We start from the raw sequence: 137,888 nt of genomic DNA, 5'->3' as shown, positions 1-137,888 counted from the left end.
TGATTTCTATCTATCCTTCAAGACCCCTCCTCCAGGAAGTCTTCCCTGACCTCCCAGCCCTCATAGATAACCCTTCCTCTGAGCTGCTAAGAGAACTATTGTCTAAGCACCTTCTTTGGCATTAGCAATGACTTTGGTATTTTGATTTTCCTGTGTATCAGCTCTGTCTTCCCAACTCAACTTGGATTGCTCTTGGGGTGAGATGATTAGAGACGACAAGAAGCGGTCTTACTCATTGCTCACGCCCCAGGGCCCAGCTCAAGGCCAGGCAGAGAGTAACCAATTACGGGAGTTTGCCGGTATCACTGCTGCTCCTGTTGATAGGGAGGAAGATGAAGATGGCTGCTCTTTGCAGAACGTTTCTGTGATGCTGACACCGCTCTTTCTCTACCTCCCTCAAGAAGTTCATAAATATGGACAACACCTTAAAATTCTGGGCAAAGTGGAGCAAACCTAGTTTACAGGCCCAGATAGGGAGCTGTCAAACTTGAAGGCTAAGAGCATCCATGGGAGAGAGACAAAGAAAGGAAAGGGATGAGGAGTGGCTAGGAGAGGTGACAGGTAATTGGCTATGCTGGATTTGAGTGTGTGTGTGTGTGTGTGTGTGTGTCCTAGTATATTGGCATTATGTGTGAGGTTTTTATGAGTAACTTCTTTATATGTGAGTGTGAAAGATGCATGAGCTTGTGTAGTTGTGAATGTTTGTGTGCATCACTGAGTATTAGATGACAGACCCTTGTCAATTCTAAGCACATTTTCACTTCAACTTCTAGTCAGAGGTCCTGGCTTAAGTTTCTGTTTGAAATTCTATCTAATCTCTCGACATTTCATCAATATTAATGGGTCACCCTTCCGCCCAGCCTCCCTGGACTGTGCCCAGCAGAATGTCAGGGCCACCTCTCCTCCTGTCCAGTGCCATTGAAGGCTGATGCTGATTCCAGCCAGGCCAGTCCCTCGGGGTGGGAAGCTCACCAAGATCCTTTCCCTGACTCTGTCAGCAAGCGATCTCGTACTTAGGTCTCTTTCCTATATTTCAGCCTTTGTGTTCCCATCTGTTTTTCTCTCTTTCTCCTTCTTTAGGTCAGTCTTGACTAAAGGTTAAAAAAATAACCTGTGATGTGGTGTTAGAAGGGAGAGACTGCTTTCCTTAATACCCATTTCTTCTCTAAACTGCTCCTGGAGAGCTAAATGCCGTGGTTCCTGAATTTTCATTTCTATTCAATTTTAGAAGCACTCACTGAGGGCCTGCTGTAAACTGGGCTGAGTAGTGGGTGGTGGTTGGAGTGGAGCGTGCACAATTGTGAGTAAACACTTCGTTGCTCTGGTCCGTATAGCGGCTCCAGGGGCCTGCACACTTGGACTTTGTTGAGATGCAAATACACAGGATGGGGATTTTCAAAAATTAAACATGGTTCATCGTGCATGCCTTAATTTGTTCTTTAGTAAGTTCATTCATTCACTCATTCCTCCTTTTGTTCATTTGTTCATTCATCCTTAGGCAGGCCATGTGGTTTGCTAGAAAGAGTGCTAACCCAGAAGCCTGAATTTAAGCCTGATTCAGCTGCTTTCATCCGCCCTCTTTGAACCTCAATTCCCTCACCTGCAGGATGGAATTAAGAAAGATTGCTTTTCCTAATTCAAAGGCTTGCTTTCAGGAACTTCAGGGGAAATGGCTGTAGTGAGGAGAAGGAACAAATGGTCTCTGTGTGCATCCATTCTACAACCACACGATAAGAGGGGGACGAGGGCAAGAGACGGGGGACCTCAAAGTGATCCATTAGAAAGAGCCGGAACTGGAAGCAAAGATATCTGGAATCTAACCCCAGTCTACTAGCATTTTTGTCATTATAGAAAAGTCACTCTCTCTCTCTTTTAGCCTCAGTTTGCCCATCTAAAACATGAGCCTGTCAAAGTAGGTGATCACTGAGGCCTCCTGCAGTGCTCCCATTTTAGGGTCCTAGGACCCCTCCCCACACAGTTACCTGGGCTGAAAGATGGTGTCGTATCCCCCTTGACAAGCATTTCAGGTAGCTAGACCCCAATGCTGCGGGCAAGATGTCCAGGCAGTACATTTTCATACTCAGCTCAGCAACACTGGTGGTGAGGGTGCCGGCCTCCCAAAGATTCTCTCTATCTTCAGACCTGATGCTGAACCAGAGACCGTGGGAGAGATGAGAGCAGCGGGTGACACGGTGAACTTTGCATACAGAAGGTGCAGTGCTGTGGACCTAATTAACATCTCCGTGTAATCTGAGCTGCCAGACAGAATAAATAAAGCCATGTTTTATCTTCCGTGTTGGTTAACAGTGAGTAACAAATAGACTTGTGCATTATTTACTAGACCTCACTGCACAGACCTGCCCTAGACCCTGTGAGAATGCGCATCCTGATCCCAACTGTGTGCACTATAAATTGCTTGCCAAGCAGCTGCAGAATTAGCTCCCTGACTGGGTGCTGCAATAGACTCGTGTGGAGGTGAGGCGGGCACAGGAGTACGGATCCTGCAATCTGACAGACCCAGCTCTGCCACCAGGTGACCTTGAGCCACCTATATCAACCTCAGTTTCCTCACTTAGGAAATGGGATAAATTAATTTCTGGGTCACAGGGTGTCTGTGAGGAATAAATGACATGAAGTGAATAAAGTCCCTAGCAAAGGGAAGGATCCCTTCCAGGGTAACTGTGTTTATTAGTCACAACCACATTACTCTTAAGCTCAGTATTTCTAGGGTAGTCAGTCGAGCCCGCACGCTGGCATTCATGTAAGTCGAGCTTCTTACAACGAAGCTGTGGTCCCTCGTTGTGAATGGATGAAGAGGTAATAGGGTCTTTCTTTATCAATAGCAAATGGTCGTTTGTCCATTTCCAGCAGTGTCCTCCTCTCCTGTCATTATAAAATCATCAATCTCCCTCCCTTTTTGCCTGCCTGCCTGCCTTCACTCATTTATTCATAATGGCTGCGATGGTATCTTACTTTGGGTCCTCCCAACAGCAGGGACTAGGACAAGAAATTGAGAGCAAGCACCTTATTTGCCAGATGAAACCTGAAAGCAGAAGTAAGGGGAAGGCAAAAGTGACACAGGACAGAGAAAAAAGAAAAAAGCAGTAAAAGGTGTGGCAATGAGCTAATTACCACTGAGGGGAAAGGAGTCTCAATCCCTCTGGGAGTTTCTTAGAAATGGTATAAAAACACTCCCCAGAGTTGTCTCCCCCTAGAACAAGGAGACAGTTGAGGGTTGCTTTCTTGGGCATAAATTCCCCTTCCCGGTTTTTCCTCTGCAAGGCTGATCCCCAAGGCAGCTCAGGTCCGCTCAATAAGGGATGCCGGCCAAGTGCATGGAACTGTCCACCATGGCTGTGCTGAAATCAGGTGAGTCGGGGAGATGTGTGGCAGGCAGCGCAGTGCCTGATACACGTGGGCACAGGAGGGTCCCCACTGGAGGGGAATGTCCCTCCAGTGAGGGGCGGCTGGGGAGTTTGGTAGGGACAATGTCTGAGTCAACTCTGCATCCCGAGAATTAGCACAGTGCCTGCACAGAGTCGCATACCCAGTGCTTATTTGTTGGTTCAGCACGACTGACCGTTCCCATCGGGTGGGTGGGAATCATATCAAGCGGACATTCAGGGATTCCCTGATTATAGCTGATTAAAAGAAATTAACAGAAGATGGGCCAGCTCCCTGAGTTTATTAGATGAGCCGATTTCTAGGTTAATAGTTGCAATGTACATACAGCTCACTGAAATACAGTATAAGTCCTTGATGGACTTCAGAATGTTCCATTTTTCTGGCAAGAGGGAAGCAAATGCACAATTGCTCATCTCCATACACTGACAGTCTCCAGGTCTGGATTCTCCCAGGAGGGAGCTTAATTGCTCCACAAGCTTCAAACTCAAGGGCTCCTCAACGCTAAGCTGCATTAAAGTAAAAATGACAAAGATGCCAGTTGACATATTTATTAAATATGCAGATCCGGAAGGAGCTGACGTGGGCTGCTCATGCCAGTGAGGTTACAGATGGGAAGTCAGTATTGCTGCAGCCCTCCTACTGACTGAAGTCTGTACTTAAGGGGCCGGTCAAGACACACTAGAGATTTAAACCCCGGTCTGGCTGGCTGCAAGCCATCAGCTTCAAGCCATGACATCAAAACACTGAGGATGTTTTATAGCTTTACCAACCACTGCAAAGCAAGTGTGAATTAGTTGCACAGAACCATTCCTATGTGGCAACTGCTTACATCAAGATTTCTACATTCTGCCCCCCTCTAGTCCAGGTCTGCATAAGCATTTATCTAGATTTTTTTTTTTTTTGCAGTATGGAACATGAATTAATGTGTCAAAGATTTGGGTTAGTAAAATTAGCATGTTTAGTCCTAGGCACTAAGGCTATAATCCACACAGCTTTCACTAGGTGAATGAGGGTACCAGGGTCTCCAACGTGTACTGCTGCTGATGCCCCGAGATTTACATTTGTTCTTAATCCTCTCAACAACCCTGATAGAAGGCACTACAGTCCCCATTCAGTAGATGAGGCTTTGTAGACACACAGAGTAATGTGCCCTGGGCCACATCACTAGTAAGTGGTAGGGAGAGGATTCAAACCCACTTCAGACTGGCTCCAAAGCCTAAGCATTTTGGCACCAGGATACAACTTCCAACTGTCTAGATGTTCCCCAGCCTCAAAACGCAGCTTTAAAACTCACAAATGGTACCAGCAATTCCAGGCCCTTATCTTGAGCCTAACATCATCCCAGAAACACAGATTCCTATGGTCAGTTGGTTACCAGGCATCTCAAACTTAAAAAGAATTTTTGATTTCCACGTATGTTTTATCCCTGTCCCAAATATCTTCCTCTTGTCCATGCAAAAGTTCTTCCCATCTGGTTGCTCAGGCCAAACATTTTGTTGTTATTCCTCATGCCTCCCTTTTGATCCTTCATGTCAAATACATTAATACATCTACAAAATACACCCCATATCCATCCATCTCTCCCCATCTCCATTTTAGCCACTTTAGACCAAGTCACCACCACCTCCAGCCTGTGTGAACGCAAAACCTTCCTAAGGAAACTGCTGTCACCTCCACTCTTACAATCCATTCTCTGCTTGCAACCACAGTGCTCTTCTTTAAAAACATAAATCATGTCATCTGCTACAGATCGAGTGTTTGTTTTCCCCCAAAATTCATATGTTGAAACCTAATTCCCAATGGGATAGTAGGAGGAGGTGGAGCCTTTGGGAGATGCTTGGGTCACGAGGATACATCCCTCATGACAGGGATTAGTGCTCTTACCAAAGAGAACCCACAGAGCTCTCTCGTCCCCACAGCCAGAAGACGCATCAATGGACCAGGAAGTGAGCTCTCACCAGGCACCAAATCTGCTAGCATACTGGTCTTAGACTCCCCAGCCTCTAGAACTGTGAGAAATCTGTTGTTTATAAGCCCCTAGTTTATGGAATTTTGTTATAGCATCCCAAACGGACTGAGGCTTCATCACTTTCCTGCAGAGAGCCTTTCATTTTTTACCCCCACCACACTGAGATCAAAAATAGTTTCAAATGGGTCGATTGAAATGCACGTCCCAGCTTGGCACCCATAACCCTACATGGTGTGGCCCCTGACCACCTCTCCAACCTCTTCTCTCACGCTCCTTGTCCTCTATGCTCCAGCCACATCGGCCTGCTTCCTGGTTTTCAAACATTCCATATTCCTGTGGATTTAGGGTGACAACACTAGCTGTTCCTTCCCCTGGTGGCTGCTTACACTCATCCTCTTCAGAAAGCCTTTCCCTGAACACCCCACACCAGTGAGCTGACTGTGGCTACCTGGTCTGCTCCAGCATATCCATATGCAAGTATGTCTCCCAGGGCATTCAGGCTACTTGACATTTCCTGCTCTCAGGTCCGTTTACTGTGATGTCACAAATATAGTGGACCAGTGTGACATTCCACTGGTTCAAACAATCAAGCCCCCCCCAGATTATACTGTAGCATAGAGTGGGGGCATTAATGTAGCTCTGGGGCACGGCTGAGTGTGTACTGCTGTCCTAAGTGAATGCACTTGCTTCTGATTCTTTTCTATGATGGGGCTTAAAAGAATACATTGGCCAGGTCAGCAGCCCATACCAAATGCCAGAGACTGCTTTGATGGGTTCCAGTAAACATAGCACATCCTGTATAACTGCAGTGAGGCTTTCATTGGGTTATGTTTATGGTAATCCACCATCTTCCACCATAATCATCTTTCTTTTGTTCAGATGTCAGGATGGTGACTTAAATGGGAATACTTGTCAGTCTAATACCTACCATTCCGCTAGAATCAGCATTGTGATGGAGTTTTCACCTTGCTGGGGTGGGGTATAATTTCCGTGGCAGGCACTTTCCTTTCCCACCATAATGACTCTTCCTTCACTGGTCATAAAATGAACATGAGGTTTCTGTGAGCCGATGAGTATATGCATCTCACTTACGCAGGTGGGTCCTAGAGAAATGACCCTATTGGATCCACTGTGAAATGGACCAGGACTCAGCTTATTCCTAGCTTCTCCAGGCCTTCACGCTAATAAAATAGTCATGTTGGCATGTGGGGTTTCCTGGAAATAAACAATTCAGATTCTATAGCAGCTCTCAGAAAGGTGGGGTACTCCTCACTCTCTGGTGTTCAGTACACTGAAAAATGGCTATGGGAGCCATTTGGGAGCAAGATTGGGGAACACAACTTGGGGAACATATACCTTCTGTGGTATTGTAGAGTCCCTCCTAAAGGGAAGCTGGCTTCACCTTTGGTCAGTGAGCTCTGGATTTGAGAATTGGCTCAAGTCTGGAAACTGCTTGAAGGATCATGATTTTTCTTCCTGGTAGCTGACATCAGCCTTCTGCTAACCTGCTCTCAATATTTTTTGGTTAAGTCAAGAAAAATTATCGTTGTTTACCCATCCATCTTACCATTTGACCACAGATTCCTGTGGGAGAGGCCCACGTAGTCACCATCGTGGCTTCGCTGCCCGTCGTCTAATCCCATCTGCCTTCACTTTGGTAGTTGTTACTCCTGGTCTCTGTTACTCCACAATTCTGTCACGCTCATTAATATTAGGGACAGTTTTATAGCAGTGTCCCTTACTGTTACCCCAGCCAACAGAGCATAACCACACTGAGCACTTGGGGTGCTGGGGTCTCTTTCACCACCATATTTCTTATTGCATCAGTGAAGGCTGTCCTCGGAGCCCTCAGAGGTAACACAATCGGTACATGGGTTCTCGGATTTCTATAGTAAATCTATTTTAGCATTGACAGTTCTTTGCACCTTTTGGCCCTTTCTTAGTACTTTTCCAAGGCAGTCCTAGAATCTTACTTCATTTACTGCAAGCCATCGTGTGTGCGCGCGCGTGCGCTCAAGATTAAAGGAGCCAGAAAGCAGCATATTAGGACTGGCTTCAGGTATCTTTTCAGGATGCAAAGTCCTCAGTCACGGGTTAATGCCCCCATATTGATAGAATCTGATCGAGTCATCGTCAGCCACCATCCCTAACCCCCATTGCACTAGTTCCCTAGCATGCATTCCCAGGAATGTACTTTCAGTTTGTGGTGGTGCATATTAACCAGGTGAATAATACTTTTGTCCCCTAAAGCTGATTATTTGAAAAGAATAAGAAATAAATAAATAAACCTCTGGCTAGGCTCATCGGAAAAAGGTGAGAGGATACAAATTGCCAATACCAGGAATGAAAAAGAGTCTCCTCTGAGTCCAGAGCCTAGAAATAACAAAGAATAATAAGGAGATATTATGAAACCACTTAACGCCAATAAATTTGACAAATGAGATGAAATCCAAAAATTTTATGAAATACACAAACTAGCCACACTTAAGAAAAAAAAATGGATCACACAAATAGTTCTATAGCTATTAAAGAAATTGAATTTATAGTTAAAAACTTGCCACAAAAACACTCCAGACCAAGACAGTTTCACTGGTGAATTCTACCAAACATTTAAGGAAGAAATAATACCAACTCTTCCAGAAAATAGAAGTGGAGGCAACACTTCCCAGTTCATTTTATGTGGCTAATATTACCCTGATTTAAAAAAAAAAAAAAAAAAAAAAAACCAAAGGTATTTAAGGAAAGAAAACTATAGACCAATATATCTTATGAATGCAGATCCTTAAAAACAGTTTAGCAAATAAATACAGCACTATATAAAAAAGATGAAACATTTTGCCAGATATATCCCTGGAATGTAAGCTTGGTTTTTAATATTTGAAATCAGTATGATTCACTATAAAAAAAGAAAATCCATATGATTCTCTCAATGGATGCAGAGAAAGCACTGACAAAAATTCAACACCAATTCGTAGTTAAAACCAAAATATAAAAACCTCTCTCAGCAAACTCTCAGCTAACCTGACAAAGGGCTCCCAGTGTGGATTTTTTTCGAGGCCTAGAAACAATGGCAGACCCGGTAGCTATGAACATCCCTGGTGCCTATATTGTGGGCTTTTCTCCCCTGGTACTGTGGTCTTGAAATACCATTTCTCACTAAAAGAAACCGGCATTTCTCAGAAAAGTGGCTGATTTGGAGACTGAGGCAGGAAGTGCACTAGAGAGCAAGAACACTACCAGAGACCCCAAGGATCCAGTCAGAAGGGCTGAGGAGTCAACTTGTGAGGTGCCCAGTGGTCAGAGAAGGGACACTTGGAGCTTCAATAAGCACAACAGCTACAATGGCTGCAAAACAATACGTGTATTTAAACACATTATTTGTTCATTAAAAAAATAATAAAGTTGTTCACTTTTGTTGAATGATAGGGAACCTTATTATATTAGAAAACTCATTCTCTTAGAAAACTGGTAGAGGGAAAGAATGAAAACTCTATCCTGCCTTTCCTGAACTGGAAAATGTGCTAACAACAAAAGGAGAGAAAACTAGACCTTATGTACCTTCTGTTGAAAGAATACACCACCACTTACATTTTGGGGGGAAAAAAATTAACCTGAATTTGATCAAGACTAGATTTAACTACCAATTTCTATGAAATACAGAGGACAGAGGAACATATCAGCCTGCACCATGAGGAAGCAAGTAAAATCCAGACTTAGGTCACCGAAAGGCCAAATAACCTAGGTTCTTCCACAAATAAATTGCAAGTAAAAAGATAGAGGAGGAGGGGGATATTTTAGATTAAGAGACTTATGAAACATATGAAATAGGCAAAAGGAATTTGCATTATTTAGGGATTTATCCTAGATGATAAATCTATAAAGAAATGCAAGGGAGTGATAACAATGAAAATTAAAGATAATAGTTACTTTGAGAGGAAACTGTGATTGGAATAGACTATATGGAAGGCTTTGAGTTAGCTCGCAAACTTCCATTGCTTGACCTTGATGGTGTTTACAAGAGGGTTTGTCATCATCCATTAAACTATTCTTTGTTTCATGTGATTCTCTATATCTGCATTTTATTTTATAATAAAACAAGGTTTTTTAAAAAGCCACTATGAAGAAAGTGATTTGAGTGGGAGAAAATATTTGTACACATACAACCCACAAAGGAGTATATCCAAAACACAATAAAGAACTCCAGAAAATTCTTAGAAAATTGTAATCAACTGTGTCAAGAAATAGCTGGCAAACGCATATTGGTAAACTTGTGGAGAGCATTACATAAATAGACAATTTACAATGTTGAGAATAGGGTGTAGAGATACAACAAGATTACCTCTCTAGGTCTGAAAGGACAAGGGGAGGTAACAGTTTCTAGAACTCAGAAACAGAAAGAGATGGAGACAGCAGCCTGCCAGGAACTGTAGCCTTGTGTCAAAGGAGGCAGGCAGCCCCTGTGACTCTGCAGAGAGAGAATAGGCGAGCTAAATACCCCAAGTTCCCATTCCGCCCAGCCTCCAATGCTCCCCATTGGCTGAAGTCAAAGAATTGCTGTAACCCATCTGGTCAGCCGTCAGAGACAGAGAGCACAATGAAGAAGCTGTGAGGGGACCTGGAGGGGCAACTGAAAGATGCCCAAGTCCTCAGCCTAGTAGACAAACTGTCCAAAGACTTAAACAGGCAATTCACAAAGACGGAAATCTAAATGGCCAAAACTCATATGAAAAGATCATCTTCATTTGTAATCAGGGATATGCTAATTACAACCACATGAAATGACTCTAATCAGATTAGCAAGAATTTAAAAGTCTGATAGTATGTAGTATTGGCAAGGATACCAAGCAATGGGAACAGTCCTCCATTGCTAAGGGTGTCAATTGGTACGACTTTGAAAAACATTTTGGCATTATCTACTGTTCTGATGCTGTGAGCCAGCAACTGCACTCCTGGGTACATACCCTAGAGAAAGTCCTGTCCAAGTGCACCAGGAGGCATGCAGAAGCATGCGCCTAGTCGCAGTGTTTGCAATAGATAGCCTCAAACTGGAAACAGCCCAGACGCCCACCACCTGTAGAGTGAATATCTAAAATAGTATATCCACATGATGAAACACTATGCAACTACGATAATATTGCTACGCACAAAATATGGATGAATTTTAATACATAACTGGTTGAAAACAGCAGGACAAAAAAAGTACATAATGTGTGATTATATTTACATAAAGTTACAAAACAGGGAAAACTAAATCAAATCATTTAGGCATGTATAATATATTTATGGGGTAAAAGTATGAAACAAAGCAAGAGAGTAATTTCACAAAAGTCAGGATATGGTCGGTCACCTCTAAGGAGAGGAGAGGTTGGATGTTAGGATCACAGGGGTGGAAGGTGTTGGAGGCAGGTCCAGGGATGCTGGAAATGTTCTTTCTTTTTAAGGATGTGTTACATTTTATATTTAAAAAACAAAGATTTGAAAAGGGTGGCCCCTGAAAGATTGATTAGAAGCTCTATGGGCATGGACAAATCTGAACGACTGGTGAATTTTACTGCAGGATAATCCATTTTGACCACTGTTGAATCCCTACTCCCTTAAACAGTTTTTACTTGAAGTAGGTGTTCAGTAAATACTTGTTGAATGAATGAATGAATGAATGAATGAATGAATGTTTTCAGATGCCTTCATAAGAACCATCTGTCTCAATCACCAGAACATGGTATGTAGGAGAAGCCTGGAGGAAGTTCTCAGGTTCCCCAGACCTTGAGGGGATTTGCAGACATAGCTGAGAGTTCCATCTGCTGGTGAATGGGTCTCTGAAGTAGCCTAAGGGGACTGTACTAATATAAATCTTGCTATTCCTTATACCCATATCCTCAATGCTGAATGAACCTTTTTGTTTGCTTCTGCTAGTACTTGTATAAACTTGATTGATTGCAAAATAATAAACCTTCTTTAGAGCAAGGATTACTCACTTAATAGTTGAGGGCTATGGTGGATGTGGTTTGTTTACTTTCCATCCATTTCACTTGTCTTCAGTTGTGTAGCCGCCAGGCTAATGGATGAGATTTACCCCCACTTGCAGCTAAAGAGGTGGGCCTTCATTAGCCTAGAGCCGAGGTCGGCAAACTTTTTTTCTGAGAGAATCAGTAAGTATTTTAGGCTTTGTAGGCTCTAAGATCTCTGTACCAAATACGCTCAACTCTGCCCATGGAGCATGAAAGAAGCTGTAGACAATCCATACACAAATGAACAGGGCTTTGTTCTAATTCAACTTCATTTACAAACATCTATGGCAGAGCAGATTTGGTCTGTGGCCCATAGTGTGCTCACCTCTAGCCTAGAGCAGCTTTTCTCAACCAAGTTCCTGGTTTGAATTACCAAACATAGAAGATGTTTCCAACGATATGTTCTCAGTTCTCCCAAGGGATGGCAAAGACCTAGAGCAGAAGCTCTCTAAGTGTGGTCCTCAATTCTGCAGCATCAGCATCACCTGGGCATTTGATAAAAGTGCAGTCTCAGTGTCCACTCCTGAATCAGAAACTCCCTGAGTGGGGCTCAGCAGTCTGCATTTTAACTAGCCCTCCAGGCGTTCTGATGCGTGCTCAAGTTTGAGAGTCTAGAGTCTAGAATAATCAAGAAAAATTCTTCCCATGGCCACAGTGTAAATTTAAGGGCATAGCTAATCAGTAAATACAATTTCCCTAATCACAAGGGTTGGTTTAGGAGTGATCTGGTATGGGGAAATTTTTCAAAATATTTAACAAGCAGCATAGCAAGGGCACCAACTGATCAGAGTAGGTGCCAGCCATGTCACAGAGCAGGGTTCTGAAGGCGCCCTCTTACATCAGGCACTAATCCTTTTGTGGGGACAGAGCCAGGAGTGCAGTTTCCAGACTCTCGGCCTCACGTGGAAAGGTGCTGGCTCAGGTAGTAAATGGCCATCAACTGTGATCAGATGGCCATCAGCTGTGGCTATTTGCTGTCAGCTGTAACCAGTGAGCCACTGACCACTAATATAACTGCTGTGGCTACGCTAGCAGCAGATGGTGACTGAGCTAGCAAGCACGGACTGCGGTTATCATGGTGGATTGCAGCTAGCAAGTGGGGTTGGTTGGTTGGCAGAGAAGCAGACGGCAGGTTGCGGATCGTGTGGCTCCTGCTTCCTGTGTCTCCAACCCGGCCACCAGCGAGAATATAGTGGTATGACTCCCCTATCTATGGCTCCGTGGGTGTTCCTTTTTGGCCTCACCATATCCTGCGTTCTTGTGCGGGGAGCTGGAGCTGAGTCCCCGCATGACACCTTTCCTTGAATCCTGGCTTGGTCTGTAGGGTTCTGGAGGAGAAGCCAGAGAACCAGGGTAGAGGAAGGACATTTAAGTGGGAAGCAGCTATTGGGGCTGGGGAGTAACTATTGACCCACTGTAGAGAAGTGTTTCACTATTTTAACAACTGGTACAGCTGTACCAGAACGCACCAGCTGCAAAGCTGCCCTGGTTCAACTGACACAAGCCCTTCAGTGATTGTGGAAATAGCAGCCTGTTCCCGCTGCACATGACATGTGTCCATCCATAAAGATATCAACCTAAAGACGAAGCCAACTCAGGGAGAAATGCACAGCTGAAAGAACCAGAGAGAAATGGAGTCACATCCCCCTGACGGAGCCGCTCTAAAATTCATCCTATTTCTGGATGTTCTATTCACTTGACCCAGTTTGAGTTGAATTTTCTAGCCTTTGCATCTGAAGGCATTGTATCTGCTGAAACCACACACACACACACACACACACACACACACACACACACACACACACGAGGCCCAGAGAGGTATCTTAAGGGAAACACGTTTCTGAAGGCCTAATAACGGAACTTTCTTCTTCCTTCCTGGATTTGGATAGTGTAGCCCCTCCCTTCTTCATCAAGGGTCTGGGGGAGGGAAACAGCTCAGGCACCCTTCACCCCAGCTGCGTGTTGGGCCTGCTACAAGGCTTGTTTATTAGTGAAATGCATCTGATCAGAGAGGCCCGCCTGACAAGTTCATTACATATCAATTTAATTAGCTGATTTACATTTAATTTACATTTCAATTAATGTCTTTAGCGACAAAACGCCGCCTTAATAGGGTAATTGCCTGTTAGGCAATATGTAAAAGAATAAATAGTCACATTCTGAGGAAGAATTCCTATTTTCAATTTTTTATTACCATAAATAACTGAAATAATTATTGCTCTTAAGGGCCACGTCCTCGTTTCCCTCTGGGCCTAATTATAAAGACTTAGTACCTCGTTAAGCAAAATGGTTTTGGAGTCACAGAAAAACATTACTGGAATTGTGACTCATTAGTTTCAACAAAAAGGGGAAAACTGTGATGGGTTTGGGGGGGTCTGACGGTTAATACTGGCAAGCTTTGTCCTCTCCGAGCCACGCCGTCAGGATGGCAGGAGGTGTTTCTGTTTTGCACACCTGTTGGGATATTGGTCTGGGAGTTGCTCAAATAGCCTCTTAAGTATTTCTGGCGACGAGGAGCTTAATGCCTGCTGAGGGGGACTTTGTAGAGCTCTGGATTTTAAAGTTCTTTCTTATGTTAATTTATAATCTGCTCTCCCTTCCCCCACCCCTCAATTGTGGTAGATTGTTTTGCCTGCTAGAGAATATGTTTTGCCAGGGGTATAATTATGAGATAACCATTATTATGTAACAAGAAACACTGACCTCCCAGAATAGGCAGGAATAGAAATTAGTGGAAAGGAGGGCAAATGGTCTGAGAAATGGGGTGAATGAGACTCTGACTTTTGAGAGTTCAAGAGGAAAAGCTGCCATTCACCCAAGGTGAATACTGGGGGAGGGGAAGGGACAGAGGTTTGGGTCTGAAAGGTCAGATACCAGAGTCCCCGTGCCAATACGGCTGGCTTGTTCCTTCAAAGGTGGCTGGGTATTTAAGTTGAAAGAGCAAGTACTAAGAATTGAAAACGTTAGGGCCAAAGTATGGGGTTTCTTTAGGCTAGGGTTATCCTTCCTGGAAGAACCTGTCAAGTTTCAAGGCCTGCAGCATCTTTTGTACTCTGTTGGGCTGTCTTCAACAGTGCCACCACGTGGGAGCAAGAGGCAACAGCAGGAGTGGAATACCCGCTGCTCTGTTCTGCCACTATTTGGCTTGTGAAAGCCTAACAGACCCACGTTTGGATTTGATCCTTAGACAATCAGAGGAAGAAAGAGAGGACTTAGGAAAAAGATACTGGAATTTCAGAAAATAACTCTTCTAAGGGATGAGGGAAGGGAGAATGTGATTGTTTGATTAGAAAAAAAGTGACTATATTTGCACCTTAACATTTTGGAGGTGTTCATCCCAGTTAGGTGACCACTGGTCCTAGCTTTTCCCTCTCTCCCACTGAGAACCAGTTTGCTCTATGTCAGCCCTTCCGAAATTAAATGATAGCATTTAATTCCCTCATTCCACCTTTGCTCACTCCTGAATCATATTTCCAAGGTGAACCTCTAACGCTCCACTCCCTCTCAACCACGTTTGTTTTTTTTCAGGGAAAGGTTTTCAGATCCCGTGACACCTTAGGATTTATTGATAGCCTTTTTTAAAGCAAATACCAAAATCTGAAGGCAAAGTCCTGCATCAGTCAACACAATGCAGGGTGAAGGAGGCTATCAGGATGGCAGCAGCTATCCTCACCAGCATGGGGTATCCGGAGCTATCTTTGCTCTTCCTATTATGTTTCTGATAAGCTTACAGCAGTGAGTCTCAGCCCTATCAGACCCAATGCTCCTTTTTTACAACAAATATGTTGTAACACATTTTTTCTATAGGAAATAAACAGAAAATGTAACTTGTATACATGTACAACTTTTGAAAATTCATATATTATTCTAGCTGCAATATAAAGGAGAAATAAAAGAGAAGTAACATATAATAGAATAATATTTCCATAGGTATATTCTCTGGCACAACTACATAAAAACATGTAATGAAGTAGCGCCTGCTTTCGTCTCTTTATAAAACTATCTGCCTGTGAGAACTGCAGATGCAAACTGACTCAGTCAGGTATGTTGAATTGGCGATGCAAATACTACCAGTAGCTGAGAGTGATGTGTTTTTCTAAACTCTTATAGAATGCTGAACAAAATATAGTTTCCTCTTGATTTAAAAAAAAAAATGAATTATTCCTGGAAAAACTGCTCTGTATTAAGTTGTGCCAAAAAATACTTTGTGAAATGAAGTTAGGCTGTAAATTCAGATGTTTCTAAATAAGCTTTTCACCTATAAGAAGATGTGAAGGAGTACGATTTGGGGGTGTTGGGCAATTTGTTATGTAGGACTGCTTGGAATTTCTGAATATTCCCACTAAGCGCCAGGAGCAGCCCCCGATTATTGGGACAGTTATTTTTCAAAGACCCACATATTTCTGAAACACCCACAAGGTGACATCATCCCCTGGAGAACCATTTCTCTATAGCAATGCAGATTTATGCCTCAGTTTCCCTTCTTTCCCACCCCAATGCCTTTCGGATTTCTTTCCTAAACCTCAGCTCCCTGCCTTCCTCTTATCAGTGCCCAGGGGCCTAGGGGAGTAAGAGTGGTCTGGTTCCTTTATTCTCAGCTTTTCCTCACTGGATAGATTACTCAGGGCTCCCATACAGAATGTCATCATACTCTGAAAATCATACGAACTATTGTTGTAGCCTTTATGGATCCTGGGAGAGTCTTGCTCGTCCATTGTGGGAACTGCAGCCTCTCCTGGCAGTGTCCCCACTGTTATCTTATATGTACCATGTTGGTGCTCACCGGCCAGACTTCCAACTGCCAGCACCTGTAATTTTCTGCTTTCTGCAGCTACTGGAACCCACTCTGCCCACATGGCAGGCCACGAAGGGCTGGACTTACCACTGTTAACCAATGGCTGATGGGACAGAAGGATAAAGACACTAGATTCCTCACCCCTTGGACGGGATCATTCTAAGGTGTATGTTCTACACTGACTCTCAGTGGATTTAAGCTCCAGTGGCCCACAATAGCAACCTGCTTGAAAACACACCCTTTATTGGCTTCCTTCCTTCTTTGATTTATTTCCTGGGATCACCACCTCAATAAACAACTTGTACTCAAATAATTCTCTGAGGGTTCTGGGGAAACAGAGACTAAGCCCGGAAGTCTGGGAGAGCAGAGCTTCCAGGACTCCTGTTTGCATAAGGACTCCTGGGGAGGAGAATGCGTGGGATTTGCACCTGATGGCTGAGCCCAGATTCCTAGGAGTTGAATCTTCAAGTAAATTGGATCTCACAGGATGCCCTCCAGCAGGACCCACAGGTTTGCAAGGAACTCATCCTACAGCAGGAGGCCTGTGACTCCTGTCGTGAATTTTTGCAGCTCTGGGGGTTGTCAGGGAAGCCACGTTTTGCCTTTGATACTGGATGCTACCATTCAACTGGCTTCCAACGGCCCTGGAGAACATGATCCCCACTCTTCCAGAATGGATATGAGCATCAGAAAGGGCGTTTCCCTTTGGTAAGCTTTATAAATAACTGTTTTCAGTAGGTTACCAGACCCTCTGAAGCCTGACGGAGGGGGATGTTTTCACTGGCTGGAGAGACTTCCCCTTCAAGGACCCGGGTAGGGAAAGCAGAGAAGCAAAGGTGAAGAAACAGCTCTAAAGAATGGCAGTGAGGGCAGTGAAGGTTCAGGTCTCTATTCTTCTTTTCATGGGGTAGTAGCACCAGTTGACAAAGCCTCAAAGAGGTGAAGTGGAGAATGACTGTGGCACCCAGGGCTGACGGCCTCAGTGGTTCCCGAGGACCCCCTTCACCAGCCCACCCTGATGGGGAAGCGAGGCATCCCGGGCAGGCCCTCCAATCCCAGGGGCGTTGCTGAGTGGGGGCTTGAGTCAGAGGCCTTGGGTGCTGATAACGACACTTGTATGCATCAGCAGAGCTGGAGGCCCACAATCTGATACAGAAAGTGGCCTATTTTGCTTTGGTCAGCGCATTCCAAAGCTACTCTGTAACTTCAAACTAGACAGAGTCTTTCTTTTCCTCTTTACGGTTTACTGGCAAAGTATCAAATGTTTTATAGGGCAAATGCTGCCATCCGCCCAGCTGTGCTCAGCGGTTACTGCCAGTGAGGATGTTTCAGTTGGGACATTTCAGGTTTAAAAGCCTGCCTCTGAATGCAGCTCTTCATGCCCTTTAAATGTTCCGAATCAAAGAGGCACACAGGGCGGGTTGGCGATTGGCAAAATTCCTGCCGTAGCAATGAGAATATAGCCTTTTGCATGGCTAGAACAGCTGGGGTGAAGAGGAGGGAGAGAAACAGGCAGCATCCCCAGGAGGTCAGAAGCCCCAGTGGATGAGCAAAGTGAGGTTCCCCAGCTCAGGTGAGGCAGAGGTACCGATGACACCTCACCAACAACCTTCTCAGCTGTCAGCACTACCGTTCCTTCTTCTCCTCCTCTGCCTCCTTTCCCTCCCTCTCACATCTATTCATTCATTGAGTGCCCACTATGTGACAGACCAACAGATTTATTGTAGATGCAAGAGGCTTCAGGACCCTTCACTTGCTCCTTCCCCAGTACTGTGTTCACCTGTTTTATGCTTCTGTAAATTGCATAAGGAAGATTTTAATGGCAGTCTTCTAAGACCTTTGTCTCTTTCCACTTCAATGTCTCCTCTGCCTCAGTTGCCTTCACAGATGGTAGCAATCAAGTAACATGGCATTTTGGGGATCCAGCACTTTGGGGAAGTCTAGTTGAAGTTTGGGTTTAGTGGGTTATATTTATGGGCTTCGCTGTCACTTCCTAAGTAAAATTCAGTTATTGCCAGCCATCCCCAGTATAGGAACAGCTTCCAGGAACACTGTTACTGCCCACGGGCCTCACTCACCCAGCACTGCCACCCAAAAGTGCAGGGTCTCTGTAACAGAGACATCTATCGGCCACTAGCCATTGAGTGAGTGCTGTCAGTTCAGGATCGCTACTGCACAGGAGATGCAAGTTGCCCTGAGTTCTTACAGCACCCAACACAAGAAACTTGAAAGAGGTTTCCAAAACAACAGTCTGAAAAATGTACCAAACGTGACCATTAAGGAGGTGTGAAGCTAAAATGAACTTTCCTGAATTCCGGAAAATAAAAATCCAATTTTGATCAATCATGCTAGAAGAAAGACCGAATTATCTTTCTGTTCTGTGAAAAGAAAATGATCTTACAAAAACCATAGTCATACGAAGAGGTGATCAAAGAGAAACTACTGGAAATACAGGAAGAAAACTATTATAGAGGTATGTCAAGTAGTTAATTAACAAAGTTATCCTGTGATTTTTCTGGATTTTGACTTTTAAAAAAAATGGATCTTTTTTTTAATCCATTTTTTGATCCATCCGTTAAATGGATCATTAAATTTGTGATTTGTTCTTTCACGTTAAATAAATATTCACATTCCTATTTAATTCTCCATTAATAAATTTTGTATTCTTTTTCTTAAAGGGCCCTCCGCAAATTATATAAGCTTCAGGGTCCCCAAAACCTGGCACTGCCGAGGCACAGTGATAGCTACTAGAAATAGCCAAGACCGGGCCCTTGACTTCAAGGGTCGCACAGGCTGCTGGGCCAGCCCTATACACAAACAAACAATTACACAGAGTGTCACCAGGAAGTTCAGGGCTTTGGCCAACCTCCCGACCCCTGATCCAGGTTTTTTTTTTCTTCTTCAGATATGAATTGTTAAGGGCTAGTGCACCTTGCTTGCTCTCACGGTGCTTCCGTCCCTCCTTTCTCTCCCTCACATCTGAGGCCTTTTCAGACTCCTCTCCTCCTCACACCCAAACCTCAGAACTCATTCCACCTCACTGTGCAAAGCACAACTGTGCTGGGCTATCCTCCTATGTCCTCTGGGTTTCCCTGTTCATACCTGTAGAAAAGTCTTGAAATTATTTTTCCAAACAGACACAGTTCTTTCCAGAAGAGGAACTAGGCCATCTGCCTTAAGATAATTTATTTCTTCCCCACTTGGTCTATCCTAACTCCCTTTTCTCTTCCCTCACCCGACCATCTCCAGTGAGCTGTGTTTTCTATGCAGTTCTGACAATATGATTAGAAAGCTGAGAACATCTAGAAAGATTCAAAGGAAGTAGGACGTCATGGGCTGTGAGGAAAGAGCTTTCTCTAATCCCTGGCCTACATGTGTTGGACTGGGTCGTTGGTGGTGGGGAGCGCCAGGGGAGGAGCTGGGCCATCTCTGTCCAGACCAGGAGCTCTGTAAGCACAAACGCTTGTCTTGTTCTCTTCTGTATCTACAATGCTGGGTGGTGGGGACTCAATAAATATTCAATGAAGGGAGGAGAGAGAGGGATGGAGGGACACGCTAGCACTGAAATTACTTCATTTTATAAAAGACATGTCCCCAAACCGTTCTGTGTCTTCATTTCAAAGAAGTCTTCCACTTTCCTGTGTGCACAGTATTCCTCCTTCACTGGGCGATTTCTGTGAATTGAGGCTTTTATTTTCCACCCCCTTTTTCTCCTCTTCAAGGACAATGAAGTCACCCCATCTCTGGGTAGACTGTATTACAATGCTCCGGCCGCAGTGCTACACCTTAGGAGGGCCACTGATCACTTCACAGGGTATCCAAAGAAGATGGAAGGGAAATGATAATGGGTATTTGAGCTGCGGTGAAGCAGAATGGCTGAAGGAACTGGGGCTGAGAAACTTGGAGAAGAAAAACTGTCATGCGCACTGGAGAGGAGGGAGCAAATGTGTTCTAAGTAGCTCCAAACCGTTAAATGGATCATTGTGTGGGATCTGGAGAAGGTAGGTTTTGTCTCATTGTAAAAGAGAACTTTGTAATAGGCATAGCCATGTAGCCCTGGGAAAGGTAGTCTCATGATGCCAGGATGCCTGCTAGCCTATGTGGCATCTTTGTGTGAATCAGCCGGTCGAAGCCTAAAACAATGGCACTCAGCCCCCACTTGCTACTTTGGGCAGGTGCCCTAGTGCCGAGCACAACTGGCCCTGTCTTATGTGGTAACTCTTTGGAAGGTAGTGAGCCTTCTGTCACTGGGAGCATTCAACCAATGACTGCATGATCTGTTCTGGTTCTGTAGGGAATATTTCTTATAAGCCTGCTTATGATTATCTAACCCTGATATGCTCGGTAGAGGGAGAGGGAGATGAAGAGAAATTAAAATGGGATGCGAGGTGGAGAGCTGGAGAGAAAGGAAAATGGAGGGGAAGAGAAAAGAAGGGGAAGGGCGATAGAGGAGAAAGTGAGAGAGCAGAGAAAGAGGTTGATTTATCGTATTAATCTTACGTCCCAAATCTAGCCGCATTGGCCTCATTTATGAGCAAATAATTTCTAACCCTATCTGCCACAAGATGTTAATCCCTATCCTCTTATTTTTTCTGTCCTGCTTGCTATTTGAGTCCCATTTTTGTTCAAGGTGAAACCATGGGCTGAACCCTAATTGTTCTTTTCAGTGGTTTTCAACCTGCTTACCAATGAAATCACTTATAGAGTCCATATATATATATATTTTATATATATATATATATATAATCTGCACCTTTGGTAATGAAGCCCAGGCACCTATACTTTTTAAATTTCTCCAGGTGATTCTAGTCAGGATTGAGAATCACTAGTCCTCAGTCATGAACATCCCTTTCTCACTTGTGAGCTATTTCACTTCTAGCCTCCGCTATGGCTGCAGGGGGTCCCGTGACCTATACCGGAGGTCTGTAGGGATGCCTCTAAAAAAACTTCTATTTCCCTATAAAAAGGGACTGGCATGACTTTCTAGGTTACTAGGGCTTACTTTTTTCCTTTTTCCTGGTGTGAATTTAGACAACAAGCCTGAAGACAACCAGCATGAAGACAAAAAGGGCATTAAAACAACAATGTGAAATGGAAAGATAGTAAGGCCAGGTTTCAAACCAGGTGAGCTTCTGCAGCATCCCTCTCCTGACTACCTCCAGACTTCTTGTCATGCGAGATAATTAAATATCTTTATTTTTTAAGCCAATGATAATTGAGTTCTATGTTATTTGCAAGTAAAAGCAATTTACCTGAGTATTTGATATTTTCTTATGGTGAAAGCTATTATAATTGGAAAAAGAGAAGTATGGCCCATGCTAATCTTCAGAGTTCAGCAAATGAGGGTTCCTACGATGAAAATGTACAATGGATTTGAGATCAACTTTTTTACTGGTTGTATTGGGTTGTTAGGGCTGCCATTAAACAACAGACATTTATTGTCACCTATTTCTGGAGGCTGGAAGTCTAGGTAGGATCGAGGTGTTGGTAGGGTTCCTTTCTTCCGAGGCCTCTCTCCTTAGCTCATAGATGGTTGCCTTCTGTGTCTCTGGATGATCTTCCCTCTCTCTGTGTGTCTGTGTCCTAATCGCCTCGTACAAGGATGCCATTGGAGTAGGCCACCCCAATAACCTCATTTAACCTTAATTACCTCTTTAAAGATCCTGTCTCCAAATACAGTCACATTCTGAGGTACTAGAGGTCAAAGCTTCAACCTGAGAATCACAGGGGACACAATTCAGCCCATAATACTAGTGATTAAAATTTGGCCAGGAACAGGATGTTCACTGGCATAGACCAGTGTTTCTCAATCCTGACTGTGATTATCTAGATAAACTTTTAAAATATAGATGCCTAGGCCTCGCTCCCAAAGGTGCTGATTTAATTGGTCTGGGTGGGACCAGATTTACATAATTTCAGGTGTAGTCAACAATTATTTCTCTGCAGTTGGTTAAACCAATGAAAGAAAAGCTTCTTACTTTATTTATTTTTAAAAGTCCCCCAAACTTTGAGCGTCAGATGAGAAGCCAGTCTCATTCTGATGGCTAGAAGCTGGGGGAGGAGCCATGTAGAAAGGGGTCTTCAGTGTAGGGGTCAGGCTGCACATCTTGTTCAGAAAACAGGGAGAGGCCAACTCATTTCCTCTCCTCTTTCCTGTAAGGACAAGGGGAAATGAAGACACCCAAAGGCATTGGTAGCCGTATTCTGGAAGAATGAATAGTCGGAATGGAGTATCCAGGGGTGCACGAGGTGGGAGGGCAGTCACTTAGTACAAATATGGCCTTCTGGGTTTTTTTGTCCACACCCCCAATTCCCTCATTAATAGGCCTGATTTATTTTCAGGGACTGTTATTAGAATTTCATTTGTTGAAACTGTCAGGTAGCCTAGGAAGGGACTCTTTGTCACTCAGAGTGCTAAGAAACCAACCCCAGTAGTCACTGCAGAGAAGTTATTTTTTTCCTGAGAGTGTGACTTTCAAAAGTCCTCTGAGGTCACATTACTTGTGTCCTGATTTTTACATTTGCTATTTCAGTTGCAAAATTAATTCTGGACTAGTTTAAAAATTTTACAGTCAGCGTGTTTAACTTCTAATCCACCTGCAGTTTTTGACCAAGTACTGTATTCGTTTCCTCTCACTGCTGTAACAAATCACCACAAACTTAGTGGCTTAAAACAACACAGATTTATTGTCTTACAATTCTGGAGGCCAGAAGTCTGAAATGAATCTTACAGGGCTCAAATCAAAACTGTTGGCAGGGCTGCTGCTCTGGAGTCTCCAGGGGGATTCCGTTCCTTGCCTTCTCCCGTTTCTAAAGGCTGCCCTCATTTGGTAGCTCATGGCTCCATATCGCATCACCTTTTCTCCCTCTTCTTCCATTATCACATGGCCCTCTTTCTGACTCTGACTTCTGGTTCTTTTGTGATTAACATAAGGCCCACCTGGATCAAGCAGGATACTCTCTCCATCTCGAGCTCACTAACCTGATCACATCTACAAAGTCCTTTTGCCATAGAAAGTAACATTCACAGGTTTCAGGGATTAGGATGTAGATATCTTTTGGAGGCCATTATTCCGTTTACCACAAGTACTCAGTGTCTCAGGTGCTTACAGCTTGAGTTGTGGACAAAACAAATGGTATTTACATCAGAATCTCCCTCTTTCCCCAACAGCTATCTAATTCTAAAACCACAAAAGGACCCTTTCTCACTCAGAAAGTCTTTCCTGGGCTGGATGTGATTTACAGCAAATGCAATGCTACTAGCCCTTTGGGGACCCTTGTGCAGGTGCCCAGTTCCTTATATTTCCTGAAATGAGAGTATGGTTGAGTCTCAGTAGGCCTCTCAGTAGGTTGGAAGTAATGCCAAATTCCAGCAGACCCAGTTTGTAACTAGGGTTCAGAACTTTTACAGTTCTCCTATGCCCACCTCTTGTTTTTCAAAAGCAAGCTCTTCTGTTACACGTCCATTTTCCCTAAGGCTGCTATATGAGAAATTGGAAGTGATTCTTCATTGGCTTATTACTTTCCAAACCTCAGTCAGAGGAATGGCAATCTAATTATTATTGATCGAAGTAGCATATCTTGCATGGGGAGACAAGATTAATAAAATAGAACATTCTTCTGGGTATTTATTATTAAAGTTGCATAATACATTTTAAGTTAAAACATGTTTTTTTCCAAGGGGTACAATTCATCCCATTCTATATAAGAAAATTCCAGCTAGGGTGATTTCTGCTTTATCTTTTCATTCCAAACTATATTAGAAATTTTACAAGTCTTGTTTCTCTTAAACCTTTCATACCATTCTCAGTGATAAGTCTACAGTCTAGTGTTAGAGGTTTAGAAATAGTTCTGCTTTAATATATATAGGAACATTCTGAGAATCAACTTAAGGGGCAGAAACATGCTTTCAGAAACAAATTTCTGTTCAAATGTAAGATCATAATGACATATTATATACGAGGTGTGATGTTTAAAATACAGTGAATGTTTAAATATGGTGAATGTTTAAATAAAAAAATTTGTTACAGTAAAAGACACTGTGGGGACAGAGCCAGGAGTGCAGTTTCCAGGCTCTCGGCCTCACGTGGAAAGGTGCTGGCTCAGGTAGTAAATGGCCATCAACTGTGATTGGATGGCCATCAGCGGTGGCTAGTTGGCCGTCAGCTGTAACCAGTGAGCCATTGGCCACTAATATAACTGCTGTGGCTACGCTAGCAGCAAATGGGGGCTAGCAAGAAGGGTCTAGCTGAGCCTGCAAGAGTGGATTGCAGTTAGCATGGAGGATTGCAGCTAGCAAGTGGGCTTGGTGGACAGAAAAGTGGACGGCAGGTTGCGGATCGTGTGGCTCCTGCCTCATGTGTCTCCAACCCAGCCGCCAGCGAGACTATAGTGGTATGACTCCCCTACCTATGGCTCCGTGGGTGTTCCTTTTTGACCTCACCATGTCCTGTTTTTTTTTTTTTTTTTTTAAAGATTTTATTGGGGGAAGGGGTACAGGACTTTATTGGGGAACAGTGTGTACTTCCAGGACTTTTTTCGAAGTCAAGTTGTCCTTTCAATCTTAGTTATAGAGGGCGCAGCTCAGCTCCAGGTCCAGTTGCCGTTGCTAGTCGTAGGGGGCACAGCCCACCATCCCTTGCAGGAGTCGAACCGGCAACCTGTGGTTGGGAGGACTTGCTCCAACCAACTGAGCCATCCGGGAGCTCAGCGGCAGCTCAGCTCAAGATGCTGTGTTCAATCTTAGTTGCAGGGGGTGCAGCCCACCATCCCTTGCAGGACTCGAGGAATTGAACTGGCAACCTTGTGGTTGAGAGCCCACTGGCCCATGGGGGAACTGAACCGGCAGCCTTCGGAGTTAGGAGCACGGAGCTCCAACCGCCTGAGCCACCGGGCCGGCCCATGTCCTGCGTTCTTATGCGGGGAGCGGAACTAGAGATTCCGCATGACGTCCCACATGCCACCTCACATGACAGACACATTGCCATTAATCCCCCTGAAAATATTCCTCATCACCTCAAACGCTTCCATCATTCTTGCCATGTTCTGAAGCAGTACTGGAAGTCCTCTTTCGTGAGTGTCTTTACTTTATCCTCCATCATGACAACCTCCATGTCACTCATCGCTTCTGGTAGGCACTTTCTGTCAAATAAAAACATTACGGTGTGTCCTCATTCACCTTGTTCACCAGATCTGGCACCATGTGACTTCTGGCTCTTCCCCAAAGTCAGAATGACCATGAAAGGTAAACGTTTTGAATCGATTCAGGGCATCAAGGCAGCCATAACAGCACAACTGAAGACACTCACAAAAGAGGACTTCCAGAACTGCTTCAGAAAGTGGCAAGAATGATGAGATAAGTGCATTTGAATCAAGGGGAGTATTTGGAGAGGGATTAATGGCAACGTGTCTTTTACGGTAGTAAATTTTTTTTTAAATTTAAACATTCACCGTAGTTTTTGATCACATCTCCATAACATCTAATAGAATAATGTAATCATTACTGTGTCATGATTATTTGCTTGCATTGCATCCAAAACTAATTGGTATGTTTGTTATTGATAATATTAAAATAATAACGAGAGGCAGCATTTTATAGGAGAAAGAAGGCTGCCTTTGGAGTAGAGAAGACTTAGGTTCAAATTCTTGCTATGCTAGTTACTGTGTGAGCATGGGCAAGTTAATTTACTCTGAGCTTGTTTCCTCATTTGTTAAATGGGGATATAAATATTTACCTTGTGGAGATGTGTGAGGTATATAATTATATATATAAAGGACCTTGTACAATCCCTGGTATATAATGCACTGTCACTAAATGGTTACTATGGCCATTATTACTGTTAATAGTCTTATACCTAATGAAAACACTGATTTTGTCAGAAATCAGTTCCTTCATGGAGATTGAACATGAATGAAAAATAATAAAGGTCTTTAAAAATGCCTCTGATCTTTTGACCATTTGCCCAGAATCTGAGTTACCACCCTCATTTCATAAATGCAAAGTCGACTGTATAAAAGAAAAAAAAAAAAAGCTCTAATTTATTCCCTCAAAACATTTATCAGATGAGGTAGGATTTCTGGGAAAGATTAAGAGCTTATATTTTTTATTGGACTTATTGCCCACAAAATTTTATAGAGGAAAAAGGAGGGGATTAGCAGATGCAGTACTATTTCTGTTTTATCTGCTACCTGTGATTATACATCTTCCTAAGATGTCATTAATTATACGGGTGCCATTCACAATGTCGCTACTTAGCATATTAAAATTTTCACCAAAATTCTATGTGTAGGGCTTAGAAATTGGCAGCTGAATTTTTGTATCAGGCTGAAACTTGAAGACAGAGGGAACACCTAGTTGCTATGGACTGAATGTTTGTGTTTCTCCCCCACCCCATCTCACCCCGAATTCCTATGTTGAACTCTTACCCCTCAATGTGATGATATTTGTACGTGGGGAGACCCCTCACAAATGGGATTGTGTTTTTATAAAACAGAAACCTGGGAGCTCTCTTGCCCACTTCTCCGTGTGACGATACAAAGAGAAAATGGCCATCTGCAACCCAGAAGAGGGCTCTCACCAGAACCCAACATGCTGGCACCCTGATCTTGTCTTCTAGCTTCCAGAATGATGAGAAATTAATTTCTGTCGTTTATAAGCTACCTAGTCTATGGTGTTCTATTACAGCAACCCAAACTGACTGAGAGCTGTGCAGAGATAGCCCAGAAACCTATGAGGGATTTCCCCAAACGTTCAAGCCTGAGGGATGAACTTTACATGCGCAGGGTGAGACCACCTGAGGCTTTCTAGTTAGCAGCTGCTACAGGGTTGAGAGCAGAACAGAGATTCTTGAGATCAAGCACTGCTGGGGAACATCAGAGTTGTGAACCTTCCATGTGGAGAGATCTTTTTAACACTTTGTTATTATTCCTGGATTCCAACTGATAGACCAGAAAGATTGCATTTTACCAGAAAGGACCATACCCTATAGGAAGGCCCACACTAGATTTGCCTTAACAAAGTCTATAACCAAGCCTAACGAAACCTGTAGGTGAGACAGTTTAGAAGTTGAGTCCTATCAAGTTAGAGGAGCTTTAAAAACGTCTTGGGCTTTACACATATCTGCACTAACAAATATATCACTAAGTCTACACAAGTTTAAGATAATCAAACAGTAATTAAACCGCCTGCTAAAACAAGAATCAATATTCTTCAGAAAAAGATAATAGAATCCAGGTCTTATAATCTGTTCTTCAAAATACTCAGCATTCATTAAAAATCACAAGGCACACAGAAATAGTGACCTATTTACTATTTTCATGAAAACATGAAATTAGTAGAAACATAACTCAACATGGCACAAATGTTGAATATAGCATCTAAAGACTTTAAAGCAGTTCTTATAAACATGTTCAAAAAATTAAATAAATTATGTTCAAAGAGTAAAGGAAAATTGGTCCTAATGAGTGAATAAATAGGGAATCTCAGAGACATGTGGAAACCAAAAAAAAAAAAAAAAAAAAAAAAAAAAGCACGACCAATGGAAATTTTAGAACTGAATAATACATTAACTGAAATGAAAACTTCACTGGATGGGCCTGACAGATTGCAGATGGCAGAAGAAAGAGTCAGTTACCTTGAAGACACATCAATATAAAATATACAAACTAAAGAATCTGAGGAAAAAAAGATTGAAGAAAAATGAAGAGAACTTTGAAGACCTGTGGACAGGAGCAAACAAATTGTCTAATATAGAAGTATGCTCTTATTTTTTAAGGCTGGTGTAATCTAGATTCCAAAACTGGGAAAGGAAAATAAAGAAAAGAAAATTATAGGTCCAATTATCTTATGAACATAGGTACAAAAACCTAAATAAAATATTAGCTAACATAATACAAAAACATATTCACAAAATAATATTGAATGGGACTACAAGGAAGGCACAGCCACAAAAAATTGTATCAATTTATTTTATAAATAGGCTAAAGTTTACAAAGCTCATATGATTATTTCAATAATCAGTATAGGAAGATCACGTGACACTGTTCAATACCTATTTACTTTTGTAAGAATTAATATGGAAGTAAACATATACAAAAGTAGAAATAATAGTATAATGAACTCCAGCATACCTGTCATCAACTTTCAAGAATTACATGGCTAATTTGTTTTATCCATACCCTCACCCACTTTCCATCATTGCCACCTCCCACCTCCACTGACATTTTTGAAGCAAATCCAAGATATCATATATCATCCATAAATACTTTAGTGTGCATGACTTTTTAAAAAATAAGGGCATTTTTTTTTTAAAGAACAGAACCCCAGTACTGTTATAATTCCTAAAAATATTTTAACAAAAAAAGGTTTGAAATCATTATATGTCCAGTCAGCATTCAAATTTCCCCTATTGTCTCATAAATAGTTTATATTAGGTTACGTCTGTTTAATCTCTTTTGATACATAGGGTCTCCCTTGTTTATTTTTTCCTTTTCAATTTAATTGTTTGAAGAAATCATATTGTTATTTTTCTGTTTGCATCATTATGGTTTTGGTTAACAAGTTAGTTACTTTGAATATTATATTTCCTGTACCTTGGTGATAGATTTGAATGCTTGGTCAGATTTAAGTTTGATTTTTGGCATGAAAGGTGGTGTTGTGTATTCCGGATTGCATCACCTGAGAAGGGACACAATGTCTTATTGTCTGTAATTAAATATTAGGTTGGTGCAAAAGTAATTGTGGTTTTTGCAATTATTTTTAACCTTTTAAACCGCAATTACTTTTGTACCAACCTAATACCTAGGAATTAAGTATGAACTTTATGCAGGAAATTTGAAACCTCTAATAAAGGACGTTGAAAATGATGTGATAAATGAACAAACATTTTATGTTCTTGGATAGGATGATGTCATATTTCTAAGATGTCAATTCCCGAAATTAGTTTATAGATTTAATACATCACAGTAAAATTTCCAGTTGGGCTGTTTGAGGAAATTGATAAACCTACTCTAAAATAAAACGAAGCAACAAATGGCTAAATCAATCTCAAAAAAAGAGAGTTTTGCCGAACAGGATGTTAAGAAGTCATAGTAATAAAGCAGTGTGATATTGTTGCAAGAATAGACAAAAAGAACACTGGAACAGAATAGAAAGTTTGAATACAAAGCTTTACGTAGTTAATATATGAAGTCTGACAATTATGTTAGCGAACTCATCCTAGGAAAAAGGGCTCCATATGTCATTGCAGAATAGCAGTACAGTCACCTTCGAAGTACTCCCCTTGGAAAGCTATGCACTGACGCCAGTGCCTAATCCATCCTTCAAAGCAATTTTGGAACTCTTTTTCTGGAAGGGCCAGCAGAGCTGGCATCATATTACCCTTGATGCCCTGAATGGCATCAAAATGTCTTCCTTTATCTTTGGGTGAAGAAAGAAGTCATTGGGGGCCAGATCAGATGAATAGGGAGGGTGTTCCAATACAGTTTTTTGTTTACTGGCTAAAAACTCCCTCACAGACAGTGCTGTGTGAGCTGGTGCATTGTCATGATGCAAGAGCCATGAATTATTGGTGAAAAGTTCAGGTCGTTTAACTTTTTCACGCAGGCTTTTCAGCATTTCCAAATAGTAAACTTGGTTAACTCTTTGTCCAGTTGGTACACATTCATAATGAATAGTCCCTCTGATATCAAAAAAGGTTAGCAACATTGTTACAAGTTCACGAACTTAATTATCAGAACTTTGTATTATACAAATGGTGCCACAAATCAGTCAGGGGAAGAATGGAAAGTTTAGAGATATTGCTGGTAAATCAAGATCACTCTCTAGAGGAAAAACAAATAAACAAAATGGATCCTGGGTTTCTATTTAACATCATGTACAAAGATTGAGTCTTGGTGGGTTAAATATCAAAATGTGAAAGGTAAAACTATGAAATTGATGGAAGAAAATATTTCTGTCACCTAGGAACGGGAAAGATTCTTAAAATGTAAGAAATACAAACACAAAAACCAAAATATCAGGCAAAAATGATTGGTTGATTTATATCAAAGTAAGGTATTTCTATAGCTGAAATATACCCTGGACAATGTTTATAAATAGGTAAAAAAGAAGAAGGTATTCGCAATATCTAAAATTGACAAGAGATTAATAACTAGAGTACCCACAAACTCCTCTAAGAAATACACAAACCCCAATAGAAAAACGGGCAAAGGATAGGAGCAGACAATTTATATATAGTAAAGAAAGCAGAAAACTCTTATAAACATATAAAGATATGCTCAGACTCATCCGTAATCTCAGAAATTCAATGGTCAGATGGTACTTTATATTTGTTACACTGGGGAAAACAAGAAAGCTTGACAATACCAAGGTTGAGAAGACTGTGGGACATAGTAACGCTCACGCATTGGTAGACTAGTGTGACACTGTGGACAACAACTTGGAATTATTTGGTCAAACTAAGAATACTCGTACTCCATGACTTAATTTCTTTTCTGTTCACCACACACTACAGGGGAAATTAAAAGACCAAACAACCACAAATTGGGGAAGATATATGCAACATATATAATAGACAAAAAATTCATATCTAGAAGATATGTAGAACTCATGTAAAACAGGAGAGAGAGAGAGAGAGAGAGAGAGAGAGAGAGAGAGAGAGAGAGAGAATGAATCCAGTAGAAAAATGAGCAATGGAACTACTAGGCAGTTCGCAAAGAGAACATGGAAAGACCAATCAAAACATGAAAAGGTGCACAACCTCAGTAGTAATCAGAGATGCAAAATAAACCCACACTGAGATACCTGAATTATAGAAACCCAAATATACAAAAATTAAAAATACCAACAATACCAAATGTTGGTGAGGATGTGAAAAATAAGAACTCTTATATACCCCCTACAGAAATATAAATAGGTAAAACTACTTTGGAAAATAGTGTAGCATTACCTATTAAAGTCCCACATGTGCAAAACCCATTAAAAATCAATCCACTCCCACTCTAGCACGTGTACACTAGTAAACATGTACTAGAATGTTCATAATAACATTCTTAATAGCTAAAAATGGAAACAGTGCAAGTGACCATCAATAGTAGAAAACATAAATAGATCAATATATATTCCTATACGTAGAAGAGTGCTATCTGTCCATGGAAAAAACTTCCAGCTACACAGCATCAACACTGGGTGAATTCCACAACATAATAGTGAGAGAAGCCAGTCACAGAAGAATACATCCAGTATTAATTCCGTTTATGTAACATAACAGGAAAGAATTAAACAATATCTTGTTTAGAAGTACATATATGAATAGCAGAAGTATTTAGAAAGCAAAGGAATTATAACAAAAGTCAGGGTAGTGGTTACTTCCAGGGAAAGAAAGACAAAGCAATGTTTGGGGCATTTCTGAGGTCTAGTCATGTTTTATTTTTTAAGCTGCGTGTTAGTTGCACAGGTATATGCTTTATTGTTAATACTTAAGATGAATATGTTTTATGTACTAATGTCTGTATGTACATTTTGCACTAAAAATGATTTTTAAAGCGATTGGATCGGGCAATCTATTAGATTCTTTTCATCTTTGATTGTATATGGCCCAGGCCCTTCCCAACTGGATTTATTGTTGGCCCTTCATCGACAGCTCAATTTAAGCAATTTACACTGAGATACATATACAGGTGAATTAGATAGGTGTGGGGACAGAGTCCCAGAGAGCAGTTCCCAGGCTCTCGGCCTCACGTGGAAAGGTGCTTGCTCAGTTATTAGATAGCCATCACCTGGAATCAGATGGCCATCCGCTGTGGCTGGGTGGTCATCAGCTGTTACCGGTTAGCCATTAGCCACTAATATAACTGCCGTGGCTATGTTGGGGCGTTGGTTGGTTAGTGGGTTGATTGGCAGAGAAGCTGACGGCAGGTTGCGGATCATGTGGCTCCTGCTTCCTGTGCCTCCAACCCAGCCGCCAGCGAGAATATAGTGGTATGACTCTCTTATCTATGGCTCCGTTGGTGTTCCTTTTTGGCCTCCCCATATCCTGTGTTCTTGTGAGGGGAACAGGAGCTGAGATCCTGCGTGACCATAGGAAACCTCAAAGAAAGAGGACAGGGACGCACTAACAAAGAGGGAATCACAATAGGAGACCAGGAAGAGGAAAATGATGATCTGATTCAAGATGATCCTTCTCTTCTCAGGAAGGCAACTGGAGTTTTACTTGAGAACTCCTGAGTTTAGGTCCAACTCCCTGATCTGTGCACTGTCCCATTATACAACCAGCTATTCTGTCCTTTGTCCAGCTTTGGGCCCAGTTTGATGTCACAGAAGAACTGCTCCCCCCCACTCCCAGCCCCTTCAGAAGCCCCGCCTCCTATTGCGGCCCCGCCCCGCCGGGCGTTCCCCGAGCCCCGCCCCCAGCTGTTCGCCCTAGCGCGGTGGCTTCGGCTTGTCCCCGCTCCGCCTGTTCCGGCCCCGCCCCTCCTGGCTGCCATGACAACGAGTCCCCGCCTCGCGCACAGCTGCTGCTCGGGCGGGACCCAGGCTGGACCGCGGGCCCCGGCCTGGGGGCCACAGCTGCCACCGCTGCCGCCATCTCGTCTCCTCCCCATCCCCGCCCCGCCCCGCGTCTCCTCGCCTCACTCGGGCCTGAGGCCGGGGTCCTTCCCCGCCGCCCCATCCCGCGCGGATGCCGAAGGTGAAGGCGCTGCAATGCGCCCTGGCGCTGGAGATCCGCTCTGTGAGTACCGGTCGCTCCCCCAGTCCCCACCGCCCTGGGTGTCAGTGAGCCCCTGGAATTTACTCGCAACGCCTTTTCTGTTCACCTCCGAGAGCCCTGAGTCACCTCCAAACTTCCTTCACCCTCTAAATCATCCTTAGGGAGGCGAACCCATTGTCCCCTCGGTCTTCCCCAAGCTCATGAGCGCCCTCCCACTCCAGCCACGCAGAGGTCTGACCCCCCACCTCAGCTCTCTTCGCTTCATCCCAACTTCCAGTTGGAGTTTCTTGGAATCATATCCGTACCGCTTCAGGGAGCCTCTTTCCGCCCTCAACTTTCCAGTGAATTGGTTTTTTTGGGGGGAGGAGGGCTTCTCTTTAAATTCCTCTTTTTCTGCCCCTCTTCTTAGTGAGAGAGTATCACTGGTCCCACTTCTCTTCAGTCTTGGGTGAGGGGGGCATTTCTTCCCAAATCACTGCAGGCCAGACTTTTTCAAATTTCCAAGCTTCTGATTCGCGTCCTTTACTTTCAGTCTTCAATGTACAATCCCCACACCCAACTACTGAAGTGTGTTATCATTGCACAAAGCACGTTGCCATCAACCCCTGCCTCTCCCGGGGCCAACCCCTCAGAAGTCATTTCAGGCCCCTCCAGTCCCGAAATCCTCCCGACATTGAGAGGGAACCCTCATTCTTCCTGTCACTGTAAGAAAGGCACCAACTTTTAAAGGGAAACTACTCATTCGCTGAAGTCGCTGTGCAAGGGCTTGCAAAGCCACCTAATCACTCTGCACACTTGCTGAAAAGGGTCCTTTCCCCCAACCTGCTGTGCAAATGCAGCCCAGGCAGAGAACCCCAAGTCTTCCTCAAGTGAGGGGGCTTGGACTTGAGAAAACTTCCTTCCCCTTCATTCTTTAGCGAACCCCCTCATTTTCCTCTTCCGATGACAGCTCCAGCTTCTCCTGTCTAGAGGATAGCCGGGAAGAGTCTTTCCATGTCCCCATTTTAGATCAGCAAGCTGTTCGGAACCAAACTTCCTCCTTCAGTCCTTTTTCTTTCCTCCCACCTTCTCTCAACTCAGCCTTCCATCTCCCAGCAACACTGGGGGTGGGGGCTGTGAGGGTGCTGAAATGTCCAACACCACTCGCCTGGATGCTGCACCAAGTACCTCCCCCCACTTCCTTCCTGCACACCCTGCAGGCAAGGCTTCCCTCCCCACCTGCCCCGCCCTTCCAGGGTCCCCCTCTTTCCTGGCTGTGCCTCCTCACATTAGAATGAGGCTGCTGCAGCACTGTCCAGGAAACAAACCTCCAGGGACGTCACAAGACTCTTTGGGTCTTCTGTTAGGTCTTAAAGAAGGAAAGGCTGGGTAGGGCAGAGTAGGAGGCAGGGGTGGAAGACATGCAAGTGTCTGGTCCTTTGCGTTTCAGCCAGCAGAGATTTTTTTTCTCTGTTGGAAACTCCATAGCCCTAGCTTCAGATATTTTCCTTCCACAGATTGCCAAAGTTTGGCAACTTTTTTGTAAAGTCAGATTCGTTCAGAGAAAGAATACACGAAGCTTTTTAAACCGCTAGCTCAGGGCAGTTAGTAAAACTCAGCAGCCTTTGTTACTGGCTGCTGCTTCCTCCCCGGCTAACCAATGGGGTACTGCAGCCTGGTGAGTGCCGCTGCCTGACAGGCTTGCAGCCGCGTCCCTTCCTTGGCTACACAGACCTTCCAGGAGGAAGTACTTTGCTGTACTGTAACTGATTACTGCCCGAAGGAGTTTGAGGAACAAATTTTATTTCATTACACTTTCTCCTCAGTATTAGTTGTACTGCAGAAAGTGAATGACTGTAAAATGGAGTTTTGTTGTTCATGGAAGCTTAAGGAATCATGCGAGTGTAAACATTTCCTATTTTTTTCAAACATCTGAGTTACAGAATTTCACATTTCTAAGGAATCTTAGCTACCGTGGAATTTACTCCTTTCATAGGTGAGAAAATCACGGAGGTTTAGCGTAACTGATTATTTTTCTAAGGTTGCACAACTATTAAGAGGCACATCTGCAGCAGGATGCTAAGCTTTCTGACCAGCACACGCCCTGTTAAATGTACATACATATGTATAAAATAAATGCTTTTTGCCGAAAATTTGAAAGTAAATTGTTGATGTCATATTTTCCTCCTAAATACTTCAGTGTACATCTTCTAAAAATAAAGGTGGTTGTACATAACCACAAAACCATTATCACACCTAAGAAATTAGTGATCATTTCTTAGTATCTAGTTCCTATTCAAGTTTCCCCAGTTGTCCCCAAAAATGAATTGTGTATTTAACTGTTTCAAACCAGTTTGAAAGTTTACATGTTGCATTTTCTTGTTAGCTCTTTTTAGTCCATTTTATGTAGGGCAGCTCTACGTTTTCATTCCCATGATGTTTCCTTTTTAAAAATTGAATTTAGATAAATTTATACACTCATGTAACCATTATTCCGATCAAAATTTAGAACACTTCCATGACCCCAGGAAATTACCGTATACCACTGTCAAGCTCCATGTAGAGAGAACTACTATTCTGATTTCTGTAACTGTGGATTAGTTTGCTAGTACTTGAACTTCATATTAAATGAAGCCCTGTAGTATGTCTTATTTTGTGTTGGCTTCTTTTGCTCAGCATATTTTTGAAACACACCATCCATGTTGGTGTTTTTATCAGTAATTTATTCTTCTGTTAGGTTGGTGCAAAAGTAATTGCGGTTTAAAAGGTCGAAAAGAATTGCAAAAACCGTAGTTACTTTTGCACCAACCTAATAGATGGTGGAGTAGTAGAATTCTATTGTATGTGCATACCATAACATGTTTATTTTCTTTACTGATGATTATTTGGGTTGTTATCAGGTTGTGGTTGCCATGGATAAAGCTACTACCGTGTTTCCCTGAAAATAAGACCGGATCTTATATCGTATTTCCCCAAAAATAAGACTGGGTCTTATATTAATTCTTGCTCCAAAAGACTCTTTAGAGTGTATTTTCAGGGGATGTCTTGTTTTTTCATGTACAACAATCTACATTTATTCAAATACAATCATGCCATCTTCTTCTGGAACATCGTCATAATGTACTAAATGCGTCCGTCTGGGCTTAACTGGGGCTTATTTTCGGGGTAGGTCTTATTTTCGGGAAAACATGGTATGAACATTCATTCTTGTAAAAATCGTTTTGTGCACATTACCTTTTGAAGAGATTATGCTCAGATACAGAATATCCCCTGTTGTGTTATGGTTTTAATTTTTTCTCTTTGTGGTAACATTTCATTTGTTCCCAATTCCTATAAACTGGGAAGTAGATGTTTTCCTTTGATTTTCCTATTGAAAGTACGGCACTCCATTCACCTCTCATCTCTCCTGTCTTCCTGTCTCCCCCATGTTTATTTTTGCTGCAATCGTCTATTAGTGGTAACCTAATGTGTCTAATGCTGTGGTAATATGAGAGCAAACACAGTGAAACATGAAAGGTTTGGTATATAACCACAGTTTGTGTTCCTTAACAGAGAAAGACATGACCTGGAAGAAAAAGGCATTGCTAGGAAGGAAGTGTGACTTTTCTCAGCGAATCTTTGGAGAATGAAATAATAACATATCACGTAACTTGTTTTTAAAGAGCAGCAAAAGAATTATATTTCCTATCACTTAACATTTTATTTTTTAACCATTTTTTCAATTTTTATTTTTTTCAATTACAATTGACCTTCAGTATTATTTTATATTAGTATCAGGTGTACAGCATAGTGGTTAGACATTTACATAATTTACGAAATGATCCCCCAATAAGTCTAGTACCCACCTGGCACCATACGGAGTTGTTACAATATTATTGACTAAATTCCCTCTGCTGTACCTTCCATCCCGTGACTTTTTGGTAACTGCCAATTGTACTTCTTACTCCTTTCACCTTTTTCACTCGGTCCTCCTCCACTCTGGCAACCATCAGTTTGTTCTCTGTATCTATATTTCCCATCACTTATACTTTTAATATTTGAAATATTTTATCTGTGATATGAAAAAGTATTGTTGCTGCTTCTTTTATCTGTCTCCTTGTCATTATTCACTAGTTCAATTTTCATGAGATTATTTGGGAAAATAGAGGAAGAAACTGGGAATACAAGAGTAAAATCCATGCAACCGGCCCGCCCATTTGCTTTACCTGAGTAGTGTCAGTTTGGGGTTAGTTTATATATAATTCCCAGTATTTCTTCTCTACACTCACTTCATCTAACTACCTCACTCAAATTATTGATAGCGTTGGGGCAAGCAGATTTGGGTCCTTTTCAATCAAAAATGAACATTTGTGAACCTTATCCACGTTTCTGTGGAGTGGTTTCTCTGTTACGCTACAATTGGTGGTGCATTTCCCTGGAATACTGACTTAAAAAAAAAAAACGTAAAAAACAAAACTTTATAAAATACTTCAAACTTACAGAAAAAAAAAAAAAAGCCTGACTACTGTGGTTTCTCCCCACTCCAATTTAACAAATGCTATATTTTATGTGTTTGCTGCAGATTTCTGTTTTTCAGAAATGAAATATTACAAATCTAGATAAGGCCCCTTTGCACCTTTCCTGTACCGGGTCAATTTTCCCTCCCTCCCTGGATTTAAGGTAATCAGTATCCTGAAGTTGGAGTGTATTCTTTTCATTCAGGCTTTTGTACTTATCTACATATTTGTGTATGTCTATGTATTACCTATACTATGGTTTTATTTAACACTTTACACAAATGGCGTCATACTGTATGTATCCTTCTGCAAACCAGTTTTTTTCCACTTGACTGTTTTTGAGAATTTTCAGTGTTTCTTGCAGATATAGTTCATTTTCTTAATTGCTATGTAATGCGTTATGTTTATATGACAGTGATTTAATTTTTATTCCCGTTAATGAAATTTTAAATGCCAGTGTTTTCCTCTTTTTTTAATATTACAATGTCGCAATTAGTATATTTGTACATATTTCCTGTTGTCGATAGGTCAAGTTGTTTTCAAAAGCAGGTACTGTGTTCTAAGGAGCGTTTTAGAAATTTGTTGTGCTAACCTTGTTTGCCACAGTGGTTGTTGTTGGTGGCGGGGTCCGGTTGGTGTTAGTTGTCTGGTATTCTGCTTGACATGAATGTTCCATAGAATATGTAGATGGAAATCTATGTATAATTATTAGATATTAAGAACCTAACTCTGTTTTATGCATACGCACAAAGTCTCCCTTTTTGAGAGGTTTTAAAATACCATGAATTTTCCTGGAATACAATTACCATGTAAACTGAGGAAATAGTGTACTTTGTTTTGTGTGGGACTCTGGTAAGAATATACAACCACAGTGGTTGTTGTTGGTGGCGGGGTCCGGTTGGTGTTAGTTGTCTGGTATTCTGCTTGACATGAATGTTCCATAGAATATGTAGATGGAAATCTATGTATAATTATTAGATATTAAGAACCTAACTCTGTTTTATGCATACGCACAAAGTCTCCCTTTTTGAGAGGTTTTAAAATACTATGAATTTTCCTGGAATACAATTACCATGTAAACTGAGGAAATAGTGTACTTTGTTTTGTGTGGGACTCTGGTAAGAATATACTTTTTTTGGGGAAAATCACGGCACCAGTGGCAGCACTGCTTGTATTTGAGTTGCCAATATGTGACACCTGTCATTCTGCTTTTGAAACTATTTATTTCATGTAGATTCTGTGTATAGGTGCAAATTTATCTTCTAGCCTAGTCCTGCTTGAGCATTTACATGTCAAATATACGAGTATATTTTATTATAAATTATTTCTTTTTTTTTCAGTTAAGAGTATTGGTTTATGTTTTAGTTACATATATATAGGTAAATTGTAAAATAGTGTTTTGGATGCTAACCTCTATTGGATATATGTTATGTAAATTTTGAAGATCTAGTTGAAGCTTATTTTTTCACTTTAGTTTTGCTTTTTTTAGTAATGCCTTTTTTCATTTTCTAATTTTTGTTGTTGCTGGTAAACAAAGAGTGCTATTATCTTTTTAAATTAACTTTTTGTGGAACTGTAGCATACATTCATAAAGTGCACAAATCCTAAGTGTGTAATCACTACCCAGATCAATAATTCGAATATTATTAGAAACCCAGAGTGCCCCCTTGTGTGCCATTCCTCCCAGCCACTCCACCTGCCCCCTCCCCATCCCGAAGGCAGCCACTAACTTGACTTCGGTCACAATAGATTTTGAACTTCTGAAATATCCATTCCTCTCTCTCTCTCTCCAGTATGAACTAACTCTAACTTCTTTATGATAATTCATCTTTGTTGTTCTGTGAGACAGTAGTAGTTCTTTATCAATGCTATTGGTCTTTTCCTCCAGTTTTATTGAGATATTAATTGACACAGAACTGTGTAAGCTTGAGGAATACAATGTGTTGATTTCATACACTTAAAAAATTGCAAAATGATTACCACCATCGTATTAGCTACAACCTCTTCTCATCACATAGTTGCCATTTATTTTTTGTAGCGAGAACATTTAACCTCTATACTCTTAGCAACATTCAAGTATCTAATACAGGATTATTAGCTGTACTCACCCGCTATCTATTAGATTCCCAGACTTGTTAACCTTATAACTGGAAGTCTGTACTCTTTGACCAGTATCTTGTTCCTTCACAACCCCTGAACCCCTGAGAACCACCACTCTCCTCTGTTTCTCTAAGTCTGTCTTTTTTATATTCCACATATAAGTGATATCATATAGTATTTGTCTGTCACTATTTGACTAATTTCACGTAGCATAATGCTTTCAAGGTCCATTCAAGTTGTTGGCAAATGGCAGGTTTTTTACATTTTACATTTTTTTTTTTTGTAACAAGTCTTCAAAATCTTTTCAAACAATTCTTCAAAATCTTCAAAATCTTATATTTTGCAAGAATAACAACCCATCTCAGTTCGGACTAGCCATATCTATAGGCATAAGTGGCTAGCAGGTATATTGGAGAGCACAAATTTGAGGCACTCTAAGACAGTTTGGTTTTAATGAGGCAGAGTAGTAAATGAAGCTGATATACAGAATGAGATTTGCTGAGAACCTTGATTTTAATAATCAGTACGGAATGTATTAGGACAAAAATGGAAAATTTAATAATATGTAGATAGAGTCAGTGATAGTATTGAATAAATGCTCTATCAGGCACTGTTCTAAGCATTTTGAATGTATTGTGTTGATTCATTTACTGTGTGATTTTTAAGGAAGTAAATCACCTATCCTTTCTTGGGTTGGGGTTCTGTTGTTTTCATATATAAAAAAAATCCAAAGCTATACTAGATAATCTCTGAGCTTCTTCTTAATACAGAAAGTCAGTGTTTTCGGATACACTGACGAGGAAAGCAAAATTTCTGTCCTCAGGAAATTTATAGTCAAAAGAGGTGAAATGTACCCACTTAATTCAAATGCAAGGAGACAATAATTAGGACCTTAAGAGAACTAAAAAATTTTACGAGACTCTAAAACATATTTACTTAGATACAGTAAATTCATAACAAATGTCAAAATTAGATTGAATTGAGTAATGATAGCTGGTGAATCAAGAGAAGTTTTGTGTAGGAGATGGCCGTTGGTGTAAGCCTTGGCAGGTGATGGGAGTACATGAGGAGAAGATGGAATGGAGTAGAAAGGAATAGTAATCCAGATAATGGAAGAATGTGAAACAACAAAGCAATGTGTGTGTTCAGAGAACAATAAAGGATATAATTTGATTCTGTGATTGGAGGTTGGTGTATAATAGTACTAAGTGGGTAGGTTGGATTCAAATCTTATCGAGAGCCTTTCAGGTCCTGCTGAGGAAATGCTGATCGCTGACAGTGAAATACTGCAGCGGCTGGAGAGAGTGTGCCATGTATTTTTTAGAAACCCCACATTTTATGCCTATGTTTCCTGTCAAGCCATGAGGATAGTTAAGTGCAATTTCTTATTTTAAGAATATTTCACTGGGTTAGAAACTTAGAATTGCTTTGAAACTTTGTCATATTGCTTTTGATGATGAGGGAGTGTATGGCCTGCTATTTAGGGTAATACGTGTCAAATTTGTGCTTTTTTAATTGGTTATTTTTTTTGTCCTCTAATATGGTGCTGAGTCTTAATCCTTTGTGATTAAATGATACTGAATAAGTTTGTATAAGCATTCAGCATAGAGTGGATGCCTAAGGATGACTGTTTCAAACTATTAGTATCTGTCCCAAGAGCCAGTACACTCGTGGAGCTTCAAATGGGGTGCAAATAACCAAATGGAAAATCATAGATCTCTCAGAGGGATGGAAGTTGTGAAGACATTTCATTTAACTCTATAAATGCCAGAACCTCTGTCGACCTTTGTATGGGTGCACATTTTTATTAGCGTAGCTGACTAGTGCTTTATGTAATGTTTTGTAAGTCATGTTAGCAAGCTAGATCAGGGAATTCAGTAAGCAGTTACATCATTCTCTCTAATATCTTTCAGGTAACTTGTCCAGGAGTGGTGCTAAAAGACCAGGAGGATATCTATCTTAGCATCTGTGTGTTTGGCCAATACAAAAAGACACAATGTGTCCCAGCCACTTTCCCACTGGTCTTCAATGCCAGAATGGTGTTTGAAAGGGTAAGTTTAAATCTCTAATCAAAATTAACAAGCAAAAGTGAAAGTGGCTCCAAATTTTGAATAAAATCTCAGAACATGAATTATTATTGCTGTCTATGTACTTTGATTTAATTTTCAAAAGGAGATTTGTAATATAAATCTGGAAGCTTGAAAATAAATATGCATTGAATCAGTTGCCTCTTTTTCATGATGGGTCATTTTATTTCTAAAATTGTCATAGTGAGCTTTATGAAAATAAAGCATCTTGAATTCTAAATAATCATTTTCATAAAAAAGAGGGAGGAGATATTAACAAGTAAGAATAGGTCATATTTTACTTATGGCTGTCTTGTACTTCTTTCTGTAAGTCTCTTTTGTTTTTTTCCCCCCTAAAACTGCTGCTTTTGGTTAATTATTACCAATCATATTTCTCACTTTTAAAATTTCCTTTCCTTCTTTACTTCCCTCCCTGCCTCCCTGCCTGCCTCCCACCCTCCTTCCTTCCCACTTTCCTTCTCTCCCTCCCTTCTTCCTTTTCTCCACAAATAATTACCCACTACCTGCTCTATTCCATGCACTTTTCTAGGAACTGAGTAGACAAACATCTTCCCCTCTTGGAGCTTTCATTGTAATAGAAGAAACAGACAATTGTCAAGTAAACACATGAATAATATAATTTTAGATAGTGATAAAGTGTCTTGAAGAGAATAAAGGGAGGGTAAGGGGACAGAAAGGGACTGACGGATTAGGGTGATTGTCTGTTTTAATGACTGCTTAGAGAAGGCAATAAGCATTTAAGCTGAGCCTGAATTATCAGTCATTCAAAAGTCTAAGGGAAAAACTAGATAGAGGAATAACAATTGTAAAGGCTTGTTGTTGGGAATGAGCTTGATGAATCGGAGGAACACCGAGAAGGCCAGTATGACCATGGTAACAAAACAAAGGGAAGAACGCCAGCAGATGAAGTGGAAGAGGGTGACAGAGCCAGCTATAAAGTTTGTTTGTTTGTAAAGACTTCCATAGTGACCTTGGGAAGTTGAGAGGAAGTGACAGTTCTCAATAATGTCAAAAGTTTATTTGGTTGGGAAAGGACTATTTTGGGAATAAGAGGGAAAACACAGGGACTATTTCATATTTATGTTCTTTTTCACTTCCTGTTCTTCCTTCTCCCACTCGCTATAGGTGTTCCCTGAAGCAGTAGACCCTGGAGATGTGGTTGCCCAGCTTGAATGTAAGTTTTTAACTTTTAGTTTCTGATTCTAAGACATTTTATAATTGTGCTCTTTAATCCTGGGTTAGATAAAAGTTTAAAAGGGTCTAATAAGAATTTTTCAAGTCTTGAACTTTTATTTGGTACTTTTTAGAATTTCAGAATATATCTGGAAATAATAATAAAAAATACATGTGCTACAGAGAGGCTGGGGATTTTTTATTTTTCTGTGTTTGGTCTGTGGAAAACAAAAAAACGTATTGGAACTTTTTATTGATTTAGATAATAGGGTGTTTATGATGTGAGGATAGAGATTCATAGTAGGTGGGACTGCCCTCCAGGTAAAATTATGTCTTTACCTTCACTGCATGGCAAATTATGAGCATAAATAATAGAAGATTGACATAATGGTAGCTTAAAATATATGTGCTTTTGCATTTTGTATTACATTTAATGTTAATAAATTATTTGAAAGACATTTGCAAGGCTGTGGATAACAGTAAATCTTCAAAGTACTAGGAATCAACTATAAAAAGGTACAACTATGTGTGAGAGCAACAGTGCACAGGTAAACACTTGGGAATAAATTATTCGAGCTCTGGGCATGACATTAAAAGCTCTATTATTTATCCTTGTAGTTAGAAAAAGACCACCGGATTGGTCTAATAGGTAACTGGATCAGAAGGGCAACGGCGGTGGGCACTATTGATGTCACCTGTCTCCTCCACTCCTTATTCCCTCCTCACCCCGTTGGGACACGAGCAGTGAAGGCACACGAAACCTGGCACCATGCTAGAGTCTGGACATATAGGGAGGAATAGGGCTGGCTCATCGTCTTATATTCAGGGAATTTATGATCTCGCGACTCTTCTCCAGAGAACTCTTTATAGCCTGTGTCAATGTCTTATTGTTTTTATAGCTATTCTGTCACTCAGTATTCTGTCTTTCACTGTTGCAGATGAGCTAGGTAGCAATTTGCTGTCAGTGGGTATATGACTTAATATTTCCTGACCATCTTAGTATCTGGGACATTGTATATCTTAGAAAGTATGAAGATAATTATTTTATTATTCTGAAATTCTTCTGTTAAAAAACAGAAGAATTTTTTTTTTCTATTTGATTTGAAATTTTGGGGCTATAAAAAGAGTATTTAGTGGTTATCATTATTTAGAAACGATCTTGCCTTGATTTGTCTGATTCAGTTTTTTCTCTTAGGCCTCTTCTCCCCTTGCTGACATTTCGCTTTTTGGTATCTTTCTGAAATTCATCTTTCTCTGCCCTGTCTTTGAATATTGGTATTCTACTGGCTTCACTTCTATGATTTCTTGTTACTTAGTTTCTACTCTTTCCTTATATGCTCTCCAAAGACTTGACTTCATGTATTACCTACCTTCTGATGACTTCCACATCAGTCTTTATCCCTGACTTCTCTTGTCAGATTTGAGCTACTTTTTCTTTACTTTTCTTCCCCCCTCAGTTTTGAAATATTGCATTGTCCCTTAAACTTATTAATATGAAAATTTAAAAACACTGACAATGGAGAGGCAGGAATATTGAAGTCCCATATGTCTATTACCCAGCTTCAACAATATTTGACATATTGCCAATCTTATTACATGTTCACTCTGCCACTTAAAAAAATTGTTGGAATATTTAAAAGTAAATTCTGTACATTCATCATTTCACTGCAAATACTAGTCATGCCAGAGTGTATATACACATATATGGTGATATATGTATGGTCTTTATCAATTAGAGGTCATGCCAGAGTGATAGTTACACACACACACACACACACACACACACACACACACACACACTGTATTTCCCTGAAAATAAGACCTAGCAATCAGCTTTAATGCGTCTTTTGGAGTAAAAATTAATATAAGACCCGGTGTTATATAAGATCCGATCTTATATTGTATAATATAAGGCCCGGTCTTATAGTAAAATAAGATCGGGTCTCATATTAATTTTTGCTCCAAAAGACACATTAGAGCTGATTGTCCGGCTAGGTCTTATTTTCGGGGAAACATGGTGTGTGTGTGTGTGTGTGTGTGTATGCTGGTATCATGCCTAACACAATTAATAATAAGTCCTTAATTCCTTAATGACATCAGATATGTAGTTATTATGCAGATTTCCCCAGTTGTCACCAAAATGTCTTTTTGTAGTTGGTTTGCTGAAATCAGCACCAAGTCAGGGTGTGGTTCATACATCCTGTATGGCTGTTTAGCGCTTAAGCTTTTTTCTGTGATAGTGCCCCTCACTTTTTAGTTTTAAATGCTGTGAATTAGAAAAACCAGGTCCTTTAGACTGTCCTACAGGGTACATTTGACTAATTGCTTCCTTGAAGTGCTGGTTAGCTTTTTAATCACTTGTATATAAATTGAAAATAGACCCAGAGATTTGATTAGATTCAGGCTTATTTTATTTTTTGGAAAGAATCCTTCCTAGTTGGTGCTGTGTACTTATTATTGCATCAAATCAAGTGTCACAGAATGTCTGATTGTCTTAAGTTTCATTAAACTTAGTGATGTTAAGACTGATTGTTTGGCTCTAGGTAGTGTCAGCCTGATTCCTCTTTTATGAAGCTCCTCATAAGCCTTTTATTTAATAGTGTTAGCATCCATTGAGATCCACCTTTTCCTGAGGGGTTACAAAATGTGATTTACCACCCCCTAATATTGTCATTCTTTCTGTATTTGTTAGCTGGAATTCTTTTATAAAAGAAATTTTCCTTGTGAGCAAGTTGGTTATCCTGAAATACAGTCCTTACAGGAAAGCATAATTCTCTCCTTTCCTTATTTTAACTGCTTTAGTGAGGTATAGTTTACATCTCACAAAATTCATCCATTGTAATTGTAGTTGAATGATTTCTAGAAAGTTTAAACAGTTTTGAACAATCATCACAATCCAGTTTAGAATATTTCCATCACTCCAAATTTCCTGATGCATATTTGCAGTCATTCCCTATGCCCACTTCAGTCCCCAGCAACCACTTATTTTTTTTCGGTCTCTATATATTTGTCTTTTCTAGAAATTTCATATAACTGGATTAATATAATATGTGGTTTTTTGTGTTTGGCTTCTTTCACTTAGAATAATGTATTTAAAGTTTATCCATGTTGTTCTATGTATTAGTAGTTCCTTTTTATTGATGAATTCCTTTTTATTGATGAATAATATTAATCCATTTTATGGAACTTTTTTTTCCCTTCCAAAAACTCCAAAACATTTCTAAGAGAAATTAAAGAATTTAAAGAAATTTTTAAAAACTGCAATGACATACCGTGTTCATAGATCAGAGATTTTTGAAGGCAGTTTGCCCAAAATTTATCTTTAGATTTAACACTGTTTCTATTTTATGGACATTTGGATGGACATTAGAAATGTTTCTAGTTTTTGGCTATTATAAACAATTTTCTATGATGTGGCTATACGCTGGGTTGTATGCTAAGTGTATGTTTCACTTTTTGAGAAACTCTCAACCTGTTTTCCAAAGTTACTGTACCATTTTTACTCCCACCAGCAATAAATGACAATTCGGATTTTTCCACATCATCCCCAAGACTTGATATTCTGAGTCTTTTAGAATATAGCCATTTTGGTGGGTGTTTAGTGCTATCTCATATTTCAATAATGACTAATGATGTTGAGCATCTTTGCAAGTGTTCATTAAGTATTTACATATCTTTTCTTATAAAATGCTTATTCAAATCTTGTGCCCATTTTTGAATTGGGTGGTTTGTCTTATTGAGTTGTAAGGTTTTATTCTTTTTTAAAAAGAATATTCTAAATGTAAGTCCTTTATCAGATCACTGGTATGATTTGTAAATATTTTTCTCAGTCTGTGGCTTGTCTTTTCATTCTCTTAATGGTGTCTGCTGAAGAACAAAAGTTATGAAGGCCAGCGTATCTTTTTTTTTTTTCTTTTATGGATCATGTGTTTGGTGTCATATCTATGAAATCTTTGTTTAACCCAAGGCCACAAAAATTTTCTCCTACTTTTATTCTGGAAATGTTACAGTTTTATTCCTTGCATTTACACCTATGATCAATTTTGAGTTAATTTTTGTGTATGGTGAGTGATGACAGTCCAGTTCTCCCTCTCCCTCTCCCGCTCCCTGCCCATCCCCTTCCCCCGCCCCCCCCTATCTCCTCCTCTTCCCATCTTTCCCTCTCTCTCTTTTGATAGATGGTTATGCAGTTGTCCCAGCATCGTTTACTAAAGAAAGTATCCTTTCCTCTATTGAATTGCCTTTGCACCTTTATTTAAAACCAATGAGCTATAAATATGAGGGTTACTTCAGGACTCTCAAGTCTGTTCATTCATCTGTGTGGCTATCCTTATGTCAATACCACTGTCTTGATTATGGTAGCTTTATAGTAAGTTTTTGAAATTAGATTAACTTCTTCAGCTTTGTTTTTGGCTATTTGTAGGTTCTTTGCATTCTATATCAATTTTAGAGTCAGCTTGTCAGTTTCTACATGAAAGCTGGCTAGAAGTTTGATATGAAAAGTATTGAAAAGGAATAGTGTTGGTAGAAATGTTAAATCTAGAGATAAGTTTTTGGAGAACAGCTTTCATAAACTCTTCATAAATTGTCAAATCTCTGATCTATGAAGATGGTGTGTTTGTCCCTTTTTTGTTTGTTTGTTTTTTTGGCTGATAGTTAATTTCTCTGAGCAATGTTTTGGAGTTTTCAGTATACAGGTTATACATTTGTTTTGTTACATTTATTTATATTTTATTATTTTATACTATCATTAATAGAATTTTTTTAAATTTCATTTTTGAATTCTTATTTGCTATTCTATAGAAATAAAATTGATTTTAAATATTTATCTTGAACTTTAAACCTGCTAAACTTGTTTTTAGTTCAAGTAGGGATTTTTGTTATTGTTGATATTTTATAGATTAATTTTTATATACAAAGTTATATAGTCTGAGAATAAAGTCAGTTTTACTTTTTCCTTTCTAATCTGCATGCCTTTAATTTTTTTCTTACCTTATTGCCCTGGCTCGAACCTCCAATGTTGAAAAGAAGTGGTGAAAGCAAACATTCTTGACTTGTTTCTGATGTTAGGGAGAAAACATTCTTTATATTAAATATGACGTTAGCTGTAGTTTATATTGTAAATGCTTTTTATCAGGAGATCTTCTATTAATAGAAGATGAAAAGATCTGTTCCTAACTGGGTGAGAGTTTTTATCATGCATGGGTATTAGACTTTGTCATATGCTTTTTCTGTGTTAAGATGATCATGTGTTTTTCTTGTTTATTAATATGATTTATTACATTATGGGTTTTCCAGTATTCAGTATTCAACCAACCTTTTACTCCTGGCATAAATCCTGGTTGGGCATGGTATATAATCCTTTTTATATTTTCCTGGATTCATTTTGCTAACATTTTGTTAATGATTTTTGTGTCTATGAGGAACATTGATTTGTAGTTAGTAGTTTCTTTGTCTTGCTCTGTTATCAGAGTAATACTGGCCTCACAGAATGAATTAAAAAATGTTCCTTCTTTCTCTATTTCCTGGAAGAATTTGTATAGGGTTGATATTATTTCATCTTTAAATATTTGTTAGAATTCATCAGTGAAGCCATCTGGACCTGTGGTTTTTTTTTTGGCGGGGCGGGGGGGAATGTGTGGAGGAAGGTTTTAAATTTACTATATCAAACTCTTGACATATGTATACATATATATATATACATATATATGTATATATGTGTGTGTGTGTGTGTATATATATATATAATTTTTTTCTTCTTCTTGAGTTAACTCTGGTATTTGTATCTTTCTAGAAATGTGTCCATTTCATCTGAGATGTCTACTTTGTTTGCTTAAAGTTGTTCTTACTTTCCCCTTATGATCTTTTTTATTTTTGTAGACATAGTAGTGATGTCCCTTCTTTCATTCCCGACTTTGGTAATTCGTGTTTTCTCTTTTTTTCTTGGATGGTTGGCATGAAGGTTTATCAATTTTGTTGATATTTTTGAATAATCAATTTTTTACTTCAATGATTTTTTTTTCTATTATTTTCCTCTTTTCTATTTCATTGGCTTTTTTCACTTTGATCTTTATTATTCCTTTCTTCTACTTACTTGGTACATGTTTTCTTTTCTAGCATCTTGAGATGGAAGCTTAGATGATTGATTTTAGATATTTCTGCTTTTCTAATATAAATATTTAAAGCTATAAATTTCTCTTCTACACACTGTTTTTACTGTATTTCTTACATTTTGATGTTATATTTTGTTTTCATTAAAAATATTGTCTAATTCTTTGTGCATGGTTACTTCTTTGATCTTTGGGTTCTTTTGAAATATATTCTTTTATTTCACAGTTTTTTGGGATTTCTCATATTTCTTTCTAATGTTGATTTCTAATTTAATTCTGCTGTGGTGAGAGAACATAATTTGTGGGATTTCAATCCTTTTATATTTACTGAGACTTGTTTATGGTCTATCCGAAGATCTATCCATGAGAATATTCCAAGTGCACTTAAAAAGAATGAGTATTTTGCTATTGTTGGTTGAATTTATTCTGTATCGATCTATTTCTATCACTTAGGTCAAGTTGATTGATAATGTTCAAGTCTTCTGTATTATTGCTGATTGTATTTCTCGAGGGCTAGAGGAGGTCTGTTTGTTTTATCAATTACTGAGAGAAGGGCATTTGAACATTCAGCTATAATTATTGAATTTTCTATTTCTTTTTTCCTTTATATCAGTTTTTTGCTTCATATAATGTGCTGGTTGTTGATTTATTGCCCCTCAGTTCTAATTCAATGTTCTTGCCTGATCTATGGAAATTGGTCTGGGCCCTTTAAATATTTTTTTTTTCTGTCCAGCTGGCACTGAAGCTTTGTGTAGGGGAGGGCCCTGGAGTAACACTGTAGAGGGAGAGACTTTTGCTTCCAGATGTAGTGTGCTTGCTTGGCAAGCTCCTGCATTGTACCAGGTTTTTCCCAGGAGCAGACTGCTGTAGCCTTGCAGCCTCTCCGGTGCCCAGATATTATAGGACATGGCGGCCAATAGCAGCTTCCCTTAAAGATCCCCGTTTGGGTGGTTTTGTAGTGAAGTGCCTCTGGTGATACACCTCCCTAGAGGGATGAATTCTGAATTTCCAGTCAGTTCTACTGGCATGGCAGTCGAGCAACTTTTCTCTTTCAGTGCATCGAGGCTGTCCTCTCGCTAACAAGTTCTGGATCTCAGCACTGGGGAGGGTAGCCTGGGGGGAGCTCTTCCTCGGGTGCTCTGTCTGAGCCCTAGGGCTAGTGGTGCTTCTTCTATCAGCTGTTCCTCTGTTCTTTAAGTTCTCTGTACAGCTTCCTAGGTAATCCCTCATTACGTTAACCCCCATGGTAGTTAATAGTTCTTTATATTAAACTTTCCCTGTGTGGTTTCTCATTCTTAATTGGACCCAGACTGACATATTTATTTTGAGGTTCTGTTTTTATTGCTTATACGTTTATAATTGCTACATCTGGACCTCATTTATGGTATAAAATTCATGGTTGCAAAGTTACAGCAGTTTCAGGCCTCACGTCTTCCTCCCATGTTCTTAAGAATAAGAGGCCTGTGTTCCATAATTTTCATCAGGTCTTGAGGTTTATTCTAATCACAATAGGTTGGGGGGGGTATGTATGCTGTTGGCTTAGCTGGCATGCGTTCTACCTTTGTTTTGGGTGGTGTGTCAGCTTTGTAAGAACTACGTAGGTCTTGAATAGAAGGGGGACGGAGGGGGATTGGCTGCTGTGGAGCTGCCTCATAGATGTCCCTGCAGTGAGCCTCCAGAGTCCTAAGCCTTCAAGCATAGAGTGATGGCAGAAACAGTAGAAACAGCCCTTTTAAATAGAATATAAAATTGAACCCAAAGAAGTAAAGCAGGCTTTATGTCAACAGACGCAAACAGAAAGTGTTCCAAGGAAAGAAACACTGGATCAATGTGGACCTTTCCAGAATTTCCACCTACCTATTCTACTGCTAGGAATTGTTAGTCACATATATAATTTTCCATCGCGTAACATACAGAACCAATGCATGCTTGTCTGTCTGTCTAAAATCTAAAATTCATTAATTAAGAATATATTATCTAAAAGCAAACTGAGCATGGTCCACATGCTCAAAGAGGTTCTAGGACCCCCTTAGCTGGACAGTCTGAGAAACGGTCAGATCCTTGAGTAACCTCAGCTTAAGTGCTTAGAACAGTCCTTGACTCACAGTAAACATTTAATGTCCCTTGTTTATTATAATTGGTGATGTGCTGTTACTATTGTTATTATTGGAGAATTTACTGGTTCCATTTTATACCTCTAAGGGAACTCCCTGCGAACCATTTTTAGGCAAGACAGAGAATGAAAATTTTTACTAATTACGTTGACAAACTGGATTTCATTCTTTCTCACTGAAGGGTCACAGATTCTTTTCCACCCACATACACATACACAGGCAAACTCAAAATCTCTTTCTCTCTCTCTCTCACATACACACACACACACACACACACTCACACACATACACACAAAGTATACTGCCACAAATATACTGCTTGAAAACCTGTTCATACAGATAAACATATTGCTTGCTCCCTCCTTTCCAGTCACGGTTCAAATTTGTCATCATAATAAGAAGGCTTTTCTCACCAGTGTTATCTTAAATAGCATCACCTTTTGATCAATATTTCAATCTGTATCCCATTATCTTTAGAGTTATTATATCTTCTACACCAGGATATTTTCAGAGTAAAAGAGTACGCTTTCAATATTTCCACCAAGACAACAGGTGTAAAAGGGTACTGCTCAGGGCAGATAGTGATAAATGTTCCTCCTGTTTTTCTTCCTAGAGCTGATATATTATTTATTTTTTATTTTCTCTCTCATTAGAATGACAGGTGTTTTTTTTTTTGACATTTCTTTTTTTATTTTATTTTATTAGTTTCAGGTGTACAAAACAATGTAATAGATATTTACACCCCTCACAAAGTGATAATCCCCCTCCCCCAATCTACTACCCCTCTGACATCGTATGTAGCTGTTACAATTCCATTGACTCTTCCCTGTGCTGTACTCTATATCCTGTGAATATATATATATATATATATATATATATATATATATGTTTATTTATTTAATGTTGACATTCAGTATTATTCAGCTTCAGCTTCAGGGGTATAGCACAGTGGTCAGACATCTACACAGTCCATGAAGTGGTCTCCCTAACAAGACAAGTGCCTATCCGACCCCCTACAAAATCTTTACAACATTATTGATTATATTCCTCAAACTATAGTTCATATCCCCGTGGCTATATTGTGGCTACTAATTTGTACTTTCTAATCCCTTTACTTCCCTATCACCACCACCGTCCCATCTAGCAACCCTCAGGTGTGTTTTTTTTTTTCCCTATATCTCTGAGTCTATTTCTGTTTTATTTGTTCGTTTATTCTGTTCTTTAGATTTCACATATAAGTGAGATCATATGGCATTTGTCTTTCTCAGTCTGACTTATTTCACTTAGCATAACATTCTCTGGGTCCATCGGTGTCATTGCAAATGGTAATGTTTCATTCTTTATGGCCAAGTAATACTCCATTGTATAAAAATACCACAGTTTCTTTATCCAATTGTCTATCGATGGGCATTTCAGTTGTTTCCATATCTTGGCTATTGTGAATAGTGCTGCAATAAACATAGGGTGCATATATTTTTTTGAATTACTGTTTTGGATTTCTTTGGATAGATACCCGGGAGTGGAATTAGAATGACAGTTTTATAAGAGCAACAACTTTTCCTGTTTTATTCACTTTATCTCTAGTGCATATGGCAATACATACTAGAAAGGCTGAAAATATTTGATATCCAGGGAGTTAAATAAAATATAAAATATTGTAATAACTATCTTATTATTTTTATGAGTGTTGGAACTATCCTATTGAGAGATACCTATTTGTAGTGTTGTAATACTTTGATTAGGAAATATATTTCGTATTTGCAAATGTACAATGTAATAGCTGCTATGGCTTCATACCCTTCAACATTGGGATAAAGAGAAGATATGATCTTTATTTATATTGCAGTTGATTATTATGTGTCCCTATTGCTTTCTCTTGCCTCTAGGGAAAAATAGCAGCTTCATTAGAGCCCCTGCTTTTCAGCTTCTGGGAATTAGTGCTTACCTTGTGTTTGGGATATTTAAAATGTTTTCAGATAAAGATTTGAAGGCTGAGAACAAATCCTCAAAGTCTGTGCATGAGAAAGAATATCTTTGCCTGGATCCTCAGAAGAGCTTGTAGGACTCAGGATGCATATTTTAAATCCACAATGGCAAATGCCTTCCAACCAATTCACCTTTGTAGTTAGGGCAGGTAAATGGGCATTTAGAGGAAATTATGACAGCAGTTGTTCTGGCTGGTACAGAGGGTTAACAGCATTCTGGCACTCTCTCAAGGTATTTATTGTAGGTTTTGATTTGCTATATGTGACTTGGATTTCTGGAGTGTTGCAGTGCATTTTCTTGTAACTCACACTAAAAGTACATGTGAAAATGAAAATTTTTACAGAGGAAGGAGGAAAATTGTAATTATTTAGTTATAAGATGAAGGGCAACTATAAAATGAGGTTCATTACACTACATGTTCCAGTAGGTGTAATTTACATTAACTTAGTATTTGACTTCCAACAGCATTAGTTCTCTATTAAGCTTTTCCTTTAACAATGTAAGGTCTTTATTCCTGAAGTATTTTTGCCAAAATATAGTTTTTTAAATATAAAGGAACGAAAAATTGTTTATAGAAACTAGGCAATAGTTTTTCTCCGAAGAAATTAATCTGTATTCTTACGATAAAATATGAACTAAACAAACCCAAGCAATTACTTTTCAGGCCTTTTCTTTACAGCTGAGGAGTTTCAATAACAATGTGGTCTATAGTTTATTTCATTACTTCACTTTGTGTGGCAGGTACTCACTTTGTCGGTGGTAGATTTAGAAGGTGTAGAGTATTTTGACAGAAATCTTAAATTTGTTTTATATTTAAACCCTTTGTTTTTAAACTTTATACTCCTGAGACCATTGATACTTCTAAGACCGTTGCTACCTTTAGAAAACTTGTTGAAATTAAAAATTAATGTTTGGAAATATATTTTGTTAACAGCTGCATTTTTCTTTCTTCAATCTAAATTATTCACAGCAATAATAGCTGGCAATACTAAGTCCTCATGTAATATTTTGATGAATGTTTTATTGACTGTATTCTGCTTGTGTTAGGCCCCACCCTCGTCAGAATGATTCTGACGAGGTTGGGGCATTTTCACTTTACTTAGATCCCTGTTTCCTTCCTTGACTTTATTTTCAGTCTTTCACTTTTCTTCATGTAATGATTTTTTGCATTAATTTTACTATTCTGTAGGTCTTGCTTCAGACTAGATATATGCATATACACATACACACATTTATATACTTATCTATACCTACATACATACATATATGTAAATGCTAATGTCTTAACCTTTTTAAATTTGTTTTTTAATTATATTGAAATATTATTTTTAACTGGTGATAGAATTATGTTATTTTTCTTTATATCAGTGTTATATATATAGTCTACAAAGAACATCATTCCTATAACATCCCTCTCCTTCATCATTTCCTACTCCCCTAGGGACTATTTTTCATTAAAAAACTTTTTTTTTCTTTGTTCTCACCTTCATAGCTCTAACATACTTATATTGCATTTGAAACATTTTGATTTTCAATTTTAGATATTATCTCTACTTCCCTTATGGAAAATGAGGATTTAAATACTTTTCATTCTTTTTTTTTTTTCAATTAACTTCTTGGTAAGAGCCTGTTGCTTCTATTAGCCTCTTTTTAAAAAGCTTTATTATTTTTTTCCAGTTTTATTGAGAACTAATTGACATGTATCTGTATAAGTTTAAGGTATACAGCACGATGGTTTTGAATTACATAGATTGTGAAATGATTACCACAACAGGTTTAGTTAATATCCATCATCTCATATAGATACAATAAAAAGAAAAGAAAAATACTCATAAATGCCTCCTTGTGATGAGAACTCTTAGGATTTACTCTCTTACAACTTTTCCTCTGTATTATACAGCAGTGTTAATTATAGCCATAATGTTGTACATCACATCCCTAATACTTATCTTATAACTGGAAGGTATACCTTTTGATTACCTCCCTTCAATTCCTCCACCTCTGGTAACCACAAATATGACTTTTTTTTCTGAGTTTAGAGTGTTGTTTTTAGATTTCACGTATAATTGAGATCATACAGTATTTGTCTTTCTCTGTCTGACTTATTTAATTTAGTGTAATGCCTTCAAGTTCCATCCATGTAATTGCAAATAGTAGGATTTCCTCGCTTCTTTTTTGTGGTTGAATAATATTCCTGTGTGTATGTGTTAAAGTTTATTCTGCTTTGGTGTTTGTATCGTAATATCTTTCTTCAGATAAATTTTCAGACATTAACTTTTTTTTTTTAACTTAGACGTTTATCATTTATATCCCTCACACTGTGTGAATCTCCTTCCCCCCATCCACTATCCTTTTTAAACATTGCATTTGTCCCTTTCTCATCTCTCCTTTTGCAAATCCACACGTTTTTAGACCCTCTTACTCTATCCCTTTTCTCTTGTTTCTATGGTCTCCATCCTTTTGGCTTTCTGTGCTTCTCTCAAATATTTACTTTTGTCTTCCAATTCTATAAACCCTCTTGGGTCATTTGCAATCTTTTGATAAATCCATCCACGGTGTTTAATTTTTGGTTATTTTTTTGTTAAGTTAAAAATTTTCCATTTGGTTGTTTATAATTTTTTCTGATTTTCTGCTAACATCTTGCATTTTATTTTATTGAGCATATTAAGCATAGTTTAAGTCTCAGTTTGATAACTGGTTTTTTTTTTTCGGAATTTCTTATTGATCTGTTTTTATTTTCTATTGTTTCTCTTAGTTTTTGATCCCAAAGATAATTTTTCCTATTTACCTGGTTGGCTTTCACTGAATGCCAGACTTTAAATGTAAAATTTTTAGAAATAATTTGAAACCTCGGGTGAGGACATTTTCCTTTAGATAATTTACAATTGTTTTGTCAGATTGCTAGGGGGCAATAGCAATTCTGGATCACCTTAATTCAGACAGGATTTGGGACGATTCAAATGTGGACCTTAGCTCCTAGTTGGCAGTCTTAGTATGTTTGGGCTGCTACCGTGTTTCCCTGAAAAGAAGACCTATCCCGAAGGTAAGCCCCAGTTAAGATCGTCAGCCAGACAGATGCATTTAGTATGTATGTTACGATGATGTTCCAGAAGAAGATGACATGACATTTGAATAAATGTAGATTGTTGCACATGAAAAAATAAGACATCCCTTGAAAATAAGCCCTAATGCGTCTTTTGGAGCAGAAATTAACATAAGACCCGGTCTTATTTTCGGGAAACACGGTATAACAACATACCATAAACTGGGTGGCTTATAAAACAATAGAAATTTATTTCTCACAGTTCTGAAGGCTGGACAGCTCCAGATCAAGGCATCAGCAGTTTTAGTGTGTAGTGAGGGTTTCCTTTCTATTCACTGATGGCTGTCTTCTCTCTGTGTTCTCACATGGTGGAAGGGGGAAGGAAGCTCTCTAGGGTCTCTTTTAGAAGGACACTAATTATATTCATGGGAACTTTGCTCTAATTACATCCAAAAGGTCTAATTACATCCAACTCCAAATACTGCATTGGGGTCAGGATTTCAGTATATGAAGTTTGGGGGATGCAAACACTCAGTAGATAGCATTGGCTATCTATGTTTAGTTTACTCTTTACTCGTATGGTTTATCTTGTCAAGATCCAGTGCTATAGCCTAGCTAGTGCATCAGGCCATTGTCTCTCTACCTGCAGTCGTCCCCTCCCAAGTCTTCCCGGTGCCACGACACTCCGGTTTTTGTTTCTCTACTTACTGAGCTTACCGAAAGATCAGAGCACAGAGGATTTTCAAGGCAGTGACAATACTATGTATGATATTACAATGATGGATATCTGTCATTATAAATTTGTCCAAAGCCACAGAATATACATCACCAAGAGTGAACCCTAAGGCAAACTATGGTCTTTGCCTTAGGTTAATGATGAGATTATGATGTGGTTATATATGTCTTTATATCAGTGTTATATATATAGTCTACAAAGAACATCATTCCTATAACATCCCTCTCCTTCATCATTTCCTACTCCCCTAGGGACTATTTTTCATTAAACCTAAATGTAGATTTATCCTTGGTTTTTTTTTTGTTTGTTTTTTAAAGTACCATGCCTGTGAGTGTGTTGATAATGGGAGAGGCTACGCGTGTGTAGGGGCAGGGGGTATATGGGAAATCTCTGTACCTCTGTCTCAATTGTGTTGTAAACCTAAAAGTATTCTAAAACAATAAAGTCTTAAAAAAAATCAGAAAATACCCCAGAAAGATTGAAGGGTTAATCTCTACTATAGATTAGTCAAGCCATAAGAGACATACCAAATATATATACAGTATTATACTAAAATACATATGTAGTCTACCCAGCAATTACTTTGACTTTTAGATACATCCATGATAAAATAACTAATGTTACTAATTTATTTGATGAAATTTTTCTTTAAATGTTTTGTTTGTTATTTAAGGAAATTTTTCTTTAAACTTTCAGATGATACAGCATTGTTTGAGTTGATTCAGCTAGTTCCACCAGGTACTGTATTATATATTGATAAGGTAATTGACATGTGAACCCATTTCAATGAAATGCTTTTTAAATATCTCATCTTTTTTCCTTCTTCCCAAATTAAGAACAATGTTGAGTTTCTGGGATTGGTCCACTACATGTAAAATGTCAGAAGACCAAAATAATATGTAAAGAAAGATTGACATAAGTGACATTTGAACACACTGCTCTAAAAATGAATAAATAATGATAATTGAAAGTGAAAAATAACCTGATATCATTCTGTCATATTATGTGGCATTCGTAAGTTTTTGTGATTTTTCTAAAATTTTTGTGGATAAAATAGTGAATTATCTTTGTTTTTATATGTGGACTATTATTGGGAAAGGAGGGGAATAAAACCTTATCTATTTGGTAAACATTAGAAATCTTTAGGATAGAGTTAAAATATGGAGGATAGTTTTATTGATGTCTATGATTATAAAAGAAATCTGACTTAATAAAATACTTATGTGAAAAATGAGAGCTATGTTTTATTGAAAACTAGTAATTTAAAAATTTTTGGATATTAAATAGATACCTAATTCAGATAACTACAAATCCCAGAAAATGTCTACATTTTTTTCAATATGTAACCTAATACCTTATAATGGCAGGTAGAAAACAATGGAAGATAGAAAAATTTGTGGAAATGGTAATTAAGTTTCAAATGTGTAAATGTTGTACCAACTTGATATGTTTACAAAGACTTTTCTTTTTAGGAACTTAAAGGAACTCACTAAATTTAGATGAATATTCGCCCTTCTATAAAAGTAGGGATGGATTATTAGTAATATGTGCTACATGTCTGAATAAGGAAATGTGTTAATCGGTATAACATAACTATTCTAATTTTCCTTCCATAGAAACAAAAATGACCCTGTAGGAAGTATTTCAGTAAAGCATCAGGCATTATATATATTGTTACCTGATGATTTTGTTTCTAAATAGAATATTTTGTTATAATTTGAATCATAGGATATCTTTCTTGTAGTGGGTGAAACACTGTCTACATATGATGAAAACACACGAGATTTTATGTTCCCGGGTCCTAACCAAATCTCTGGACACCATGATTCAAACCGCCAGGTTACCATGAGGAGGATTTCTGGCCTTCGAGTAAGTGTTTACTATTTTCTGGATCAATACCTACAAAGTGAGAAACTAATTCACAGTTTAATTTGATTTAAAACATAATGATTTTCTGACATTTTGATGTTATTTTAAACATACTGAAATTAAATGGAAATAATTTAACAAAACCTATGCGTCTATCATCCAAAGTTAACAAGTATTTTGCCTTGTAGTCTTCACATTTCTCTCCTCTCTCTCTCCCCCTTTTCTCCACCACCCTCTTCTCTCTCTCTTTTAATTTTTCTCTCAAAAGAATGACCACTAAACATTTGGGAAGATGCTCAAGGAAATCCAAAGTAAAACAACTGTATGACTTTTATTGCCATAATAATGGTAAAATTTAATAAATCTGACAATGTCAAACGCATGAAAAATGGAAACTCTTTTATGCTGCTATGTATGCCATGTGAATCGGAACAACCACAATTCAAAATCATCTAGTAGAGGCAAAGATTCTCACCGCCTATGTATGACCTTACAGGTTAGGTGTGTATCTTGGAGATGCATTTTCTCTGATACACTAAGAACCTTCATAGGAATGTTTATGTGTAGCATTGTTCATAATAGTGAAAAATGGAAGTAATTGAAATGTTCATTAGTAGGAATTTGGGTAGATTAATTATTATGTTCATGTAATGGAAATATACATTCATACACCTAAAAGTGAAAGTTACATTGTGACAGCTGACTCTTCCATCCTTCCTCCAATTTCCTTCAGCTTTCGTTGGATGATTTCAAAATATTTTCATCCCTGAAAATGTCTTCCACTTAGAGAAACTAAGAGAATTCCCCTGCTGTTTCAGAGAAGAAAAAAGAAAAAGTTGTCCAGCTTGAAATAATTTGGATATGTTTTTTACTAACTTTGTAAAAAATTAGCGTAGTCTGAGTAAGGAAAGGGGGGTGATATCTATATGAGCTAGTATAGTGAACTAAATGATTTTCCCTGTTAAGTCTAGGTTTATGATATGTTCTGTCCTAGGAAATAGCAACTTGAGCTTGCTGAAAGTATAAAAATTGACTAGCGAATCTATGAAAATATGCCTTCTTTGGGATGTTTTCAGTGTCCATTGGCTACCTTCTATACTATGAAAATTTTCAAAGAGTGTTTCAGCAACTGTTTAGAAACCTGCAATGAAAAAAATAATCTGATTTTAAATTATGGTCTTTTAAAAGTAATTTAAAATGCTGTGTACAAATTGGCAATGTAAACATAAGAGTATGGACCATTAACAGTTATCTTTCTTCTTTTGAATATATATATTCAAAGGAAAAAAACTATATATATATACATACATATATATATGTGTATATATGTGTGTGTGTGTGTGTGTGTGTGTATATATATAGTTTCCACGAAAATAAGACCGGGTCTTATATTAAGTTTGGCTCCAAAACACAAAGGGCTTATATGGATGTCATTCTGAAAAATCATGCTAGGGCTTATTTTCCAGTTAGGTCTTATTTTAGGGGAAAGAAGGTATATATAGACCTTTGGTAATGGTGGTGTTAAGAGGTTGGCCAATTCCAATCTCCACACAAAATAAGTATAAAACTGGGCAAAATTGTCACAAACAGTTTTAGGACAATGGAAACTGGTTGACAATTACAACAATTAAGGCAAGACAAACTAAGAGTATGCTTGAATAACTGCTAAAGCTTTGGGTAAAAATGGTGGGCATATGTGGCCTTCTTGCCTGGGGCTGCTTCTATACCCCCTGTGAATATTGTGTCTTCACCAAGCCTGGGACTGGGTGAAGAAAAATCAGCAGCTTTGTTACCACAGAGGTCAGAATTAATTTTTGGCAGTGAGACTGTAATGTTGCGATTTATAATAAATATATATTTGGTCTTCATCTCCTTTCCAGTACAAAGCTCCTAAAACTTTTTGGGTTTCCTAAGTGATGAGATCAATAAAGGTGTCTTTTATTTTGTTAATGAGGTTTTCTCTGGGAAGCCCCTAGATGAGGAAAGCATGGGGGTCTGGTTTCCAGGAGAATAAACCATGTAATTAAGAGGGTTGGAACTTTCAACCCTACCCTGGACTTCTAGGGAGAGTAGAGGGACTGGAGATTCAGTTCAGATACCAATGGCCAATGATTTCATCAATCATGCCTATGTAATGAAGCCTCCATAAATACCCAAAAAGACTGGGTTCAGAGAGCTTCCAGGTTGGTGAACAACACATGGAGGTAGGTGCTGGGAGAATGGCGTGTCCAGAGATGGAATGGGACATCTGTGCCCCTTCCCACCAACTTTGACCTACAAGTATCTTCCTAGACATTCATCTGTATGCTTTATATGGTAAACAGTAAGTAAACTTTTCCTGAGTTCTGTGAGCCATTCCAGCCAATTCATTGAATTTGAAGAGGGTGTCATGGGAACCTCTGATCTCTGATTTATAGCCAATCAGAAGCACAGGCGACAATCTGAGTTTTTGATTGGCATCTGAAGTGGAGTGGGGACAGTCTTGTGGGACTACACCCTTGTCATCTGATGCTATCACCAGGGGGATAGTGTCAGAATTGAGTTAAATTGTAGGATATCCAGCTGGTGCCATAGAGAATTGCTTGGTAGTATTGGGAAACCTGCACATTGGAAGTGGTGTCAGAATTCTAGAGACTAATAATATAGCTAAGTGTGGTGGATTCAGATGGATGTGGATGAGGAAACCACACAGCTCTGCTCAGCCAACTGCAGTTACGATTAGAGTGAGCAGTACACCTGCTAGAAAGTTGACAGGGAGATCCTGAAAGTAAGGGAGTGATAAAAGGGCTAAGACAAGCTCTCCACCCATTCCTGGCTGACCATGAAACTATTCAGGGGAGACAGTGAGAGACCAGTAGAAAGGGAAAGCCAAGGGTGACGAGAGACCTGGCTGTGTCTTTGAATGCATTTCCTAACCCATGCCCAGATAATCAATGAAGAGTGGAACCCTTAATAGGTTCATTGGATGACCACTAAACTATGCATACACAGGTGAGACTCCTAGAAGAGTATAAAGACATGACAGAAATAAACTGAGCAGCAAAATGGCAGATATAAATCCAGTTATATCAATTACTGTACTTAAATGTGTTGGACAAAACACTCCAATCAGTAGTCTTTGCAGGCAACACTGTACCCTTCCTCAGAATTCTTGTGATTCTGCATAGACATCTGTCTAAGTCTTAGATTGTCCTCCTGAACCCATCCCTGTGGCAAGGATTCAAGTCACATCTGAGATTCAGTCCTGGCAGTATCGCAGACTACCTGAGTAAACTTGAGCAAAGCTCTATACCATGGAGATACCATAGGATTGTGGGATGGATTAATAAAACCTTGTAAATGGTTATAAGTGTACCTGGCACATAGAGAACTCTCAATAAAAGTGAGCGATATGATGATGGTTGTGGAGGTCATGACAGTGTAATGGTGGTGGTGGTGGTGATAATAGCTCCTTTATACTGTGAACATCATAAAAACAGAATCGTTGGCTTTCTCATCTCTAAATTTAACTCTTAGCACCGTACTTTGTCTGGAGTAGGTACTTAAATGCCTCTCGATTGACTTGAATGAATGAGTTACATGTTATTGTAGACTTCATAGAGGAACTGATATTTGAGATGGTGTGTGATTAATTTTACATGTCAGTTAGGTTATGGCTCCCAGCTGTTTGGTCAAACACTATTCTGGGTGTTAATGTGAAGGTATTTTTGATGTGATTAATATTTGCAATAAGTTAACTCTAAGAGATTACCCTTAGTAATGTCAGTGGACCTCATCCAATTAGTGGAATGCCTGAAGAGCAAAAATTGAGGTTTCCTAAGGAATAAAGAATTCTGCCTCAAGACTGTAATGTAGAAACATTGTGTCACTTATTATTTACAGATTTTACACTCAAGACTGGGATATCAACCTTTGCCTGAGTTTCCAACCTGCCAGGCTTCTCTGTGGATTTTGGACTTGCCACATTCACAACTTTGGGAACTAATTCCTTAAAGTGCTCTCTATAGATAGATAGATAGATAGATAGATAGATAGATAGATAGATAGATAGACAGACAGATATTCTGTTTCCTTGGAGAACCCCAACTGATGCATTTGGGTTTTAAAAGCACAGTAAAAATAATGGCTAAAACACTGAACACTGAGTATTTATAAAGTATGTCCATGAACTATTTGATACTCCTCTCTTCAAAAGGCTAAGGTTGGTGAAAACGTAATTGTGGTTTTTGCCATTATTTTTAACCTCTTAAACCGCAATTACGTTTGCACCAACCTAATAATTCTATGAACGGTACGATGCTAACAGATAAAATGTGGTGAAGCGACAGTATTGGACCTTTGAGACCAAGTCGTTAAATGCATTGTGGCTTTCTCCTTGCAGTGATTTTTGTATCACTCACTCTGGGGGAGGCCAGCTGCCATGTATATGAGGACATTTAAGCAACTCTATGGGAAGGGCAGAAGTTGAACAACTTTGCTGGAGAGTTAGAAAGATTGAAGAGCCTTGAAGGAACTGTCAGATGAGTGTTTGCAGGAAAGTGAGGCAAATGTTATTGGAAAGTAGGGAGAGAGAATCCTTGTTATGTAATGGCAGAAAGTTTAGCAACTGCAGTCCCTTGTGGTAATGTGGGCTCTAGAAAAATACCCAGTGAAATGGTGGTCTGTATAAGGAGACTTTCAGAAAGAATAGTTTCTTCATACTGCTTGTGGCCAAATATAAGAGGAGAGAGAGAAGCAAAAGGAAAGTCTGTTAAACCAAAAGGAGCTGGAACTTACTGTTTCTGAAGATTCTCAGCCTTTGCTCATAGCAAATAATGCTAAAATTAAGGAATGACTTCTGAGCAAACGGCATTCCTGGGCACTTTCAGGCAATTGTGATCTGATGGTGAAACTAAGGGTATGACTGTAAAGTCCTTTATTAAAATCTCAGAAAGATCCAAGATGTTGCCCCAGAAACAATGTAATCAAACGTAGGGGTTTTTGAAGATGGGTCAGGGCATTATCCTTCAGCAATCTCAGGAAAAGCCCATCGTAGAGAACAATGCGACTTTTGTCGAAAGGTGTGAACTCTAATAAGAGTCACATGAAAACCAAAAATAACTTTAAGAGCATTATATTGGCAGAAACACCAGCTTGGTCTGAAAGGGAGAGAGACCTTACAAAATGAAAAGGCTTTGGCCCACAAAATTCTGTTTACAGGACCCACGTGCAGCTCCAAACATGGTCTACCTCTCATTACAAAGGAATGAAACAAATGCCCAGAGAGTAGAGCCAAGAACCATGAATAGTTAGTTATTTCTGAGCAGAAATAAGACTAAACTTCTAATCAAGGAACCTCTATCATTTTACTGGCTGTGTTTTAGAATTACTATGCACCAGTGATTCCTGTATGCCTGTTGCCCATGTGTACATTGGGAGTGTGTGGGGCAGATAACTTATCTCTGTAGTTCAAAGGTCTTCTAATTGTGAGAAAGTGTACGCTAGGAGCTTTACTTCAAGAACTACACCTGAGGAATTGGAACAAGGATTTGATTTAGATGCCACCATCTTGGACTTCAAGCTGAAGTTTTAAAAGATGAGAATTCTCTTCCTCCTCCTTCGCCTTCTCTCTCTCTCTCTCTCTCTCTCTCTCTCTCTCTCTCTCTCTCTCTCTCTCTTTCTCTCTCTCTCTCTCGCACTGCGTTCTCTCACTCTCTTTTGGTAGGGCCTAAGTTTAGTTTACACATGAGAGGAATATAAGTAGTCTGTGATCATAGGGTGAACTGTGGTGGTTTTAAAACATGTCTACAATTTTTTTTTGATTCTACTGAAAAGGTGACCTAACTCCTATGGGCTGCACTTAGTGACTAATGAATAGAATGTGACAGAAGTGTCAGTGTTAGACCACGTCTTAAAAACCACTGTGGCTTCCTCCTTGCTTTGCTCTTGGATCACTCTCTTTGGGAGAACCAGCTGTCATGTCAGGAGGACACTCCAGCTGCCTGTGGAGAGGCTTATGTGATGAGTTGAGTCCCCTTGCTAAAAGCTAGAAAAGAACCGAGGCCTTCAGCCAAAGCAGTGTGTGTGAATGAGCCTTTTCAAGACGCAAAATCTCCAGCCCCAGTAAAGCTTTCCGATGACTGTAGCCCAAATGACATCTTACCTGCAATCTCATGAGAGATTTTGAGCCAGAACCACTCAGTTCAGCTTCTGCCAGATTCCTTCCCCACAGAAGCTATGTGAGATAGTAGGTGTTTACTGATGTTTTCAATTGCTACGTAATATGTTATCAGCAACAGAAAACTAACCAAGAGGCATAGGGGACATCATTAATACTAGATATGTTTAAAGAAAAACAGTTGTTCAGTTAATTCTTGGGCAAATTGTATTTGCTTTTCTGTAACGTGTGATGTTTGAAACTTTATACTTATTAGGTCAAAGGCTGGGTTTAGAGAGTACAAATGTGGGCACCTTTGGTCAATGTCTGACCTCCACTATGTTAGAGTGAAGCTGCGCTGCGCACAGACAATATCCTTTAATGTTCTAGTGAGCGCCAAACTCGTGTGCTTCCAATATTTTCTCAGATGCTTTCTCTGTCCCTTTGAATTTCACCATTTGTCTTCACTTATCTCAAAATAGTGTTCAAGCTGATTGAAATGTTACAAGAAATAGAAACCAGATTCATTCATAGATCTGAATGTAAGCTACATTCAGAAAACGATGTTGGAGGAATTGGTAGAGACTTACCTCTCTTCTGTTTTCAACAACTGTATAGCCAGGAGCTGTGACTTTTTTTTTTGATTTTTTTTTTAAAATATGAGACTATCCAAAGTATTTCTTGATTATGTAGTTAGATATGTCTTAAGGTGAAGTTCATTAAGTATTTTCATATATTCATGACTTTAATATTGTATCATAGTTTAAAAATCTTAAAAGAATTTAACAGGGAAATACTTGAAAATGAAAAAAATGTATTATTCCCTAAAAGTAATAGAATCAAGTCATAAGTGAATCATCAGCAGTGAAACTGTTTCTAGCTAACATTTAGCATTATTATGTTGTCTTTATATTTAATAAGATGTGCAGACAGGCAAATGAAGCAGCTGAACCTTGACAAGTGTTTATTAGTTTAGGTCATATTTTCATCACTAATAATTATCTTTTTTTAAATTGAAATGTCTAATAATACCCTGTTTTTCTCCCCTCAGGGAATTGCTCCAAAGATGGAATTTTCTACAACCTCAGTGATTACTGAATGTCTGATAAGTTCAAGGAAGTGCCGCGCTCAGGTTAATGTCGTTTAAAGTATATAATGGCTTAATTTATTTGTTCATATTTATGCACTTGGCAAGCATTATTTTTTTTATTTTGGCTGCGACTACTTTCACTTTTTTTGTCAATCTAGTTTAGGTAAAGCAATTGTTATAAGTTTTAGCAGCTTGGTTACATATTAATAAATGTGAGAGTGAAGAGTTTGGTACACATGATAGATGATGCCATGATGTTGTTATTTTTATTTTTTTATTTTATTTTTTTACTTTATGGGCCTTTTTTTTTAAATGCAAAGATATCAGTCTGTCAGAAAGAAATTGAGATCAAGAAGTACCACGAGAACTAGATTGGAGGCTTCTATAAATCTTACAGAAGTTACAGGTTACTGCAGAAAGTTCAAAGCATACCTTTTTAGCAAATATGACCAGAGGTGCTCAGGCCAGAATATTGGTGTTTAATGAATATGCTTTCTTTGAGTGTCTCTAATTCCTTAAGGGACTATTGCTCAGTTTGGTGGCCATACTGGTACCATCAGATCAAGGGAAGCCTGGACACTCCAGCCTAAGTACCTTCTATACTTGTGAAAACTGCCGTTAGTAAATTGAGATATCTGGCCCTAGCATTCCATTCTGGTCTTACTTGCTGAGTCACCAGGATTGTCCTGCTCCCTTGTCCACAGGTTGTCTACTAATGTCTAGGCATCACTCATATGTGGTTGCATTATGACCAGGTAACAATGAGCAGCCTGTGATGCAGAGCCAGTAATAGATATATAAAGCCCAGAGGGCCCCAACAGGGCGGGACTGGACCTACGATGGGCAGAGTGGACTGTTAAGTTACCGCATTATCAGTGTTAGAGTACATTTGCCGAGGATGATAAGTGTGACTTACGCCAAGAAAGGTAACATATAGTTATAAAATGGTCAAGGGGATCCTATTTCATTCAGCAGGATATTTAGTACATCAGAGTTGGACTGTAGTTCTTTATCTTGTTTAAATGCAAGCTGAAACACAGCTATCAGAGATCTAACAACCTGTGTTTTCCAAATGCACAGCTATGTTACTGACTTGTTTTTGAGATGTACACTGCACTGCGCCTGCTTGTTAGAAGTTGTAATTTGTTAGAAATGTCTTACCTGGATTCAGACAAAATGTTTCTCTCCATACTGGGGTATGCCTTTCCAGTGGGTGGGTCGAAAACTCATTTTTTGGCTGAAGTATAGCATACGCATATACACAGAAACGTATATACATTGTAAGTGTACGGCTTGGTGGAAGAGTCCTTTCTAAATGTAAAACTGTCACCCCGTTAGTAGTTTCATTGAAACTAACATAGGAACTAAGATTTTCCTCTGTGAACTTTTGGGAAGCCTCTTTCATTACTTTTTTTTTAACTTGCTATTTCAATATTCGTCATTTGTTCTTTATTGAACAGAGATATAAGAGAATTGGCTTTAGTGTCAGTGTTTAAGAAAATATGCTTTAGAATCAGACAGAATTTGGTTCAAGTTTCTTGTAAGGCTGGTTTAAAGATTAAAATGGAGAATATATGCAATGTGCCTGGCACATAACATATAATTAGTGAATTTTTTGACTGTTACTAGGTTACCATCTTTTAATGAAGATAATTGGGGGAGATTAGAATAGTTGAAATATAAAATAGAAAGCATTGTCTGGTAGGCACAACAGTATACACTTTTACATTAAAATTCTGAATGTGAATGTGAACAATCAGAATTTTAATCTCATTTGACCTTATTTGAGAATATCATAAATCTACTTTTTTTTCAAGTGTATATTAGTTGCAAGTAAAATTTTAATGGCTATATAGCAGCATTTTCAGAGTCAAATATAAGAATAAGACAAACCATTTTTTAAGAGAGGATTTGGTAGAATCATGACATTATTGAGGTTTACAAATACTTATATAGATCTTTATTTGTTTTGGCACATTGTTTTCAAATTGGATGTTTTGTCATCAGTTGAATGGACTAAAAAAATTAAGCATATTACTGTGATTTTCAATACAACTAGTTTTCTACTTACTCTTTTTACCTACTGCAAAGTAGAATTTATTATTAGTTAAATATCAATTGTAGCTTTATATACGGGGTGCCAAAAAATATATACAAGTGGACACTTTGGTCAACGTTGCTTAAGCAGCAGTTCACCGTAATCAGAAGTGTCTGGACGCTGACGGTAACCACTTTGAGCACCTCTTGTAACTGCAGAAGTCAAACGTGACTTGTATTCATCTTTTGTCATTAGTACATATTGAGTATTACAATTTTAATACAGTTTTCTTTTCTTAAAATGTGTATACATTTTTTTGGCACTCTCTGTATATGTTTGTTAATCTGATATATCAGGTAGCGTTTGCTGTGTAAAAAGCCACACTAACTTAAGTGGCTTAAAACAAAATGTTTCTCACAGTTCTGTGGACTGGCTGGGAGATTCTTTTAGTCTGTACTGGGTAGGCTAGGGCTGAATGATCTAGCATGGCTTCATTCACATGTCTGGCATTTGGCTGCCTTTTTGGTCCAGGAGGCACTTTACATTTCTGGTAATTGGCTTGATTTCAGCTGGGGTGTTGGCCACAAAACTCTCATCATCTTGTAGACAATTTAGGTCAGTTTTGCTCAATCATTTAGTGACAGGAAGGTTTTCAGGAGTAAAAGACTACAAACACTGGAAATCTCTCCTTCTGTCAAGTGGGCTATTGTCCTGTTGACCAAAGGAGGGAGCAATTATGTCAACAGTATAAAACAACCACTATGTATTTTAAATTGTATTGGGTGTTAATATGATGCATTAACTAACAATTGAGTAGAGTTAGACAGCAGGTATCTGTAGTAGATACACCACAGTTTATGACATTCTCTAGTAGTGTTCAGCATTCAAATCATAAAGAAAGACAACGAGGTTACTTATTTTAGGTTTGGTATAATCAGAGGTGAATAAGTAGGAACTTGACAGCATTGCTGAAATGGATGATTATGGTTCACCTGGGTCTGGAGGTAGGCTATACTAAACATTTATGAAGGACTGGGGATAAAGGTCTAGAAACTGAGGAGGTGATGAAGGCAAGTCACAGATTCAATGAGAATAAAGGAAGTAGGTTGAGGAAAAGAAGTTTTGGCCAGCAAGGGATTTTCAGAGTTTGGGATGTAGTGGATCCGCAAAATGATGAAATCTAAGATAAAGTAGAAGAAGATAATTAAAGCTGAGAAATAGAAAGTCAAAGTCCAAGGCTTTGGAGAGATTCATTTTATTAAACCTCAAAGGCCTTTTCTTGTGCTAACATTCCTGCTTCCCTGAGTCAGTGTGATATCGTAGAGGTGGATTAAATGGGCTAAGGGAAAATCCTGAATTGCTTGTTGGAGTCATTGAATGAGGTGGGAGAAGTCCCAGGAGCATTGCAAGAGCTATAGAAGAAAGAAAGATGGTTGAAATACTCTGATGCTGCTGTTTGTACAAACTCCTGGACTTACTTTTCCAGTTAGGAAAGTATATTTTCTATCCTGTTTACCTACTTTTAAAGAATATTTGACTCTTCTCCCTTCTATTTCACATTTGTATTTTATTTTCTTAGGATAGAGGCCTTTAAAAAATAGGGAGGGGGATTGAGAAAGTAGAGAGGAGGGAGGATTAGTGATTTTATTTTTTTTAAGTGATTAAAGTTAGGAGAACATTCGAAGGTTCTCAACTGTCCATTTTCTCTATTATGAAAAGCTCATAATTATAGATCATGAGAAGAAGCCTTGTTTACTTGTAATCCAACTTTTAATGCATTTATAAGACAGAGATTACATAAAGTATCTTTAAAATGCAAAAATTTTAGAAATATCGTATTTTTTTTTAATTTTAGACGGCTAACCCGTTGTTTTAGAAGATAGAGTACTAGTCATTAAGTTTATAATATATCTTAATACATTTTTACTTCTATAACAACATGGAACCAGAATTAAGATGATATGATTATCTGTCCTTGAATTGTAAAGTTATACTTTGGAAGAGATCTTAAAATCCTAATCACCTGTAAATTCTAAGTAATATGTTTCGTGAAAATATTTATCAACCTATTCTTCAGATTTTCACATTATACTTGTACATATGTAGTACGTATAGTCATAGCAGCATGAATGAAACTTATTTTAATAGTTTTCTTCATAAGTATTTCATAATCTACTAATTAGACATTTGTAACTACTAAACAAAGCCCTCTTAAATTACATATCCAGTTATTTGGATACTTAATTGTAAATGATAAATCAATGTCTGCATTAATTTTTTAGCATATTGAAAAATAATTTTTCTGACTTTGTTTCTTAGATTTTTTCAAATGAAATACTGGGCTTTCATTTTCATAAAGTACTTGTTAGACTTAAGAAGGAAGTCTAATGCAGTATACTTTATTAACTGCTGGACGCAGAGTTATCTGGGAGAATATGGATTTGACTTCCCCCAGGATCTGTACAGATGGGAAAGACTGATCTAGTTGGCTTTGATAAATTATATGTGCCTTAAATTATTTTTTTAAAGCGTATTCCTGTAAGTCTCAGTCTGTCTGTCTGTCAGTATTCTACCCAACTTAATTTTTTTTTTATGTTTAGGATAAATATATTTACCATACTGCTCCAGTTGAAAAATCACACAGCAAACTGCAAAGCAGAACATCAAGATCACAGAAGAAAAAGTCCAAGTCACCTGAGAGAAGTAAATATTGCGTAAATGCAAAAAGCTACGAACAGCCTACGATTTCTTCAAAATCACACTCTCCATCTCCCTACACAAAAAGACGCATGTGTGAGCTATCTGAAGACACCAGGCGGCGGCTGGCCCATTTAAATCTGGGACCCTATGAATTCAAAAGAGAAACAGACAGACCTCCGTTTGTGATTAGACATGTATGTGTTCCCTTAAAGATTTCCATTTGAAACTGATCTAATCTGTTCTTCCACGAAAATATTATTCTAAAACTTCTTTCAATTTCTAGCTTATATTAATAATTTTCTTTCCTGAACTGTTAGCCTAGCAATCTAAAATGGAACATTAACTTAGAATAAAAGAACATTCCTTTGTCAGTCTTTAAACCTGACAGAGATCAAGTTCCGTTATGCCTGCCATGTTAAATCCTCTCAGTACCCATTTCCTTTCTTCTTATACAGTGGACAGTGCAATATTAATAACTCTACAAATTGAACTTAGTGTTACTGATATTAGTACTAAAATGGCAGTGTAGGGTTTTAAAAGAGGAGCTAGTTTTCTTTATGAGAAGGAAGACCCGCTTCCCCCAGCCTTTTTAAAAATTACATTGGAAAGTAAGGTTCTTTCGAAATTATATCGCTTGGGTAAACCTTACATAATGGATCTTTGAAGCAAATCATTATTTGATGGAGATGGGAAGGCCTTTGAAAATGAAGAGAGTTAACTTGAGGGTCGCCTAGTTCTACTCTTTCTGTACAGAAACCTGGTTTTGTTGTGGTTTAAGTTGTCCATGTGATGGTCAAGCAGACTTCTGTTAATTTGAAATGTCTATAATCAGAATATTTAATAGAGGACCTTCTCAGAATCTTCATAGTTTCTTGAAAAAAATTTATGAAAATTTTTACCTTAAAAGTATTTCTTTAACAAAGGCTTACAAATGCTGACAAATGTATAATAATAATAATAATATTTTTTTAGATTGAAGTACCTAGAGAAGCAAAACAACTTTTTGGATATCTATGAAATTATTTCTGATTTTAATGCCTCTAATTCATTTTGCCCAAATTCCAAAGTGTAAATATAAATGTAAACATGCAAATATATTCCTTTGATGATCTAATAGCTTTTTGAATATACATCACCTTTAGGTTCAGATTTTCTTTGTGATACCTTCTTTAAAATTTAGATGTGCCTTAAACAACATTTCATTCCATCTTTATATTTTGACTATGAATCCTTTATTTTTTAACTTAAAGGAATATAATTTTTTTATTGTAAAAAGAAAATGTATACTATAATAGGTACTTTTAAATGTTAATATTTCATTGAGGTTACTGTGATTACGTTTGTCTTATTTCTGTAGAATTCATTTATAAATTCTGGTCACATTTTTTTGTGTGTGTGGTTGTTTGTATAAACAGTATCCAAATAATGTTTACTTGCTTATTTGATGGCAGTTTCAGAATGCCTTTAATTTTATATCTGCCCTCAATTTTAAATTAAATTGAAGAGAAAGGACATACTGAATTCTAATCTGAAGGAATAGTAACATTTTAATTAAGATGCCTTTGTACAAAGATAACCAGGAATTTTTGGGGGGTTAGCCACATAAAAATTGTCTAGGGAAATAACTGCTCTTAAAATGTTTACTATATTATTTTTTTCACATTAGTGTTCAAAATAGAATAATTCTAATACGGCTTGGTATAAACTTTGACATTTTTATTTAAATTATTTCCCTCTCAGCTTTCTAATGAATAGAAAGAAATGCATACTTCTAAGCCTGTAGTTAGAAAATTGCTTTCCTTATTATATAGGAAATTGGATTTTTCCAGTTGTATTTGTAAACATAGACATGTCATTTTTCCCCAGGAAAACATTCATGATTTTAAAAGTACTTAACAAACTGATAACCAAGCAAAATTTTAATTTGGTATATGCATATGCAAAAAGTTAACACTTTTAGGAAAGACATTGAAGTTTTACACACATTGTATGAGAATACCCTTAAAGAATATGGAGCAGTTTCAAGAAAGCACTAGCATGCTCCCACACGAACCGGCACAACCAGTCTAGAAGAGCTAAACAGCATTTTTTCTTTTTCACGTGTGAAGAATAGGATTTCATTTATGCAAACTAGGATCGTTTTCTCTATTGTGGTAAAACACACCTGATATAAAAGTTACCAGTTTAATCATTTTAAAGTGTATAATTTAGTGGCATTAAGTACATTCATATTGTTGTTCAGCTGTCACAACTGTCCAGTTCCAGAACGACTTTATCACCCTAAATGGAAACCTTATACTCATTAAGCATTCATTTCCCGTTCCTCCCTTTCCCCCGCCCCTGGCAACCACTAATCTGCTTTCTATCTCTGGCTTTTCCTACTGACATTTCATATAAGTGGAAGCATATAGTATTTGGCCTTTTGTGTCTGGCTCTTTTCATTTAGCACCGTGTTTTCAAGTTTTCATTAATGTTGTAGCATGTATCAGTACTTGATTCTTTCTATGTATGAATAATAATCCATGACATGGATGCACCACATTTTGTTTAGCCATCATCTGTTGATTGGCATTTGGGTTGTTTTCATTTTTTGGTTATATGAATGGTGCTTCTATGAACATTTGTACGTAAGCTTTTGTTTGAATATCTGTTTCAATTCCTAATTGATACAATGCCTAGAAGTGGAATTTCTGGGCCATAAGGTAATTCTGTGTTTAATTGTTGAGGAATTGTCAAACTGTTGTTTTCCACAGGGGTTGCCACATTTACATTCCCACCAGCGATGTATGAGGGTTCCAGTTAGCCACATTCTCAGTAACACGTATTTTCTATTTTGTTTTATTTTTATTATAGCGTCCTAGGGGGATGTGGAGTGGTATCTCATTATGGTTTTGATTTACATTTCCCTAATGACTAATGATGTTAAGCATCTTTTCATGTGCTTGAAAGCGATTTGTGTATTTTCGTTGGAAAAATGTCTGTTCAAGTTCTTTGCCCATTTTTAAGTGGTTTGTTTGTCTTTTTGTTGTTCAGTTGTAAGTTTTCTTTATATATTTAGGGTTCTACAACCTTATCAGGTATTATTTGTAAATTTTTTTCCTCATTCTGTAGCTTGTCTTTTGACTATTCTTTTTTTTTAATTTTTAAAAATTGTAGTAAAATATACACAATATAAAACTTACTATTTTAATGATTTTTAAGTGTACAGCTATAAGTTCACAGCATTCAACAGCATTCACACTGTTGAGTAATCATTACCACTGCCTGTCTCCAGAACACTTTTCATCTTGCTAAACTGAAACTCTGTATCCATTAAACAATTCCCGTTCCCCTTCAGCCCCTGGCAACTACCATTCTATTTTCTGTCTCTATGAATTTTATTACTTTAGGTATCTCATATAATTGGAATATACAGTATTTATCCATTTGTGAATGGTTTATTTCACTTAGCATAATGTCATCAAGGGTCATTCATGTTATAGCGCGTGTCAGAATTTCCTTTTTATAGCAGGATGATATTCTTTTATATATCTATATATAGATCTATATATCTATATATATATTTCACTTAGCATAATGTCATCAAGGGTCATTCATGTTATAGCGCGTGTCAGAATTTCCTTTTTATAGCAGGATGATATTCTTTTATATATCTATATATAGATCTATATATCTATATATATATAAATAAAACGTGGCATATATATATATATATATATATATATATATATATATATGCCACGTTTTATTTATTCATCTGTTGTTGGACACTTGGGTTGCTTCCACCTTTTGGCTATTGTGAACAATATTGCTGTGAACATGGTGTAAAAATATCTGTTTAATTCCTCACTTTCACTTTAGGGTATATACCCAGAAGTGGAATTGCTGGATCATATGACAATCCTATTTTGAGTTTTTTGAGGAACTGCTATACTCTTTTCCGTAGTAGTCGTACCATTTTACATACCACCCACAAACAGTACAAAACAGTTTCAATTTCTCACATCCTTGTCAACACTTAGTATTTTCTGTGTTTTTTTTTATAATAGTGATCCTAATGGGTGGGAAGTATTATCTCACTGTGCTTTTGGTTTACATTTCCCCAATGATTAGTGATGTTGAACATTTTTCTATGTGCTTTTTGGTCATTTGTATATCCTTTGGAGAAATATCTATTTAAGTCCTTTGCCCACTTTTAATTGAGTTTCTTAAATTAAGTTGTAGAAGTTTCTTTATTTTTCTGCACATTAATGCCTGTGTATCAGATAATGATTTGCAAATATTTTCTCCTGTGGGTTGTCTTTTCATTCTCCTGGCATTGTTCTTTTATGCAAAAAGTTTTAAATTTTGATGAACAGAGTTGTCTTTTTTATACAGATTTATATCTCTCTGACTTTTTAAATTTTGGTTAGAAAATGTGGTTGACTTACTATCTGTAAGCTTCTGGGCATGCTGGGCTCTGAACACAGCCCCATAAAGACACTGTTCGAATTCAAAATCTATATGCTAAAGAGATAAGTAGCAAATGGCTAAACTTGTTTTTTAAATGTGGCAAAGTAGATTCCTCTTTTTTAAACTTTGTAATGGAAAGGAAATTAGGCAATGGAGTGATGGATATTTCAATGGTAAATTTGTTCATTTTAAAGTAGGCTTATATATATATATATATAATTTAAAATCTCTGGAATTTAATTTTCATTTTGTTTAAAAACAGACAGCAAAATACGCAACTAAACTCTCTGACTTTGAAACATGCCGGATCCATATAGTCATTTTCACGTTAACCTGATGATATGTGGTCCGTGTATTTTAGTTGATTTTTAGCCATGAGACTGAAAGAAGATTTAAGCTCTTTTTTTTTTTTTTTTTTTTTAACTGAGATCCTTTTCCTTCTAGGTTGATCCCCCAAGTCCCAGGGCTGATACTTTATTTGGATCTTCTGGCAGAGACTGTGAAAGAGATGGATGGTCCAGGATACACAATGGTAAGCTACAACTTCTCTCTCTTCATTGCTTTGGCTGCCTTTGCTACAATCAAGCCTCAGTTAACTTGGCATTGATGAACAGAAACAGAATCTTTGCTGTATTATTGGATAATGTGGTATAGTTATACCACATTATAATTATACCACACCACTTTTTATAACTTGTGGGACACCCATATAGATACTCTCTAAAAATAGTAGAATTTCTGTGCTGCTATAAACCATTTCCTTTTTTGAGATTCAAAACATGTATTAGCATATTAAATAAAGACTGATACTTTCTAGGAAAAAAACAAAACTCGATTTTGTTTTGCTCAATGCCGTCTAAATTTATTTGACTGTGGAACCCCTTTCTCACCTTAACACATATTACTACTTAGTTTGTGGAACAGGCTTTGGGAAATACCATAGTAAAAAGAGTTCAAGGTTATATTTTGGACATACATTTACATATACATTTGAATACTTGTTCTGCCACTTATTTATAAAGTAGACATTCTTGAACAAATCCTTAACTACTTTGATGATCAGTTCATTTATTAAAGAATGAAGATAGTTTGGTAAATGTTACCATGTAAACTGCCCTAGCACATAGGACTTATAAATAAATAAATAAATAAATAAATAAATAAATAAATAAATAATGGTTATCATTTATATTTCTGAAAAGATAACCTAAAAATCCTTTTGGTTTAGTTTATAAGAATATTTCTTTTATCTGTAGCCTTGGTCCTAATGTTTAGATAAGTATTTTCTTAAGTTCAACATGAAGTTGATTTTTATGAAGATTAAATAGTAGTGTATAATTAGGGATATTTGAGTGTTAATATCTTTAGACTTTGGCTAGCCAGTTCAGCAAGCATTCACCGGCAGCCTTTGAGTTAATTTACTACACACTGAGAAAGGCATAGAAGAAGAAAAATGAGATAGATTGAAAAAATATATAATCATGACATCTAGTGAGCTCTGTCTATTTCTGTTTCCACACTGTAGTGTATAATTTCTTTTTTTAAAAACGAGGAAATGAAATATTCTTCTCTGAGAACATGCAGTGTTTGTGCTCATTTATTTTGCTTTTCTAGCACTAACTGGGAGATAGATGTGGTAATCAATACGTCTTTTCTACCTAGAATGTCAATTTATATGAAATTAGGAACAGATGTTATACTATTTCCCCTCTTGGAAGAAATTTATGGGCATCAAAAATAAGCTTCAAGAATAAGAAAATCACAAATAACTTCAATATAGATGTTTATTTGGGAGATGTTTTTGGAATGCACTTAAGCGTCTGATTTCTCTTGACAGTTATACATTGGCCAAATTTCAGACTTAACAGAAAAGTTGAAAGAGTACAAAGTATTCTCATATACCACAAATATTTGCTTTTCTCTCTCTTTCTTTTATCTCTTTCCCTTCCCTGCCTCCATCTCTGTATGAGTACCTGCGTATAAGCTGTTTTTTTTGACAAGGACACCACTATGGAATGAACTGTGTCCCTCCCAAATTCCTCTGTCAAAGCTCTAACCCCAGTGTAATGGTATTTGGAGTGGGGCCTTTGGGAGGTAGTTAGGTTTACATGAGGTCATGAGGGTGGGGCCCTCATGATAGGGTTAGTGTCCTTATAAGAAGAGACACCAGAGATCTTGCTTTCCCTCCCTGCCATGTGTAGACACAGCTAGAAGGCAGCCATCTTCAAGTCAGAACAAGAGCTTTTACCAGAAACTTACTGTGTTGGCACCTGGATATTGGACTTCCAGCTTCCAGGACTAGGAGAAATAACTGTTGTTTAAGCCACCCAGTCTATGGTATTTTGTTATGGCAGCCTGAGGAGACTAATATAGATACTATCTTATGTGATGCAATTATCAAAAGTGGGAAATTAACAAAAATATAGGAATAGTAACTAACCTGTAAACCTAAATCAGATTTTGCCACTTGTCCCAATAACATCTTTATAGCATAAGAAACCCCACATCATGCATAGCTTTCAGTTGCCACGTGTCTTTAGTTTTCTTGAACATGGTTTAGTTCCTTAGTCTTTCTTTGTATTTGACATTGATAATTTTGAAGAGTACAAGCCAATTATTTTGTAGTATGTCCCTCAATTGGGGATTGTTTGCTTTTTCCTCATCGTTAGATTAGCTTATTCATTTTTCCCCAGAATACAACAGACGTAATGTGTTATTCTTAGTACCTCGTGTTATACTTAGTACCTGGAGGTGCATGATGTTGCTTTGTTACTGGTGATGTTAATTTGCTCACTTGATTAATAAGATGATGCCTGCTAGGTTTCTGCATCAGAAAGGTGCTGTTTCTTCCCTTTGTGATTATGAGCACATACCTTGTGACCATGTAATGTCCTGTTACTCCTCAGCTTTGACCCTGTTAGCATACATTAAGGATTCTTGCCTGAAACAATTTATATTGTGATGTTTGCCAAATAGTAAATTGTTTTAAATTCCATTATTCTTTGTACATTTATTACTTGCATTTCTCCTATAAAGATTTTCCTGTATCGTTTCTGTAATTTTAATGCCCCTGTTCTTTTGACTAAATTTTTTTGTTTTCCTGGCAGGCAGTTGAGCACTTGTGATTTTGGGTTCTCATCAGCTATTTAAGTGCATATGGGAATTTCTTATGATAGAGTCTCTTAAAAGTGAATTTTCACCTATGACTATCTTACTTTAGTGGAAATTCTTCTTGAACATTTTCTTGCCAAATTATCTTGCCTAATATATATCTTAAGTTTTTATAGGATACCATTTCCATCACCATTGATTGTTTTAGTCTTCAGAATAATCATGTGAAGATGAATTTAACTATATATGATCAAGAAAAATGACAGAGGGTTAGAAAGGTTGATTAATGTTGGAGAGCTACAAAATAACCACGGTCAGTCTAGAATCCAGGTCTTCTAATCACAAGTTCCTTTGTTTTCTAGCACTATCCTACTACTTTCTCCACTTTCATTCAAGTGTGTAGTTTTTTTGTTTGTTTGTTTTTTGTTTTTTAGATAAATTTTTCAAGCACATTTTCTCTACCTGGAATTGCCATGGCATATAATTCTAATTGTAATTTGTTTAGTCCTTTTGAAGAAACTTAGTATGTCTTACACCTCAAGAATGTTTGGAAGCTTTATCCAGTCACTTATGTATTTTGAAGAGGAAATGAAGGGGATCGTTCTGGCCTCTTTTATTTGCTGAGAATTTAGGAAATATGTTAGACTCTGCCTCCCCCTTGGAGGAAACTTCTCTTTGAAGATTCTTTTATGTGTTTCATTTCTACATAAGATTGTAATCTTTTATGAGCTTTCCCTAATCCCTTTGTTTGATGGTTATTATTTGTAAAGTAAAATAAATTTGAAATAATATTCAAATCTTAATATGCCGTATCTTGAGTAGATAGCAATAAAGGGTAATATTTTAATGTTTTCTGAATAAAATAACATAATCATCATGTATATACTTATTAGCAAAATGTCTCATTTGTTTCAGCTTTTATTGAAATGTGTGTCTCCTCATTTTAGAGCAGTAGGCAGCTAAACAGTGCCATGTTTAGGAACTCCTTTTTTACTTTATTTCTCTATTCTTTAGTAAACATTTTTAACAGCTTTATTAAGGTATAATTTATCTACCATAAAAGTTACCTGTTTTAAGTGTACAATTAAATGATTTGTAATACATTTGCATAGTTGTATAACAACCACAATCCATTCTTAGAATATTTGCATCATCCAGAAGAGTCTCCTTATAACCATTTGCAGTAAATCTGCATTCCTGCCTCAGCCCCTGGATTGTTTTTCCACCTTGGGGCTAATTATGAATAAATGCTACTGTAAACATTTACACTGAAGTCTTTGAATAAACATATATTTTTATTTCTCTTGGAAAGATACCTAGGAATGAAATTCTACTTCATGTGGTAAATTTATGTTTAATTTTTTAAGTAATAGCCAAGTGTTTTCCAATGTGGTTAGACCATTTCACATTCCCACCAGCAGTGTATGAGGTTTTCAGTTTCTCCACATCCTTGACAACACTTGTTATTGCTTTTTTACTATTATTATAACCATTCCTGTGGGTACACAGTCCTATCTCTTTGTGATTTTAATTTGCATTTGACTAATGGCACTGAACGTTTTTTCATATGCTTGTCAGTCATTTGTATATCTTTTTTTTTTCTTCATTAATTTTTTTTTTTTTTTTTATTGGGGAAGGGGAACAGGACTTTATTGGGCAACAATGTGTACTTCCAGGATTTTTTTCCAAGTCAAGTTGTCCTTTCAGTCTTAGTTGTGGAGGGCGCAGCTCAGCTCCAGGTCCAGTTGCTGTTTTCTAGTTGCACGGGGCACAGCCCACCATCCCTTGCGGGAGTCGAGGAGTTGAACTGGCAACCTTATGGTTGAGAGCCCACTGGCCCATGTGGGGATCGGACCGGCAGCCTTTGGAGTTAAGAGCACGGAGCTCCAACCGCCCGAGCCACTGGGCTGGCCCCCTGTATATCTTTTTTGATGATCGTTACTCTTCTAGTCATTGGTAGGAAACTTGCTCTTTCCTAAACTTCAGACAAGAAAAAAAAAAATGAGGGAGGAAAGTCTGAGACTTTTGCTACTGAGACTTTGACAGCCACAGAAATAAGAAAGATAAATGTATTAAAGGTCAGAATAAACAGTTTCAAGTGAATACATCACAATTCAGAAAGAAATAGAAAACATTTTATTAAGTGTCTTTCCTTTTTAGAAGGTTGGCTCTCCTGAGAGAGATTAACCCTAGTTTTATTTTATAAAGCTAGACATCTTAACTTTGCTTCCAGTTATAGGGACTGACATATGGCAAATGCATTGGCCATATGCTCCATGGAGATTCACAGGACAGCAGAGGCAACCTTAGAATGTTAACGTGGGCACTGGGGTAAGTGCTGACAAAGAACTCCAGGGGCCTCTCTTTGAAGGTTCAAATAGGTATATACATTCAGCATTAGGGACGTTTTACAATAGTAGTCGCACTAACGACCAGAATGACGTTTCACTCCTTGAAGTTATGAGAAAGGAAGATGATAGTTAGGGTACTGTGGAGGTTGCCAAGATGGGTATTAACTCACAGGAAACACATAGTGGTAATCATTATCTCAGAATAGGGCTCAAGAATTACTTTGCTAGAATGAAAGTTGATACAGAGATGCTGAGTTTTAGATTAAAGTTCTTTAAGTCCTGCTTGAAGTTGGGATTGGTCCTTCAGGACTGAGTCAGACACCTCTGAACCTGTTGGTGAGGGTCAACGATGGAGGACTGAAGGATGCAGAGGCTCTAGGTTATCAGGCTCCTCTCAGTGTGAATGGTGACTTTAATACAAGGTGGATCCTATATTAGATGGTTGCTAAGGAAATGTTTTGATGACTGATGGCCACTTTTTTTTCTAATGTGTACTGTTAGTCTCTACTTGGTACTTGATTAATTTGATTATATATCACGTCCATTTGGTTAACAAATCCATAATCTGATGTCATTTTTGAGACTAAAGTCACTTTATTCTGTGTGCTTTTGTTGTATAATAAGGAAATCTACTGTGCTTATATTAGTGGAAGTAGCACTGAACTAATAATTAAAGACCTCAGTTCCATTACTTGTTAACTATACAGAAAGTCAGTCTCCTGAAATGTAGAGTAGAAATAATAATTAGTCTTACTTATTGCATTAGTCTGCTTAGGCTACCATAACAAAAAACCATAGACCAGGGGCTTAAACAACAGACATTTATTTTGTCACGTTTCTGGATGCTGGGAAATCCAAGACCAAGGTGCTGACAAGGTAGGTTTCATTGTAAGATCCTTTCTCTTGGCTTGTAGGCAGCTACCACTTCACTGTATGCTTACATGACCTATTTGTGTGTGCATGGAGAAAGAGATTGAAAAAAACAGCAGGAGAGCATGTGCATGAGTGCAAGCTCTCTGATGTCTCTGAGGGCCAATCCTCATGACCTTCACCTAACCTTGATTACCACCCAAAGGCCCAATCTCCAAATATCATCACTTTGGGGATTAGGGCTTCAACATATGAATTTTGGGATGACACAAACATTCAATCCATAACACCTATTTCATGAGTTTGCTAGAGCATCAAATAGGAGCCAACATTTATTGAATGTGTGTTTTCTGCTAGCTGCTATCTAAGGACTTATATTTCATTGGTTAATTACTCATAGTAACCTCAACAATTTTAGATACTATTATTTATCCCCATTTTACAGATGAAGAAACCTGAGACTTAAAGAAGTAAAGTAAGTTGGTCAAGATCACACACACACGATCTGAATTAGCTCTTTCTTCATGCTTTTCTCAAATGTGACCCATTCATTAAGGCCCAACTCAATATTCTCCTCGTTCAGGAAGTTTTCTCTGATTACCTTCAACCTTGAGAGATTGACCTCTGATACGACTTTTTAATAGCACTAATTGCCTGTACCATTCTGTTCCTTTATGCTGCTATTATTCACCTTTGCGTAACATAAAGTAGATTATAAGTACCTCACAACCATGGGCCGGGACTCTTATTATTTCCTTTATCTTGTGCATTTAGAATATAGTTAGTAATAATTGGTAAGGATGATTAAATGTGAACATTGGGAAACCTCAGGTCAAAGTAACAGCTTGATTTGTAAAAAATGAAAGAAAATTATAAATCTGCTTGAATCAGGGAAAGTTTATAAAATGTTTTGTGGGAAGCAGAAGACATACCAGTGTTTTAATATATTGATACTTTTAATATTATATTAGCTGTCAGAAGGAATACGTACCATGTCCAGAAATTATTACCTTAATTTTTTTACAATATAAAAAAGCAGTGTTTATTTACATTCTATATACCTTAATTTTCAAAGTTAGCATATTTGGAGAGCTAAGCTCAGTATGTCCTTATCGTTTTTTTGTTTCTTCTGCTACTTGTGGCCATGATATACATTAGACTTTATAGAAGAGGAGTTGGGCTGTGATTTACTTTCATTTTGAATTTTGAAAAGCACTTGAAGTAAGTTGAATCTTACTGAATTAAATGGCGAAATTTTCCTTGTGTAAAAGACATTAATGTTTCAACTTTTCTCTGTAATGTTTCACGACACTTGAAATGAACATCTTATACCATAAAAAAGCTAACTAATCGAATAGCGACTATCCTAGGTGTCTATCCATATAGATATATTTTTTCCTGGACCAAGCTGTTTGGAAGGTAAAATGTAAAATGGTAGAATGCTTTTGACCAGAATGCATGAGTAAGGAAATAGAATTGTGAATTATGGCTCTAATTTGCTTGACTGTCAATATAACAGAGGTTAGAATACTTAAAAGTTGGTTCTTGAAAGTTGAATCCTTTAAGTAATGAATAAAGCCCGAAATTTTCATCTACAATGCCGTGATCATTATCTCAGGGAGAGATTTGGAATAGTTTTCTAATCCACTTTGTAACAGATACTGTACCAGGGACTTTCATAAGCTGTGTAAGTTAGTTATCACCATGACTCCCTGAGGTAAAGTAAGCATTGTCTTCAGATTCTTAAAATGAGGGATGAAGCAGATTAATTGTATAACTTGACCAAATATAAGTAATACATTTGATAAATGATGGAATTAGAAATTGAACCTAGGCTTGTTTGACTTAGAATTTGATAGTAATCGTTGGTGATGGGGTAATAATAGTCAACCTTTATTTTATTGCCGTATGTGTAATACCTACTATAATCTTTAAGACACATTATAAAGAGGCACATCAGACAGATGAGGAATCTGAGACTTAGAAAGATTAAGTAATGTGCCCAGGGTTATACAGGAAGTGCTGGGGGCTGGACTGTAATGTAAATCTACTTGTCAACAAGGTCTGTGCACTAAATAAAGTATGCTACCACCCTCGAAAGCTGGCCCTGTTTCCATTATACAGACTTGGTTCTAGCACAGACTCCAAGAATAAGAACACATGTAGTTTGACAATATCTATCAATCTATATATTCAAATTACATTTCATCATAAACCCATTTATCAACTAAAAATTATGTTTCATCCATATCAATTTCATAACCATTCATGGAGATAAATTGATTTATCAACTAAAAATTATTTTGGCTTATATTCAGATTATTTCCTACTGTAAAGAAATTAGTATTTGTGAAATCAATTGCTAAAGAACTAATACACATTTTAACTTGTTGCTTACCATCTTGGTTGTGTGTTGAAGGATTTTAAGATATTTCTGAATATTGCTATGTGAATTATAATCATAGAAGCAGAGTGATAGCAAAAAATCTAGGATGAAACAAAATTTTCTTTTTGATATGAAATATTTATAGTTTCTTTTGTATATCCTTTTTCAGATCATTCTCATCTTGGCTGCTACCGACCCAAGGATTATAAGGTATGTAGTATAAATTACAGAATGATAATTGTCCTTGCTTTCAGATAAAAGCATAAGTCAGAGATTATCATGGTCAAGAAAATGCACAAACAATAATTGTCATATCGTGAATGTCATTATTTTGGCTACACTGTCAACTGGTAGAATAGACTTTTCATTGCATGTCTTCCTATAAGTATTTTGTGGCTTTTGATCATTCATTTGGTTTAATTACTTATTGAACATGTTTTTGTATGTATATGTGCGTGTTAGAGAGATAGAGAAATTGGTTGATAGTTTTAGTAATACCTCGCAGAGTACTATTTCTAAACTTTAGTCATTCACAGAGCATCCTCATAAATTTTGCAGTGACTACGTACAATTGATCCTATTTTCTTTAAATTCGCTTTCTTTTTATCTCGCTGCTATAAATGAAAAATCAATATTACATGCTTTGAATGGAGGATAGTCTTAAAAAATAAAGTGAAAACAAAATAATGTTACTAAATTCTGGCTAGATAATTGTTATTTTTCCAAAGACTCTGAGGCATGCTCTATTTCTTAAAATGAGATGACCAATGATAGAGAGGTATAGGAGGCGTAAATAGCTAACTGAAGATTTCTGATTGAAAAATAATTGAAAAGAAAATACGTTTTTTCCTTTGTGATGCCATGTTATTTAATGTGTGTCCATGTGCCATCTAAAATATCCTTGTGTACCATCTCAGATCATTTGGGGTACCGTATTAATTATCTGCTATACCACTAGTAGTTCATGTCCTATAGTTTGAGAAGTACTGCCTCAGAGTTTGTCTTTTCTTCCCTAAATGAAAGCTTCTTGATAATAAGTAGTACTATTATATTTGGGAAAACAAAGCAAAACAAGAAACATAGCTTTTCTTATAGCTTTGCTTATTACTTGAAAACAGTGAATTTCATGCTTGCTAGCACCACATAGCATAGTACTTTGCCATGCTTTGAGTGTGATAAAATAAATATAGAACAGTTAAGTAATGAGTCAGGGCACTGTATGACTGAGGGCTCAGATCAGCCCGAGTGTCAGAATCATCCAAGTGGAACTTTACAAAAATTCATTTCAGGCCTACTAAATTGAAATTGTTGAGAATGGAGACTGGAAATATTTTATTTTTAACAAGTTTCGAGGTCATTCTTATGCAGCTCTCTTGCCATTTATCTAAGGATTGACAATTGAGAACCACTAATATAGACTATGAATATAGCACTTACATTATTAGAACTGCCCCTTGTATAGTGTTTGCATGGATTTGTTTAAGGCTGCCCCAAGAGGAGTGTGGCCCAGGCATAATTCAACTGGTGCAGACCCATCCTATTATGTAGAATTTACTCAAACACACATGCACATATATGTGCACACTGATGTGTATAATATATGTGCATACACACACACACACACACACACACACACACACACACACACACATCAAAAAGCATAATGTTCAGTGTTTTGCATGGTGCCCAGGGAAGCCTCCTTAGTTGTCCTACCTAAGGGCCAAGCTTGTCTTTGCACATTTCCTAAGTCATGCTTCACAATTTAAAATTATATATATATATATATATATCTTTGTTTAAAATCTGCCTGTCTTACTAATCTGAACATTCTAGAATGTTAAGGACCATCCTGATCTTACTTGTTGATAATTGCTGGTACCTAGCATATTGTCTGCTATATAGTGTGTTCTTATAGGTGTATTGTGTGAGTGGATTATGAAGAGAAAGCAAGTAAACCAAACATGTAAAAATACAAAATGGAGAGAAAGGGATAAAGTTCATAGGATACTAACCTTTATACTAAGGTAACTATAATCCAGCTCTATCTTGGCTAGTCCTTTTAAAAACAGGTGTATATGTTTAGAATCCTCTTTTCCAAATGAATTCTTTGACAGAACTGCACTTCCACCCATCTTTAATTCCTCCCCCACTCTCACCTCCAGCTTCTTCACTTTTACAGGTTTAGAGCAGATAATACTACCCTTGTTATTCATACTATCCTTGTTAAGGCAGTGGATGGTAAGTGAGCTCACAGGATTATTTTCGTATTCAAGGGGTGGATGTTCATAGAAATACATATGTAGCATTGGACACAACTATCTTTTCTATGGAAAGAAGAAAGGATTTTTTTTTATAGGTTCATAGGAGCTGGTTAATATTCAGTTGGTGGAACACTATAGGATTTCTACGAGGAAAAGATTCATGAAGCTGTGAGTGCTTGCAAAAGAATTTCTAGGAAAGTGAGGCTTTGCCTGAATTTGAGAAATATGTTTTGCATAGGCAAGAGAAGAGAGAGTAGAGTATCTTTAGAAGGAAAGCAACATGAAAAAGTTTTGGAGTTTGGACTAAGTACAGTGTCCTGGGAAAAAGAGAAACTGCTGGTCTGGCTAAAGTAATAATAATGGCTTTTTAACATCTTTACTTTCTATTTTTCCTACTTCTCCATACCTATTGTATCTCTGCTTCCCTTTTTAATATTTGTCATTGTTCAGTTATACCTGTTCTTTTGGCCAAACTCAACTTTCTTCGTCCAGGATGTATTATAAGCAGCTGTTCTCTCATAAATAGTTACACTCTTTTAGTCTCATTTCTTTTTTTGTTCAATCATTACTGTGCCACGAATCACTTCTCTCTCCCACATTTGCTTTGTGTATAGTAGGCATTCATTTAGTATATTTGTTTTCAGTGGAGGTTGTACCATCCTCAAGGTGGCATTTTAGACATTTTTTATAATAATTATTTAGTCGAAGTGCTCTTGTATTTAATGAGTAGGGAAGGTAGATAGTCTTACAAAGAGTGGGACAGTTCCAAACAATGGGGAATTCTCATGTCCTTCATGACTTGCAGCTCACTCACTGACCAGTATGAAGGTGAAAATATGTTCATAATTATTAGAACCAGTCCAACTACATAAACACAATATTTTTACATTGTTTTGAGACACACTGTTTATTACAGGAATACAAGTATAGTATAAAGGTTATACCTTGGTTAAAAATATGTGGTGTACTATAACACCATGAAGTGATGGCTGGTCATTTATTCTCCTGGTTTTCTTGTATGGAATGGTTTATGATCCTCTTACATTGACTCCATTATGTTTTCTAGAGTAGTCACATTTGAGCATTAATGTATTGACATACATAATTTAAGTCATGTTCCTTTAATTTCTCTTTATACTACAGTTAAGACAATACATTTATTTGAAAGTATGTGTGTATGTAATTTACATTTTTCAATACATTTCACTTAAGGATATAGAAGAGGGCAGTATAAAATACCGGTTTTTTTAAATGAGAGCTTAGTAACCTTGGACTACTGTAACAAATACCATAGACCGGGCAGCTTAAACAATAGAAATTTATTTTCTTAGCCTTCTGGAGGGCAAGATCAGGGTGCAGCCATTTTGGTTCCTGGTCAGAGCAAGGATTGCTTCTCAGCAACAATTCTACTCTAGAGGAGGGAAAGATAAATTGTGGTGGAAAGCTAGCTATTTCTGCCTCACCTAGAATGCTTTGTCCCTCCCCACTCCCAACTTCTTTCTTTCTCCTTAAGAAAGATGATGTGACAGAAACTATTATGCTGGAAATAAAAAATTAGTAAGACTCTAGAAATCATCTGTACCCTCATGGATATTTCATAATAGTGACAGAGATAGATATTAACAAAATCACAAAAATCAGTATATATTTGGAACTGATAAATATCATGGAAGGCATGCACTAGCTTAGACATTATATACCAGGCGATTTGATCTGGTGAAGGAGAATGGAAAAAGCATCTTGAGGATCAGTGATTTCCCTTGAGCTCTGAAAGTGAATAGGAATTTGCTACATGAAAAAGAAAAAGGAACCTGTGAGAGAGAAAGGGGAAAATACCATTTATAAAGGTTTAGTGGCTAGGCAAACTGAAAGACCAGTGTTGCCAGGAGGGAAAGACATGAGTTAGCTGCATGGTATAAATTGAGGCTGGAGTAGTAGATAAGATCAAAGCTTTTAGGCCATGTTGTAGGAATTTTGGTAATTGCCTTAAGTACAACAAGAATAAATGAAATTGTTTTAAACAGCAAGGTGGCATGGTTAGATTTGTACTTTGAAATATCACTCTTGATTACAGTATGGAAAATGGATTGGACGGGGAAACAGGTGGGTACTAGTAGACTAGTCAGTAGGATATTGAATAGTCAATGTGAGAAATGATGATAGCTTGGATTGGGGTGGTAGGAATGGAGATTGATAGCAGTGGAGATATTAGATACTTGGGATTAATGTTGATGGAAAAGTGGACTTGAAAAATGGAAGAGATATACTGTGTTCTCACAGAGAAGGACTCAGTGTCATAAAGATGTCCTTTTACTTAGACTAATTTGAAAATTAATAAGTCTCACTAAAAATATCTCCAGGCATTTTTTTTTTTTTAATCCCAGGAACTACGCAAAAATAGCCAAGAAAACTTTGAAAGCAGAAAGCATTGAAAGGAATTTAGCCATGTAAATGTTAAGAATGACTCTTAGATTTCTGATTATCACAACTCAGTGTCGATGACACCATTTATTAAGATAGGAAAATATGGAAAGATGAGTTTGGAGATCACAGAATTTTTAAATTCCGCTCCAAATTCCTGTTTATCTTGTTTAGACTTTGGAGAATATCTGACAATGGCTTTCAGCTCACAAACAGAACAGAGCTTAAAAATCAACCATATGGTACTTTTTGTTTTCTGAAGAGGAATAACTTTAAGAAGTTACTGAGCTTTTGTTTCTGAAAGGTCAGATGGGGAAGAAAGCAGATAGGAGGAAGGATAGGGATCTGAGATAATGGAGGAACACAGAACAGAAGGTAAGGAATAGTGGGATAAAGGACATTTCTTTTAAATTGGGATGTGAGGGTATCTAAAAGAGACAGCTTTCAATTTCTCATTTTGTATTTGCCTCGGCCAGCAAGCCTGAAGCAATTTTTGGAATCTGAAAAATTATGTGGAATTTTTGTCATGCCATTTAAGAAATGCAGAGCATTGGATGTGTGGGATTTTTGCTCCTTTTCATTCTAAGGCATTTTTCAAATGAAGAGTTTTGTTCACATTAAAAAAAAAAATCTCCAAAATGGCCACTGTAATTTTAAAATATCCTTGGTGAAGTTATGCTATTTAGAGTAGTTTATGACATAATGCCACAAGGGAGACACCATCTTGACAGTCTTATTTAGTAATGTCTCTGAAAGGGGAAGGTTAAGGGCAGGTATTCATAGGGTTTTGAAGTCTGGGCTTCAGTGTTTTAAGGTAGGGCTTTTAATAAGGGAATCTAATCAGTAAACTTTGTGATATAAAAGGTTAGGATTAATGGATACAAAGGTTTTAGTGTCTTAAAGTAAGTTGTGATAAGGAAGGGATTTGTCTTGTTGAGTGATCTATTGTCCAGAGAAGAGGACTGTTTGCCCAGATTAAGAATCTATTGTTACAAGAAAGGAGCGGGTTAGTGATGTAGCAGGCTCTTATTGAGAGGTACATGCTCTATTGGAAGGTCCCAAAGCAAATAATGAAGTTATTTACTCGTGTACAGCTTATTTCGCTGGGCAAGAATTTCCTGGAATTAATGGGAAAGTCAAGTTGAGGTAGGTGGGCCTCAGTTCTTTGTTCTGAGAGTTAAGCCATGTGAATGCAGAGTCTCAATTCTCAGGTCTCACTAAAGTCATATATGCTTTCCAAAACATTACTGTGTTACACATTGTTTGTGAGATTTATTCCTAGAAGCCATATAGTTTTGGTTCCTATTGGAAATAGTGTTTTATGTGAAATTACATTTTTGAGTGCTTTACTGATGTATAGGTTTGAAATTGATTTTTATATAACATTCTTGCCATAGATATTCTTGAGGTTTTTTTTTAATAGAGGAAATGGTACACATCTACAAATAGTGAATTTTATTTCTCACTTTCAAATTATTTCTTTGTCTTAACTTACTAGGATCTTCAATGCAGTGTTGCGTAAAAGGTGGTGATAGTAGATGTGACAGAAACATTTATTGCTTATTGGCTATTCGTGTCCTCTCCATATTTTTAGGCCCCTTTACAGGTGTTTGGGGCCCTAGTTCTAGCTAATAGGTTGTGAATGGAAATTATGTGGATCCCCTTCCAGGGTGAAGCATAGAAGAACTGCTGTGAACTCTCTCCTGTTAAGTGACAATAGGCCTCGTGTTCTAGATGGTACAGCTCTAAGTTGTTCCAGCATGTCTCATCAGCACGGGTCTTTGGGCAGTCTTGCAAAGTGTTACCCAAACCCCAGTTTCCACTGCAGTGCAGGCTAACATGTTACAGCATAGACTAACACAGTACACATTCTTGTCACGATGCAAGTTTTCACACCTATGAATGTCATTTGCAGTAGATTTTTGTTAGATATCCTTTAGCACATTGAGGTAATCCCCTTTGAAATTCCTTGTTTGCAAAGAATATCTATTTTTAAATTATAGGTGTATGTTGAATATTATCGAATGCTTTTTTCCAGCATTTGTTGAGTTGATAGTTTTATAGTGGATTAATAGCTTTTCTTATGGTAACCCATCCTTGTATCCTTTGAATAAACCTAACTTGGTCATGTTGTAATCATTGTTTTGGGTTTTTTTTAACATTACTTAATTTAATTTTTAATATTTAAGATTTTTTTGTCTATGTATGGTCACTAGTGAGGATGGTCCGTAAATGCCTTTCTTATACTTTCCTTGAGGAGTTTGGTGGCATTATTATGGTCAAATCATGAAGTTGGTTGGTAGATATTTTCCTTCTTTCTTGGGAATAGTTTGTCAGTTTATTCCTTAGCTCTGTGTATTGGGTTGTTAGTAAGTTGAATTGTGAACCCATTTTCTATGGGACTTTCCTTACAGGCATCCTGTGAGGCTTGGTGGGGGGAGTTTTTCCTTTGTTTCTGCCATAGATACCTCAGGTGTCACTGGAATGGGACCCCTACCACTTAATAGCTGTTTGAGTTTGCTTCAGTTTCCTCTCCTGGAAAGTGTAGATAATAAAAATACCTACCTCATAAGGTTGTTGTGAGGAGTAAAGTTATTTATACAAGTGCATAGAACAATGGCCCAAGAAGGGAGTGCCCCCCCACACACACACACCAAGCATTGATATATTTAGGAATTACTTATCATTTTTGTTGCAATATTTTGGAATTTTTTCTAAATTCTTCAACAGTGTAAAGAAAATACATCTTCTTTAAAACAAACCAGCTAGTTGAGCATTTGGATTTTTAAATTGGCTGAGATAGGAATTGATCATTCACTTGAAGTACGATTCACTAAGGAACGTTCTCAGCAAATTTGAGAGACTGATCTCAGTTACCAAAATCTCAGTTACCAAAATTTTTCTCCCTTTTGAGTCAGAACCATACTTTCTTCTTACCATCCTGAAAGTAGTACCTATACAGCACTTCTTTTCTACAGTCCTTATTATTCTCAACTACTTCCCACTATTTCCATTAGAATTATTTGTATTTATTTCTTAAATTTTATGCCCCAGGATAAAAGAGAAATTTTAGAACATGGTATATAGTACCAGGTACTAAGGAGGTTTTCAACAAATACATGTTGTATAAGTGAATTTACTGGTTCCCATTATACTTAGGGAAAGTCTTTCTTTCATTAACTTGACCTTAAAGTTACTGTAAATATAAAAATTTTATGGCCATTAATATGATATTAACTTACTGTATAAGCAACTTTTCTGGAATCTCATTTCATAAATATGGTATAACCAAACCATTATATATCACAGATTTGAAAAGTATGTCATTTACATAATCACATTACATTTATATAATTACAATGAATTTAACATATGAAATTTTCTTTTCTACTTGTAACAGTTTCAGATTGGTTTAAAATATTAGGTTTCTTAAAAAATCTTGATACATTTGAATATTTGCAATGTTGGAATTGTTGCATTTCTGAGATCTTAGAAAAGGTGTTTAAAGAACTATTTCCGTAACTGTAAAAAAATAAAAAAGCCAACAAACCTCTTTATGCTGACACATGAGGAAGTAAATATTATTGTCTTTCATAAGCCAAGCCCTCTGCTTTATGTTTTCACTAATTTTATTTCATTTATATTTGTTGCAAACCTATAAGATTATTTCCTCAGTTTATAGATAAGGAAACTGAAGCTTAGATAGAGTAAATGACTTTGCTCAGTCACATAACTAGGAGGGATGTGAGCCCATGTCTTTGGACTCTATGCCAGTATTCTTGAGGAGTCATCCAAGAAATGGAACTCTTCTGTAATGAGCCAGAGATAATACTGCATTGGGTTCATGGAAGAGAAGAAGTAACTTGTGGAAAACTCACAAGATCTATGGAAACATTTCTTTTTTTTTAATTGGGGTGACATTTGTTAGTAAAATTGCATGGTTTTCAAGTATACAATTCTATAATACATTATCTATTAATATATATTGCATCGTGTGCTCACCGCCCAGAGTCAGTACTCCTTCCATCCCATATATTTGATCCCCTTTTCCTTCTTCTATATTCCCCCCTTCCCCCTTCACCTCTGGTAACCACCAAACTGTTATCTGTGTCTATGAGTTTTTGTTTCTTTGAAACATTTCTTAAACTAAGGCTTAAGGTAAAAGTTCGAAGTGGATTCTTATCAAGGACTTACCCCCTCATTATACCTCCCAGTCCCCCATTTAGATATAAAACTTTCCAAGACAAATGTTTACTCTAATTCTATGGAAAGAATACATTCCAGCTGTGTTCCCATCGCACAGTTACTTATTATATGTCTATTTAGTTCTAATTTCATTCCTCGGTGTTTTATCATTACTTGTTTTTTAATGTCTCCCATTCTGGATTGTAACATCTGTGAGGTCTCCTATTACATTGCTTTTTCCTACCTTGTTCAGTACTTTATACAGTACATAGAAGATGCTTAATAAATGTTGATTGTTATTGAGTTGTATCATTTAAAGTCATCTACAAGGTACCCTTCCCGTCTCTGATATTCTCTCCTCTGACTTTCCTAAAGAGATCGCCAAGTGATTGTAGTCATCGTTTATCTGTCCTTGTGCCGTTTTCCCCATTCTGAATGCCCTGTTTCGCCCTTTCTCTACTTACGGCCTTAATTCCAATCTCACCTCCTCCAGGAGACCTCCACCGTTCAGATCATTAGAAGTCTTTGAATTTCCTTCTGCAGTTGTTGCCGTTAGGGTGTATCTGACACGTAGCATATCTCAGTCTCAGTTGTCTGTCTACGCCCTGTCTCATCTGGATTGTGAGTTCAAATCCCTGTACCTCCCTAGATCTGAGTATTAGCTTACATGTGGTTCGAGAGATTCTCAGTGAATGTTCTGACAAATAGAGACAACAATCAGTTGTAGTCACCTAGAAGAGGTTTTATTGAAAAAGCATTGCTGACTGGTTTGGGAAAAATTTTAGTGGACAAGCAATGCTCTGCCAGCCAACATGACAATTGGCATTGAAATTAATGAAGAGAAAATAATCTGTCTAGTATAAGCCAAGTGGTTCATATTTGGACATAGTTCTAGAAACAGCCTTATAGTACTTCCCCGCCCCCTTTCGTATCATTCTCTTAATATACACTTGGATTTGTCGACTATGGAGGTCTTTGATCTTATTTTTGACATTCACTGTTTTTGCTTTTTGTCTCTGTGAACACTTAATGATGGAGCAATTTTCAGTTGTTTCTTTGATTCAATCTGGATCACATATTTCTTAGTTATTTGGGACTGTAACTGAGTCATTTGAGTTACGTGCTGTTTGGTTCTGCAATGAAAACTTGATTCTCTCAGCTGACTGTTGACTCACCATATGTTGCTATAATTCTGCAAAGCAGTGAAAATTGTAGTATCAATTCAAAAAAAGCTGTTGGACCAGTGCAATACATTACTTCTATTTATTGTAACTCATACGTCTAGGCATTCTGTAAGATACTTTAAATAAACTATGGAAAATCTATAAATTAGCCGTTATTAATCCTATTTTACATAGAGGGAAATGAATCTGAGAGAGATTAGGTAGCTTTCTTAATGGTCAAACTGACCTTCTTAAAGGTCAAATATTTAGTAAATAGTACTACTACAGTATAAACTGTTGCAGTCCCAGCACTTAACACAGTAACTATAAGTTTACTATGTGTTAAATGAATGCAGTTTGTCTCTCTCATTCTCTCTTGAACTCAACTCCATATTATCATTACCATGACTCCATCAAAGCTACTCTGGTTGATGTCACTGATGACCTCCCTATTGCTAAAATCCAAAGGTTCATTCTCAGTCTTCTCTCACTTGACCTATCAGCAATATTTGACTCAATTACTCCCCTTCCTTGAAGTACATTCTTTAGTTCCCTTCCAGAATAACACATTCTATTGTTTTGTTTTGTTTGTTCCCTTCTTCCCTGGTCACTCCTCAGTCTGTTTCCTTCTCATCTTCCCATCGCTAAATGATGGCGTATTCCCAAGGCTCAGTCTTCAGCTGGTGTTTTCTTTCTATTTATTCTCACTTCCTAGGTGATACTATTTATGTCTTTATCCTGGACTCTTCCCCTGAATTCCACTCTAATATGTTGGCTGGTTAATAGATTAATAGATATGTGGAGCTAAACAGGTCCAAAACCTGTCTCCTAATATCTTACTCTTCCACCCTTTCCAGCTGGAAGGTTAGAGCGAATTCATACAAACTCAACTCTTCCATTTGCCTGGGCCAGAAGACTTTGGTATCCTCCTTGACACCCAATCCATTAGCAAATCCTGTTGGCTCCATCTTCAAATTTCCTTCTGCATCTGATCACTTTTCACCTCCATTGCTCTTACTCTGATCCAAACCAGCATCCTTTTCTCTATTTTGTTGTAATAGTTTCCTAGCTGATTTCCCTGTCATTGCCTTTGGCCCTTCTCTAGACTGTTTTTAGCATAATATCCAAGGAGATCTCATTAATTTTTTTAAAAGAGCCTATTTTCTCTGCTCAGAATAGAAACCTAAATCTTTAAATCTACCTTTTTGACCATCTCCTATTATTCAGTCCCAGCTCTGCTATCTTCCTTGCTATTTCTGACATATCAGACAAGTGCCCACCCCACCCCTCAGGATCTTGGCATTTATTTTTCTCCTTCTGGAATATTTTTCCCACCGATGTGTCCATGACTTAGGTCTTGTGGTCTGTAACTACTAAGGTCTTCAGGCCTTCACTCCTTCAGTCTTTGCTAAGACATCCTCTTCTCTATGAGGTCCCCATTGACTATCCTAGTTAAAATTGTAGCTCCTTCCCTACATACCTCTCCTGCTCCACCCACCAGCACTTCTTATTTCCTTTCCTGCTTTATTTTCTTCCCATGGTATTTGCCATCCTTTGACATACTACATATTTCACCTGTTTATCTTGGGTGTGTGTGTGTGTGTAAATCTATCACTCGTTACGAGAATATAAATTTTATTAGAATATAAGTTCCACAAGGGCAGGAATTTGTAAATTTGTCTATCATGATTTATTCATTTGTCTGTCTCCAGGACAAATGCAGCAATGAATAAGTATTAGGGCTAGAATTTTGTTCTGTTTGGCCTCGTAACTAAACTAAGCTATTATTAGTTTATGTTTACTTGTGCTTTGTTTTATATGTACATCCCTACCTTTACCTCACCCTTACTCAAGAGCTTTTAGAATTGGTAAAGTTTTATAAATTTTAGATGTGGAATGAACAATCCAGATGCATTTAGCGTTTAATCTTAAAATGATAACGATGATTGCTACGTTCTCAAATTTACCTTCAAATATTCATATGGCATTATACATATGTTTTTTTACTTGTACAAAGGATGTGTGTGTGTGTGTGTCTGTTTGTGTTATGTTACTATATTATATGTATACATATATAATTTTTTAAGCAGGTTACCAGGACATCCCATGGGAGAGACTTCGATGACTCTTTGGAAAGGTGTAATGAGTGTTTGAGCCCAAGGTCATGTAGCAAGGACCAGCATTCAGCCAGGACCTTACTAGTGCATTCAGCACCCTCAACAGCACCAAAGCATTCTCCAAGTCCTGTGCTAAATCGAGCTTCTCTCAGGGAAAGGTAATGCTTAGTCTCTATTTCTGTACTACTTTTTTGAATAATTGTCATTAGAAAAGAGAGGGTAGCAATTATGTATGTGAAATGGTTATTTGTAAAAATATAATTTGATTTTAGGAGACTTACTTAAGTTGCTTTTGTTTAGAACATAGTGTGTATTATATAGCGTTAAATACTCCTCCCCAGCCCAGTTCTCTCCAAGTGAGTATACTGTTCGTGAGTTTGTTAATTGGGGTCACTGTAGCCCTAGTTAAGTATTGTAGTTCATAAAAGTGAAAAATAGAGCATGTGATAGTTTGTTTTTAGTAGATTCCTAAGTATTTAATATTATAGGCGTGGCTCATGCATAAAAATAGCATGGGTTATATTTTCATTTTGGTGATGATGATTCTATATATTGTTAGTATAAAGTACTTGGTTTCCTCAAATAATCTCCCTCCAAATCCTCAAAAGAATCTTAATCATGTAAAGATTCCAGGTCTCCCTCTAAAAATGCTTTTGAAGCCACAGTTAGACAGTAGTTATAATTTGAATGTGATAGAAGTAATTCCTCGTCATCTGTTTTTGTTGTTGCTGTTGAATCCACACTGGAAGTTCCTTGCCCCGCTCACAAGTAGTTAGTAACAGAACAATAGCTGTCATCAATTAAAAAACAAAAACAAGAAAACATCCATCCTGGGTATTTTAAAAATTGTATAGAAATTTGAAAACCTAACAGATATACCATCAACAACATGGAAGTAAAATCTATTTTTACAGATGATATCAGAAAGCTAAAGTAGCACGCTACATTTCTACAACGTATTAGGGCCATCAGACTTAATGACAAAGTTTAAATTAACTATAGAGAGTCTATGGAAAGTTCATCTTCAAACTGATGCTTTGAATAAGAGTGTGTCGGTTTGGAGGCTATATTAAAACATCCCTATTCTGAACAAATAGATTTGTCTGTTTTCTCATTAGCCCTATAAGCATTCAAAATGAATATATGGAGGTATGCCCGAGACCCCAATCCCGAGATGGGAAATTTTTATTAATGTTGCTTCGAGTTTATTAGAATCATGCCGATGGGGATCATTGAGTTCAGATAGACAGATAGATTGATAGATAGATAGATACAGATACATATGTGTCTGTGTATATATCTATATCTGTCTATATATATCTGGATCTGTAATCTTTAAAAGTGCAAGAGAAGCTCTTGAAGAGAGGTTTTCTGCTAAATTCTGTTCAGTATCGGGATTTTCTTTGAATTCCATGTCTGCTCAGATGTTCAGACATATAGTTGATGCTACTCTGTTTTTACCTGCTTTTAGAATTAAGCACTTGTGGTTTTGTTGATTGGTTCTTTCCAGTGTCTGTATGTTTTCAAGAATTATTTTACCTTTATCTCTTTGGATATGCTTTTATACATATTATTTTATTTTACTACTTTTTCACATACTTTGCAGGACTCTCCAGTTGTTTACCACTATAGTATAATATCAGTTTTAGTCTTGTATTATTTCATTGTTGTATGTAATTTTGTCCCAGCTTTTGAAGCCTGTCCTTTCAAGGTTGATAAATTCTTTATTGAGGCGATATTCACATTGTTTTCATTGAGGATTGCTAAAGCCAATGGTCCTATTTCACGTTCAATGCAAGGCATGGCTTAGAGTAAATAGTGTCATTTAGACGTTTATTTTGATGCTGATTAGTAGATGTGGATAGTAATTTTAATACATGTTAAACAGTATGTATTTTTTCTGACTTGAAGAAGGTCGAGGTACTTTTAATTTTGAATTTATCTAAATTAATTAATAAAATTTTGGGGGTACTCTCTAGAGTAGATAAATTTTATTGCTCTCACTTAGGGAAAACATTTCTACTTTGAGTATATTTTCAAAAAAAAGTTCTAGATTTAGACTATAACGGAAAATAAAAGACCTTTAAGACATACCACAAGGAACAAAAAAAAGATTTGTTTTTTTTGGCACACTCAGCACCACATCTTTAAATATAAGACATTCTCCGATCTGGCTTTTTAGGTCACCGAGCAATATACTTATAGGGTGTTTATGCAATCCATTGGAATAATAAGCAATTTAAACTGATTGAAATGTAGATTATATGTGTCAGGCAAAATTGGGAGTATGAATGAACGTACAGCTATAGGAGTTTATCTCGGTAAATAGTCATTAAAATTAATTTTTTTCTGAAATTGCTGTAAAATACTAAATCTTTAATAATGCATATGAATAAATTGACTTTTAAAAACTATGTCAGTGACTCTAAGTAAATGAATTTTTCTTATTTATAGTGAAGGTTCTTTTTGCTTTAAGCCCGTTTTAAAAATACTTCCAAGAGAGTTAGCACATTATAAAATGGTTTCAGTTTTGATAAGTATTACATTTCAGAAGCAGTTTTCTCCTCAAAGTAGAAATATTAATATTATGACTTATAATTTATATTCAACTGTACAGTTATTGCTAAAATACTAGCGAATCTAATTAAAAAGTTGCTGGTATTCTTTTAAATCGTGCTTAAGGTTTTGATTTTTGTAAATGGATTTAAAGATCGTTAGACAATCATTTCTTATACCACAGCACAGACTAGTGGATCCTCTTACGGTTTCATTGAAGAGATCCCATTGGAGCTACATATGGATCTCAGACTTTCAAGATGTGTGACAAATAACACAGTTTCCAGTATGTTTGCAGAGATTCAATAACGCTTCCTTTCACAAACGCAGGAGATCAAAATTTAGATATAGTTGATCATCCATTATTGATTGCATTCTTTAAAACAGATTATGTAAATCATTTATCCTGCTTAACAGTCTGTACTCTCTGTAAACATACAAAATTGTAACTTTTTAAGAAGAGATTGGGAGATAAAAAGGCAAAGTTTCAAACAACCTGTTAGCATTTCAGTACTCATTCCTTTATAAAGGTATTATCAATAGCATTTCATGTAGAGGTACTCTAATCACATAGATCTAGAAATTTTCATTATGACTTGTATAAAACAAATAAAGTAGCTTAATTTGTACTAAGGCCAGTTTTAGGTTTGGGAAGGGCATAAGAAAGAGGAATGGTTGCTTTATTATTCGACATCTATGATTCCAACACTCATATTCTAATAAAAGTAGTATTTTTCTTTCCTATTTTAAAAAAAATACAGTTACATCATAGCAGAGACTAGACAAGTGATATTGTCTGTACTGAGATGTGAACACTCAATTTTTATCTTCTCCTGTATGATTTACTTATTTATTTGTTTATTGAGGTATAATTAACACAACATTATAATAGTTTCAGGTGTACAGGATGATTATTCAATATTTGTATTGTTCCCCTGTATTCTGAAGGAATAAGAATATGACAGGATTATAAATATTTTCATCTATAATAAATATTTTGTTTCATTTCATAAAATTAGTTTTATTTTTCTGTATGCTAAAAGGAATTTGTTCCACATAGTTTGAGTATGATTAAATTACTGGGAAATAACTAATTTTAAACACCCTCTACATGGAATTATTGTTCTAATATGAAAATCTATATCTTTATGTAGAGATAGAGCTCTAAAGAATTATGTGTGGAAATTATTAAAATGGTCAGATATATGGGTATGTCTTCCAAATGCATGTCAAACTGTATTATTAAGACTACGTTTTGAACATATTGTGAGGACTTAATACTACAGCAGGCAATTAGTGCCTGATTTTATATCTGCCTTTCATCATTGGCCAAAGGAAGAAAATATGTTATTCTAATCTTTATATGTTATAAGATAGGGATAAGGAAAAAAATGACTTTCTGTGTCTGGCATTTGGAATGATATTTTTCTCTCCCTCTGGCTACAAGTCACCTTTGTTTTTTATGCCTACAGATTCCATTCTGATTGGTGTTCATCTTCAAACTGCGATGAGATCCATGATCGGGTAAAACATGTCTTGAAATCACATCAGGCTCATCAAAGACATTTATATGTTAGTTTCTAAAATTTTCTCTTGAAGGCTTTTTATAACTGGGCATGAAAACCACCTAAGATGCTTAAAACTTGCAATATTTAATCACTGGGAAGGAAAATATAAAGCCTCCATACCTAATTTCCTGCTTGACGTGAGTCCTTATGCAAAATGTTTGACACAGATCATCTGAACTGTAAACAGAGTTAGTGATAATTATCTCCTAAAGAGTCAGTAAATAGTGACATATTTTTTCATGGCCTTCAAAATATGTGGCCCAGTACAAAGCAATTTCATATCCTGAAAATAGATTTGCTTCTACGTGGTAGAATTTGGGAGAGGGTGAGGAAATATGTATTTTGAAGAAACTTCTCAGCTAATTTTTATGTTAATTAAATATTTAAAAGAGGAAAAGAAAGGGCAGGTCTATGAGGTTTAATATTAGAGAACATCAATATGAGAATATTTTCTGAGATAAGGCAAAAATAACAAACATATAAATGACAGCTGGGAAATACAGTATATTCTTTTTGTGTTTGATTTCTTGTTTCATTTATTAGTTTTAAAAACAATGATTTATTATGAGTGTCATGTTGGGAATTAAGCTCAGTCCTGAATTATGGGTTATGTGACCTTGGCACCAGTTTGTACTGTTTTAAGTTTCTCTATGCATAATCTTTTTAAATTAAACTTGTTTTCAAAGTATAATATACATATAGAAAATACACAAATCATAAGTAACAGTGTCATGAATTATAATAAAATCACCTCATGTAAACTGTCTACCAGATCACAAAACAAAACGTTATCAGCTCTGCAGAAGTCCCTACTTTTTCCTCACAGCTATTGCCACTCTGAGGGTAAACATTATCCTAAGTTCTAATAGCAGGATTAGTATTGGGTGTTTGGATCTTTGTATAAATGAGATCCTACAGTGTCTACTCCTTTTTTTTACGACTTGTTTCACTTTGTTTTTACAATTCAGACATTTTTGCAATGCAGACATCTTGTTATATGTAGTAATAGTTCTTCACTCTTGCTGCTGCACGGTATTTCATCATATGAGAATACTACCATTGATTTACTCATCCCTCCTGCCTACATTTGGATTGTTTCTGCTTTTGGAGCTGCTATTAGAAGTTTACGCATGTCTTTGGGTAACTCTGTGTACATTTATTTGGATATTCACCCCCCAGTGGAATTATTCCATCATAGGGTATGTGTCCATTCAGCTTTGGTAGATACTGCCAGAGATTTTTCAACAAATGACTTCAACAGTTTATACTGTCAGTACCAGTGTGTGTGAGTTCTGCTTGTTCCACATCTTCACTACAACTTGGTCAGTTGTGTGTGTGTTTTCATTTTGTTTAGCATTTTATCACTTAGTGGTTTTAACTTGCTGCTTCCTGATGACTAACGAATATGTTCATTGATCATTGGGATATCCTCTTTTGTGAGCATTTGTTCAAGTCATCTGCCCATTTTTGTACTCATTGTCTCCCTTTCTTTTTGGCTTGTTAATAATTCCATATAGATTCTTTATATGAGTTTTTTTTTTTTAATTTATTGGGGTGACAATTGTTAGTAAAATTACATAGATTTCAGGTGTACACTTCTGTATCACATCATCTATAAATCCCATTGTGTGTTCACCACCCAGAGTCAGTTCTCCTTCCATCACCTTATATCTGTGAGTTTTTAATTATACCATATGTTTTGCATTTTTCTTTTCCCACTCTGCATTGCCTTTTCAATCTCTTAATGGTATCTTTTTTTATGAAAAGATGTTCTTAATTCTAATGAATCTAATTCTTTTTTTTTCATTTTTGATTAACATTTTAAGATTTTTTTTGTCTACTTCAAGTCTTTGTCCTTTATATTTTTCTAAAGGATTTTTGTTCTTTTTTCACATTTATCTATATGATTGGGTTGGAATTATTATATTTTTTCTGTATGATGAGTGGTAAGTAGGCTTCAAGTTTCAAGAAAGCTTCAAGGGGTGACGTCATAGGAATGGCGGCAGCAAGGTGGATTACTTGCTGCCGGAACTTACCACGAATCGAACATCTATAACCCATCAAAGGACTCTCTGCTCATCACACAGAACACTTAAGAGACTTGTACGAGGATTACAAGAAGGCCCATTACTTTCCCTTCTTGTGTTGAAGGGCAAGACTCAACATACCCAGAGGCCAACTCCAGACCAAACCAGAGTACTACTGGGTTTGACCTACAAGTGACACACCCAGAGGGAATTCTCTACAGGCACAGGAGCCCATAGAGGTCAAGCCTCATTTAAGCAGTCAACCCTCACGCAGCAGAACATCCGCTGTGGGCAGAGCCAAGTCTCACAACTAACTAGTCAGCCTAGGAGTCAATCCCACATACTCACAAGCCAAAAGCAATTAAAGATCAACTTTAACAGGACAATATACACAACACAAGAATCACCTTTGGAGCACACGCACAGGAGAAGAAGGAAGTGGTGCAAGTCAAATGTAAAGGACATATACTACTTAAGATAACCCAGCAAAAACCAAGAACCCTAGGGGATCTACCTAATACATCAAAGCAAGAACAGAGAGTCAGCCAGAATGGGGAAACAAAGAAACATGTCCAAAGTAAAAGAACAGAAGAAACCTCCAGAATTGGAACCAAATGAAATAGAGGTAACCACCCTATCAGAGACAGAGTTCAGAACACTAATGATAAGAATGTTTAAGGAGCTAGTGACGACATAGAGAAGGATAGAGAATTCATAACGAACAACCAGTTAGAACTAAAGAATACAATAACTGAAATAAAGAACACACTTGAAGGAATTACCAGCAGGTTCGATGAGGCAGAGGATCGAATCAGCGACTTAGAAGACAAGTTAGCAGAGATCACCCAAACTGAACAACAAAAAGAAAAAAGAATGAAAAACAATGAGGATGGTTTAAGAGACCTCTGGGATAACATCAAGCGCAACAACATGTGCATCACAAGAATACCAGAAGGTGAAGAGAGGAAGCAAGGGATCGAGAACATATTTGAAGTTATAATGTCTGAAAACTTCCCTAACCTGGGGAAGGAAACCGACATACAAGCCCAGGAAGTGCAGAGAGTTCCAACCAGGATAAACCCAAACAGGTCCAAACCAAGACACATTATAGTTAAAATGGCAAAGATTAAAGACAGAATCCTAAAAGCAGCAAGAGAAAGACAGCGGGTTACGTACAAGGAAACTCCTATAAGACTATCAAATGACTTTTCTACAGAAACATTGCAGGCCAGAAGGGAGTGGCAGGAGGTACTCAAAGTGATGGAAAACAAAGGCTTACAATCTAGATTGCTTTATCCAGCAAGGATATCATTTAAAATTGAAGGAGAGATAGAGGTTCCCAGAAAAGAATAAGCTAAAGGAATTTATTACCATGAAGCCAACATTGCAGCAAATATTAAAAGGGCTTCTGTAAGTAGAAGAAAGATGAAAACAATCTAACTACAAATTTAAAAAATGTCAATAACTATATACCTATCAATAATTACTTTAAATGTAAATGGATTAAATGCTCCAATCAAAAGACATAGGGTGGCTGAGTGGATAAGAAAGCAAGACCCTAGTATATGCTGTATACAAGAGACTCACCTCAGATCAAAAGACACACAGGCTGAAAGTGAAAGGTTGGAGTAAGATATTTCATGCAAATGGAAATGAGAAAAAAGCTGGAGTTACAATATTTATATCTGACAAAATAGACTTTAAAATGAAGAATCTATTAAAAGACAAAGATGGGCACTATATAATAATAAAGGGATCGATCCGACAAGAGGACATAACCCTAGTAAACATCTGTGCACCCAACATAGGAGCACCTAAATATATAAAACAGATATTGACTGACATAAAGACAGGGATCAACAGTAACACTATCGTAGTAGGGGACTTCAATACACCTCTGACAACAAGGGACAGACCTTCTAGACAGAAAATCTATATGGAATCAACGACCTTAAATGACACATTGGACCACTTAGATTTAATCAAATTTTTCAGAGCATTTCACCCCAAAGCTACAGAATACACGTTCTTCTCAAGAGCACATGGAACATTTTCCAAGATAGACCACACGTTAGGCCACAAAACAAGTCTCGATAAATTTAAGAAAATCGAAATAAATTTTCTTCTCTGACCACAGTGCTATGAAATTAGAAATCAACTATAGGAAAAAAACGGGAAGGCACATAAATTCATGGAGGCTGAATAATGTTATTAAATAATGAATGGGTCAACCATGAGATCAAGGAAGAAATCAAAAGATATCTCGAAACAAACGAAAATAAAACACAACTACCCAAAATCTATGGGATGCAGCAAAAGCAGTCCTAACAAGAAAATACATAGCATTGCAGGCCTACCTAAAGCAACAAGAAAAATCACTAATCAACAGTTTTTCTTCACACTTATGGGATCTGGAAAAAGAACAGCAAAATAAGCCCAAAGGGAATACAAGGAAGGAGATGATAAAGATCAGAGTGAAAATAAATGAAATAGAAACCAGAAAAACAATACAAAAGAGTTGGTTTTTAGAGAAGATAAATAAAATTGACAAACCTTTAGCTAGACTCATCAAAAAAAAAGAGGACCCAAATTAATAAAATCAGAAATGAAAGAGGAGAAGTGACAACAGACACCACAGAAATACAAAAAATTTTAAGAAATTCCTATGAGCAACTATATGCCAACAAATTAGACAATCTGGAAGAAATGGACAATTTTCTAGAAGCATACAACCTTCCAAGGCTAACTCAAGAAGAAACAGAAAACCTGAATAGACTGATTGCCACCAGGGAAATTGAATCAGTAATCAACAAGCTCCAAACAAACAAAAGCCCTGGACCAGATGGCTTTACAGGTGAATTTTACAAAACATTCGAAAAAGAATTATCGCCTATTCTCCTCAAGCTCTTCCAAGAAATCCAGAAGGAGATAAGGCTCCCAAACACTTTTTACGAGGCCACTATCACCCTGATCCCAAAATCAGACAAAGACACTACAAAAAAAGAAAACTACACGCCAATATCTCTAATGAACGTAGATGCAAAAATCCTCAACAAAATATTAGCAAACATAATTCAGCAATACATTAAAAAGATCATACCCCATGGTCAAGTGGGATTCATTCCCGGTATGCAAGGGCGATTTAACATCCGCAAATCAATTAATGTGATACACCACATTAACAAAATGAAAAATAAAAATCATATGATCATATCAATAGATGCAGAAAAAGCATCTGACAAAATCCAGCAGCCATTTATGATAAAAACCCTTAAGAAAGTGGGAATAGAGGTATCATATCTCAATATAATAAAGGCCATATATGATAAACCCACAGCTAACACATACTCAATGGGGAAAAGCTAAAAGCATTCCCCTTAAGATCAGGAACAAGGCAAGGTTGCCCACTTTCTCCACTTCTATTCAACATAGTGCTGGAAGTTCTAGCCACAGCAATCAGACAAGAAAAAGAAATAAAAAGCATCCAAATTGGTAAGAAGGAAGTAAAATTGTCATTATATGCAGATGACATGATACTATATATAGAGAACCCTAACGACTCCACCAAGAAACTATTAGAGCTAAATGAATTTAGTAAAGTAGCAGGATACAAAATTAACATTCAGAAATCAGTTGCATTTGTATATACCAATAATAAAATATCAGAAGGACAAATTAAGAAAACAATCCCATTTACAATTGCTTCAAAGACTATAAAATACCTGGGAATAAATTTAACCAAAGAAGTAAAAGATCTGCACTCAGAATATTATAAGACACTGAAGAGAGTAATGAAAGAAGATACAAATAGATGGAAACACATACCATGCTCATGGGTAGGAAGAAGTAATATGGTTACAATGTCCATACTGCCTAAGGCACTATACAGATTCAACGCAATTCCTATCACACTACCAACGATGTTTTTCACAGAAATAGAACATATAATCCCAAAATTTATATGGAACCATATAAGACCCTGGATAGCCTCGGCAATCTTGAGAAATAAGAACAAAGTGGGAGGCATAATGATACCTGACATCAAATTATACTACAAGGTTACAGTAATCAAAACAGCATGGTACTGGCATAAAAACAGCCATATAGATCAATAGAATAGAATAGAGAGTCCAGAAATAAATCCACGCCTATATGGTCATTTAATTTACAACAATGAAAGCAAGAATTTACGGTGGGGTAAAGAGTCTATTCAATAAATGGTGCTGGGAAACCTGGACAGACACATGCAAAAAAATAAAGCTGGACCACCTCCTTACACCATATACAGGAATACATTCAAAAGACTTAAATGTAAGATCTAAAAACATAAAATTCCTTGAAGAAAATATAGCAAGAAACTTTACAGACATTACCCGGAGTAAGATTTTTACTGATGTATGCCCTCAGGCAAGGGAAGTAAGAGAAGAAATAAACATGTGGGATTACATCAAACTGAAAATTTTTTTCACAGCAAAGGAAACCATCAATAAAACAAAAAGGGATCCTACTGAATGGGAGAAGATATTTGCCAATAATATATCTGACAAGGGGTTAATATCACAAATTTATAAAAACCTCACTCAACTCAACTCCAAAAAAACAACCCAATTAAAAAATGGGCAGAGAACATGATGAGACATTTTTCTAAAAAGGACATAGAGATGGCAAACAGAAATGAAAAAATTCTCAACCTCACTGATCATTAGAGAAATGCAAATAAAAACTAAAAATGAGATATCACCTCACCCTAGTCAAAATGACTATGATCAATAAATCAACAAACAACAAGTGCTGGCGAGGATGTGGAGAAAAGGGAACCCTTGTGCACTGTAGGTGGGATTGCAGATTGGTGCAACCTCTATGGAAAACATTATGGAGGTATCTCAAAAATCTGAAAATGGAACTACCTTACGATCCAGCAATTCCACTCCTAGGTATCTATCTGGAGAAATCCAAATCTCTAATTCAAAAAAATTTATGCACCCCTATGTTTATTGCAGCACTATACACAATAGCCAAGACATGGAAACAACCGAAATAGCCATCGGTAGACAACTGGATTAAGAAACGGTGGTACCTTTATACAATGGAGTATTATGCAGCCATAAAGAAAAAAGAAATCTTACCATTTACAACAACATGGATGGACCTAGAGAACATTATGTTAAGTGAAATAAGTCAGACAGAAAGAAAAATTCCATATGATCTCACTTATATGTGGAATCTAAAGAAAAAAATAAATTAACTAACCAGAAACAGTCTCAGAGACATAGAGGAAAAACTGAGGGTTGCTAGATGGGAGCGGGGAGTGGGGATAAGGGGGAAGGTGAGGGGATTAGAAAGCACAGTCAGTAACCACAAGATGGCCACAAGGATACAAAAGTCAATTTGGGGAATGTAATCAATAATGTTGTAAAGCTTTTGTAGGGTATCCAGTGGACACTTGTCTCATTAGGGAGACCACCTCAGGGATGATGTAGATGCCTGATCACTGCACTGTACACCTGAAGCTGAAGCTGAACAATAATGAATGTCAACTACAATTTTATATATGTATACATATAGTTACAAGAAGTGGAGTACAGTATTCGCAATAGAGACAGTGGAATTGTAATATCTGTGTGCGATGTCAAAGGGGTAGTGGATGGGGTAGGAGGTTTGTCACTGTGAGGATATAAATGATAAATGTCTAACTATTGTTTTGTGCACCTGAAAGTAATAAAAAAGAAAAAGAAAAAAAAAGTTCAAGTCTCATGATAGTGGATGTATCTGTTTTTCTAGTTCTGTTAGTTTTATTTATTTTGAAACTATGTCATTGGTTGAATACAGATTTCAGACTGTGATCTGAAACTTTTATTGTGCAGCTTCCCGCTTCATCTCTAGTGTTATTCCTTGTTTCACAGTGTTTTGTCTATGTTAGTATAGTTATAGCAGCTTTCTTTTGGCTAATATATGAAAGATGTATATTTTTCCATCCTTTGTGTTTTATTATTATACTTAAAGTGCATATCTCATAAGTAGCACATGAGCTTTTTTTTAAATCAAGAATGAAAATTTAGAATTTTTATGTCATTTGATGAAACTTTTGTTTGGATTAATAAGTATTTTTTGCCTTTTACTTTCCTTTTTATTAACTTGTTTATGCTTTTAATATTCTGTCATTGGTTGCCATACAGATTTTAACATGCATACTGAGAAATTATTTCTTTGTCGACTTCCCCAATAATACTGGGATCTAAACACATTTAACTCTTTTAACCCACCTCCTTTTTTGTACATTACTGTGAATTTTAATTATACATATATAAAACAGACAAGAAATTTTATTTGTATAGTAATTTTTATTCATTTTAACCACATATTTACCCTTTCTATTATTCTTCATTCTTTCCTGCAGTTCCATGTTCCTACTGTTTCCCCCAAAATAAGACCTAGCCGGACAATCAGCTCTAATGCGTCTTTTGGAGCAAAAAATAATATAAGACCCAGTCTTATTTTACTATAAGAACGGGTCTGATATAAGACTGGGTCTTATATTAATTTTTGCTCCAAAAGACGCATTAGAGCTGATTGTCCAGCTAGGTCTTATTGTCGGGGAAACATGGTATCTAGATTCTAGAGTTATTTTCCTCTGCTTGAAGAATTCCCTGTAATACTCCTGGCTGTGAATTCTTATTTTGTTTGCTTGAAAACATCTTGGTTTTACTTTTATGTAAGATAGTTTTATTGCATATAAAATTTTAGTTTGGTAGTTATCTTCTTTGGCATGTTAAAGAAGCCATTCCATTGTCTTCTTTCATGTCTGTTAAAAAGTCAGCTGTTATTCCTTTGATATAATGTTGGGGGGGTACCCCATTGCATTTAAGATTTGGTCTTCAGTTGTCTTATTATTATATACCTTGATATGGTTCTTTTGGATTAATTCCATGTTAAGTTTTCAGAGCTTGTGAAACTTGTTTTGGAAAACCCATAGCCATTCTTTTTTTAAATATTGCTTCTGCCCCAATATCTCTACTCTCCCTCTGGAACTCCCAATTACATTTATATAAGATCTTTTGACTGTGTCGCATATGGATCTTATGTTTATTTTGATATTTTTAATTCTTTTTTATCTTTCTCAAGTTTGGGTATTTTCTTTTGAAATGTCCTCTAGATTGCTAATCCTGTCTTCTGCTGTGTATACGTTTCTGTTAAAACTATTTGAAACTTCTTGAAAGATATAACTTGAAAAGACAAACTGCCAAAATGAACTCAAGAAGAAGTAATCTCAATAGTTGTATATATATTAAATAAATTGAATATGATGTTAAAAATCTTCCATGAAAATAAACACTAGGCCCAGATGACGTCTCTGGTGAATTCTAGCAAACTTTTAAGGAAAATATGATATCAATCTTACATATTCCTGAAAATGAAAGTAAAACTTCCCAAGTCATCTGATGAGGTCAACATTTACCCTAATGTCAAAACCAGACAACAGCATTACAAAAAAAGAAAAAGACCCAAATCACTCATGAACATACATATGTAAAAATCCTCAACAGCATATTAGCAAATCCAATCCAGCAGCATGTAAAAATGAAAGTACATCATAATCAAGAGGGCTCATTCCAGAAATGCAATGTAAATTCATTCCATTAACAGATTAAATAAAAAAACAAAACGCGTATTCTTCTCTGTGTCATTTCAATGGACACAGAAAAAGTATCCAAAAAAATTCAACTCTATTCATGATAAATAGTAAAGTTGAGGTAGACGGGAACTTCCTCAACCTAATAAAGAGCATCCTTACAAAACGTAGTCACCATTGTACTTAATGGTGAAAGACTGAATGCTTTTCCTCTAAGTTTAGAAACAAGGCAAGGATACCCCCTCTCACCATTTGTTTAGCATCATATCAGGAGTCTTAGATGATGCAAGAAGGTAAGAAAAAGAAATAAGAGGTATGTTGGCTCTTAAAGCAAGAAGCAAAATTGTATTTGCAGAGGATATGATTTTCTTTGTAGACAATGCCAAAGGACCTACAGAGAAGTTCCTGGAAGTAATAAGTGAATTTAGCAAGATCACAGACTACAAAGAAAGTCATTTTTTTCCCTGTATGCCATCAATGAAGTTGAAATTACAAATTACAAAATCTGTACCATGTACAATTGCACCAGAAATTGAAGTGCTTAGGTATAATTCCAACAAACTATGTTCAGGATTTGCATTTTAACAATTATAAAACACTGTTGAAAAAACTCAAAGAAGATAGACTTAAATGGAGAAATATACTATATTCACAGATTGGAGGACTTAACATGAAGATGTCAGTTTTCCCCATTTTGATCTCATTTTTAGGCAATCATCATAAAAACCCCATCAACCTTTTTAAATAGATATTGACAAAATGATTTTTAAAAGTGTATGTAATGGCAAAAGAACTTTAAAAACCAAAACAATTATGAATAAAGAACAATAATGGTACAGGGCCCGCTTTCTAATTTTAATACTTCCTGTAAGTCACAGCAATGAAGACAATGTAGGATTGACTAAATTAGAGACAAGTATGTCAGAAGAATAGAATAGATACCCCATAAATAGACCTACAAAACTTGTCAACTGATTTTTCTCCCAAGTGCGTAAGTCTATTAAGTGTCTACTTTTTATTTGTTACCTTTTCAACACATGGTTCTGGAGTTTAAAAAGAAGACTCTTTTTGACACATAATTCAAAATAGACCTAAACCATAATAGAAAATCTCTTTAGTTTATGTTTGGAAATAACTTTTAAGATATGACACAAACACATGACCCATAAAAGAAAAAAAAAAGATGAATTGAACTTCATTAAAATTAAAAGCTTTTGCTCTATGGAAGGCACTATTAAGAGAATAGAAACATAAGAGAATAGAAAATATTTACAAATCTCATATATGTAAAGACTTGTATCCAGAATTAAAAAAAAAAAGAAACTTCAAATTCAACAATAAGCAAAAAAAAAAAAATTAAAAATGACAAAAGAGCTGAACAGACATTTCACCAAATATACATGGAAAGATGCTCAGTAGTCATTATAGAAATACAAATTAAAACATAGATATGCTACCAGGACACACCTTTCAGAATTGTTAAACAATAACAAACCCCCTCCCAAAATTTATGGTAGCAAATGCTATTATTCTGTGGAGCAACAGATATTCTCATTCAGTGCTGGAGGGAATGCCCAATGGTACAGACGCTTTTGAAGACAGGTTGGCACTTTTATATGGGGCAAAATATGTACTTACATAACCCAGCAGTCCTACTCTTAGATATTTACCCAAGTCAATTGAAAATGTGTTCACACAAAAGCCTGTAAACAAATGGTTATAGAAACTCTATTCATAATCACCCCTAACTGGAAGCAACCAAGTTGCTCATCGGTGGTAAATGGTGAACAAACTGGTACAGCCATTCAATGGAATATAACTCAGCAATAAAAAAATAAAATAATAAAAATTAGCTATTAATACAACATGATAAATCTTAAATTCAGTTTAGCAAATGAAGGAAGCCAGAACCCCAGAGCTACATGCATTTGTCAAAACTCTTAGAAATGTACCTCAGAAATAGTAAACTTTACTGTATGAAAATTAAAAGAAAATAGCAAGTATGATATTGGAGATTCTGAGGATTTAGTGCAGCTTATAATAAATGAATCTAACAGTATTAAAAATGCCAGACATATCTTTAAATTAGCTTACCTCAGTAACTTTTGAATATGGTGTTTTTGGCCGATACTGTAAGACTAAAACCAAAAAGAACTACTCTTGTTCAGGAGTCAGCAAACTTTCTGCAAAGAGCCAGATAGTAAATAGGTATTTTTGGTTTTTTGTGCCATAGGGTCCCTGTCACAACTACTACTCAGCCCTGCCTTTGTAGCACTAAAGCAGTCACAGACAATACGGGACCAAGTGAACGTGTCTATGTTTCAATAAAACTATCCAGATACACTAAAATGTCAATTTCATGTACTTTTCACATGAATTTTCATGAAATACATTTTTCTCCCAGTCATTTAAAAAAACATTGTAAAATGTTTTTACCCTGGTTATTTAAAAGTGTATTGCCAGATTTCCTAATATTCTTTGGGTGGGGGGATTCTTTTTTATTTTTGGCTTCATTCTGTGGTTTGTGAACACTTGATTTTTCAGTCTTCTGAAGTTTGTTGAGACTTCATTTATGCTTAGTATATGGTCTTTTTTTATTCCAAGAGTATTTGCAAACAAAATGCAATGTCTTGTGGAGTGGTGTGTTTGACAACTAGATTAGGTTTGTTAATGTGGTTCAGTTTTTCTTTTTTTTTCACTGATTTTTTTTCTGATCTGCTAGTTCTATCAAATACTGAGAGAGCATTTTTTTTTTAAATCTCCCATTATGATTTATCTAATATTTTAATTCCCTTGGTCTAACAGTTTTGGCTTTATATATTTTGGAGCTATATCATTAGATGCATATTGATATTATTATAGCTAACATAACTTTATTTTGCAAGAAATATCTTCATCCTTACACTTTGAACTTTTCTGTTTACATTTGAGGGGAATTTTTAATAGCATATATTGATTTTTTATATAAGGTGATAATGGTTGTGTTTTAATTATAGTATTAAGTCTGTTCGTATTTAATGTACCTACTGATATATTCGGGTGTAAATCTATTTTCTAATGTATCCTGCCTGTTTTGCCTTGTTTTGGATTGAGTATAGATTATTAATTTTTCTACCATATTAACTTGTCATACTTTTTTTATTCTATTGATGGTTGCATTAAACATTAAAACAGGTATTCTTATTAAAGTGTAATATAAATGAACATGTTGATTTTATCACTCCCCTCCTGACTTAACAAACTGCTCTTATCCTGCGTTTTTCTTTATACATTTTAGGCATCATATTATACCATTATACTTTATGTAGGTGATGCTCCTTTAGATGTAATATTTTACCGTTTTATGGCTCTTATTCAGCACCACGTCTCCAAGCTTCCTCTATGATTACTTACTTGTGTGATTGTAGTTCTCGAGTATTTCCTTCAGTGTGGCTCTTACTGCAGATGAATTCTTCCAGGTTTGTTGGTTCTTTTCTCTCAAAATTTATTTTACCTCAATTTTTGGAAGATATTTTTTTCTTTTGTCTGAAAATTTAATTTACCTTGATTTTGGAAGATACCTTTTCTGGTTGTAGAATTCTAAGTTGGCAGCTAATTTCTTCCAGCACTTTTAAGCTGTCATTCTATTGTTTTGGTAGAGTTGTCTGTGGGTCTTACTGTTGCCAATTTGAACATGTAATTTTTTATTTTTAAACTTTTGAAAACTGATAAATGTAACTCAAATACTGAAAAATGTGTATAATGTTGCTGGATGATACTTTTTCTGAAGGTGAGCGTTCCTTTGACGAACATCCTATCAAGATACAGAATCTACCCAGCCATCCTAGTGACCTTCCACATAGCCCTTGAAAATCACAACCCTCCCTCACCAGTACAAGTAATCCAGGATCCTTTTTCATGGAAGTGATTTTCTTTTCTTTATGATATTATCCCCCACGTGATCATTTTTTAAAATTAAATATACCTTTTAATTTTCTATTAGTCCATATGCTCCTTCTTTATCTCTTTTCTTCTGTCGCTGTATTTTACTCTTGCATTTTTTATTTATCAAAAAAACAGGATTATTTGTCGAATTTCTTTAAGATTTTGTTGATATTCCTATGGTGTAAACATGTTTCTTTGTCTGAAGTATTTCCTTTAAATTAGTAGTAGGATCTAGAATCTTAATCAGATTCAGTTTTTTTGGGTTGTTTTCCAAGTCGTGTTAGGTCTTTCATCAACCAGCAGGCATATAATATCTAATTTATCCATACTCGTATTCTCTCTCTCTCTCTCTTGCTCGCAATTCAAATTCCAAGATGCATTACATAGGAGTTACAAAACTGATGCTATTCCAACTTTGTCATCCATTCTTTATTTGCTGGAATACTTCTAGAAAGATGTACTTTCCTTCATACAGTAACTTGTGTCCGTTCATGTATTAATGTTAATAGATGGTCATTTTTCAATATTTACACATATAATCATATAATCTATAAATAGTGACATTTTTATTTCTCCCTCTTTAATCTTTTTGCTTTATTATGCTATCTGGGATTTTCAAAACAATATCAAATAGAAGTGGTGATAGAGGGCTCCTGTTTTGTTCGCCATACCAAGAGGAAAGCTTCCTATGACTCAATGTTAAGTATGATGCTTGCTGTAGATTTTTTGTGGATATTCTTTGTCAGAGTACAGATGTTCCTTCTATTCTTTATTTTCATGTGGTGAATTACTTACTTGATCTTCAAGTGTTAAATCAAGTTTGCATGCCTGGAACAAAACTCTTGGTCATAATTTTTAAATATATATATATTTATATATTTATATATATATACATATAATATCTCACTGACTTTAATTTGCTAATATTTTACCTAGGATTTTTACATCTAAGTTGCTAGTGATTGGTCTGCAAGTTTTCTTTCTTATAGTGTCTCCCTTAGGTTTTGGCTAGCCTAATAAAAATGAGTTGACAAATAGTCTCATTTATTCTCTGGAAGAGTTTATGTAAGATTATTTTTTGTTAAATGTTTTTTGACAGCCCACCTTTGAGGAAGAGTTTTCAATAATGGATATAACTTGCTAATTTCACTTAATTGTGGCCAGATAACATACTTTGTATGATTTCAGTTATGTTAAACTTACTGAGACTCATTTTGTGGTTTAACAAATGGTCTCTCCTGGAGAATTATCCATATGTACTTGAGAAGAATGTATATTGTGTTGTTGTCAGGTAGAGTGTTCTATAGATCTGTTAAGTTTAGTTGGTTTACAGTGTTGTTCAAGTCTTCTGTTTCCCTGTTGATCTTCTTTCTGTTTGGTTTATTGTTCTATTCATTGTTAAAAGTGAAGTATTGAAATCTCCAGCTAATATGTTGAAGAATTTCTCATTCTCATGCTATTATTCAGAGTTCTCCAAAGAAACAGAAGCAACAGGGTGTGTGTGTGTGTGTGTGTGTGTGTGTGTGTGTGTTGAGGAAGAGAGAGAGAGAGAGAGAGAGGAGAGAGAGAGAAATTTTAAAGAATTGGCTCACACAGTTGTGGAGGCTTGGAGAATAGAAAATATGAACATTCAGGAAGAGTTGCAGTTTGAATCCAAAGACAGTGTGCTGGAAGAATTCCTTCTTCCTAGGGGGAGATCAGTCTTTGTTCCATTAAGGCTTTCAAATGACTGGATGAGGCCCACACACATTATGGAGACAATCTGGTTTACTCAAAGTCTATCAATTTAAATGTTAACCTCATCCATAAAAGCCTCACAGAAACACACAGAATAATGTTTGACCAAAAATCTGGGCATACGCTGAGCCAAGTTGACAGATAAAATTAACCACTACACATGCTTTTCCACACTCTGCCCGCAGCAATTTGTCAAAATTACCATTTAAGTGTTCTTTATGTGATCTTCTATTATAATATAAACCAAGTTATAGAATTAGAGAAACCCGAGTTCAAGGCCAGCTATGCAACTTTTTATCCTTGTGACTTTGACCAACTCTATCTAAATTTTCTACCTAAATTAAAGTACTAAAACCATTATGATTAAGTTATTTGTCCAAGGTGACAGTGCAAATTAGAACAAGTGATCAAATTCTATTTAAATTCTTGTCCTTGGACACAATTCATTATAATGTTTTGAATTTGATAGCAATGAAACTCACAGGTATTTTTAACTGTATATGAGAATTTTATTTGTTTTAGTATGACAGGTATATGTTTTATTTAAATACTATGTAATTAGTGAGATTGCTGCCCTTTTTTTCTGGCTTTGTCTTAGACTCTTTAACCACCTTTGTCCTAAATTTTTAAGTTTGCAAGCATGAGTAGATATCTTTTATGTCTTTGTTCCAGGGATATTCTAAGTATGGTGTCAATTATATGGTGTAAGATAGTGATCTTGATGAAAGGAATCTTTAGAGAACAATTTAACTCACTGCCAATTCAGGGAAGGAAAGCCTCGGCTTTCTTTAATAATATTTCATTTTATTAATGACTTTTGCTGAAAGGAAAATATTTCTTCATGGAAATTCTGAAAAAGTTTCTTCTGAGCTATATTATTTCAGAATACTTTCATAAAAAAACTAAATAGATATTAGCTGAAAGAGTTTAGGCCTAATTTTCATATAGGAGAATAATCTAATGGCTTGGGATGGAGGTTTAGATTTCATAGTCCAGTTTACTTACTTGCATTCTAGGATGAAGTATAATGTAAATCAAGATAGATCTGGATTTAAATTCCAGCTCTACCACTTAATAACTTGTACCTTTAGGCAAGTTATGTAATTTTTCTGAGTTTCAGTACCTTTTTGATGAGGTTATTAAAGGCTTAAATGATACCCATATAAAAAAATACCTAACTCAGTCTTAGATACCTTGAAGGTACTTAAAAAATACTGGTGTCATCCATCTTTTTCTTTATTTACGTGTGGGCAAATGGGAATGCTGGTAAGGAATAAGAAGGGAATTACCTCTCCATGCCCTGGGAATGTATTTTCTGGCACTGAGAGGAATGATACATCTCTTCAAATGTTTGCTTGATCCATAGTCAATAACATATAAGATGTGATGTTTGTTACCTCTCTGCTTTTATATAACCTGACCTTTGGAAAAAAACTATACAAAGACTCTTATAAAAGATATGTATGTGTATTGAATGTATATAAAATGTCAAAAAATAGAGTCTTAAAATTTGAAGGGAATAACCATGAAGGTCATTCTTTTTGTTTCTCAGGGCAGAATTCCCCTCTAGGAAATCCTTGATTCAGATGTGTGTCAGAACTCTACATGAGTTACTCCCTATTAAGACAACCATTCTGTTTTTAGAATGCTTCATTAATTAGAAAGTTCTTCCTTATCTTGTTGTTTATTATGTCTCCTAATAATTCAATCCTTTGGTCCATTCTATCCATAGAGTTTCATAGAATAAACAAACCTTATTCCACATGTGTGCAGGAACTGTGTCTTAGTCATCTTTCTATTCTCAGAGTAGTAATTAGCCAATTCAAAGTATGGTTTTGTGTAATGATAATTGAGATTTTTTAAAAAGATACTGTTATATGTTTTTTTCATTTATAACTTTAAAAATTTAGTCAACGTTTTTGTTACTTCTGGCCAAAATTTTTTCATCTGTATTGACAAAATAAAGCAAGGAATATTGATTTATGTTTATGTATGATACTACTTATTATATAATCTGGAAATTGATAATTTTTTTCAGGGATATAATTTTTAAATTTATTTATATCTCTTTCATTTAGTTTTCCTTGCGACATAATTTGTTTCTTATAGTTGAAACCATTACATTTTTTAATTTCTTATACCTCTTTTGTAGCGTCTTTTACACTTATTACAGACAATTACATTATCTGAAATATTGTTAGAGTAAATAAAGCTGCACTTTATTAACTTATCACACTGGACAAAAATAAGCAACATCTAGCTATATTCTATTTAATAAAAAGATCTAAAACCTAATAGTCAGGAAAGGTTTAAAATAAAAAAGCAAATATATACCATCTAAGCACTAACTAAAAGAAAGCCATTGTAGCTATGTTTATAGTAAACCAAACAAAGTTAAGGGGAAAAGGCATTAGTAGAAATAAATGGAGTTACTTCATAATGATATAGGGGTTTCATTCACCTAGAAGCTCTAATAATTCTAAATATATATTCACGTTTTCTGTGATTTTTTAACTTGCTCCATTATTTGTTGCTTATATTTTTGACTTAGTGCTCTTTCCCCAATTTTATGCCATCAGCAAATTTCCAAAATCGTTTTTCTTCATAATCTATATCCAGCTGATTTCTTTCATAAACTGAATGACTCTCCCGTATTAATACTAATCTGTGTAGCTCTCTATTTGTGCTTACTAGTTGCTTTTGTTATCAGTTCTCTTTATTTCTATTGCAGTTTGACTAAGTAACAAGGGTATTGACCAGTAGGTGAGAAAGATATTTGATACTAAATTATATAAAATAACATACCTTAAGAACATAATTACTGTGAATGATATAGTTAATAAAGCCATCTCTTTGGAACCTTATTTAATATGCCTTTGAATGTGTCAGTTAGTAGAACAAGCTGCCCATAGAAGGACAAGTATCCATATATTTGATTCCAACTAGCTTGCCTTTCATTTTTGCCTATTGTGGCTTATTATTGCATTTTGGCTTATGTATGAGTAATTATTCTAAATCCTCTCCTTTGTCATAAGTGGGTGTTAGAATGCTTATAGCTACATAGTTTTCCCAAATACTTATCCTTCAGAGTGCAGGTACAATCTGTTGAGAGCTCATATAACAATGTATAAGATATACACATCTTATTATGTATCTTGACACACAGTATCCATTCCCATTCATTTATTGATTCAAGAAACACCTACCGAGTATCCAGTCTTTGACAAGCGGTATTAGCAGACATATAATGAAACTTTATTAGTTTTATTGAACATAATAATAAATTCTCACCTACCCTTTCATCTCTTTCCTAAGGCATCCAAACATTTAATTCAATTTCTTATAATGGGGGAGGAGGAGAGCATTTCCCAATGAAACATAAGCATCATTTTAACTATAAAATGAATTAATGAAAATATTCACACTTTTCAGGATGAGAGAGACCCAGAGAAAGAAGAAGAACTGGAACTGAAAAGAGGTCTTTTATACAGAGACTCTGCCTATGACAGTGACCCCGAGTACAGGTATGGGCTTGGTTAATTCTGTTTATAGAGGTCTTTCTCATAGTTGATATAAGTATATCCTGCTTCTTAATCTGCTGGATTTGTAGGAAATTTAGACTCAAATTAGCAATTATTAATTATTTATATATAAAGTACTTAACTACGTAAAATCCTGTTAAAATATTTGAATGTTTGCATTACTGAAACTTTTAAATGAAAACAAATATAGTCAATTAATGGTGACGCTTTTATCCTACTTAAGACGTTTAGTCTATTTGGCTTCCCCGTAAATCCCCGTACTCAGGACATATTTCAGGATGTATTTATATATCCATGATAGTAGTCCTATGTCTTCCACCACTTTTGAGTATGAAATTAATTTGGAAGAAATCTCTTATCAAGGAGTTATTTAAGTGACCTTTTACTTTCACTACTTTGAGATTTGGGAGCTGGATTGGGGAAAGAATCTACTAGCCATGCAGACTTCCTTCTCACTTTCATATTGTCTACTTTTGACAAAATTTTAGACATTTGCTATGGTAGCCTTGCCAATTCCCAGGGCCCTGGGCTGCTCTTGCCTTCTTTTAGTACTTTCTATGTATATCTGAAATTTCTTCAGTACTTCTGGCGTTATTATCCTATTTCAGCATTAGTCCTAATTAAAGATGAGACATGAAGTGATGCTTCATAAAAATGTGACTCAGCCACAAAAAGAGAAATAAGGATAAAAATAATTTGAGTTCATATTTAGAATACAACTTGGCCTTTTATGACTATTATCCAAAATTTTGAGCCATGTTGTTCTTTTATGAAATTAGTTATTGGTATAAACTGTTCTCTATTTGCTTATGCATATTTTCTCAGGTTACTAACAGTAGGAATATGTTCAATATAAATAAGTGCTTTAATTATGAAATTTTTTATAACAGAATCTCAAACTGAGTAGTTTAAATGTTGGCTCTATGTTTTTAAATAACACAGGATTAACTTTAGTTTTCATCTCTTCCCCATTGATCACTATCTGATTAATTTGATGAATCTACTAAGATGTAATAAATAGCCAAAAGCTATCTTTAGTATTAACAAATGGAAGTAAAACCGTCCAAATAATATATAGACTTATGTTATTCAAATCCCTTGAATAATTAAGAATAAGCCTTCATTTTAAGTGAGAAAATGTTGCTTGATTGTAATTTGAATTCATTGTATCTTGTGTTATTAACTCAAGTATCATAAAAATTCTTTTTATTAAATATTAAAGGTTTAGTTTTTCTTTTTCAAAATTTTTTCTTGAAGGAATATTGATATTCAGAAAATTTGAGTTGCTGTATATTTATATGATTTTTTCAAAGTGTTGTAAAAATTGTAGCTTAGGGGTCTAGAAAGTTTCTCATGATTAGAAAATGGAAGTGTTGTATTCATCTTTAAAAACAAAAATATGATGTTGGTAATTAGATTAGCCAACTTAATATTGATGCCTGGTATCTGGAAAGTATCAGTATAGGTCCAGTGTTTACCTTGTAGCTGCCTTAAGGAATACCAGTAGACAAACAGAAGGGTTTTGTGACTAGCAATTTTGCCAGCCTAATTTGTTTTTTAAATAGATCATGAGAAAGTAATACATCAAATATAACTTTTAGTAAGAATTATGATTTTATGACATTCTCATAAACAAGTATGGCCAATTATGGCCTTAACTAGATGTTAGGTGGATGGACTGCTGGCTAAATGATGACATGGGAAAGATTATTAGCCTCAGTCCTAAGTTAGCTTTGGGAGCCATAATAAGTTACATTTAGTGATATTATGCTCAAACTGTAGTTGTTTTAGCTTTAGTGATAACTGCCTTTAAGAATGAAAAATACGTTCATTGTTTTATTTATTTATGAAACTACTCTGAAGTATTCTGGCTATACTCCATATTAGGTCAGTTTTATGACTAGCTTTTTTTGTTGTTTTTACTAAAAGTATGGGAGGGAATTCAGAAAAGAATAATGAAAACAAATGGGATGTTCTCTATGGACATGGTAATAATCTTAAGTGTAACCTGCATTAGTGAAACCAGAGGGATGACTTAAAATATCACTTCAAAATACTATTTTTGTGTGTTTAAATAAAGACAACTTATCCTCTTTACCCATATGTGCACTAAAAATGATATTTAAGATTAAGGAGACTTTATTATAATCTTAATTCAATCTCCCATCATAGTTGAAATTCCTTTTTTATCCTCCTATTGTACGCTCCTTATTCCTTGCAGGATAAAATTCTGTTTGACTTTTTTTTCCAATTAAAAAAATATTTTTTTTATTACCCTGTTTCTGTGAAAATAAGACCTAGCCAGACAATCAGCTCTAATGCATCTTCTTTTGGAGCAAAAATTAATATAAGACCTGGTATTATATTATATTATATTATATTACATTACATTACATTACATTACATTACATTACATTATAATAAAATAAGACCGGGTCTTATATTAATTGTTGCTCCAAAAGATGCATTAGAACTGATTGTCCAGCTAGGTCTTATTTTCAGGGAAACATGGTAGTGTCAAGTGTATCTGTTTGACTCTTAATAGTTAAATCTTACTTATTCTTACCTCTGCAGATATGTCTGGTATTTCATGACATTCCAGACTGTTTCCATGCCTTGGAATAACCCATGTCTTCTTGTTTATCTAGTGAATGCCTACTCATTCTTTAGGTCTAAGTTCTAGTTATTCGCTCTTCGGAGGTACTTTTCATGACCTCAACAGACTGTTAATGCATTTTTCCTTTATCCTGCTACTTCCTCTCATATATATATATATAATTTCAATTAGTAATATCTATCTCACAATGATAGCTATTTCCTTATATGTCTGTCTTGCCTCCTCCTGTTAATGGTGAGCTCCTTAAAGGCACAGATGTTTTCCTTTTCTTTTGTCTGCCCATCAAGGTCTCTGAAATGTACTAGGAGCTCAATTTTTAAAAATCGTTCAAATGTTAAAATTGGGCCCTTTATTAATAATGATCAGTTGCATTGCTGAAACTCTAAGACATTACTTAGATAAACTCATTTTATGATTGTGATATTTAAGAACATTCTAGATAAGGAATCAATAGTGGAATTAATAATGATGAAAGCTGTGAGGCCTTATTTGTTGTCAGTGGCTCATTTCTACATATTTTTACTCAGGGAAAGCAAAGAAGTAACCTGTAAGTAAGCTATAAATAACCAGTCTTCAGTAAATTCATTTGAATAGATGTCTTTTAATGTTTACTGTATAGTTCCTGCTAATTAATAGAAGAAAAATGACAACATGGAATTTTTTCCCCCGTTTTCTTTCTTCTTTTTCTGTAGAAAACTAAGCCTCTAATTTAGTGCTTTCTAAAATGTAGTTCCTAGACCAGCAGCAGCAGTATTACCCTGGAACTTGTTAGAAATACAAATTCTTGGACCCCACCTCAGACATATTCAATCAGTAACTCTGGAGGTGAGGCTCCATAATCCAAGCAAGTTGCAATAAGCCCTCCAGATGACTGTGGTGCATATTAAAATTTGAGAACTTCTGCTATAATTTATCAGTAAATTTTGATGTCTTTAATGATATTTTACTTGTATATGGTATCTTTAAAGATACAAAATGCCTTTTAGGTTTTATTAGACCATAATATAACCTCTTTCTAGCATCTATTCTGAACTCCAAGATCCTGTCTGAATACTTTTCTTTCTGTCCATCCAATCTATCCATCTCTCCATCTCTCCATCCATCCATCCATCCATCCATCCATCCATCCATCCATCCAATGTATATATAGAGCATACATTACATGTTTTGCAATCAAAGTTTTGCTTGCTAGGAACTTTTGTTGAGTGTTATGGAAAGGAATTCATCTCTCATAAAATGTCTTTGATTATATTGACCCTTAGATCACAAGTTTGAAGTATAGGATATGCATTGTTGTATTTTAAAGTCACTTTCAACTCTGGTTCTTTGAGTGCAAATGGTAATGGCCATTTTAAAAAAAATTCTTAAGACTTGCCAAATATTTTTTAGAATTAATATTTTTTGAGTAGCCTATCCATCTTACCTTCTGACCTTCTCTTCTATGTATATAGCCTTATAGATAGTTTATCTTGAACATAAGTATAGAGTAATATGTGCTTGGTCTTTATTTGATGCTGATTATAGAAAACACCATCAGGGTTTCAAGAGAGTTCACCCTTTTCTAAACAAAAAACTAGTCATACCCTTTGTCTCCTGGTCTATGATAAGCTGCCTAAGACATTTTTCTTCTTTGTGTAGATGCTAGGCTTTAAAAAATAAATTTATAATGTATACCTTAGGATTTGAAACTGCCCATGTCTCAGATATTATCCTAATCTCTCGTCTTTTTTATCTTTTTTTCTTAATAGCATGGTCATAGTTAAATAGAAGGCTCCCTATTCAAGTAGCAAGAATATAAGTTGCTAAAATAAATGCACTGCATTTAATAAAATAATAGTATTATTCCTGCTTTGGAGATAACCATTTTATGGTATATAGCACTGATACAGTATTTTGTAGTGGGTAATAGGAACTTACTAAATGCTTTGAATGAATGGATGCTCGAGATACTCATGTAAAACAGAGAAATATAGTCTTTGAAAGCCTATTACTGTAATAGGACTTTTTAGTGTCACTTACACTTTTTAAACTTATTAATATACACAGTAATGGAAAATCAGTATTGCCTTAATATGTTCACAGTGCATGAATTAGACAGCCAGTGCTTCCATGTCTGGAAGTAAATATTGTTTTTAGGATTCTGAAATGATTGTTTTTAGGATCTTGTACCTATCTATCCATGAACCATATTAGAACTCGTTCTGTGTTCACATCTCTGTTTTGCAATTCAGACTTCCAAGCCGAACCAATTCCCAGATTCTCTCCAGAGAGCCACAATATTGTTTACTAAATTGAAAAAGTTTGCAACTTTAAGTAGAAATAAATTTTGCAAGATCTGAAAGCATTAGAATGTCTATTTTGGTCCCTTTAGCTCTTTACAGAACCTTATTGGGTTCACAGTTGCTCCTAAAAAGCTTTCTGAATTTTATTTATTCATTGCAAGCTATTGAGGTGGTATTTTAAGGTAGTTTTGAGACATGAAAAGAAATGCAGTCTGATGGCACCAAAACAGTAGCAAATCTCTGCCTGGTAACATTAAATATAATAATTTATGATAGGGATTAGGAATTTGTTTTATAATCTCAGAAAAACATACACTGTGGTATTTGAAGTTAGCAGCCCTGCTGCTTACCTTTCTGAGATGAGAGTTTGGTGATGATGTGTGTTTGAAATCAAACTTCTGTTGAGTAGGTTTATTGTAGGACTCGTCTGGCAACTAAACAAAATAATAGAGCTCAGAAAAGGACATTATTATCTGGGCATCAGTGTGCAGTAAAATTGCTAATTACGGGCAACAGGGAGATAGGAACAAATTTGTGTTTTGTGAAATATTAATTAGTGCACAACTTGTTGCAAAACAAATAAACAAAACACAACCAAGCAAACACAACATGTGGGATTCCTAAAGCAGTATGAGGGAATAGAGGCAAATGTGGAGACTTAGACTGGTAGGTATGTTTGCAGAGATACAAAGAGCATGCAGAAATCTTTCTGTTAATGTATTTGTGTGTGTCATTTCTTTATCACTTGACTCAAATTGTCAAAAAAACTTTTAAATGACAACAGGAGTTAGGCTTGGTGAGAAATGGTATGAAATAAATTGTATTCAGTTGGCTAGATTATTTCTTGAGTAAAGGCAATGAAAAAAATATAATTATATCAAAGCAATAGCATTGAGACTTGGCTAAAACCTTTTGAAAATTTTTAATTATATTGATATTATTAGAAATTGTTTTAATTACCTCTCTGACACTGACAGGATAGAAGTAATGATATATCATGTTTTAAAATACCTTTGTTATCCCAGAGACTATATCATTTTCAAATTTTTCCAGGGTGAAAGAGGTGGTACCAAGTATAAAGAAAGTTTGACAGTATCTAGTAAATATCAGTAGGAAATAGGAGGTAGAATTCACTTTAGCAAAGCCATCAGGAAGTTGAAAGACCCATTGTCATAGTTCATGGAAGTGAATTTTTAAAAACTTAATATAAAATGCTTCAACTGTAACAAAGGAAGGTATTTTAAGCTGTGTCATCCTAAATAATAATAACAGTAATAATAATAATAATAATTAATTAATTAAAAAGAAATAAATTGTAAAAAATTGAATAACTACTTACCATCCAGCGTAAGAACTAGAACATAACCCATACCTGTGAAGCCACCTTATGCCCATAAGCAATTGCGTCTCTTTCCACAAAGGTAATGGCTATTGTGACTTTTCTGTTAATCCTTTCTTCTTTAGTTATACCACACGTGTATCTATCTTTAATCGATTAATTATTTAATTTTATTTGTTTTAAACTTTACATGTGTATTTGTAACTGTGTATTGTTTGAAGTTTGCTTTTTCCCGAGTTGGTTTTTCAGCTTCATCCATGTTGATGCATGTAGATACAGATATTAATTTTCCCCGCTATATACCATACCATTGTATGCATATGCCCCAATTTGATTTATCTGTTCTAATGTGGATGGATATTCAGGCTGCTCCTAGTTCTTAGCTCTGTTCCAAAGAATGTTATTTTGAGCACATTTGTGCATCTCTCCTGGTACACGTGCAAGAATTTCACTGGGGTACCTGGGAGTGGAATTACTGGGTGGAAATTGCATATTCATCCTTACTAGGTCATGCCAAACTGTTTTCTAAAGTAAGTGTATAAGTGTTCTTACTACTGTACCTCCTCTGTGACACTGTGTCAAACTCTAGGAATGATAACAGCCATTCTATGCCTTTGTTCCTGGTCACTTTTATTGCATTCCAGTGTTGAGATTGACTTCAAGCCAAATAACAAATACTTCTTACAGATATACAGCTCTAAGGGTTCCTATTTCACAATTGACAATAGAAGTAACACCATAGGACTGAAAAGTCTGGGAAGAAGTGAGATTCCAAAGATATGAAGAAAATATTTGTAGCATCCAATAGCCAGGACATGCAGTTTTATATAGTGCAAACTTTATAACCTCTAACATGACTGAGAGGTCTTACCTATAATAAATACTTAATTTTTTGAAGTAGATCAATCATTTCAAAAAATAACCTTAGTCTTTGAGAAAGTCAACATTTTATTTCTAGCAAGTGATATGGTTAATCTTTGTTTATGATAGTAAAATTATAACTCTAGTTAAAAAGCCTTCAGAAAAAGTTGCCTTTTCTTCTCTATTCCCATCACACCCATTGGGGTCCTCGTCTGTTTCATAACTTCCTATCTGTTCTCTCTCTTTTTCTTCAAAACTCTCAAAATTACAGTGGATCCTATCACTTCAAATAAGGACTTCTTCTGCCTGGTTTTCAATTTTCCGAAACTGGTTCATATTCAGCCTAATTTTCTGCTCCTCCTGAGGACAATAAAAGCATGTCACAATAAAAGGGACTTTAGAGTCACAGACATGAATGGCATCCCTTTCCATTCTGCCACTTAGAGTTGAGTAGTCTTCGGAAGTCACTTTACTTCACTGAGGCTCCATTTCCACAGTTCCAAACTTCAAAGGGTTTTAAGATTTTTTTTTTTGATAAATATACATAAATTACCTAGTAGTTCAGTGCCTCAGACTTAATAACTTCAGTGTGCAAGGTAAACACTGTAGTATGCACCTTACAACAATACTGCAAAAATTTTAAAAAGAAAGCTGAGATTGGACAATTAAATAAATTGCTGAAGGTCCCTAGTTACAAAGGATTGAGTGGAATTCAGTGCCAGCTCTGCCTGACTTTAGTGGCCAGGCACTGTAATAACCGGCCATACCATAGCATCTGTGCTCTGCTTTTACCATGTGGCCCCTGTCTCTCTTCTCTGAATTCCTTGTTAACTCTGTCTCCCACGCACAATTTTCATTTTATTGTTTTGTCATTGTTCCACGCAAGCAGCATCACTCTTGGAAGGCACAGACCTTTTTGTCTTTTATTTCTCATAGCCCAAGCATAGGGTCACACACCCATGAAGTACTCTGTATTTGAATTATGTAGTGCTGCCTCTCATCTATAGCTTCACCATTATTTTAATCTTTTATGTACTTTTTTGTAGCTCATTTCAGCAGCCACATGGCACTCTCCATTTGGATGATGGCGAATACTGGTCCAACAGGACAGCCTCTTATAAAGGAAAATCCCACCGACCCATCTTTGAGAACAGCATGGACAAGCTATACAGGAACTTATACAAAAAGGCCTGTGGTTCTGTTTCTCATACACAGGAAAGCTTCTAACACCATCCACGATAAACTGTATGAGATTTTTTGTCAACCTCTCAATGAAAACATTTGACGTGATCAATATCTGTATTCCTTTTTTTTAAAAAAAAACAGGTGGTTCTAATTGAGTACAATAGTTAGACTTGAGTAAGTTTGTTACTTCAAACAGTAATAAATTATCATAGGCAAGCTTTTTTTTAATCACAGAAGAGAGTGCTATGTTCCAAAAGTCAAAGCTCTGTAACATAGTCACAACGTCCCATGTGACCATGAGAAGGATGTTCTGTCACGTGTGTCTCATATCACCATCTACAAATCCAAGAATAGATTCTCTCCAGAAATGTTCTTCTGCCTTAATCACCCATAATTTTCTTTTCATATACTTGACCGGTTATCTTGTCTGAGTAAGATTTAATTAATATTAACTCCCTTTTCTTGGTAATGAGCAAAGAGATATACTGTACAGAAATGAATTTCCCAAGACTTTAAACCCCGTTTTAACTGGTATTTTTACATTTTTCTCCTCAGAAAAGGCTATTTATAATTCTAAGCACATAAGAAATAGCTTTCTTTTTAAAGATTATATAAATCATTTACTCCCTCTTCTCTAAAAGAAATACCTAAGTCACCTAAAATGCATAACAGTTAGCTAGAAATAGCAGTAGCCAGTATAATCCAAAATGTGAATAACTTATTTTTAAAGATAGAATGCTTTGCCTGATTTTTTTCTAGGGCCATATCTTTTGGTGCAAACAGAATCAGAAAATAGCCTTTGTTAGTAAGTGTATAGAGACTCAAAGAACAAGGGAATTACATTGTAATTTATTTAGAGTTTTCTTAGGTACCAAATGGTCCCCGAAACGTAATATCCTCACTTTAAAGACCACTTGGAACCATAGAGGGGAATAAAATATAGCAGAACTTTTTGTGGTAGGCACTGGAAAGTTTGCTGGTTGATAAAATTAGCTCCTTCCCCACCCCCTATACACACACCTTTGAGGCCACTAAAACTTTAAAGATTCGAAGAAATCAGTTACCTCACATTCACCAGAGGGTGAGTAGAAGGAAAACAGAGAATAGGAAATAAGAAAACTTAGCTTATAAGCTTGAAGAGTTGACTACAAGATAATGTTTCCGCATTGACTGCATCTTTGATTAATTCTATGATTTAAAAAGAAAAAAAAATGGACTTGAACTACATTTAAATTGAAATTAACTTATAAAAGTGGGTGACTTATTTTTGTATTAGAAAATATTTTAATACTTGCAATCTGATAATAGGACTTTTTAACTTCATGTTAAGAGTGTTTTAGTATGGCAATCTGACATAGCAGAAAAATGCATCAGAGATCAGAGCCAGGAATCCTGGGCTCTACTCCCATCTCTGCCATTTTCTAGCTGAGTCTCTTTAATTCTCTGGTCCTTAGTTTCCATCAGCTATGAAATGAAGAGACTGGATTGGATCAGCATTTCCCAAACCACATTCTGTGGACCACTGTTCTAGGAGATGGTTGTAGAACTGTAAATGCAAGTATTTTATTGTTCATATTAGTTTCAGAAAATCGGTGCACGATATTCACCCTCCCCCGCCCCCCATTTACAGAGTCATAGGATGACAGGAGTGAAGGGGGTGCTATTAACGCTGAAACGACAGTTGTAAACTGGGACTGTCCCGGAAAAACTAAGACATATAGTCTTAGCAAACACTAGCATGTTAGAGCCTCTAAAAATATCCTGGTATAAACCTGTTCTGCTGTAGCATCTAGTAGAGAGTCTGGCACTAGGGGGTGCTCATTAAATATTTGTCGACGTAACCCAGAATTTCCTAAATGAAATTGAGCAAGTAGCAATATTTGTTGTTACGGCCATCTTCCCCTCCCGTTCTGTCTCCCTCAACCTCCCACACTCCCTCTCAAATGTCATCTTCAGGTGCACATGGATACCAGTTGGGGAAATGCTAGACTACACAATCACTGAGTTACCGCTGGCTGTAGGTTATATAATGACGTTTTGTACAATAAGCTTTTGAAGGTCAACATTGAAAACTGCTTTTAAAAAAAATGCATCCTCAGTGAAACTTAGTATTTGGGGTGTGCATGTCGACAAATGAAAAACTCCACTTAAAAGTTACTGCTTGGTGAAAAGAACAAATACGAACTTCAAAAAAATGTTTTGCTACCATAGGAAATCTCTCGAGTGAATAGTACCACAAAATTACTTATTGTATCTATACCTGCCACTGGCTATGACAAAGGCCACAAAAAAATGGGTGTCAAAGGGGGACTTCAGAAAGTGATATCCTGAAAAACATTGTCCTGTGGATTAAATCTGACATCTCTCTGAAGGATCAGGTGCACATTTTCAGATATGTAGTACGTTTGCTTAGTGTCTGATTGTTTTCATTCCCTTGGAGAAAAAATGGTTTCTGTTTCTGTCTGTAATTATTCCTGTGAATTCTTGTGTTGTATTATCTTTAAAGAGTGAAACCTTTAACTATATTAATAGTTGTCTTTTCTCATTTGATAGAAGCAATTATTTATTCTCTTAGCCTTTTTTTCCCTATATTTCCCACAATCTTGTAATAGTTATTGGACTTAATATGAGAGATGCATAGGCCTTCTTCCTTATAATATATTTTTCTTTAAAATAAAAAAGGGGGGGATTTTACAAAGGAAAATGTTAATTCAACTAAGAAAAAAACTGAATCATTGAACTGAAAGTGAGTTTTCCCTGGTTCTACTACTGTTTATATAACCTCATTAAGTCATTTATCCTTCTTGGAGCTCAGCTTTCTTATCTACAAGATCATGAAGAGGTTAATTTAGAATAATTTTTAAATGTTCCAACATTTCTATTACTGTATAATTGATTAACATGGGAGACCAGGAAGTTCTGGGAAGCAGAGTTGTGTTGAACATTTGTGTACAAGTCTTTACGAGGATATAGATATTCAAGAAAATGCATTTTGCTATATTTCTATGGATCACCTCCACCAAAGTACTGAACATGAGTAAGTGATATAAATCAGGGTTCCTGAACTCAAGAAGCTTACCTTGACTATTGATGGAAGGTCAGAGAAGTGAACACTTATATCTATACTATAGATTTCCTCGTTTTCACTCTGTCATATTCAGTGTAGGCTCTTCTACACAGAATATATTTCTTCACCTTTGTAGCCCCAGCACCACAATCTGGGCATATCTTTATTTTAGCACTTAGCAAAACTGAATTATCAATGACTTTCTTAAGTGTCTTTCTCTATTGGTCTAAGGCCTTGTTTACCTCTGCTTTCGTGGCACACAGTAGACATACAATGTTTGTTGAATTACTGCATGAAAGAAAAAATATGTGAAGGGCCACTAAAAACAATGCAAAACCTAAATCTATCTGAATATAAGAAATAAGATGCCCTGACAAGTCTGTTATTATCAGCTAATCTATCTCTATCTGTAGCCAAAGAGATAAAAATGGAAAAGATAAGAGAAAAATCTTAATTGTACCATGGTCCTCAAGAAGGAAGGTATCGGTCCTCAGTTGAAAGAGTATTTCTGTAGTGAAATCTCTTTTAAAAGAGTACTTTTTAAATTAAGAAAAAAGTCATAATATGACGGCCTTTGTTTTCTGTTTCTTGGCTAACCAACTAAGATATACAGTGTTCAGGTGACTAGAGCCAGCTCCTGAACTGCTACTGCAAAGGGTGATAAGTATCCGGTGAGGCAATGGACCAAGAAAGCAATTGTCTGCAATTGTTTACGCACCTTATATTCCAATGCAGTTTAAATCCCTTCTATGAAATGCAAATTTCTTGGTTTCCAAGATGAGCCTTAAATATTTTCTTTCCCAATGTCTTATCTTTTGTCATTCACAAAGCAGTGCATTTTTGACTAAAGGATTGAATAATTCTCTATCTTCTAGCATTCAGATGTAACCAACCTATTTAATCTAGAAACCACTGCTCTCTTGATTAATTAAGAATTAGTATGATAAGTAAGGTATTATGTGAATATTTAAACAAAACTGTCTCAATGAAATGCAGTCTTTTTTTCTTTTTTATTAATATCTTAAATCTCAGTATGTTGCATTCAAGCTATGATAATTCGCATAAATGAGCCTGATGGAAGAGAATGTATTCAGCTCTAAATTTGTATAGTATATGAATATTTGCAGGTTTTTTGAGGGGGCATGGTGTTTTTTGTTGTTTTCCTTCCCATCCCCACCAAATGTCATCTTTAAAGTTTTTGAAACAAGGGAATTAAAGTAGTAATTATTAAGGACCATTGTTTGTGCTTGGTCATTTACATACATTAACTTATTTGATCTTCACAACAACCCTGTGAGTAAGGGTTTTTCTGTTTTCCGGACTAGGCAATGAGGGATCAAAATGCTGTGGTTTGCCAGTGATAAACACAGCCAATAAATGGTAAAACTTGGATTTAAATCTAACCCCAACTGTGCCTCTCAACTAGATAAGTGGTTCAAAAACAGCTTGTTACAGTTCATAAGTTTCTTTTTTAATTTTTCAATTACAGTTGACATTCAATATTATTTTATATTAGCGTCAGGTGTACAGCATAGTATAGACATTTACATAATTTACAAAGTGATCTCCCCAGTAAGTCTAGTATGCACCAGGCACCATACGTAGTTATTACAGTATTATTGTATAAGTTTTTAAATGGTGAAACTAGTATCTTCATAGAGAGAACCTCAGTGGGTCACAAAGCAAATTGAATTCACATTAATGCGGTAAAACCTGGGGCAGATTTCCAACATACAAACATTAAAAATGAATAAAGAGATCATCTCATAAACTAAGGTAGAAGTTGGTGGAAATTTATGAAAGGAATATCACTGAAGATTTTAACTCACCTGAGATTTCATGGTGACCAGAGTTCATGTACGGGATGATTCCAGGTAAAGAACTTACAGTGTGCTTTCTGTTCAGCCCTAGTTATCCCCTTTGATTGAGGAACCACACATTCATGTATCATTACACTTCTTTTTTTTTTAACAGCTTCATTGAGTCATAACATATACAAAGAACTGTACATATGTAATATGTACAGTTTGATGAATTTGGACATAAGCAAACACCTGTGATGCTGTCACCACAATCAAGGTAATAGATATATTCCTTGTGTCCCTTTTTGTTTGTTTAACTGTGGGCACCATGCTGTACTGTAGTTCCCTAGGAGTTGTTCATCTTGAGTTACTATTAGCAAATAGAAGGGATATTAACCCCTTATCAGATATATGGTTAACAAATATTTTCTCCCAGGCCCTTGGTTGACTTTTAATTCTGATTGTTTCCTTTCCATGCAGAAGCTGTTTACTTTGATGTGGTTCCACTTGTCTAATTTTGAATTTGTTGCCTATTTTTTGCATTTGTTGTCTACCCAAGAAATCGTTGCTTAGAGCAATGTCAAGAAACTTTTCTCCTATGTTTTCTGTTAGGAGTTTTACAGTTTCAGGTCTTACATTTAGATCTTTAGTCCTCTTTGAGTTGATTTTTTATATAAGGTGTAAGGTAGGGGTTCAATTTCATTTTTTTTGCATGTGGATATCCAGTTCTCCCTACACCATTTGTTGAAGAAACTATCCTTTCCCCATTATGTAGGGACTGTATATGTTGCTTTATTTCTGGGCTCTCTATTCTGTTCCATTGCTGTATGTTTGTCGTTACCATACTGTTTTATTATTATGGCTTTGTAATTGAGTTCAAAATCAGGAAGTGTGATGTCTCCAGCTTTGTTCCTCTTTCTTAAGATCACTTTGGCTATACTTGGTCTTTTGTGGTTCCATATGAGTCTTGCGATTTTTTTTTTTCCTGCAAAAATGCCATTGGGATTGTGATGGGGATAGCAATGAAATGATGGATATGGTAATCTGTAGATCACTTTGGGTGGACTTTTTAACAAGCCACATGGTAACCACACACACACACACACACACACACACACACACAAATGCATACAGAAGGTACACAAAAAGAAAAATGAATAAAAGAATATCACTACGAAAAAACGGAAGACAGCAAGACAAGAATAAAAAAACAACTACAAAACAGAAAACAACATAAAGTGCCCTTTTCTATCAATAATTACCTTAAACTGAAATGGATTAAACTCAATCAAAAGACAAAGAGAGACTGAAGGGATAATAAAACAAGACCCAACTATATATGCCATCTACAAGAGACTCACTTTATATTTAAGGACACACGAGCTAAAAATGAAGGAATGGGGCCGGTCTGGTGGCTCAGCTGGTTTGAGTGCTGTGCTTCTAATGCTGAGCTCACGGTTTCGATTCCCACATGTGCCAGTGAGCTGCGCCCTCTACAGCTAAGATTGTGAACAACAGCTCTCCCTGGAGCTGGGCTGCCGTGAGCAGCCGGAGGTTGGCGTGAGCTGCGATGGGCTGCTGCGGGCTGCTGTGTGCTGCCGTGGGCTAACTGTGTGCAGCCATAATCGGCCAGCGTGAGCAGCCAGCAGCCGACGACAGCTGCCCTGAGCTGCTGTGAGCGGCCGGCCGACCGACCGGCGACCGACTGCCTCAGCCCGGTTGGGGGGGGAGCGCAAGTTTCGTATTACCAGTGTGGGCCAGGGAGCTGTGTCCTACACAACTAGACTGAGAAACAATGACTTGAACCGGAGTGGGGGATGGGGGAGGCGGGAGAAGGGGGGAGGAAATAAAGGAATGGCAAAACAGTATTCCACGCAAATAGTAAACAGAAGAGAGCATAAGTGGCTATACTAATGTCAGGAAAAGTAGGCTTGAAGTCAAATGTTGTCTTCAAGCATCACTACATTTCTGTTGCATAAAAATTTGCATAAAAATTTGAAGAAGTTTAGCTTCCTGAGTTTATAATATAATTCAAAAATAAGATGAGAGAAAACCTTTAATGTCTTTGAACATATATAATAGAGTTAAGAATAATTGTATCCTGTTAGAGCCTTCCTTTCATCAATGAAACTCATTTTCACTGAAGTTTCTGTTTTGTGTTTGGTTTTGAGTAAAATTAGTGATGTATGCAAGCAAAGTATTGAAATATATATATATGTTTATACATATATATATATATAATTTTGTTGTTTTCAGAAAGTTCTATTTCTAGTGGATTGACAGCAAAATGCATCATAGAAAAAGCACTTCACAACGTTTCTGAACCTCATTTTTTCTACCTGTGCAATTGGATATTAACAAACATTGCCCTCCATTCCTCACAGAAGTATTAGGATTAAATAGGAAAATAAAAATAAATAAATAAATAAATAAATAAATAAATAAATAAATAAATAAATAAATAGGAAAATAAATGTGGACATTCCTTGACATATATTAGGCACTATCATATTTGCTTTTTGGAAATGACCTGGGAAAGGAATTTGCAGTTTGAAAAAAAATTAATTCCATCTGGAATAATAGCAATACTGTTGGTTCTAGAGTTGTACAGACCTTGGGTTTCTATCTTTGAATTTGTCACCTCTGTGTTACTTAACCTTTCTGAACTTGTTTTCTCACTTGTAAAATGGAAGATATTTTCATAGTGTTGTTGCGATCATTTAAAGAGTTTATGCATGTGGAGCACCTCTTACGATGCATGGTGCTCAATAAAGAGTAACTGTAGTAACTAAACAAACTGTAGTAACTATAGTAACTGTAGTAACTAAAATTCTAAGTCAATATAGAGTATTCTGAAAGATTTTGAGGGTCTGATTGGAGGAAAACAGTACATGTAAAAAATATTCAAAATTATTTTAAGACATGACACCAGTTATTCAGATATTTTGGCATGTCTCTTAAATTTACTAGTTATTTAATATATGTAGGTTTTGCAGAATTATGGAAAGAGCCATATATATATACCTGGGATTGAATTCTGTACTGTGAGGCTATTTGGAGATACTGAACCTTAATTTTATTATTCATAAAGTGGGAATGATACCTATCTAGGATTGTTAGTATGAAAAATATATTAGGTAAATGATTCAAAGTGACTAGCAGTGTACCTGACAAATAGTATACCTTAAAAGTGATGTAGTGCCCTTTCCCTGTCATTAGTTTAATCGTTTTGTGCATAAATCCACTCAGGCATACACAGCTGCCTTGCATCATTATTTCTGGTTTTTTAAATCCTGTTAACCTTGTATACCTGTGCACTTTGGTAGAGATTTTATGTAGATTTTACAAGTGAAACTAAATACATGACTTCAGTCTCTGAGAGTACTATCCATTTCAACTTTATATGTGATTTCTCTAATTTGTTAAGGCATTATTTTAAAAATAAATTTAATTGTGGGTATGTCCTACTAAACCAGCTTTGACCTAGGAAGTTTATTTTGTCCTTTGTTTATTTTGAACTGTGTATAGTTACGTTTTACAAATTAACCATATTCTTTTGATTTGGAGATGTTAAATGTAGAAGTTAGAGAAAATCACCCTCATTCAATAGAAGTAACCCCAGGTCATGTCAGCCAAATGAACAGCTCTATAGCCCTTAAGAATTTGTAATGAATGTGATTGAACAATCACCTTTTTTCAGAAGATTATACTGTTTTACACTAGTCACAGAGCTATACCTATGTAGAGTTATGTGCAGCTTAATGGTGGGGATGTATTCTAAGAAATTCATCATTAGGCGATTTCGTCCTTGGGAACATCACAGAGAGCACTTACACACCTAGCTGGTACAGCCTACTGCTCCTAGGTTACAAGCCTGGACAGCACATTTCTGTGCAAAACAACATGATACTAAATAAAGCACAAGAGAAAAGGATGCAGTCAAGAGACATGGTAAACACGAGATGTGCGAGGCTGCTGCTGGTGTAACACGGCTTACTCTTACAGCAAACTGTTTTTAATAAGTAGAAAGAGTACACTCTACAATAATGATAAAAAGTATGGTATAGTAAATATCATTCTCATTTATTGTCATAACCAGTATTACATACTGTACATAGTTGTATTTCCTATACTTTTATCTGAGTGGGGCACAGTAGGTTTGTTTAGACCAGCATCCCCACAAACACATGAGTAATGTGTGTCTTGATGATGGCTGCAGTGTACTAGGCGATAGGAATTTTTCAGCTCCCTTATAATGTTATGGACCACCATTGTGTATTCAGTCTGTATTTGCTGCAAACATCATTTAAGGGGCACATGACTGTGTATGTGTATCATATATACATACCTTTTTTAGGTCGACTTACTTCAGGCTTACCAGGTATTTCTTCAAAAGTTTAAATTAAAGATTTTTAAATTGCAAAATTTTTCTTTAGAGATCTCAACCTAAGATATAAACAAAATAAGTAAAAAGACATAAAAAATTAAAATATATTTATATATTTTTGGAAATTGCTGGCTAATGGGTATTATATTTTATCTACTGCATCTTACTGTATGTAAATTATTCACTTCCCAGAAAAATAGCCTAGTGGTTAAATACATGGCCTCTGGAGTCACACTGCTAGATTAAAATCCCACTTTACCCACTTAATAACCGTGTGACCTTAGACAAATTACCTGATTTCTTTGTGTCTCAATTTTTACATCCGTAAAATGAACATAATATTACCAATCCCATAGGGTCATTATGAAGATTAAATTAGTTAACAAATATAAAGTTCTTAAGACAATGCCAAGCACATGGTGAGGGTTCTATTAATGATTTTATTTACGATGATGATGACGGTGGTGGTGGTGGTGGTGGTGGTGATGGTGGTGGTGGTGGTGGTGGATTATCTGTTGGACTCATCTGAAACATGGATGTTTTCTGAAACAATTGCTTAGTATAGCTCCCTGCCCCCATTTTTTAATATTCTATTGTTTAAAAAAAAAAGTTATATTGGAAAGGAATCTACTACTCTACTCAACAAGAACATGTTAAAAACATTTTGCATTTTCATAAAGGATAGAAAAAAATATGCTATCCTGATTCTCCTCTGTGGCCCAGCAATTGTTCACATATGATAATATTTCTACAACTGTGCTGCATAAAGAATGTGTTTTGGCATAGAAACTGCATAATTTGGAGAGGTTTTTGTTGATAATCTTAAGCAAAAACACTCAAACTCATTTCAGTTCCACTGGAAACTGAAGGGGGAGTGAAATTGTTTTTGCCAAATGAGAGAAAAAATGCCAGCTTTTGAATTAGGAAGTATTTTCAAGTGTTTATGTTGGGAAAATGGAAGAAAAAGAACATTTGACTCCAGTAATTTTTTGTCTAGTAAACGTTTAAAGCCTTAGAAAACTATTTCCACTAAACATTTATGATAAATAGTAGCTTGTATTTTATGTAGCCCGTTAACCATTTTTAAGCATTTTTACATAAGTTATTGTATTGTATCTCTCCACAACACCTTTGTGAATTAGGTAGGGAAGGATTATAATCTGCATTTTTACAAATGAGAAAATTCAAGTTTGGGTTAAGTGTCTCTTGCAAGTCACATAGTGGAAGTGTAAATGGCTGATATAGGACTTAAACCCAGGTGTTAGTATTTTCTCATAAATATCCTATGGAACTTTTTCTTACTATTATTTGGTTTTCCTTAGGTATTGGATTTTAAGAGATAATACTGGATTCTAAATGATTGATTTGCTTCTATATTTTAAGGAGGCTTGTTTTCCATTCAAATTTTTTGAGTGTTTGTGAATAGCTCCAAACATTTGCTTTTTCTGTTCCTTTCTCTGTCCTACCTGCTGGCCAGTTCACCTACTCTTTAACACACCTCCAC

The 137,888-nt window shown here is 36.5% G+C and overlaps 1 protein-coding gene across 5 annotated transcripts; it reads left to right on the top strand.

Annotated features, from left to right (window-relative positions):
* The first annotated feature begins 32,660 nt into the window (after positions 1 to 32,660).
* Positions 32,661 to 131,476, top strand: SPATA6 (spermatogenesis associated 6). Of its 5 annotated transcripts, none has more exons than XM_033115943.1 (13): positions 32,661 to 32,907; positions 41,375 to 41,512; positions 42,674 to 42,722; positions 57,407 to 57,448; positions 58,455 to 58,579; positions 65,767 to 65,847; positions 70,444 to 70,737; positions 75,440 to 75,527; positions 83,883 to 83,923; positions 95,834 to 96,018; positions 99,889 to 99,988; positions 118,735 to 118,826; positions 126,990 to 131,476. In XM_033115943.1, the coding sequence occupies exons 1-13, from the start codon at positions 32,857 to 32,859 to the stop codon at positions 127,168 to 127,170; spliced, it is 1,467 nt and encodes a 488-aa protein (XP_032971834.1). In that variant the 5' UTR covers positions 32,661 to 32,856; the 3' UTR covers positions 127,171 to 131,476. The 5 variants fall into 5 exon arrangements, with proteins under 5 accessions (XP_032971834.1, XP_032971836.1, XP_032971833.1 ...); XM_033115945.1 differs by having other exon boundaries at positions 95,831 to 96,018; positions 99,889 to 99,940; XM_033115942.1 differs by having other exon boundaries at positions 95,831 to 96,018.
* Positions 131,477 to 137,888: the final 6,412 nt, after the last annotated feature.

The sequence above is a fragment of the Rhinolophus ferrumequinum genome, chromosome 9, assembly GCF_004115265.2.
Source record: "Rhinolophus ferrumequinum isolate MPI-CBG mRhiFer1 chromosome 9, mRhiFer1_v1.p, whole genome shotgun sequence".
Taxonomy (NCBI): Eukaryota; Metazoa; Chordata; class Mammalia; order Chiroptera; family Rhinolophidae; genus Rhinolophus; species Rhinolophus ferrumequinum.
Note: the sequence above shows the minus strand (reverse complement) of the source record. Positions and strands in the feature narration are given on the sequence as shown.

Excerpts from the sequence above, each read along its gene's own strand:
- SPATA6 (XM_033115942.1), top strand. The coding sequence starts at position 32,857 with ATGCCGAAGGTGAAGGCGCTGCAATGCGCCCTGGCGCTGGAGATCCGC. Across the intron at positions 32,908-41,374 it reads TGGCGCTGGAGATCCGCTCT|GTAACTTGTCCAGGAGTGGT; the intron begins GTGAGTACCGGT and ends AATATCTTTCAG. Across the intron at positions 70,738-75,439 it reads CTCCGTTTGTGATTAGACAT|GTTGATCCCCCAAGTCCCAG; the intron begins GTATGTGTTCCC and ends TTTTCCTTCTAG.